A 138,771-nucleotide genomic window follows, 5' to 3' on the forward strand; every position below is an offset into this window, starting at 1 on the left:
TCATACGATGGTGATCTGTTTTAGTAAAGATCCAAGGTTCAAACGAGGAACCTGTGCCATTGTCTCACAATCAACTCACCCCTGTCCCCTGTGAAAAACCTCATAGAGAAGGCACCCAGGAGGGAGACATAAAAGCTTTTATTTGGTCGAAATAAAATTAATAAAATTGAGGTTTTATTCTCTCATTCTGTCACTAGAACTTGAACATAATAACTCCTATTACGTTTTAAACAAGTGGATTTTTTTAAATAATCATTAAACCAGATCTTTTAAGTTAAAAACAGTGGTTTCAAGAATCGCCTACAGTGTATACTTTGACACAGTGTTATTCTATTCATCCTGACTGATTGTACCTATGTATTGTAGTAGTTTATTTGTCATGGCTCCTGACTGGACATGAAAAGCAACTCATTTTATATTAGGTTAATTCCATCGATGTACAATTTCTTTTGTTCTCATATATTCCACAGAATTCCCATTCATTGACGCCTCTTATAACAATTCTCATTCATTCTCGTAAATTTCCATAGAAATTCTGTCAGTTAAAGGAATTGTTAGGAATTCCTGGTTAATCCAAATAACGTTTTTTGAGATTCCCAATTGTTCGCAGAAATTTGTAGCTCTTAGATTTATACTGATTTGCAAGTCTGGGAATTATAGAGAATTCCTAAAAATCCTTAGGAATTCCAAGGTTTCTGAGAATTCATTTCGCAAGGGTTATGCCCTGCTGAAAAGAGGATTTAAACTTAATTTTTTCCTTATTTGTAGTTGTACCAATTTAGAATGACTTCATGAAGAAAACTATCCTCAGTCTGGCTTCACAAGTGGTCGAAGACTTTTGACCTCATTTCTGAGACCATCCACTTCTGCCTTGAGCCACTCAATTTCTTAAGTAAAGTGGGCAGACAATGATTCCCAGTTTGAGTTACTGCCCAATTCACTGTTTGGAACCTTTCCAGGACCTGATGGGCAGTCAAGAGACAATCCCCAATGTCATCATCAAGCAAGTGCTGTCTGAAACTTCTACAGTGGTGCATTGGATGAGATAATGGTGTTAGTGTGTGCACAAATGGTTCAATGTCAGGTGACTATGAAGAAGTGATTAATGTGCTTTACAGGTGGGGTGGTGAATGTCTGTGCGATTTATGAGGCCTATTTGTATGTTGTGATTTGATAATGGTGAAATATGGGGTTTTGATGCATGTTTATGTATATTAATGAGTGTACTTGTCTTGTGGTTTGTTGGTGGTGGGGTATGCAGTGGCATATGTGCATATGACGTGAAGGTGTGTTTGCCTGTGCTCTGGTGACATGGGGCAGTGTTGTGTTTTTGGTGCAGCAGGTGTGTGTATGAAATGTTTTGTTGGTGGTTTGTAGGCTGGTGTGGACGCATTCTCCTTGTTATCTGGTGCAGCAGGTGTATGCGTGACGTGGTTTGTTGGTGTTCTGTAGGTTGACATGGATCCTTGTCATCTGGTATGATGACAACATTCTCCCTGAATGCAGAACGCTGCCTAAGAATGGTGTTAATTCATTCCTGCTGAACAGACTGTTGAAGCTTTTAATAGATAGGGAGAGAACATAGCTTAAGGACGTTGTTCAGGTTAAGATTACTGCCAACTTTCCCTGATACAAAAAGAAGAATTTTTCTTGTCACATCACAGTAAGCAGGCAAAATAAAACTGATTTCAGCTCACAACTTTAAAAACTTTAACATACCAAATACAAGTAAGGTAAGAATCGGTGTCCTCGGAAGAATTAGAAACAATCTAACTGTTGAGTCAGCCAAAAAGGTTTATCAGTCTCTTGTTTTTATTGCGATGTTGCATGGAGCAGTATTGGCAAAATAGAACGTGATAGGTTAGATCATGCACGGAGAAGGACAGCGAAGATTGTCTTGAAGACCAAAGATTCAGACGCTGAGAAGAATTTAAAATGGCTTCCCTTGTCTATGAGGCGTGACATGCATACTATTAATTTAACTTTCAAATGCTTAAAGGAATCCCCTCCAATGTTTTTAAAAGACTATTTTGAGGTTTTTAGAACTATCCTGACTGATAGACACTGCAGTATCGACTCTGAATTAAGTGCGGCACAAGTGCGACGTCGGAATCAAAAGTCGCATTTCTGCCGCACTTAATTGAATTGAATTCGACATGGCAGAAATTCAATGTATGAACCGGGCCTAAGTCTGTCTTAGCCTAAGTCAAGCCAAGTCACCCTAAGTCCGCTTAAGCGTTCAGACATATCTAGAAGACAAATTCTTTCCGTGAAAAGCTGTCATCATTAACGATAAAAATGACAGGTAAGGTAACTAACATCATAAATGTGGTGATGTAGTCACGATCCATTTTAGCAAAGAAGTTGAGATAAAAATGAAACCAAGAAGCCGTAAAATCGCTGTAATTGCGACTGTTGTCTGTTTATTAAATTTGCAAAGGTTGATCAGCCAAATAACCTTACAAAATCTTACGTTCCTTCGTGAAAGAATGATGGAAGATTTTGTTCAAGAGAGTGAAAGTCTGCTTTTTCTCACCGCCCTACTTTTGAGCGTTCACCGAAGACGAGGTAATTTTCGGCAGGTAAAAAGAAGAGTGTGGGCCTGGCCAAGACCGCAGAACTGGTTTGATGTAATGCTAGCGTCACCTCGGCTGAATGTTCTTTGGAAACCAAACTTTCGAATGGAACGTGAAACATTTGACGAGCTTTGCCGAATTTATCGTGGTGATCTGACGAGACAGGAAACAAGATTGAGAAAGCCTGTGTCTGTAGAGAAGCATGTTGCTGTTGGTGTTTGGAGACTTTCTACTGGAAACAGTTATAGGTCATGTAGACTGCAGTTTGGCCTGGGAAAATCTACAGCTAAAGTGATATGTCAAGAGTTCGAGGAAGCTTTGTGTCGAAAAAAAAAACTTTTTTATTTGATTCCTTTACACTGAAGACGAAGTGCAAGAAGCGGTGGACACCTGTGAAGAAGAATACAAGTCTCCACAAATTGTAGGAGCAATTGACGGCTGCCACATAGAAAACATGTAGCAGTGGGCTATCCTGGTAGTATTCACGATGCAAGAGTGCTACGACTGACTGGAATTTTTGACCTTGCAGAAAATGTAGAAATTAATCAGCACCTACAAGAATGGTTAATGGGGGACTGTTGAGGCCAGTGCTAGTAGGTGACAGTGCTTATCCTTTGAAAAACTGGCTAATAAAACCCTTTCCAAACAGAGGGCACCTATCGCCTCAGAAAAGACGCTTTAATAAAAAATTAAGTGCAATGAGATCAGTGATCGAGATGGCGTTCAGCTTGTTAAAAGGACGTTGGAGGCTTTTATTAAAAAAGATTGAACAGAGTCACACTTCTGTACCACGAAGAGTGACAGCAGCATGTGTTTTACATAATTTTTGCGTAATGCAAGGGGATTCAGTTGATGATGATGAGGATCGCCCACTACCGGACGAACAAAACGACGCAGATGAAGATGATGAAGCACAAGACGGATCAGCTACACGCTAAACTATGCTTGATTATCTACTTTCTCAGGGTGTACTTTAATTCAGCCACCTTCCTCATTGCACCATATGAAGGACTGTAATTCAATGGCGTGACAATGTTTTTCTTTATGTTTATAAAACGCACATTTATTGAACTTGATTTTTAAAATTTTTCATTTCTTTTTCCCAAAAGCTGTGTTACAATCAATAAAATGCTCAAAAAGATTGAATGCCTGTTACTCTACTATTCCAGCTAGCTAACAACAACAGAACATGTAAATGTTCAAATTAACTGGTAATGCACGCAACATCTTTTTAGTCACTTTTTAAACAGTCTTTTAAAATGTCTTTTAGGCCTGACACAAGAGCCTTGGTCTGCTCTGTCTGGCTTTGTATAGCAGCCTGCTGAAGTTCCATGCTGCGGTTGAAACATTCGGCTTGCTTTTCCATGGAAATATGCCACATGTCACATATTCCCTTCATGTAGGGGTCTTCATCTCGGTCATTTGGCTCCTTTCTCTTGCACTTAGGGGCTTTCCCTTTTGTCTTTGGTGGGACTTGCTGCGACTTCGGTGGTGATTCATCTGAGGCCGAACTTGTGCAAGGCTGCTGAGAATCAGAGCTCGCTTATGATGATGAGTTTTCTCCCTCTTTCGAGACTGGTCCTGCTGAGGGAGACTTCTTCTTTGGAATGACCTTTGAAGAACTTATGGTCATGCAATTAGGGTTAATAGCGTCCCGTGTCCCTAGAATATCATCTAGTTCCTCGTAGAACGCGCAGTTACTTTGGAGCTTCTTAGCGCCCTCTTCTCCAGTGGAAGCCATTTTCGTTCTCACCTGGCGGTATTCATATTCCACGTTCATTCTTTTCTTGAGTTGATCCAGGTTTTTGTTTGTTGACACCCCCAGATCGAAGCACTTGTCTCGAAATTTTTGTACAATTTGACTCCACAGACTTTTTTTTGGAGCGGTCGAAGCAGATTTCAGGGAATCGTAAAGGGCACCCCAAATCTCCAGCAATACGCTAGTTTCATCTCTGCTCCAGTCGGCCCTTGTGCGCTTAGACCCTTCTGAGTTCGGACATGGGTCGCTGCTCAGCTCTGAAGGACCTGGAGGCACTGGTATGGGAGCCATCATGGGTGGATAGTAAGCTCCAAATGGTGGCATAAATGGAGAAGGAGACCGACTAAACTGAGGCGGTGAAGCCGCATTAAAAACATGAGGCATTCGTGCCTCAGATTTGTTGGGAAATCGGCGAGGAATATCATAAAAAAAGAAAATGACACTTACGTAGGCCAATAAAAAAGTGATCAAGCCACGCAACTTACGTCGCATAAGGTGAAAAGTCGGTAGCGTAATTGCCTTCTAACATTTCGTCCTCTCGGCGATGCATCTTCAGTTAATCGTGAGAAGAAACTGTGTCGTGTCGACTTAAGAGATTACTAAGTCGGACTTAGTGGTCTAATGTGAACCCACTTATTGTTGTTTTCAGAATGCATCTCCGAAGGACTTTCCGTATTGTTGGCAGGACAATCCAGAACTTTTTTGCCAAATGTAATCTTCTCCGTTGGTTTCAATGAGGTGGCATACATGTTGAGCGGGCGGGTACCTGCTTTGAACTTGGTGGTTTCCTGGTGCACTGCTCTTTGCCTGACAGCTTTACCATTGTTTGCTGCCCAGTCTGACATGATTTCCCGCTCTCTTTCATTCAATTTTCTGGCCAGACCAAGGTGGCTCATCCTTGGAAGGGCATTGAGTGGAGTTGCTTGAGGGACGATGGGATAGTAAGACTTCTCCTGTGTGAAGTAGTATGCGGCCCACTGTACAACCCTCTTGGTACTCTCATAGACAGTATTTGCCAAATTTCACGCATAATGTAGCAAAGTGGGAAACTGTTGCTTAAACTTAAAGTGACCCACTGCATGTAAATTTACTACTTGAATGGTGAGGCGAGTGTGCAGGTCAATTTTGGAGCTTGGATTCAACTTCTGTAACAGCTTTAACAGCTTTCAAACCATCCAGAATCATTTTTACTGATGATACTGTTTGACTGGACACAGTTTCAACTGTACCCGAGGGTTGGCATAGCTTTCAAAAGTTTTCCATTACATTTTCAACGTCAACGTGCTGTTGGAATAGTTTGAAGGTGTCAAATATGTTGTGTTCCGTTTTTATGGATATCCTTATTCTCTCCTTTCCTCCAAGAAAACCTGCCGATCCAGGATATTTAGGATCCACAAAGTAAACGATGCATTCCATAATGCGAACATCCTCATTACTCCTGTACACATTTTATTGAATTGTAGTACCGTAATACGAAACAGAAATCACTGGTGTCAAAGGTCATTGGGAGACTTAACGCAACAACCACAATGGATCATACGCAACAAGTTATTGAAGGTCCCCAAGGGCCTCTCAGTCTCGTGACCCTTAAGAGTTGGTCACATAAGGACATCCAGAGAACTTGGCATTGCTTTGAAGTCTTTTGTAGACTTTGTAGTTCTTCGGCGAGTAATTTTCCACAGAAATAATTGCTTTTTCTTGTCAGTTATCACGGAAAACGGAAAATAATTTCTTTGTTTCACATATCACGACTGGCATGTCCTTCACAGTTCACAGCTTTTAACTTTTTACAATCACAAGTCACAGCAAATAATAACAGCTGATCACGTTTCACGGGAAACCCCCTTACGACCTCTCTTCTAAGGCCTGCTCCTCTTTTTTTTTGTGGGCGATTCTTCAGTTATATTAAGAAATTTCATTACTTATATCCATCAGTATGCTTATAGGCCTTCGCACTGTGAGAAAGGGTAGAAACCCTTCATTATTGGTATTTTAGGTTTGAATGAATCAAAGAAGAGTATGGGAAGTAAAATGGAATCTGAATTTGAAATCAGATATACCAGTAAAATACATGTTACCTTTGTCGTCTTTTCACCTTATTTGCACTGGCCCTCTTTTGAACTTCAGTCTCATCTGAATGAAACAAAGTAACTTCTTGAAACAAACTTGCAACACAAAATATGCAAATAGTAAAATAGATTGTTCAGATCATGTATCATGTATATTAGATGCGTACTGTCAATAATTTACACAGCAGAACTTGCATGTAACTTTGATGTATGGCACTGTTGAACTTGATTTCATTTTGGTGACAACTTGCTCATATCAAGGGTCTAAGGGGTGGTATTCAAAATTCTGATACATGGGTGCAAGCCCTCCCCCCTCCTTCAAGAGAGCTTGCTTGCCGGCTGCACTTGTGAGATGTAGTACACAGATTATAATTGTAATTTTGTTGCGTATACTATAAATAAAAAATCACACAACCTGCTGGTACAGGTACATATCTTGAGAAATGGGCCTAGTATGCTCCTGCAGAGAGTAGCTACAGTTGGCACATTCTGCAACTGCCACAAAGGTCCCTATTTCGTCATAACTCACTCACTCGTTCACTCATGCCCATATGCTGGCTTGGCATGTAGGGCAGCAACAAAATTAAGCCACTCCTGTCTGTCCCTGGCCAGCCTCTGAATGGTTCCCCAGGTATGATGTAAGGTCTTCAGTTCTGCTTCCACAGTCCGACGCCAGGTGATCTTGGGTTGTCATCGCCTGCATCTCCCCTCTGATGTCCAGTGAAGGGCTGTGCGAGTGCTGTTGTCTTGCTCCCGTCGCATGACATGTCCGATCCATTTCCATCGTCTTCGCATAATGATGGTTCCCATCTCGTCATAACCACGGCAGTAACTATGTTTCTCACACTTCCCCAGGTGGAACTATATGGATCGATAATCATTTCATAATTGCTAGTAAACATAATACATTGGAAAATCTTTGTCCACATTGATGCACAGGTTTACATCTGCCCCCTTTGAACAAAGCTGCCAAAAAGTTGTTGTGTATCTGCACTGTATTTGAAAATTTTATGGCTTAATTTCTATATGATCAATAAGAGTGCAGTATGTGGAAAAATGTGGGTGATTTCTTTTGTTCAAAAACAAAACAATCATGAGCGCATGACGGCCACTCACCTGTTTGAAGGAATATTTTTAGATAATGTGTGAGAGAATACAGATAAAAAACTTTGAAAAACAAACCCCGTGAAACTATGTCAAGTTATCAGTCCCTTTTGCCTGGCAGTTAATTTTAGCCATGTTAAGCTGATTTAGCCTGCATCACAGACAGTGTATGACGCTGGTATAGTCTGTCTGCACAACAGCTCCCAAAAGCCTGTTCTGATATCCAGCAGGTTTGCAAGGATATATGTAACCATTTCTGATTTGGTAGTTTCTTAGGCGTTTTGTGGTTGGACAAATTCTTGCATAACATCTATTTCAGTCGTGAGCGAAGAAAAAGTATTGATCAATAGTCAACAGATCTAACACACTTTCTACGGTTTTGTGGCATTTGCCGAATTTGCTGTTCTCTAAAAGTTTGGTCTTCCGGCCTATTTTGCTTCACACTTCTATCTTAAGGGCACTATATACTGCATTATTACGAATCATTAATTATACGAATCAGACGCAGTCTTTTAAACAAGAAATCTGAATTAGTTTTAAACAAAGTACATGTAGCGTTACTTATGAACATTTCCAAACAAAAGTTCATTGATGGTATTGACGTCACGGTGGCCATGTTGGTCAGAAACGATAGAAATTGTTTGCACAAAACTAGAGTCTTATTCCAAAAAAAAAATCTTTGCACGAAACTAGAGTTTTATTCCAAAAGTATGGTTCTCCATAGTTCTGATCACCCACACAGCCGCCCTGAAAACCACAAATTACTGTTTTTGCGTGCAGCAATAGTCTTATGTTATGCCTCGTTCTTCAAATGCGATTAACCCTGAAATGTACCTTGTGTACCAACACATTTGAGGTGGACAAAAGTGTTTACTCTGGACAAATTCAAGGCCGATTATAAAATTAAAACTGAAATAAAAAGGAAGTTGAGTTAACTTATATAAGCTTAAGTTACTTACATGGCATGGTGCCACACGTCCACAAGAGTTGCACCTACTCGATTCTTCCTTTTAGGTAATCAGGGAGCATCCCCCAAAACGATTTTCTATTTGATTTCGGCACCCCCCTCGCCATAAACCTTCGTGATCTTTTGCAACCATGGACGACTTGGTTACTTATCTTCAAAAACTGAAATTTGAAACGGAAATCTAACAAACCTTTCCAACCGCCGCCATGTTGAAGCCGTCCAAAAGCAGAGACCACGTGACACTGAACCCAACAACTCACTTTTCAAAGAATCAAGTTTGCATTTTCGGAGAATCAAGTTTGTGTTTTTAAAGAATCAAGTTTGCGTTTCAAAGAATCAAGTTTGTGTTTTTAAAGAATCAAGTTTTATTTCTAAGAATCAAGTTTTATTTCACAGAATCAAAAGTAGGTAATTGTGTTACTGAGTTTATAGGACACCATATTGTTGCTCTTGTTTTACAGCTTGAAGAATCTTGAAGGGGCTAAAGACTGCCTGATTGCAGGTGGAGCAAAAAAGCTTTCAGGATTAGCTGCAAATTTACTGGAAGATGTTTTACACAAGTGTGGTCCTGACAGCTTCAAAGTCTTAAGAATTGTCAAGAATGGGCAAGCGTTTTTTAGTAATTAACGAGGATGGTGAAGAGAAATGCATGTGTCGTGTTACTGTCTAATGGGACAGTAGGAGAAATCAACTTCTTCATTTGGAACAAGATGTCTGGAAAAACACTTGTTGCCTATAAAAAAACAGAGCCTGATCTTGATAAACCATTCTTCTTTGACAATGCTGGTTGTCACGTGCTACGAATGAGACCACAAAGGTATTAATCACTTCACAGCTTATACTGGGGATTCAAGTTGAGTGTTTAACGGTGTCAGTTGTCATGTTCGTGGTCACAGTTGGTTGGTCACGTTGCTAGGCAAAATTTCAGACGTTGCTAGGCGGGAATGACAACGTTCTGTCTGGGAAAAGGTGCGTTTGCCGTTGAAGCAAAATGTGGAACGTTAACACGAATGGTCTCTCTTACATATCAGGAAAACCTTTATCTTCCAATCTACAGCATTTAATCATCGATAAAATTATTGAAAAAGGATGTGACCCACTAACAATGATATATCCTGGCCGATATGTAGATATCGCAAATGAGTTAAAAGTTTCATCGGCTGTAGTTGCCAAAATTTGGAAAAACTACTGCGAGTCTGGTACTCTTAGTCCGATAAAACACGGAGAAGGAAATCCAAGTCGATTATCTGAAGGAGATCTTCAACTAATTGAAGTCCTGAAAAGACAGAAGCCACTATATCTTATGCGGAAGTGCTGGACTGTTTGTATGACTGTGGCGATTTACCCCATGGAATAACTTCGACAACGGCGAGAAGTTTAGCTACAAAAAAATGACACGTTGCACAGGAAAGATTTATGGTAGTAAATATGGCGTATACCCAACTGTTTGTTGATTATTTATATGCCAAGGATCCTTACACGCTGAAATACTTTGATGAATGTGGCGTGAAACTTCCCGTGAACAGTGTTCGTAAATTTGGGCACGCGCCGATTGGAAAAAGAGCTATTGAAGTAACAAGGTACGCTGAGGACGCCAACACTACCGTAAATCTTATGTGCTCCCTAACTGGAGTTAATTATATGAACACAGTTGAGGGAGCAGCAAATACCTTAGACTTTCTGCATTTTTTTGAGGAGGCTTATTCCTCGCGAAGCGAGGTTAATAAATTTGTCGGGCCGAGCCGGCCCGAGTGGAGCTAAGCCGCGCGAGTTTGAGCAAAAAATATATTTATATATTTGTATGTTTGTATATTTAGTTGAAGGTGTCCGCAATGACGTCAGACTGTCTGGTGTCGTCTGAAAAAAATTTGCATACATCGGAAAAAATATGCGAGCATGATCAAATTTCAACTGCAATGTTCATCAATATTCACTGATGCAGAACTATCTCTCCAGAATCTTTTCCCTTTCTTCCAGAAATCTTTTTTTGTGAAAGATTGCATTGAAGAAATTACACGTTTTGTGGCCGCGGTAAAATAATTTTCCGTGGGAAATAAATTCATCGAACACGACAGCGCTTCACGCCCGTTGTGCATTTCATCGCGTCAGAAATAGATTTTTAACCGCAAACTAGCCCGTGGAACTACGAAAAGACCATGCTCATCAAAATAGTTGCTATGTTCAGAAACCTTTTAATCTCCTCATTTGATGCTACAACACGAAAGAGGGCTTTCCACCCAGCCCCAGCTTCGCGAGGTTTTGCGAGTCACGTATTTCTAGTAAATCATTGAATCCTGCAACTATGAGGCCCTGCCTTGAGGTCGGAGACACAATAGTAATGGATAATTGTCCCACTCATCACCACGAAGGTGGACGTATTTTAAGAGATTTTCTTGATGATCTCAATATCGAGCTGGTTTACATGCCTGCATATTCCTCAGATTTTAATCCTGCGGAGTATGTTTTCGGCAAACTGAAATGTTTGCTGAGATATCAGCTGGAACAACTAACTAACACTGACTTGAAGGAATCCTTGTACACTGCAATAACCTTCATCACTCCTGGTGACATGCACGAATTTTTTAAGATCACAGGTTATTTAGGCGTTTAAGTTTGATACTATAAAGAGACTGCCACAGTGAAAACGAGGTAAAAAGATTCTAAAAAGAATTAATACTGTGAACTTTACAGTAAGGGATAATGAGTCGATAATGCATGCGTTCATATTTGATATTTGTCATATTTGTGCTAGTAATCAAGTTTAATACGTGTATTGTGTATGCGGCTACATGTAAAATTATCTTACAGGACTTTTGATAAATAGTTACTATTGTTTTGCCAAATACTCCTTGCTAGATCCATCTACATTGTGTTTTTTAATGTTTAGTTTTGAAAGCATTTGTCTAGTTGCGTAACAACTGCCTGACAGCTGCAGACTACTAAATTGGCGAGCGGCATGTAAAAATAAATTCCAGGTTTGCAGAATTCAAAACCATAATTTTTTACTTTTTTACAAAAACGATACTTTTGCGGCAAAACTTTAACTCTCACTATTACAGGATCTTGCTCAGGTTTATTTCAGTGCATAGTCGTGCACTCTATAAATATGCGAGCGAACATTCTAACAATAACACTTGATCGATGATCAGATACTCAATTCGGACTGATAAACATTGCTGCAGGAAAGCACCCACCTGAAAACACAAGACAAAAATTCACACAAGACTCATTGTCAAACGCAACGAATCTTTTAATATTAACTTTATAAACCTTTACTAGTATAAACTCAAGTACAAAATGGATGTTGAAGAAAAAAATGAACTGTATAAACCTAACTGGGATATGTGGTCAACACAAAACACAAACGCCACATTTTGCGGTGTTTGCTTTTCTGTACTAGTAAGAAGAAAGTCAAGACTCCACTTACAAAATTTTATACCAAAGCTTACTAGTAAGTTTTTACTTTCCCGGTTACTTTGAACTTCTGCGTTGCAGCTCTAATAGAGCCGCCACAGCATTCGCTTCAAATTGTAATTCTAAGTGTTGAGACAGTTCTGTAATGCAGCGTTCACTAGCGGCACACTCGACTGAGTTTACATTCATAATAGGTTCTTTAGTTATTGTACCGCTAGTAGCTTGCCAGGTAATCAGTTCAGGGCATGGTGAGAACTCACAGGCATTCGGTGACTCCATTTCTTGTTGTTGCAGCTTTAGTACAAGTTTAAAGTCAATCTCCACTTGCGGACACATAGACACGCATGATTTCTTAGTAGCCTCTTCTGTGAACTCATCCTGTAGTCAGTTTGTTTGTGAACATCAGAATAAATTCTTGAAGTATGAGAGCTACTAGATGAGGTCTCAGGATGAGTGGTGCCTTTGATTTCAATGTCATCAAGAAGCTTTTTCACGTTCTCACGAGATGGGAGCTTTCCCTTCAAGTGTCTTTACTCCTGAGCCTCACTTGAGAGAAAGAGGAGTACATTTTAGCTGATACTGTAAATTATGTACTTTTGTAACTTAAAGATTGCATAATAGGACATGATGTGGTTGGTACTGATTTACATGTATGTGCCATACATGCTTTATGAGTATATCTCTCCGTGACATTAAGTGCAGAATCAAAGGATTGTGAAATATTAAAGACGTCATTTTTTTAATTGAAGTCTTGTAACTTGTAACATTCTTAAATTAATCCAATTCCCCCACTCTTCAATGATCATAAGACGTTCCCTGACCATTCATTTCCACTTTTTTTCTCAAATTCCTAGGAGTTCCCAATAATTCCAATTAGTATTTTAGCCATTCCGAGACATAATGAAAGTTTCCAAGTTTGTGAGTTGATTCCAATTTGCATGTCTTGGAACTGTTACCAATTCCTAGGAATTCCCAATAATTCTCAGTATCATAGTAAACCATTCCCAGAAATTTCCAAAAAGTCCAAGCCTGTGAAGTTATTGTAATTTGCATCTTTAGGAATTAGGAGGAATTCCTAGGATTCCAAGTTTTCTTGGAATTTGTTGTGAAGGGAAGGTTTTACTCTGGTCCATAGACACAGGAATGTTTCATTCATTTGTATAAGGAAGTGACAAAGTGATCAGATCATTTTTGTCCAATGGGAGGTGTCTTGATAATCATACTGACGTTGATACAGCTGCTGTTGATACCACTGCCCCTGTGGTACCAGTGGTGCAAACTGATATGGAGGAATTCCACTACCCTGGTCAATGGCCAGTTCCATATCATGAAATGCCTTTAGTGCACTCAGCTGTAGTGATAATCTACACTTCAATGGAATTCTTTTAAATTTTGGGACCAAGCATAAGCAAAACAATGTATCCCCATCTTCATAATTAACTAACCTTTTTTGGTCACCACCTTGCAAAACCGAATTAAATTGTTTCATTGTGTTGACGACTTTATTCTCAACAGAAAAATCTGACCCACTTTGCTTGGACCATGGTTGTTTTCCGCCTTTTCTTGTAGGATACTGACCAGGCTTGTTTAATTTTGTACTACTAGAATCACTATCCGTTGCTGTACTGGCGTGTCTTTCATCACAAGTTGACACCCCATTGTTTGGTAGAGTTTTTTCGTCACGGACTGTCGCCATCATTTCCTATTGAAAGCCACTTTGAGGGTCAATGTTTTCACATGATGAATATTCATCGTCTTCATTTACTCCATCATCGAACTTCTTTATTGGGCTGGACATTTCACTCGAACTGCCAGTGGAGATAGGAGAATCTTTCGATCTTTTCATGTTTGTACAGGTCTCCTGGTGCTTAATGTGTGAAATCAGCCAACGAAGTTACTCGTAGTTGGGTCTGATTTCCACTTTGTCTCATCCACAGCCCAACTTCCCCTTTAAATTCTTGATATGCTTGGAAACGTTGGTGCATATTGTGTGATATCTGAGGACATGTCTATGTTTAGCTTTGTTGCCACAGCCAAGCATTTCTTTTTACCCTCTGGTCTTTGCATTCTGGACAAGATTTGTCAAAAATGCCTTATAGTGTCCATTAAGACTCTTACTTGAGTAATTAGATCGCGCTTGTTCACTATGGTGTTCTAGAATATCTACCACTTTGGAATGAATTGTGGGCTCTATTTGCCATTGGTACATTGCCAAGGATTCAAAGGAGGGGCTGGTGCAGGTTGGGGTGCCAGGTGTATGGGTTGTACCCTTTGTGCTGCGTTTCCAGTTATGGGATCGGGACAGGTGTGTCTCCCACTTCCTTCGTAGTAGCATTTGTTTTTGCACCGATTGCATCCGACCTCTAGTTCCCCCAACAGACGAAGAGTCATTCTTGTTGGTTGCTTGAGATCATTTTGCATTTCTACCCATAGTGCCTCAAAGTCATTTGTTGATGATGTAAGATCAGCTCGGGTTGTAAATAAATGATCCTCCTTTATATAAAAACCAGCATTTGTAAGTAAATGAATAACCTGGCATTTCAATATTGGGTAAAAAAACTTTGATCAATCTCAGTGAGACCCACCATTGAGAAGGGAAAATATAATTCAGACAACACATGTTGTAAATTATCAAAGTTGGCTGGCAAGCTCCTAAATGTAATGTTGCAGTGCAAAGCAGAAAAGCATTTGTCAGAAAAATATTCATTTGTATAATGATTATCGTGAAATTCATGACAACTATAGTACTGAAAACTCATATCATAGGGTAAGTGGAGATCAACATCAGAGCTAGCAAGATGGTCTATACTAGTTGGGAGAAAGGTAATCTCAAGTAATGGCAAAGAGGCAAAGTCAATGTCCTGTTTAATGTTAATAACATTCTTGATTCTATACCTAAGGCAATTCATGACTAAGGTGGAAACATTCCTTGAGCGTAGGACATTTCTTCGCCTTATTTGCGTAAGGCTTTAGCATTGGTGATCTGGATTACCTTGCTAGCTTCATGTTGATCCTTCCTCATGAAGATCTTACCCCCATCGGTCCACAAGAATTTGAATCCTTTGTCGTTCTTGACTTTAAGACAATCCTTACAGAGTTCCTTGTTGCTTTGAGGAAGACTTTCATTAAAAATGATTCTATTCTCCTCAGAAAAGCCAAAGCCTTGCAATGTTATGTCCTTGAGGACCTTCTTGATAAAGTTTCTCACAAACATGCCAGCTCATAAACTTCACAATAATGGCAGGTTGGAATAAAGCTCTTTCTCCCTTTGCCTTCACTTTACTCGGAAGATGATGGCTTGTTGATACATCCTCTTTTTTTAGATCAACTCCAATCTTTCCACCCAGCTTAACAACAATTTCGTTCATATCTTCCCGCGTCACTGCGACTCCTTGGGATACTGAATTTCGAAGCAGTCTTGCCTCGAGTATTGTTCAAGTTCGTTAAATGATTCCTTCAAAGCTTTTAACTGGTTTGTAGTATCCAAGAGCTCAGCTTTTAGACTCTTGTTCTCATTGACCAGATCTGTCATTCCTTTTTCGTAGGTTGACATTTTTGTTAGTATCTGCTCATAATTAAAGTTCGCAGTGGCGATAGACTTCTTCATGCGTAAAGGCTCTAAAGCCTTCTCCAACAAATTCTAGAATTCTTCTGTCGTTAGACCTCCAGTAATGGTACATAGATGAATTAAGACATGTAACACGAAAAAAAGAAGATGCAGCCTTGATAAGCTAAATTCACTTTAAATTTAACGAAGCTCAAAAATCACTGCCATCTTTTTCTCTGACCGCTGACTACTCAACGTAAAGGTGAAAATTGGGTTCCCTTAGTGATCAAACAAGCTGCAACACGCAGAGTTCCAGATCCAAGACTCTACACCAGTATAGAAATTGCGGGTGCTCTGCAGACGTCTTATCTTTCCATGCTTCTTCGGTATCTTCAAGAGCTTCTTGGTATTTTAGATAAGCCTTTTGCAGCAGAATGTACAGACTGGTTGCAGTGATCTTGTGGGCGCGTCTTTTTCTTGTGAGATGGGAGGCTTTAATGAAGGAGTCTGCAACACGTGTAGAGGGAGACCCAGCAACGCCAATTACTGTTGTCCAGCCACGTCCATGAAGCCAGTTTGCCAGCACTTTGTGTGCCACCATTTCAATATGTAGGCCACCTAGCATGACTACGAACTTATCCTCTCCATGTGTTGATGGGCAATTCCATTGAATTTGCTTGGGGATAGCAAATAATGGCTGATCAAGTGTGAGTACAGGTTTCTTTCTAGGGTTGACATATTGGACCTTGGACTTTATAACATTCATTGCATGCAAGATCATGGCAACAGAATGAGCATTCTCAACAAACAAAGGTCGACTTATAAACCGGAAAGTACGTTATCTCAAGGGCATAAGCCATGATTGACTTTTTTTTACTTCATATTTTTTTATTTATTTCTGTGGTTTTTATTTTTAAGCACGCTCTTTGAAAAGAAAATGTCATAAGCAAAGGCCTATGTCCTGAAACATACCTGTAAGAAATTTATTACTGTAGTATATAAAATTTCTGACTAATGTTTAGCACTGGGCCATTGTTGGTATGGTGAACTTTTTGTTTAACAAATAATTGAACTGGTGAGTGGAAAATGGCCCCAAGTGACTCTTGATCATGCATTAAATTCTCCCCCTTTTTACCAGGAAACACAAGGTAATTTGGGAAGAGAATCTAGCAGTTTATCAGAAGTCACTTAAGGCTATTTTCCAAGCGCCCCTTCAATTCAAAATTATTTCGAGTCTGTTAACGGTTTACTTAGTTTTGCATCAGTATTCACCGTGGGTTATCACCTTGACGTGGTGGTGAAGCTTGTGAGGCTCAGTGACCTTTAGAGCTATGCCGGCTGGGACCTTGGTCCCTGGCAGGTTCAACCTTGCCGGATTGGTCAAGAGGTAGAGCCCAGACAGAGAATAACCCACCGTTCCTACCGGTAGTGGGTTGAGCTTGGGGCCAATCACCCCTTCTTGTAAAAAGTAACAGATTACGGAAACCTTAAATTCTCGAATCAATGAGTGTTATCTCGGGAGTAGTACAACAACTTGCCAAACTCCAGAAGATGAATACATCAAATGGGGCGATGGTGGTATGACGGGTACACGCCCAATCCGAAAGGAAGCCTGTACTCTGATCAAGTCATTTGCTAACCCCAAAAAGATGCTCCGCATAGGAAATTGGAATGTTAGGACAATGTACAGCGTGGGAAAAACAGCCCAAGTAGTTAGGGAGATGCAAAGGTACAACCTGGATATCCTGGGCATTAGCGAATGCTGATGGTCTGGCTCTGGACGGCTCAAGACACGGACCAGCAAAACTATTCTGTACTCGGGAAGAGATGATAACATACACCAAAGTGGCATTGCACTTGTGATGACCAAACAAACGGCTGGTTGCTTAGAGAGCTGGATGCCAGTTAGTGATAGAATTATGACTGCACGATTCACATCAAGATTCATTAAAACGACAGTGGTTCAAGTATATGCACCAACGAATGAGGCGGATGAACAGACAAAGGATAGCTTTTATGATATGTTACAGAGGGTTACTGACGAGATTCCGAGGCATGACATGATTATGATGATGGGCGACTGGAACGCTAAGATTGGGGCTAAGCAGGAAGGGGAAAATGGTGTGGTGGGACGGCATGGGTTTGGAGATGAGCGGTCAGAAAATGGTGTTCGTTTTGTCTCCTTTTGCGCAGCTAACAACTTAGCTATTGTGTCAACAATGTTCCCACACAAGAACATCCACAAATACACTTGGACTGCTCCTAATGGGAGGGCTAGAAATCAAATTGATCATGTGGCAGTGACCGGCAAATTCAAGAGATCAGTGAGGGATACGAGATCTTATAGAGGCGCAGACTGTGGAAGTGATCACAACGTAGTTATCACAACTGTACGACTTCGTTTGCGTGGGATAGTTAGAAATACAAGCAATTCCAGGAGATATGACATAGCCAAACTGATAATACCGGAAGTAAGGCAGCAGTTTCAAATTAAGTGGAGGAACAGATTTAGCTGTTTAGCTGATGAAAGCGCAGAAGGCAATGAGCAAGACATAGAGACTCGATGGACTAATATAAAGGAAAGTTATAAGAAAACAGCTGAGGAGGTTCTAGGATACAGGAAAAAACAGAGTAAGCCCTGGATAAGCGCTGCAAGTTGGAAGAAAATTGACGAAAGAAGATCTTGTAAAGCTAAAGTGAATTCAACCAGGTCAGAGAGACTAAAAGCAACATACAGAGAGGAATTCCAAGCTAAAGACAAAGAAGTAAAAAAGCAACTAAGGAGAGATAGGAGAAATTGGATTGACCAGATTGCTAGTGACCCAGAGAAAGCAGCCAAAACGGGCAATATGAAGGCGGTGTTTGATGCTACAAGACAGCTTTGCAACAAACCAAATAGAAGAACAGACTCCATAAGGAGTAAAGAAGGCATTCTACTAACAAAAGAGGAAGAGGTAAAGAAAAGGTGGAAGGAGCATTTTGCTGAGGTTCTGAATAGACCTCCCCCCACGCGATCAGAAGTGGAGAGTGAAGCTTATGAAACACTCAAAATTGAAACGGGTCCCGCTACACATGCAGAAATCAGGACAGCTATACAACAACTGAAGAATGGAAAGGCTGGTGGTGTTGATGGCGTGACAACAGAACTGATGTGGCGTGACAACAGAACTGATGAAGGCAGATATTGAAACTACAGTAGCTGTGTTGTACGAATTGCTTTTGAAGATCTGGGAAAGTGAAAGAGTACCTAATGACTGGAGATGTGGGCTGATCATTCGCCTCCCCAAGAAAGGAAATCTCATGGAATGTGGAAACTGGAGAGGAATAACACTGCTACCTGTGGCCGCAAAAATATTAGGCAAAGTGATTATCACAAGAATTGGGGACACTGTTGACACCAGACTTAGACAAGAACAGGCAGGGTTTAGGAGAGGAAGGGGGACAGTCAAACAGATATTCATTCTGAGAAACATCATTGAACAAGTAATTGAATGGAATGCCAACTTGTATGTTTGCTTTGTGGATTTTGAGAAAGCTTTTGATAGCATTGACAGAGGTATTCTATGGGGAATAATGGGAGAGTACGGTATTCCATCAAAATTGATCACGATGGTAAAGGCAATGTATGAACAGAGCAAATGTGCTGTTGTAGATGGTTCTGGAAGTTACGACTGGTTTGATGTAAGGACAGGGGTGCAACAGGGCTGTTGCATGTCTGGTTTTCTCTGTCTTCTTGTGATTGATTGGGTCATGAGAAGGACTCTTGAAGGAGGGCAAACTGGAATAAGATGGCAATTCACGGGCAAGTTAGAGGATTTAGACTTTGCTGATGATGTGGCTCTTGTTGCAAGCAGGATAGTGGACATGCAAACGAAGCTAGAAAATCTTAACTCAAACGGGAAGAAGACTGGGCTGAAGATTAACCTGGGAAAAACTGGTAATGAAATGGAATGTCAATCCTGGATTAAAGATCCATCTGGAAGGAAGTGGCATCGAAGAGGTTGAGAAGTTTGTTTATCTTGGTGCCACAGTAACATCAACTGGTGCTGCAGGTGAAGATATAAGCGCCAGGCTAGGGAAAGCTCAAGCAGCCTTCTGCAACTTAAGGAACATCTGGAGGAACAGCCAACTCAGCATTAACACCAAGTTGAAGATTTTTAGATCCAATGTATTGGCTGTCCTACTCTATGGTTGCGAAACTTGGCGAATAATCAAAAGCGACGAGAACAAGCTTAATGTCTTCCTCCACAAGAGCATACGACGCATTCTGAAAATTTACTGGCCCATGAAAGTATCCAATGAAGAGATAAGATCAAAGACGAATATGGAGGAGATCTCCCATCAGATAAAGCGAAGACGCTGGAAAATGATCGGGCATATACTAAGGATGAAGGCAAATGAGAACCCAAGAATAGCTCTAACCTGGACACCAGAAGGAAAACGTAGGAGAGGTAGACCCAGAGAGACATGGAGAAGAATAGTTGAGAAGGAAAGAGGAGAACTTAGGTTCAATGGATGGACGGAAGCAAGTAACTGTGCCAGAAACCGTGACACTTGGAGAGAAAGAACACAAGGCCCCATTTCCCTTAAAGGAAAAAGGACCAAATGATGATGATGATGCTATTCATAGTGGAAGTGAGCTACCCCGGGTGTCAGAGTTTTCTGTTTAATCCTTATCTGTTTCAGTTTTATTTTGTAATAATATTGTAGTCTGCCATTATATTTACACTGTATGCCACATTTTGTCCAGTCACCCCTGACTGCTGTCAGAGGTTGGGTGATTCGGTGACAGAACCTCTACTGCCCAGGGTGAAATTGAAATGACATGTTCATATAGATCTACTTTGAGTATTTCCAGGGTAGCTTATTTATTGTAGTGTGATGAGGTACCTATCATGTCTTCAATTTTTTCTTTGAGTAATGATTTGAAGGAGTAGGCCTGTCCTGGTGTTATAGAAATGTCCACCTCCTGTTCAATTCTGCTCTACATTGCTGGATATTTAAGTCGAAAGTCATCAACAGTCATGGACAGTTCATGGACGAACTCATCACCACTTGTCTTCATTGTTAAGCTTTTCATATACTGGAATTATTGCTGTTGAAATCCACAGTAAAAGTGTTGATACTTCCTGGATCCTTTAGTTTTAAACATGGTTGCTCTGAGGCAAATAGCTGAACAAAATACAGTGCCTTTTTGGCTCTGGTTTGTAGTTGTTTTAATTTTCTGTTTTGAGATTGGCGGGTTTTCAAGAGAGGGATTCAAACTCCTCGGGGAGGTTTTCACTGGGACTCGTTTTGAAGGTGCTTGATGTATTCAATCAACTGTTCATTTTCTTTTCCCATTTCTTCAACTTTTTTCTGCTCAGTTACATATCTGTTTGTGACTTCTGCAAACATTTCATTGTACAGATATTTTTCATTTTAAAGGTTCAGGTATTTTCCCTTCTATTGACAAATCTCCTCCTTAGCCTCTTTTAAGTTTTTTTTCCATCGTAGTGAGACTTACTTCCCACCTTTGCACAGAAATTATATCATTTTTTAGCAGTGCCATCTGAATTATTTTCTCTTCATCCTCTAATCTTTTGGAACTGGATCCACTCCTGTTGAAACCATTTTTTTAACACATTAAAAGAAACAATTCATTAAACAGGCGAAAAACAGTTTCTGGTTCTGTAAAGGACAGATTGATGAGCTTCTGTTCTGTGCTGGGAAGAAGGGTTGCGTCGTCTAGTTGGGGATCCGTCTTTATGTCCATAAAAAGATGTGTCATGGGTGTCACTGCATTTACTCTTGACTGATCAAAACTATGATCTGGAGTTTCGAAGTTTTTCCAAGTTCTCCCGGGTTTCAGATTTGGTGCGATATCCCCACAAACTACGCATTTTGCATCTTTCGAGTCCAGGAAGAATCCATTTGAATGTTCAGATGCTAAATCCACAAGATAGTTCACATAAGATGTGGTCCAGTGAGAGTTAATAGGATGTACATGTTCAGAAGTGTTGGGAGCTTTGTGCAAGGAAACATTGGCATTTACTTCCCTTCCATGATGGTGTCACTTTGATTGCAGCGTTCCCTTCCGATAGTTTTTGGTGTACGTATACAAACATGAAGTGGAGATATTGAATTCGGGTATGACAGTGTATAGCATTTCCTTTACATCACGCGTAACCATAGCCTTGTCTGCTGATTTAAAAAGTCTTGCATCCGTCAGTCTTGGATCAGCTTGTAAGCCTCCTCCTCCTCGTAGTGTCCTGTCTCCTTCACCGAACAATATATCAAGCCAATTCGGGAAATTAATCACATTTCAGCTTTCTCCCTCTTCCCTCGGCAATTGTTTTGATTGTGTCTTGCTTAAGTTTCTTTACCTGTCGTTTAAGTTAAGAGTTTTGTTGAGTCATGTCATTCCATACAGTTTGTGACTCGAATTTAAGTTGCTCAAATTGTTTTAAGTTCGAATTTAAAGTTGCCCGATGTTTGCTAACACTGCCTTTGAATTTTGCTCCTTTGATGGATACCATGCTTTTCACACTTGAGATTTTAGCAACTATAGCCTCGAACACATCTGTCTCTTTTACTATCGAGATATTGCAGTGTGTTGGCAAAATTATCTTTCAGCTTTCTCTCGATAAGTTCCCTCACAGCACTGTCGTTGAATTGTGTTACGAGTTCGTTTTGTGAGTGGCGAATAGTTTGTAGTCTAAACAGAACGCAGGGTTGTCGGAACAACAACAAGGTTATTTATTCCAAGTGAGCGTAGCAAATTCAACACAAAACTTCACAACAAGCACACGCTAGGCTTGTAAATTACAGTTCGACCTCTGTCACACTTGAATAAACACGGCCTCTGCCAAATATACACGCGACCTCTGTCACACTTCAATAAACACGGCCTCTGCCAAACTTTACACGTGACCTTTGTCACACTACGATAAACACGTACTCTCTTCTCATAAACAACAACCTCTCTAAAAGCTAAACCGATTTGCTTATATACTAATGAGCGTAAGATTCTAGAACTTTCCGGCGCAACTAAATAAAGTAACATTACAATATAAATCTATTTACGGGATCACACGTAAACGGCTTCAGAAACTGCTTAGTCACTATGATGCAAAACTAATTAAATATGCAAGAATATTCTAGACTAAATTAGCATACAGTCACGCAACAATTTTTCGTAACATAACCCCCTCTTGAGAAGAAATTTCTTAAATTTCTACTAAAGACGAAAAATTAATTAAATAGTGCAAAGAGAGGAGGTAGTCCTATGTCTCTAAAGTTATTCCTCTACTCTTCTCAGATAATCTGCTCCTACATTCTCGGATCCCTTGATAGCCTCAACTCTAAAGTTGTAGCTCTGAAGAAACATAGCCCAACGCATGAGCCGTCCATTAGCGAACTTCGCACTGTTGATATACTTCAGTGGTTCGTGATCAGTTTGTAGTACTAAGGGAACTTCGTATAAATACAGGTGAAACCTTTTGAATCCCCACACAATGGCTAAACACTCTTTCTCAATGGTTGAGTAATTACGCTCCGCACTTGATAATTTCTTGCTACCGTAGCAAACGGGGAACAGCTTGCCATCATGTTCCTGCATTAGTACAGCACCAATACCACTGTCGGAGGCATCAGTCCACAGAAAGTAGGTTTTCTCTGGATCTGGCAGCCGCAGGATTGGTTCTTTTGTGAGCAGGGCCTTAATACTCTGATAGGCTTTCTCTTGTGCCTCGCCCCATTCGACTTTGTTCGGTTGACCTTTGCACGTGAGGTCTGTCAGCGGGGCAGCTAAGGCTGCGAAGTTGGGAATAAAATCTCGATAATATCCGGCTAAACCCATGAACGATCTTATCTGCTTCTTTGTAGTAGGTCTTGGAGCATCTCTAATCTTTGCCACGTTGTCTTGATGAAGACCAATTAAACCTCCCTCCAAACGATGACCGAGAAAGTCAACAGCGTTAACTCCAAAAAGACATTTAGTCGGTCTTATGGTCATTCCGGCTGCTAATAATCGTGTAAACAACTCTTGTAGTATCTTGATGTGTTCTTCCCACGTACGGGTGTGAACCAAAATATCATCCCAGTAAAACTCTACGTTATCCATTCCATGCAATAGCTTCTTCATGGCTCTCTTTAAGGTCGCTGCGGAGTTGATCATACCAAACGGCATCTTCAGGAATTCGTATGATCCGTCAGGCGTCACAAAAGCAGTCTTTGGTATGTCTTCCTCAGGTATAGAAATTTGCCAGTAGCCCTTACTCAAATCAATTCTTGTGAAATACTTGTCACCATTCAACTTCTGGAACAAATGCTCGGCAGTCGGCATAGGTTCAGGGTCAAACACAGTTAATTTGTTCAACTTCCGGTAGTCCACGCATATCCTATTTGTGTTGTCTTTTTTCTTAACAACCACGACAGGTGAGGCATATGGTGAACTTGACTCTCTTATAACTCCCATCTTCATCATGTCTGTAATATCCTTCTTCAGCGATTCTCTCAGGCTATACGGTACTGGGTAAGGTCTTGATCTGACTGGTTGATCGGATGTAAGTTTTATATGATGTTGAGCCAAACTTGTAGTACCTGGAGCTTCTGTAAACAAGCTTTGAAACTGACTTGCAAGGTCTTTGAACTCTGCTCTTTGCTCATCAGTAAGGTTGTCTCCAGTAGCCACATCTTTGATTGACTCTTTAGCAACATATCCACCAATTTCTAAAAAATCAACACCATCCACAGGATCAACTTCTTCTGCTTCATTTTTAGGATGGCCGCTCTTACTAGTGTCAGCGTTCACTTCGACAGCCACTGCTCCAACGGGTACAGAATCCTCTCGTTCAAAATACTTCTTTAGTAGGTTGGCATGGTAAACTCTCTCCTTTCCTTTGACACACACTTTATAATCGTTGAGACCCACTACTGCACTAACCTCAAATGGACCTTTCCACTGCATTAGAAGCTTGTTATGGTCGGTCGGTAGCAGTATTAATACTTTATCTCCTTGTGCAAACCTTCTGGCTTTAGCCTTACGATCGTAGTAATGCTTGCCTTTGTGCTGGGCTTTCTGAAGTTCAGTATGCGCAAGCTTGAGAGTATCTTCCAGCTTCTCACGTAGCTCAAACACATACTGGTAGCTGTTCTTTACTTCAGGTTCCTCCAACTCTTTCGTCCAGAGCTCTTTAAGAATAAACATCGGCCCTCTGACAGCTCTTCCATACAGCAACTCAAACGGCGAAAAACCAGTAGACTCCTGAGGGACTTCACGATATGCAAACAATAAAGCGTTGACATAACGATTCCACTGTCTTGGCTGCTCGCTGCACAATCTCTTTAACATACTCTTCATGGTTCCATTAAACTTCTCCGTCAGGCCATTACACATAGGGTGATAAGGAGTCGTAGTGAGCTGTTTAATGCTCAACAACCGTGTCACTTCCTCCATACACTCAGATACAAATTGCGTGCCGAGGTCACTCAAGATCTCTTCAGGCACTCCTAAACGACTAAAGATATCCACCAACGCTTCCGCCACAGTCTCCGTATCAATGTTTTTGAGCGGGACAGCTTCAGGATAACGGGTTGCAAAGTCGACCAACGTCAATATGTATCTATGACCGTCTTCACTCGGGGGGCCAATAGGCCCAACCAGATCGATTGCTACTCTCTTGAACGGCTTGTCAATTAATGGCATCTTCTCCAGGGGAACCTTCGGTACAGAACCCTTGTTAACCGTCTTCTGACATACATCTTATGACTTGCAGTAACGAGTCACGTCCCCTTGAATACCTGGCCAATAGAATGCGCTTTGAATCTTATCAGCCGTCTTCTTTATTCCCATGTGACCTCCCATGAGCGATCCGTGAGCTAGTTCCATTATCCGACTTCTCAGCTGCACAGGAACCATAACTTGCTTCAGGGGTTTACCATTATTCACGTAAGGGTGTTTGTAGACGCGGTACAAAACTCCACCTTTCACTTCAAATGAAATCTCAGCCTGGCCTCTCACAACTACATCATTTCGCTCCCAATATTTCTGTAAGCTCTCGTCATCATTTTGCATTTGTTTGAGCTTTTCTCTATCAACTACAGGACTTTCTTTAGTACTCGGTACCTTCAATGGAATACGTTCTCCGGCCTTCTTTGCTTGACCTCTCGTGGTTACAGCACACGCCTCTTGCACATGATCTTGCCAGCTTGGATCTGGGTCATCAGCAGCTCTCGCGCCTGGTACATTACCAACAATTAAGTCATAAACAGCATCAGGAAGACACTGCGCTTCCACTTGGCCCTTGAGATAAGGTGTATCAACGTCAATCTTTGCAATGGGCACTTTCCTTGCCGTGTTGTCGATGAGCAGCATAACATTAAAGTCGCCAGTGAACTGATCCTCAGACACAAGATCCTTCTTTACTACTATTCCGCTACAGCCAGTGTCTCTCAGGACGTCAACAGACTTCTCCCCAACTCTACCTTTCACTACAGGCATTTTACTTCTCACTCCAGACAAAGGTTCAACACAGGCGCTACTCAATAATGGAATCTTCTTACCACAGGCTAACAGTAGCTTCTCATCTTTAATACAGGACTTAACTTCTTCCGCTGTGGGTTTACTCTCAGTCTGCTGAACTAGGCAACTGGCGCTCACTTGACCACGTTGCACAGGGTTACCATCCTTACTTTGTCCTCCTGACCTCCGTCCACCTGATCGACAGTTTCTAGCTTCGTGTCCTTGCTTACCACACAGAAAACACCTTTTTCCTATGGTTGGGCAGTTGGCGGCTCTATGACCACGGGCGTTACACCTAAAGCACTGGAGGGCTGTTGAATTAGACTCTGTGTTCTTGGCTTCCTCCCTCTCAGGCGGTAATACCGGCTTTCTGCTCACTGGGCTAAACAAATGCTTACCATGGGCCTCCAGGTACTGGTCAGCGATCTTCGCAATCTGTGCTAGGGTTTCAGGTGCCCTTTCTCGTAGGTGAATGGCCAAATCCTTAGGGCAGGAGTCAATAAACTGTTCTTTCACTATCAAGTCCTTTAGACCGTCAAAGGTTCGCTCAGTATCTGAAAGCTCTAGCCACCGTAACAGGTACCTGTCCAGTCGCACGATAAACTGGTCCGGACTTTCGTCAACTTCCGGCTTAGACGCTCTGAATTTACGACGATAGCCGTCTTCTGTGAGATCATACCTTTTCATCAGCGCAATCTTGACTTTACCGTAATCTCTAGCTGCTTCTTCAGATAAGCGGGAGTACACTTCGAGTGCCCGTCCAGACAACAGAGCACTGAGCTTTGATGCCCATCCAGTTCTATGCCACTTGGCTGTATCTGCAAATCTCTCGAACCTCTGCAAATATGCGTCCAAATCATCTTTACCATCCACGAACGCTGGAAGTTTCGGCGCTTTAGCTCTATCATCTCTCTCTGCGGTACGACCATCACCATTCGTTGCTGCTAACCTAGCAAGTTCTAACTCATGTTCTCTCTTGGCGGCCTCAGCAATTTCCTTCTGTCTCCTGAGGTCAGCTTCATGCTGTAATTTCCTAATTTCTCTTTCCTGACGTCTCGCTTCTCTTTCTTCATCCTGGCGTCTGCGTCTCTCTTCCCTCTCTTCTTCCTCAAGCTGCTGCTCCTTTACTAACTGCCTTTGTTTTTCTTCTTTCTCTTCTTCCAACTTCTGTTGTTCACGCACAAATTCAAGTAACTTTTCACCTTCCAGCCCAAACTCCTTACCAAGTTGCATAAGTTTCTCCATTTCACAGCGTTAAAATTCCAAAGCTCTTTCACTTGCTACCACTTGTTTCCACGGCACAGTTACTTCCTTCCGAGTTGCGATCCTTTCCTGGTTATCGGTAGACAACAAACAGTTCCTTGAATTCCACTCTCCAGCGACAGGCCCCCAATGTTACGAGTTCGTTTTGTGATTGGCGAATAGTTCGTAGTCTAAACAGAACGCAGGGTTGTCGGAACAACAACAAGGTTATTTATTCCAAGTGAGCGTAGCAAATTCAACACAAAACTTCACAACAAGCACACGCTAGGCTTGTAAATTACAGTTCGACCTCTGTCACACTTGAATAAACACGGCCTCTGCCAAATATACACGCGACCTCTGTCACACTTCAATAAACACGGCCTCTGCCAAACTTTACACACCTTTGCACTATTTACTCTTGATGTTTATTCAGTGGGTGTGAACGAATATGGACATTACACAGCACAAGTGTAAGAAATTCTGTTTGACTGTGGAGCAATAAATAAGGCATTTGTCATTTTGGGAAGGTAGAGGTCTAGTAACGAATACGTTGCTATAGTGACGTCATAGCCACTATCTCAATGTGTAGTTCTGTCAGCACATCAACCCCTAAAATTTTAACCCTGTAGATGTAGTATTTGCATAGATATTCCAAATTTTGTGATTTCCCATCATTTTGTGTCCACCTTGTGACGCCACAAGTTGTCTAATTTGCGTAAACCAAAATCTTGAATAACTCGGCAACCAAGAATGCTATTAGAATTATTGAAATCAATGCCAATCTTCATCATTATGAAAGCTCTTCCTAATAAGCTAATAAAAGATTTCGCGTCATATACACTTTAAGGAGTCCTTCACCTTTGAATCCTTTTGTCTATCACTGCGACTTTTGTCGCCTGTCTTTGCCTGCTTTTTTAAGCTTTCTCTATGAGATTGGCTCTCCTCCTTTCCTGATCCCAGTTGGATTTTCTGTCTTGTAGAATCAGTTCCTTTTTGCTTCTTAACATGTTTTGGTGAATCATGGGGGTTCTTGCTTGTTTTTCCAGCCGTTTGCATCCTGGCTAAATGGTCCAGTTTCACACTCATTTTCATTTATTAGTGACAACATGCCATGGGTTTTCATTTTCATCGGACACCTCTTCTGTTCTTTTTGCATCCTTGACTTGCCCCCCAGAAGTTTGATCACCTCTTTTAAATAAGGGAACAAAATGATTAATGATGAACTCTTTAGAGCGGTCACGCCAGCCAAGCGTGTTTGTCCACATGATCCTTACGACAGTATGGTTGGATGGTTCTGAGCATTGCCTCACTTTGAAAGTGTTCTGGTACACAGGCAAGAGTTTATTTCCTGATCTGGATATACTGTTTCAATAGGAACCCCAAGAACACTTGCTAGTCCCATTATTTGCAAAGTGCTGCTGTAAGAATAGCTTTTGCATGTTCTCATGATTTCATTGTCGAAGGCTGCTTCAAAGGCACGATCATTATAAACTTTAGAAGAACTTGATGAGAAACAAGCAAGGTCGCAAAGTGTTTCCACAGACATAACACCAGCACGATCTCGATTTCCAAAGTAGGGAATTTTAGAGTTCATCAAAACTGGGTGATTACGTTAGAACTGCCTGCTCTTAGCAATTTCAAAACAAGTTTGTAGTCGCAGTTCAAAAGCAAAGGTTTCTGCTTGACAAATGGCCAGGCTTGCACAATTAAACAAACTGTTGCCATTGCCGGTAGACTTCACTGGAACATATGACAATCCGCGAAAATTTGCTAGAATTATGCGTCGAGAGACGGTATCCACACTGAAAGCAATATTCGAATCATGACCTCCAACTCTCAAAGCAGAAGGCAAAAGTTTCTAGTATGGAAATCTTTCCGTCAGAGCAGATGGTCCCCCATTTGAAACACTTAAAAATAACAAGCAAAAAGAACGAAGAGAAAATAATACACATAACATCTTAGTCAGGCCTGAACCTCAACTTCCGTATAGAACGTAACGGCTTCCGGTCGTGACGAGAACCTTGGGATCTAGGTACTTATTTAGGCGGTCAGCCATTTTGTTTTGTGTCGCGTCTGGTAAGAAGTAAGATATTGAAGTTATTTTAGGTCGTCAAAAGGATGATAGAAAACTAGCGGCAAAGAAAAAACGTTCAAAGTGTTTATTTCTAATTTTTGTTGTGCGATAGATCAAAGTGATACTCGTAAGTGTTTGTCTGGTATGATTTTCACATCGCTTATAACACTGGAAGATTCTTCACGTGTGCACCCCCACCACCCTCGGAAATTTCGACCTATTCTCCCCCCCCCCCCACCCCCTAGGAATTTCCATTGACCATCCGTGGGGGGGGGGGGTATGGATATTTTCTGGAACCACACATTGTGCTGGAAAATAATGTTGCTGTAGGAAAAAAATGTAAGAGTATTGGATCAGTTTTTGTTTCTGGGAGACAGCTCGATATAGGTATCCCAAGCTCGAAATCTGTCACAAGCTCGATTTTTACCAAACGACCTCGATTTACCTTGTTCAAGCTCGACACTCTTTACAAGCTCAATGTACCTTTTTCAAACTTGACATTTTATGAGCTCGATTCACAATAATCGGGTCGAGCTCGGTTTCCATTGTTCTTCCTCAGGTGGAAATAGAGCTCCAATCAGATTTTGTGCTTAACGTTATGGAGCTCGGTCTATTCCATGACTCCAAATTTTCCGTGGGGATGGGGTGGTGGAACGGTAAAAAAAACATGTTTTTTCCCTAATACATCATAGCCCTTCTAAACTGAGCATGCATGATTCATGCACGCAGTGCATGCATGAATCATGCATGAGTCATGGATGCAAATTGGCACTTTTGCATGCATGCTGCATGCATGAAAAAGATGAAGGTGAAGTTGATGAAGATGAAGGTTCTGGTGAAGGCCGAAAGTGAATGAAGAATGTGTTTTAGTTTATTGAATGATTTATGTTGCATTATTTTTCATATTTGGGCCTGTTGTCTTTTAGTGGTACACTTCTGGATGCTATCAACCAAGGCTTGTCCTCCACAAAATGATTCTAGGCAGTGTGACCCACAGTGTCATCAAAACCTAATGCCTACATATCATACCTACATGTTTAGAAGCCCTGCTTTAATAATGATGATGATGATGATGATGATGATGATGATCTTAAACAGGGTGCATTTTCACAAATGTATCTACCAGTATTTAATCTATGCACCCTCAATGGCGTTGAGTGATTGGATTTCTTTGTACTGTCTAACAAGCTTAAAAGCACAACGTGATTATAATTAAATCATTACTTTTTACTTATATTATCACTCGCTTGAACACTACGTTTTGTGATGATCATTAGTACTTCTTACCGTGAAGCAATCTCTTTTTGAAACAAGCTTCCTCAGATATTGTACCTCATCTTGTAAGGCACTCACACCTGAAAAACAAAATACCAGTATTCCCAAAGGTCAATAAATGCAGCCAACTTGAAAAAAATTATTGATGATATGCTCCATCCATGAACCATTTTGTAATGATTGATACTGACTAAAATGTAAGTCGGAAGCCTAAGAAAGAAGAATAGCTGATCCCTTTCCTTTAGTTCCAAATACATTTTGCTGTGTACAAACCATGCCGGTGTTCATTATTTTATATTATGCTCAACTTGAGATGCTTGAGGTGACGATTTTCAGTCCTTATAACATAGAGGGCAAAATTGCTGAATGCTGATTGGTTGGTCTCTTTTGTACGCTAAAAAAAGTTAATTGTTCGCTTGTTTTGCTTAAGGACGGGTGTTAATTTACTCTGGGCTGGGGCTGAATGTTTTGCGAAGTGCCTTGATGGTTTTAAGAAAATTTAGCCCTCTATGTTATAAAGACGTAATCACAATGAGTCCTCGTAGAATTAAAGATTAATTTTCACTTGTATTTTCAAAGTTTTTACAAATTGCCAGAGTCACACAGTGAAAATTAATCCTTAACTCTACTCGCCCTCATGCGATTACATATACAAAATTCTATGACACTAACTTCTTAAGGCAAATGGAAAAATTGTACACCAGTATAATTTTCTTTTTAAAAAGTATGCTTGGTCTTAGTTAGTAGCCACAAATCTCCAAGGCTTAGTTTGAGTTGAATTAATGTTCTTTGACTGTTATTGCAAAACGTACTTTGTGGGGTTTAAAAATTAATCTCAATAAAAGTAAGGTTGTCACCTAAACACTACACATATTTGCAAAAAGTTGTAATAGTTACATGTACAACTTATTAAAGCTACCTTGTAGAATTTGCAGTGCTTGCAAATTCCTTTTCACTGCAGCTTGGTTGGATTCACATTGCTAAAAAAATAAGACAAGATGAAGCAAACTTAGAGACTTACTGACATATTGTAACCAACTCCTCAAACTAAATCAAGACTGTTCTTCTCTTGCCATTGATCCAGTCATGCAAGGACAAACATTTATTTATAAAAATTGAGAAACATGAATATTGGTGTGTGTCACTCTTACTGAATCATTTACATAATGGGTTACTCTAAATTGCATGGTCAAATTAATGTCGGGTACTGAGTGTGTTTTTGGTCATCTTAGGACCCCCCCCCCCCTCTCCACCCTCACCTACAGATCATGGCACACTGTTGGTAAAAAATGCTCTTCTCTTCCCTGACAGCATGTGTTCTCAACAGTGCACAAAATCGCTGTCACCTTAGGAGAACTTGAGTATTTTGGACTTTCTTTTACAATTTCATCATCTGTCTGGAAATTGTTTGCCTTTGACTCCATCATGACCTCTTTTATTTGTTCCCGCTGAACTCTTTGGAGAGTGGCTTTGGCTTTCTGGTTCTTCTGATTCTGACTCTTTGTCTTGTTTTCTTTTGCCTTCCGTTTAACTGGTTTAATTTGACTAGCATCTTTATGTGATTTCAAAACATCCTCTGATTTGGAACTACTCTGGTGTGGTTGTTTGTTCTTGTTATAAGAGTGTTCTGCCTCTTTTTTGGTTGCTGCAAGTTTAAGATTAAATTTGAGTTAAATGAAAATACAAATAAAAGAAAAAAATTACAGCCTGCACGTTTGTGTGGGATTGCTGTCTGCTGTTGTAACACAAATTCAATATAAAATAAACACATTTTTAAAACTCCAGTCCATCTCTTCTTCAATCGATCTTCAAAAAATCAATGAAAATGCTCCAGCAAAGATCACGGGTCAAGGAAACCATGGAAACAATACAAACCACGTCCCGCCCTTCCGGTCAAATGTAAGGGCGGCAAAATCAAACACATTGGCATTTGCCGGCTCCTTCGAAAAAATGCCGAAAATTTTTACACCTTGTACACAGCGTACAAGGTCTTAGATTTTCCTGTCTTCGTTGTTTTAAAGTTGATTTCTGGGTCTTAAAAACTGCAACAATTGCAATTTCTATAATTTTAATGAAAACCTGTCGAGGAAACTTAAAGTCCTGCTTAATGAAAAACATGGCGACACATACCCGCAATGACAAAAATCGTTGCCTTGAGGGGCTTCTCTTTGAAAACAGCCAGGACTTTCTCTCCGCATTGAAAGGCAAGATCGCCTTCCAAGCTCGTAAGTTTGTCTCGGTGGAGGCAATTAACGTGTTTTCACCGTCCCATTCGATAATACACCAACCTGAGGGAAATAAACATAATGCAAACCGTGAGTTATGCAAAGTAAACACACGTGCTAATGAAAACGACGATCACGGTTTCAAAACTTACACCATTTGCACGGTAAAATCAAGCAGTGAAGCTGTACTTACAAGGTTCTTCTCCAACATTGCCGTTGATTGTTCATTCTGTTTCGTACTCTCGCAACTTGCTGGGTAGTTTCGTCTGTTGTTTTTGTTTCTTTGAAGCTGGAGGCAAGAAATCACGATCTTCACCTCAAGGAGAGATATCATCTGGATCCGAGTCGGAGCCACTTGAATATGGCATTTCCTCGTATTGTAGACTCCTTCTAAACTTAGCCATCGTACAGGAATATCAGTGATAGAGATGAAAGCAAAAGGTGAAGAAGAATCGATGGGGACAACAGATTTTCGTGAAATGAGCAGCGTGACTTTCTAAGCGGTTCTAGATGTGATGCACTGATTTTCTCAGCAAAACTCTTGATTGGAGGAGAACAGCACGAGATCGAGGCATTGTTTCTTTCTCCACAATTGTCTCACACTCTTCGTAAACATGTCGCCGATACCGAAGTATAAACAGTGGCAGAAAGATCAAAATTTTCCCGTTCCAAAGAGGACTCTCGCACGATTAAAGGGAAAGGCTGCAGCACCTTTTTCTAGAAGCCTTGAAAAGAATATTCCTCACAATGAAAGAACGCTTCAACGCGAAGTCACAGGACCAGGCTGTACGATTCCCTTTGACAACTCGATGGAAGGAAGCGATCACCGCGAGGGATTTGTTCACGATGAAAGTCCTAGCAGAACAGTTATTACCATTCATACAGGTAAAGATTCGTTGGTGATTGAAGAAAAATTCGAAGCAGCGAATTCTCTGGAATGCCAGAACCTTGGCTTAACGGATCCATTCCATTTAAAAGAAGACAGGGATTACCGGGACAGCGATTTTGACGAGGCTTGTCAATCTACAGATAGTGAGGATTCTGACTCTGATGAATCCTATGACAATCGTTACACTCGTAAGCTTCTATATCCAGGCGCTTCCATAACGGTTGAAGAAAGTATCTTAAGTGTTATGAAGTATGCCTTTGGTCACAAGACTTCCGACTGTGAACTGTCTGATCTTTTGCACCTAATAGTCCGGCAGATTGGTGCAAGAATTGTGGGATTTATGGTAAAAGCACCAAATTTTGCACAAAGATACAGAATTACCCACTGAACAATATAAGCTATGGACCCACCTGGGATCTATCCCATAATTGTAGTTATAACTGGTTTAAGTTGGCCTATTACTCTTCTTACATGGAAACGAGATTGGGTGAATTATTTACTTATTTCCAGGAAAGTGAGACAGTAATTCGGAAGAAATTAACAAGTTAAACCAAAAAACTGATTTACAAAATGCATTCTGAGACATTATTGGTCTTCTTGTGTGATCACGTGACCAACAACGTGACCAAATAGGCTTTTAATACCAAGCATTGGACATTGTAACCTTGACCCTCTCAGTTTGCATCTTAGTTATTTGGTCAAGTTCAGACATAGAAACTACGGAAATGCTATGGACCCATTTGGGATCCATCCCATAATTATAACTACAACAGGTTTAAGGTGGCCTGCTGGACTTCTAACATGGAAACGAGACTGGGTGAATTATTTATTTCCAACAAAATGAGACAATTCTTCGTAAGAAATTAACAAGTTTAACCAAAAAATGAATTACAAATTTGCATTCTGAGACATTATTGGCCTTCCAGTGTGAACACGTGGCCAGCCACGTAATTAAATACGCTTATAATGCCTAGCTTTGGACATAGTAATCTTACCCTGGCTCAATTATTTGGCCAAGTTCATACACATAAACTACGAAACAGTAAAATTAAACCCTGAAAACGTCAAATAAACTTAAAATAGCTTAACACAAATTCATTGGAATGTTGTTAATAATGCAAGCGATACGCCGATTTGTTCATTCGCATACAGCATTCTGTTTTTTATTCTCGGCCTCACAGCCCAGTGCAATTGCACAGTGCTGTGCAGGGTGGTCCTATCGCTTGACTGGGTCTTGATATCTGGTCCCCATCAAAATCATTCCAGTTAATGTTTTCAGATTCCTGCTGAAAACTGTTTTTAAATGTGCTGTTGAACTTTGATTTCGTGTATAACATATCCCTACGAATTATCCTTGTTGCCTTGAGGGGGGTCATCGCTACATTGTCAAAATCGCATTCGCAAGCCTGTTGAAGCGCGGTAGCAACTTCGTCATTGAAAGCTAGAGACCTGGAACATTTTGCTAAGAGCCTTTCTTTAAGATCAGTAGAGTCAACTCGGCCAGACATCTTCACTCCAAGTTGTGCCAGACGGTTAGAATACAGTGACTGTAAGCTCTGCTAACCTAAACACTGTCGGAGCGCTACCCTTTGTCTCGGGGCGCGTTTCTTCTATATATGCAGCTAGCTGTGCTAAAGCAATACTTTGGCTTCTCTATCTTCACCTTCCCACTGAAAGTCACGATGAACATTTCCAGTCATTATACTTTTTGAAAAAGACTTTCACTTCACAAAGTGAAGTTAATGGGCATGGGGATACTGACATTGTGAAAGTGCACGAATACTGCCCAAACTGTATAGCGCTCTGGAAAGATGACAACGAACGTACCTGTCGATTTTGTGGCGAACAGAGAAAAGGAAGACCAATAATTACTTCTTGGCGTTGGACAAATGGAGCTCAGCTAAAGAGCATGTTTGAAGGTACAGCTTAAAACATACCCTAGGCACAGGTTGTACAAGTTAAATATAGGTTCGAGTTAAAAAGAATCTTAATTGACATTAACGAAACTCAAATTAGTAGTGTGCATTTAGTATTATATTAGGTTTATACATTTGTCAACCGAGATTCAACTTAATGAAAAGATTACATAGGCATACTTGAGAAAGAGGAGGGCAGGGGGATTAACCACCAGATTACATGCCTTATTACTAAACTTTAACTATGACCCAGCACTGAAGCAAAAAAAAAAAAATCTGAAGCTGTCCTCATGATTTTCATGGTTATGTCTGAATGTTTATTGTCAAGGTAACAACAAATTAAATTTGAAGAAGCTTACATCCTTGAGGGTTCATGAGTGGATTATAATTCTTGTTAGAATTACATGTAGGCCGAGAATGAGACTAACTTATTACCCTGGGCTGAGTTGTTCTTAGCCGATTAACACTCACCCTGGTTTAACTTTGGCCTTAACCTATTGATGCCATGGTAGTTAACCTAATCATCCTTTTCATTCCTGCATTTTTTGATACTCAAGAGGGGATTTCTGTATCTCCTTGGCAATAAGCCTCCTTAAACCCTTCCATAATATGTTCAATAAATCAGTTGCTATATTACTTGAACGGAGAAAGGAAAGTTCCTTGGAGATGCGTGACACTTGAAAATGTTTTCGGATTGGATTGATATAAAAATAATTATCAAAAAGTATCAAAAATGGTTTGAAAGAAACACAGACGTTTCGGGTATATAACCCTTCTTCAGTGTGGAGAAAACCGTTGAAATGCGCTACTGGAAACACACGCGCATATGAATAGTAGCGCGCGCATGTATTGAAAGTTATAATTCAAACGTAGTTAAAATTGATGTTAAGTCCATCCGGCTGAACATTCCCAAGTTGGAAAATCAACCTCATTTCACACTGCTTTCGCTGGAGGTTTGTCCCATTGCATAACCTCATACCCCGCACCCGGATATCTGAAATACTGTGATCCGTGGAGTTGAAATGTTGGGCCACCGGGAACCCTGGAGTGTTGTTGCGGATGCTGCGTAAGTGCTCGCTAAAACGGCTCCTGAGGGTCCGCCCGGTTTCACCAATGTAAAGAATGGTAGGGCATCGGTTACAGGATATGCAGTACACAAGATTACTGGACTGGCAGGTGAAATGACCACGGACAGAAAAAGAGTAGCGAGGGCCTCGTATCTCGGTGTCTTGGCTGATGTACTGGCAAGTATGGCAACGGCGGCGTTGACACGCATGTGATCCATACTGGTCAGTGGAAGAGTGGTTGTGAGAGCGTACAAGCATGTTTCTTAAGTTGAGGTCGCATTTGTATGCCACGAAAGGTGGTTGTGGAAAGATATCTCACGTTTGCTGATCAGTTGCTAGAATTTGGAAGTTCTGAAGTAGAAACCGTTTGATTTGGGTGTTAAACGGGTGGTAGGTGAGAACCAGAGGTACTCTATCAACGGTTCCGTCGTACTGCTCAGACAAGCGTAGTGCATCAGGACGGTTGATAGTTGCTACCCGCCGTAGATCGTTTTCAAGGGAAGAACAAGGATAATCACGTTGTGAGAAGAAGGCAAGCATCTCTCTAGATCTCACAAGGAAGTCATCATCGTCGGAGCAGAGTCGATGCAGGCGGAGAAACTGGCTGTAAGGGATAGCACGTTTGCAGTGATCAGGGTGGAAAGAAGAAAAATGGAGGTAGTTGTGAGTATCTGTTTCCTTGTAGTAGACAGAGGTTTGAATCTTGTCATCAGAGATGTGTAGGTTAATGTCCAAAAACCGGTAGTTCTGTTTCAGTGATAGTAGATGTAAATTGGAGTGCTGGATGGAAGTTTGAAACGAAGTCAATAAAGGCTTCGAGTTCCTCCCCTCTACATGACGCTGCTCCAACAATGTCGTCGATGTATCTCTTGTGTAGCTGTGGTGTAAAGCCTGTGTATTGTTCGCGGATTTGCTGTTCCACATAACCAACGAATAAGCAGGCATAGTTTGGCCCCATTTTGCTTCCCATTGCAACCCCACCAATTTGACGATAGTATTCGTTGCTATATTACTTTATTTACAGATCCCGCATTTGTATCAGACATTGATTATGGCCTTAAGGAAAGGAAACGTGCTCAATTAGCACTAGATAGGCCTGAAAGAGAGTGGTTTGACATTATGGATGGTGACTTGTATCGTGAGCTGATCAAGCCTGGAGGCTTCCTTGCAAACCCGAACAACCTCTCTTTATTGTTTAATACAGATGGTGTTCATGCTTTCAAAGCCTCTAAAGATGATCCATTCCATCATTTTGGGCCTTCATCATAGCGTTAAATAAGATTTCTCTCTCTTGTTGGATCGCCCGGGCGTAATCCCCCGTTATGTAGGCCTCTTTGAATTGATGTAATTGTTTTATCTTACCTCGTTTGGACCATGCAAGCTTTCTGTGTTCACGACTTACAAAACGTGCTATAATAAGTCTGTGTCTTCCTTCCAATCTTCTTCCAACTCTATGCACAGCATGGTATCGAACTGTAGAAGAGTCAATCCCCATTTGCTGAATGTATCCTAAATAACTGATTTACAGTCCAATACAGTAGCTTAGCAATTTATACTGAAGGAATTTTTTTACTATTAATTTAGAGGAAGAAAAATGAGTCCTTCTCTTGGTTTCTCAGTCAGCATTTTCAATTGTTTGTTTGATATACATACACCTAATGTAAACGTTGTTCTTAAAAATTAGTATGCCAGGCTTACCTGGGAAAAGTTGATTCACAGCCGATTGGACATGGAATAATGTCGTTAGAGCAAAGGGAAGTGTTGTGTTTGTCCAACATTCCTTAACCATGCTATTTCCACAGTTTTTGCACTGGGTCTTCCCCTTGACGCAAGACAAAGCATGAGAAGGCATGTATTCTCTTTTATCTACGTAATGGCTTAATACCTATGATTTCAGGAAGTGTATGACTGGGTTGGCGCCCAAAATGAAATGCCACTACATTTCACCCTGCACTCATCCAGAGACACCAAAAAAGTGATACTCCACGATCACTGCATCTTGGCAGATGAGTGTGAATTTAACTGAATGAGTAAGTGGAAAAAAGAAACCCTTTTATACTCTATAAAAATAATGTTAAATTTGACTTGGTGAAAATTATTTAAGCATAAAATGGTGCACTCAAATGCTGCATATGATAAGAGATTTCAAATTTAAGGCATCAATATGAAATTTACCACACATTTAAATAATTATTAACATAATTATTTTGCCAACATTGTTGATTACTGTTATTGGGTGAAAAACAATGATGTAAATAGATAAAGGCATGTATCCTAAAAGAGATATTTATAGCAATAACAATGCAAACATTAAAACACTGACATTACAAAATGATATTAGTCCACCGCTCCCCACCCTCCTTACCCTCAACCAACAAATACAAAAAAAAAAAAAGAAAACAATATGTTAACCAGCCTTGTGGTAATTTGATTTATCTCTTAAAATAATCCCTACAGAATGAACAGGAGGCAACCGCATTGCTGAAAGACCAGGTGAGGGACCATTTGTTTGTATACCAGTTGGGAAGGGGAAAGGGCTGTGTGCAGGCTGGTGGTATTTGGGGATATATACCGCGAAAGGGGGCTTATTGGAGGGGTTGGGGTGAAGAAACATGACATCATAGCTCCCTCCTTGACTTAGCCCTCCTCTGTAATGAAACCATTCCCATCGCAATGTAAATTTACAACAAGCTTCTCCCCTCCCCCCTCAATGAATACATACATCGTGAGGCACAATTAAAATTTGGATTGACGCGATGGACCATTAGTCTATACTCATAGCTGGCATTTTATAACTCTAAGGCTAATTGTAATTTAAGAACTTATGCTTTAATTTTAATTCTAAAGCTAATGCTTTAAAGTGCCAGTTATAAAAATTTAATTAAATTAATGGCGGTTGATTTTTTTTTACTTAAATAACAAGTGATTGATAAACAGATTAAATGGCTTTCAAAACACAGGAAGACATTTATAATTATTTAAATGGCTAAAAATTGTAGCAGCTAGGGTAGTATGCTACTCACACAAGGCCCATCTGATCACATTCTGTTCAGATGGGCCTTGTATGGATGGCATACTCCCCTTCCCTCTTGTCCCTTATAGGTTTCTTTCAAGGGAAATTGTGGTCATGGCAGGTTGGAGAATTTGTCTAAGACTATAGTTGGTACGTACAAACTTTTTAATTTAAAAATGCACTGTACAAGATATTACATAATTTATTTTTTTAAAAAAATAAAAAATAAATGTTTTGCGATGTAATATCGAATAATTAATTAAATTAATTAATTAAAGTGAATAATTAATTAGATTAAATTAATTAATTAATTAAAGGACTGTAAATAATTAATTAATTAATTAGTTAAAATTGATTAATTAAAGGACTATCACATAATAATCAAATGTATTTGCTCTGATTGGCCAATGGGCTATGGTTGATTATTAAGTTAATTTTGGCGGGGATCACTCATATTAGGATAGCATGAGGTTTTCTATTCTACTCCATGGATACTCTAAAGGTGGCAGGGTAATTTACACTTACCTTTCTTTCAACACATACCACATCGCCAACCTCTCTGATAATCAACCCCAAAATATGTCACTCAATACCTGAGTCCTGTACATGTGTTCATTTTGTTACATGTAATAATAATGACAGGGAAATAAAGATTGATATTATATTGTCCACATGATTTATTGAACAATTAGAAGATGGTGTCACTGTGTCATGTTCTGTAAGAAAATACTACACTATTGATGTAAAAAAAAAAAAAACTACTAGTGGACACATGAGCGGAATGCGGGAGTGTCAGCAGTTTTTCTTGACCTCAAAAGTGCATTATTGTCTTAGTGAACATGGGAATACCATATTCTAATGAATTTAGAATTTAGCAGTAAAAGCCTAAATATTGCCATCTGAGGAGTGGTGAGTGCATGCATGCACTCTATAATTTCGAGCCGTACATGTACAAAAAATAATGCACAACAATTGTGCATATACTGAAGCTTTATTGTAATGCATAATTTAATACAAGAATTATTTATACCCCTACCTCTTAACAAATTTCTGAGATGGCCTGCAATAAACTGAATGCCTCAGCATACAATCGTGAAATGGTTAGGGGTATGGTTATTTTCAGTCTATTTACCGTGATGTTGCACCTCCGCACACTTGCTGGTGGTCTCTGACCATTGTCATTGAAAGCATCATTTCCAGACAGTTAACCTTTGGAGAGAGTCCAACCTACACAAGACATACATAACATAACATTAACAATAGAAAACAAATGAAATACTTGCCAACAGAATCCATCAACTTTTACCTCTGTCTTAACAGGCTCCTCGTCTAAATCTGCTTGTAAGGGGCGGAGGTAGGCAACAGCCTGTCCCAAACGGTCTTTTAGGTGTGGGGCTGTGTAGCCAAAGGCCCCTGGATGGACCAGTGATGATTTTCTGTGCCCAGCTCCTCCTCCGTGAGCACGGAGGACTTCAAACCCTCCAGCAGTTTTTAGTTTCGGGACGTTTTGCTCTAATTTTGAAGCCAAGTCGTTGTGAGTTGCATTCTTCTTCATGGATAAAAGAGCTTTACCTAGCCCCGCATCTAACAGCTTATTCACTCTAGCTCTTGATGGAGTACCTTGCTCATCCTGCCTTCCAAGTAAAAGAAAAATCATGTGTCCAGGTATCTTTTGGCGCAAACTGTTTAGCAGGAATGTATCCTGTCATCTTTTGCCTCTTGGGGAGTGGTGGGGTGCTTGTACGAGAAGAACACATTCCTGGAAATCTTCTCCTACAAGGCAGTAACAAAAATATATATTTGTTTGTTTTCTAACAAGAGAGTAGGCTCAAAATATAGGGTCAACTTAGTTAAATTTTCCTCAAGGAACTGAATTTGGAAAATATAAGTAAAAAAATCTGAAAGCACACAGAGATAGAAATAATTGGAACTGACTTACGGAAAACAAATTTTTCGCCTGTATTGATGCCAGTGTTATCAAACATGCAACAGTTAATTTCACACAAATGAAAAAAGTGTCACTGTGTTGATTCAGAAAGTATCCATACTCCTACCACAGAGGCTTTTTTGATTTGTACCTCCACCTCCCTCTGGAAATTCCAGCTCAGCTTAATACTTCCTTTAAAAATTTGGCTCTTGAGGCCCCTCTTCCCCTCAGAATTTCCAATGACCCTCCGTGGGGTGGGTATGCATATGTTCAGGAACACATTCAGTGATAAAAATCCCAATCCCAATGAACAAAAACACTTGTAATTGTAACTGGGTTACATTTTTTTTAATAAACTTCATACTGTACTGAGCAGTACTCTGCACTATTTCTTATGAACAAGCAGCAAACATGAATAGAGTGAGAGTTGGTAAATGTATTAAATTATGAAAATAATAATTTTGAACAAAATATCATCTTCCTATCTTATAACATTTTTGACTGAAAGGAAGTACATGCGAGTTGTATCTAACGTTCGACCAAATCAATAAGCCCAGTGTTCGACACTGGCAACTATAAGACCTATGGAATGCATCATAGAGACGGCAACCGCTGGACTTTACACAACATGTGCTGCCCGTCGGTCGTTATCCTAAAATCACACATTTATTCACCCATTTTAATTCGCCTCCATAAGAAAATTCAAAACCCATCGATGAAAGGAAACTCGTATAAAAGTATAGTCTTCACTTGATTAAGATTATATTACCTAAATTCCACTGAAGCTTGTGTTGATGAACTAGCGTTCCGCTCGCCAGTTTCGGTGCTAGTCATGGCGTATTGGCTATCTGACGGGCTATCTGATTTCTGTGAGTCCAGATGACTCACCACCTCTCAAAGTAATGATTCCATTCATTTCATTTGATTTTCTTTCAATTGTTCCTCCAACATATTGCAGAAAATCCTTAGAAAATCTTGCAAACTTCCACCTCGGATAAACACTTTGGCGCAAAGAAGAAGAAGAACCTGAAGCACCTTGGGAAACAATTTTTGCACGATGCGCCGCTGACCCGATTGAATAACACACGATGAAAAACGATGATCCAATGGCATCTGACCCGATAAAATGAGTTACCATCCAATGGCATCTAACCCGATAAAATGAGTTATGATCCAATTGCATCTAACCTGAAAAAATGAGTAACGATCCAATGGCATGAGGATACATGGTCCAATGGAATGATACTCGATCCAATGGCGAGAAGAACATGACCAAATGGAATGCTGTCTGATCCAGTGACATAAAGAACTTAATCTGATAGGATGTATTGTGATCCAATGGAATAGGAAATGATCCGATGACATTTTTGACCCAATTCCCCCTCCATACAGACTGCTTTCTCGAAGTCTAAGGTGATTTGCTGGATGCCAGGCCTGAAGGGAGGATCTCAAGAAGGTGTTTCAGTACCTTGCGATAGTCACTCTTTTTTTTTGTCCCGACATTAATACAAATAAGAGAGGCACTTGTTTGGCATGGTCGTCCTTCCCGACAAAGGCGTTCACGGTCAGCAGCTGCTTAAACGGATGCCCGCACAGCTTAAAAATACCCGCGATGTACAACGCTTTGGCCCGGGCAAGGTACTCTAGTTGCTGGTTGGTTGCAAGCATAAGATGTCTATGATAGCATACTGGTACGTCTCCCCGCAGGAACCCGTCAGGAATATTCTCCTCATCTAAATTGAACTCTAAGTCTGTGGGGTCATTTGGCCTCAGTCGCTGGTGGTGTCGGTTGGCTACTCTTGCTATGTACTCGGGCCTTGGTAAGCATGGGCAGGGGACATCTTCCAAGTCTTCTAATAGCACCTCTTCGACGATAGCGGACGCTGGTCAGAAGATAGCAATTTATAGACAAAACAAAGTTCACACCTCTGCGTGTGGGTCATTATTGCTACTCAGTCATATTTACGATGACATCAAAACTGATACTTACTCATCATTCTGGTCGATCATATAAATAGTGCTCAGAACTTTCACTCGAATAACACTCATGGAGTGACAACCTAGACTCGATCTATCATGTAAACAGTTCATCGCCTTGATCAATCGTATAAGCAGTACTCGGTCATGTTTGCAGTATAATATAGGGTGCCAAACCAGTCAATATTGTATGCTCAACTCGACTTTTTATATGCTCAGCTAATGCATTGCGGCCGCCGGCAGGTAGCACTCAAACAAAGATGGCTGCTAGTACATCCAGGGAAAGAAATGAATATGGGTTGTTTTTATTTTTTGACAATTTCAAGTTACTGCTGTCAAGAATAACACCTTTTCAAGAAACAAACCGGTCCCAGAGCTTGTCGTTAGAGGATGTTGATCAGGCTATTTTTCAGCTGATGGCCGCTCCAGACACCATTCAGTTGTTGGTCTCTGATATTGAAAACAACAACGATTTCACTGATGTCACATCAATCCTAAACCTGGTCCTGATGAAGGTAAGAAACTTGGATGATCAGCTGCAACGATACAGAAATGCTTCATCAAACATAACTGGTGAAACTGCGAATAGCAGCCCAACTATTTCCACAGGACTTGGTGCAGGGCGCCCACGCTATGTCATTGAGGAAGAGCAAATACGTTTGTTAAGAGAACTACATTTCCCATGGATAAAAATAGCAGACACTTGGAGTAAGTGAGAGTACTCTAAGGAGGTGGCAATTGATATATGGCATGGCTGGGGACGAAGACTCAAGTTGGACTAAGATCTTAGACCGATTTAGAAAAAATAGTTCAAGACATCCAGGAATTAACCCCTAAAATTGGGCAGGCACGTTTGCAAGGTGCCCTCAGAGGGAGAGGATTAAGGATTCAATGATGGCGAGTCAGGAATTGTCTCCAAAAACTCGATCCCATTGGTACCTGTTTACGTTGGCATGCAGCAATTCACAAAAGGAAATACAGTGTCCCAACCCCAAATGCTTTGTGGCACATCGATAGTAATTACAAACTTATTAGGTGGAGATTAATAACTCATCTATGTGTTGATGGATATTTTAGCCTGATAATTTATGTGCACTGTTGTAACAGCAACACAGCAGACACAGTCTAGGAGCAATTTGTCAGAGGAGTGAACGTCTATGGATTACCTTCCAGGGTGAGAAGCGACTACGGTAAGTCGCAGAGTTTATGGTAGAGCAGAGAGGTTTGGGCTGGGGTGGCATTATAACTGGTAGTTCTGTAGAGAGATCACATAGAGATGTCTACTCTGGACTACTTTGTTTCTCTGCGAGAACATTTGCCTACCTAGAGGATCTTGGGGTCCTTGATCCTCTAAATGAACTGCACTTATTTGCGTTATGTTATACATTCATCCCCAGAATTAACAAGTGCTTATAAGAGTTCAAAAACCAATGGGAAAACCACCCCTTACCTTTTGAAGGAAATCGTTCTCTGCTTCAGGTATGCTTGAAAATGAACAATCCAGCTATGCTGGAGTTGCAAGTGTCTTTGATCCCGACAGCACAAACGACTATGGATTTTATCCCGCAGGACCATTCCCTGTTGAGGATGATGACTATCAGGTGGCAGTCTTAGTACCAAATGTGCAGATTTCTGACCAACAGATAGCGGCTTTGTCAAATCGCTGTAACCCTTTGCAAGAAGATGACAGAAGTGGTTAAAACACGTACCTGGATTGCTTACACATTCTATGTTCTATGGTTTAATAACCATGCATAAACTGGACCTTGGTAGAGTATTGGTGTAGGAATCTTCTGTCGTGGAACATCTATTGCTATTGTTTTGTTGGATCAAACATCCGGACAGTACACTGTTAATTGGCCTTTTATCATATGACTTTGATTGACAAGTTTAATTCATTTTGTGATATCTTCTTTATGTGGTGAGCTAGAACGAAGTACTAAGAAAAACATTAAAAACAGCGAAGTAAATAAAACTGCATCAACTTTATTCAAACAAGGTCAAACTTGCGTTCTCAGTTATACAATTATGGCTGTGTTTACACTTGGGCATTTACCCAGGTAATCATTTACTGACTAAACCTTGGTACACTCAAATAACCGAGGTAAACCTGTCATCAATCACGATCACGATCAAATCGAATTGGCGGCAAATTCTAAAATCCATCCATAAAATGCCCGCCTTTATGAGAAAAGCTGTGGCTCTTGTAGTCCTCACGTTTCATTTTCTTGTTCTTGAGCTGCAAACTCAAGTCTCAAGATTTCAGCGGATTTCACTTTTGCAGCACCTCAAGAATTCGAGGCGAAAGAAGTTTTTTCTCTTAATGCTCTTCGAAAGACAAGGCGCGCTAGACGTGCGTGGTCATGGATGAGAAACCAATGTTGTTTTGAAACCCTTTTGCACGGAAATTTTGTTGAAGATTGGTGGAAAGAGAACTTCAAAATATCTAAACGTGCATTCGATTACATTCTCCGAGTGTTTTGTCCGGATTTGGCAATGAAGGACACCAGATTGCGTGAATGTATTCCGGTAAACAAGCGAGTGGGTGTGGCGTTGTGGCGATTGGCGACTGGAGACATGTACAGATCAACAGGCCTGCAATTCTGCATTGGAAGATGTACAGCAATGCTGTTGAAAGCTGATTTTTGTAAGGCCATTGCCAAAAGAGCCACTTATTTTATCAAATTTCCACAGACTGAAGAGGAGCTCACCTGGAACATTCGCTTATTCGCCCAGAAGTCTCCATTTCCACAAGTGGTAGGTGCAATTGACGGAAGTCATATCCCTTTAAAAACATTGCCCCTGAAGAAACGAATAGAATACTTCAATCGCAAGTAGGATTATTCTATTGTGGTTTAAGCTGTTGCTGATGCGTCCTTTAAATTTCTCGATGTGAGTACAGGTTTTCCTGGCAGCATACACAATGCCCGCATTCTCCAATTGAGTAAACTGCATAGAGAGGTTGTTCAAGGTAACTGGCTTAACAGACCTTCGAAACAAATTGGTGCAATTGAAGTTGGACCTTTGCTGGTTGTGGACTCGGCTTATCCCTTATCAACCTGGTTAATGAAACCTTTCAAGCCAGCTCATATGTTAACTGAAAGCCAGTTGCGGTACAATTGTGCCCTCAGTCAGGCCCAGGTAGTTATAGAACAAGCCTATGGAATTTTGAAAGGTCGCTGGAGGTGTCTCTACAAAGCAATGGAGGAAAAGACAAGTAGCGTCCCCCTCACTATCTTGGCTTGCTGTGTCCTTCACAACATCTGTATAATTGTTGGAGATCCAAGCGCTATAGACCCAGTTGAGGACGACAACGAGTACTTTGTTAATTGTTACTTTCAAAAAACCCAGCAGCTGGCTAGGAATCTTTGCATAGAGGCTAAAACTTTGTTGCGTTTTTTAATATCCACCTCTTTGTAAATATGTTTTTGTTAATTTGATTTAACCCATTCAATGTAAAATCATATAATTTTTTTTTGCTGAAGCACATAAGCATCATTTAAATCTATAATTAAAACTAATGAATTGATGGTCACTTTTGGTTTTAATATTTTTCTTCGTTAGTATTTCTTGTATATGCAAAAGAAATCATTTGAAACCTTAAATTAATTGACAAATATTATAATCAATTTGTTTTGCTATTTTTCAACAACACTTTGAAATACAGGGTACCCTTCGATCTTCCCGATTTTTCTAGGAAGATTGAAGGAGACTCTGCTGGCAGACAAAATATTTTGATTTATTCTTTAACTAAAATTCCTTTTATAACTAATTTTTTCTTATATATAATGTCCGTTTTCTTGTAATAATATTGATGATAATAATAATCACAGTTTTCGAACGGAAACAAACAAAGGAAGAGTGTACAAATGTCTCTAGTAATCAGTTATTCTTTCCCTTTGGCAACATCCCTAAGGATATTTCCCAGCATTGCCAAAGCGTCCGTGGAGAATTTTTGCTGCTCTCGTCGGCTTTTTTTCTCTGCTTCGGCCATCCGCTGCAAAAATGCCTCATCCCTCTCCTGTGCCCTTTCAAGAAACGAAAGCACTGTGCTTTGTTCCTCTGCACCACTTTCACATTTGGCCTTCTTACCGACATTCTTCTTAGCTTGTTTTTCTCCCATGCAACTCTTTGCATTTGGTGTACCTGTGTGCAGCTTTCTTTTTCCCTTTTGTTCTTGAAAAAGAGTGATCTCGAGGAAGCTAATGCGTCGTCCTCATCATCTGAGCCATCAGCACAATATGTGCTTTCGCCAGATGGGCCCGGTGCATCCCTCTCCTTATGGGCGTGTGCAGCTGACAAAATCTCCGCATCCAAGGCCTCTTTGTCCAGCAAATTGCAATCATTCTCCGGGGAACTGTCCACGTATGAGCTGCTTTCCAGTACGTGCTTGGGATTTACTGCTTCTCGATTGCCGAGAATGTCATCCACATCGTTAAAATGCCTTGGTATAAGGTCACTTTCACTCTCAGTTTCCTTGTCTACTTCGTGGTCTCCCCCTTTTCCATAGCCTGTTGTCCTGAGTTTATCTTTTACGCCCTTGTATTTGTTTTGCCAGGTTGGCCATTTTATTTTTGCACTACTGTGCGGATTTGTTACTTTCCACCTTCTCTCGTGTGCACCTCTCGTGCGGTTACCTAGTGATAGACTGCCATTCCGGGCAATTGAACGCCTTGTATCGTAGCTTATCCTCGTTTTCACTGAACAATTCGATTAGAATCCTTTCTTCTGTGTCACTCCACCGATTTTTTCTCCTTTGCGCTCCACTATCTTAATTTTTTGTCGCTGGCGGATCCGAAAACTGGGAAGCCTGAGCCGCACGCACAGGGGAATGATTAAACAGCGGTGCCATCAACTTCAATGAAGACCTCATAGATGGGCCATACATGAAGTACTGATGAGGCGTCTGTTGCAGGAATTGTTGACTGTACTGGTGTTGTAATGGGTGTTGTAGCGCGTAGCCAAATGGCGAATACGTGGAATATACATCTTCCCTGGCGAAATAATAGATAGAGAATAAATACAGAGAATCAACTGAAATTGCCACAAGAAATAAATTATAATAATAAGAACAAATTACTGTAAACAAGAGTCAGATTGTTTTCCGACAGTCAGAATGTGTCCGGACTCAATTTTGCTTGTTTACTAGACAAATATGCCGTCTGTTCTACTTAATAAGCAAGTTTGACACAGCAAGTTTGCTTATTAAACAAGAAAGACACTATTTTTGCTTATTAAACAAAAAGTAACACGATTTGGCATACTCGAATATAATTATCAGTCACCATTACGGAACAAAATATCCAGAACAAAACCAGCCCAACCAATGAATCATTCTGCACAAAGTTATTTTGGTAGGAGTGCCATCTGCTTAATCCGTCTTTTAAGCGAAATTAAGGCGTTATTTTCCTTTTCTGACAGCTACTTTTCTTAGAAGTTTGACTTCTCCGCACGATCAGTCGGCGGCCGTAACTTGACGATCGATGGGAGTTCACATTTGAAAACAAATAAAAATTCCTCTTTACTCTTATTGCTCCATCAAATGGGGAAGTTGAAATATTTGTGAATACAGCAACAACAAGGCGATTTAAGGTTTTTGTTGAGCATGGCCTTAGAGCTGTTCGTTGTTCCGAACAACTAGCAGCTCTATATTGTTCGTTTCGTCATTTCAGTCACGACGAACAACAATTACGGTGCTTTGCATTCAATGGATTTATTTTGCACGGACAATTTCCAGTGGCCAAAAAAATATAATCTTGAAAGAGATCTTCAAGAAAAAATGGAGTAGATTCTGCAAAGATATTTCCACCCACATTACCAGTAAACGTCGAATAAACATCTCAGATGAAATTTAATGTGATCCTCTACATGTACTGAATGCAAACTTGGTCCCAGATCAAATTTTCATCAACTGAATTGACCGTCGAACTGAGATCAATTGCGCCGTTACTTTGATTAAAACCTGTATTTTCATTATCGAATTGATTTCAACTGTAAAGAAAAAACTATTAAGTGCGAAGACGTGCCAATATCGACATGACAGAATGAAGGAATTACCAGAATGTAGAATATAATCCACGGTCTGATTCAGGTTATTCTTTTTTGTTTATTAGGCAAGAACGACGACCCTTTTCGTTTATTAAACGATGTAGTTTTGATTACTAAACAAAACTGCGCGTGCTTTTTGCTTATTAAACAAAACGTACCAAAAGTAAGAAGTAGACACATTACGGAAAGAAGGGCAACTCTTATCCTTTTTTATATCCACAGCTAGAGCGGCAGCGCCGCTAGCCCCACTGTACATACAACAATTCGCGTCTTCAAAATGTTCATGCTGTTTTTACAACATCGTTTGAAAATGTACTTTCTACGGTGGGGAAAAGCATAAAAACCTTAGTTTTTAAGAGCAATTCTCCAGGAAAGTGAAGCAAAGTTGGAAATGAAAATTTTTAACCCCCCTTCATTTTTTGTGTGGAGGTAGGTTACCTGGACGGATGAACAAAAACAGCCATATTTGGATCGGCAGGTGCGTTGTTGCCATGGAAACCACACTTGATCACGTCGGCCTGAGGTCTATGTTTTTACCGAAAAATTCACTCTCAAATAGTAAAAATAAACGAGTCTGGTTCTCGAGTACATGTGAACCAATTCAAATGAAATTCATGCAGATGGTAGAACCACTCTCCCAGTTTATAAAATTTGCTGTTAGAGTATTTGGGGTTCTATAATCAAGAAGATCTTGGTCGTATTACTATGTTGCCTGTCAGCCATTTTGACCAGAAGGAAAAACAAGCACAACCATATTCGTTATTTCTCCGAAAGTACTCTTTCCACATAAACCAAATTAGCAGCAGGGCTTACATAGATATTGAAGTTTATAAATATTATAAAATCTATTTGGGGAAAATTATATTCTGGCCATGGGTGTTGAAGACATCCGAGGCAAGTTGCAAAAAATTGCAAAATTGGAAATGTTGAGGTCTCCAGTATTTGGTTCAAACAGGGTTTAGATAGAGAATATCAACTTCAGAGGTTTTTTCATTCATCTTATCTGTTATCTACATTTGATTGATTAGGTTTTGGCCAATGAATAGGGGAAGAAGCCTTTAGTTTGTGGACACTCGTAAGCTTTAAGAAACTTGTCGTAACTAAATCCAGGCGCCAGGAAGTTGGTAACATCTAAGAAGCAGAGGTGTGCCGACTTTAAGCACATAATATTATTATTGCACTTAATAGTAAACAAAACTTCCTCGTTTTTGACCAGGACTAGGAAGAGAAATTCTTTTACGGCATTTAAGTCATATTTTCCTGAGTTGAAGCCAAGTACAGGAAGCTCTTTCAGGTATTCTTCTAGTCTGTTTCTCAATTTTTTCAAAGGGTGTTCTCTTTTCCGCGTAGGTCCAGGTCTATTTACCTCTGTTTTTTCGTTTGTATACTCTGGAAATTCTTTGTGTTGTTTCTCGCGCCTATTATCCAGCGCACGGTAAAATGATGGCCCTTGCTCTTCCACCTCATCGTCTAGGAAAACATGATCTTCCTCCGTTTCAGACTTAATGTCTTCTTCTTCATTACCGTTTCCATGAGATCTTCTCCCTCGTCATCACTATCTTCTTCTTCAGAGCAATCATTCCTTTTTGTCTGTTCCTTGCGTTCTTTTCTAACTTCTCATTTATTGCGTCAAAAAGAAAGGAAAACTCTATTTTCATCCGGCGATAACTTTCTTGACTTATTTCTACTAGATAGTCGACCATCTGTTTGACAAGTTGTTTGGAATCCCCTTCTGAGACGAAACATTTGGGTTGATCGTAGCCTGGTAAGTTTGAACAGACGCTGAGACTCAAAGGGATGTGCTTGGTTTCCCAGGTTAATTTTTCTGTGTTATTGAGACCAGTGTTAGGGCTGAACATACACTCAAAATCGAAAGTGGCTCTGTAAGGAAAGTATTGAGATGTTGAGGAACGGTAAGGCCTTCGTCCTCTAAGAGCTGAAAGATCGTAGGTGAAGTCTTGAATGCACCCCCAGGAAACTGATAACACACTTTAGCCTCACAGGTTCGCTCGTGACAATGTAGTTTTCCTACATGTCTCCAATAGGTTCCGCATCGAGAGCAGCAGTACGATTTGGCGTATTTCTTCATATCTTTGATGTATGAAAAGTGATTCTGGTACAGGTTGAGGTATAGAGTACTCGGTTAGTGGCAAAGGGAGCGATGTGTCAATTGCGCTGCAATCTCCGGTGTAGAACCCTTGTCTTCTTTTATTATGTCTTCTTCTCCCTCTTCTCCATCAGGTTTGGTAGGTTCCAGGGAATAGACGGAAAGGTTCACTTCAAATAGATGTTCTAGGTTGGACAGTTCTGTAAGCTTCACACCACAAAATTTCCTTTTCTCGGGAAACGTTTCGCGATATCTCTCGTAGTAATGTTCAGCATCTCGCTCTAGGTTTTTCAGGTGACAACCGTTATGAACAGCCAGGGCTCGGAAGAAACAGAGGTTGTCGGTGTAGACTTTTCCATCGTTGTGATCGCGATCCAAGGCAACCAAACCATGGTTTTCAGCCAGGTAAGCAGGTAGATCTGTGCGTCGTCCTATTGGGTGGCCTCAAAGTTTCGTTATGAAAAATGTGACATTAGTCACCTGCTCTACGACCCATTTAGAGTTGGGGCGTCGCTGACGGACCCATTCTAGTACATCAAGATTTTGCAGTGCTTGATGAACGCTTTGTAAATCAGCCACAGTTGAAATCTGGAAGGGTTCTTCGAAAACTTGGTCGTTGTTTTGGGACGCGTAATAATATTGCAGTTGGCCAGTTTCGTTGTTACGCAGTATAAATCCGAAAGACACATTCAGCTTAAACACCGTGGACTGCTCAGTAAATATCTCGTCAAGATGTTGTATAATCCCTTGAGGTTGAAGGGAGGTCAGGCGATAATTGTACCAGTCCAAAAGACAGTTTTGTCTGTTAAAGCGAGTCCTTATTTGATACCAAGGGCGACGGTACTCAGGGAAAGCGCTTTGCTCGTCCTTTGGAAGGTCAGCCAAGGTCCTGGGGTCTTCTTGCCATTTTGTACTAGAAACTGCTTTTTTGTCGATAAGATTCTGCTTTATTTTCTTGGCGCTAGGTCCTGAATAAAGTTATCATACACAAAATGTTCGATCTTAATCCCTTGCATAATAAAACGATTTTAAACTCCATTGTTTCACCATAGTTCAAATTTAATTTCAGTTAATTAGCAAAGTTAATCCTTGACACAAAGAAATATTTCCACTCCACTTCTTTTTCGTCGGAAATTTAATTTGCATACGATACCATACAAGCATTAACACATTGTAGCAAACAAGTGCTTTGTATCGCAGAGATACGATGGCAAAGTTTATCTTACTGAGTTCTTACCTGAGCCATCATAGCGTGAACGTTTTGTGGCTGCAGAAGGGTTGCTGTAAGCAGTTTTCTGGTGAGCTTGAAATGGGGCCATGTTCTGAAAGATCTCTCCACAGGTAAGGCACTTGTATTCACGCTGGGCTGCTCGCTTTTTGTGAACTTGTTCTTTGTGACGTTGTAGATCAGATTTGCGCTGAAACGTCTTGTCGCATTTGGAACATTGATGTTTTTTCATCTTTAAATGAGTCTCTTCGTGACGTTTTAAAGCGTCTGATCGTGTGAAAACTTTTCCACAAGTCCCACATTCATTTCTAGACTTTTTGACAGCCGATAGGTCTGCTTTATCCTACAAAACAATAAACATGCATATTAGTATCTCGATAAACTCAACAATAGAGAAAAATCAATCGATGGTACCTCAGCTGGTCGTTTTCTGCCGGCTCCATTTTGTAAATCGCTTCCAAGAAGCTGTTTAATATCCTGAAAATAGGAAAAAAATCTGTGAGTTTTGTAAAGTTATCGAGTAGAGGTATTGAACAATACAAGACAAAGAAATCGACCTTGTTGTAATGAATAAGACTATCTATGAGTTTAGTCTTGAAGACAAATACACTAGATTTCAAAATTAGTACTACATACCATGGGAAATATCAACGCCATCATTTGATCCACTGCGAGACAAAGTTGATCACTTGGTATCTCGTTGTGCCAGATACAATTTTCAAATTCGTTCAAAATAGTATCAACATCCATGATTACTACTGAAACTCACAATTTGTGAATGATGCACTTGGTCGCTATTGCTGACAAACAAGGAATAGTTATTTGTTGCAAATAACCGGGTATATCAGGCTGATGACTTTGTTACTTCTTGCTTCCTTTGTTGCCACTTTGTATCCGACGTCTTGCAAAAAGTAAGGTTGCAATGAAAAATAAATTATGTTTTCTTTTTTACCTGCTTTTGAATGTTGCATTGGAATTCAGCACCTTATAAGTTTAACATAATAAGTTATATTAAAATTGCTATCTTACCGTCGTCTGCATCCACAATAAAATGTGTAGTAGGATGTTAATAGTCAAATTACCGTCATGAGGCCACTGGCAGCAGTCTATAAAGGCTGCTGCCTTAGTGTGGTAGTTTGCCAAAGTGCCAGTAACGTGTGTCTTAAGTTTCCATGCATGATCGTCAACCTTAAAAATAAAACATTTGGACATAAATGAGACAAACAAAACAATCCTTGCCTGTTCTTTGCAATGTTTCCCCAACTTTTCCCATTGTTTTCAGTTTCTCCAGTTAGTGGAGGATGTGTATTCAGATTTCATTTACCTTGGTCGTTGTGGTGAAATGTGGCAGATTAGGCTTTCCTTGGTCCATTCCATCCAATGTTATCGAGAGATACTCATCAGGTTGACTTTTTGCTTTGAGCCTGTGCTTATAATATTTCTTTCTTTCAGCCCTATTTGTTTAAGAATTGAAAAACATATTTTACTTTATAAATGTTATGTGTCAGTTACCGATTTTTTAGCAGTATAAGATGCTAATTACGATATGTCAGCGCATTAGAGTGATGTTTATGTATCTATCATTAAGTTTGTTTCCCTTTGCCTAAATTAGTTTGACCCTAATGAGACTGATACTACCGCATTGAAACTTCGGGGACGTTTTTTTGGGACATGTCTTTCGGCTGTCAACTCAATTATCAGAGCCATGTTGAGAACAGATATAAACGATCGCTGCCAACTATGCTTGTCATCCTCATTGGACCTTTTCTCAAAAGAATGCCAGGATATGAAAACGATGTTTCTAAAACTGATATCACTTGAGAACCTTATTGATTCTATTTTCAAGTGATTTCAGGCTTCCCAAGGCTAGAACCAAAACCGAATTGAGCCAGTCGACAGCCCTGTTCGAATCATCTTGCTATGATTCAAAGATCATAAATCCGCCAACTCCGTGGGCAGACAACTAAGCGACCTTGGAAAGGAAATGGATCGCGTACTACAACCAATTTATTCGGATTCTTCACACCCGCCATTTTACTTAATGTTTTTGAAGATATCAAAATTCGCAGAAAATGGTAAAAGCTGGTTCCAAAAACTAAAAGCCCTGAGCACTCCACACAATTGGATTAAGCGTTAGTACGCCTCAAAAGCTAACCCACCAGTTAAATAAATATAAACGACCACAAAGTCACTTACAGTTAAACGAATGCGAAAGTATGAAACATATTTTTCTCCTCTTCCATCACTTACAGTTGTTGGGTAAGATGAATTTTCCTTATTAAAGCTAACTCTCTTCTGGCTTCCCCTCGCATATTTTCCTTTGTCAATTCTTCTTTTACGTGCACACAAATGGCAAATTTTGTAAACCGGCTTTGCTGTTAATGCATTAAACATAGCAAAATGTCAACTAAATGGTCCTCATGCATACACTTGCTAAACTCAGTGAACTAAGTGCACACCACTAATAGTAGCAGTGGAAAATAGTTAATAACGGAAAATATCAATGGGAAGGTGTACATAGACCGTCCGAGGCAGCCAACAGTTGTTTTCTGCGTTTATCTGTTAGGAAGGTCGCCATTGCCTTTGAACCAACAACGGGAATGATCTGCTGTTTTGTTCAGCAAGGGATATTTATCACCTGATTTTTCTCTGTATTGGCTTACCAAACATAAAAATGCTGTAGTACGTGTTACATGGACCATTAATAAGGATTTTCTTATGCAGTGTAAAATTTTAAATAACAGAAACTCATTTATTGTTTTTAATAGTTTCGAGGTGTCTAAAAAATACGGACGAAGTAATATTTCTAGTCATATAAAATAGCCATTAATGCTGTTAAAAGCTGACTAGACTAAGCAACTGTTCCAACCTTTGGAATTATGACGTCCGGAAACTCTTCCTTCCACATACTGTAAAGGAACGTCGACTTTGCGAGAAAGCGCTTGTTGTTGTTGTCCATCTCCTCCTTGTATAATTCATACACTGCAGTCTTGGTAAGGCAAGCTAGCAGGTGACGCATGCCGTTGGTTGGCATGCTGACCGTGTTCATAACGAACTTGTTCATCCAACCAATGGCAAAGTCAAAGGCAGCACTTCTCGATCTTCCACTTTTTTCCAACTCCTCTGGGATATCTTTGGCTACCTCGTAATGGCTGTTTGTTTAAAGAAAAATCCAATTCAACAAAGGAATATCTAATATTAATGTTTAATTAAAGAAATGGTTAATGTCGATTATAAATCTTTCATGATTATAATCTCACTCGAAGATGTAAGCCCAATAGGAAATCAATCATCAACAAAGAACGTACCAAGTTCTTGAAACACCATACACTTTGCACCATCCATTGACGCATAAGTTTACGCCTTCTATACTGTGGCGTTTTTCGCAGGGTCCACATCCACTAATGCGAATACCGGTAACCAAGACCTTTAAATAAATAATTAAACCACAAATTAATAACAACGGCAAAACCCCGCGAAATAGAACCTATTTTTTTAAGAACCTGTAAGCCCTTGTACCCTTTTTTTCTCGCACCACTGTAAACCATTTTTAATTTCAGTTTGTGTTATTTCCCTTTTTTCCGCAAAACGCATGAAGAAACTTATACATTGTAAAAATTGATGGTTGTTAAGAAAACGGAAAACTACTTGGTTTATTTGTGTTCCGTGTTACCTCACAAAGCGCGCTCTTGCATAAAGTTTGAATTCAATTGGACTGATTTATCGGTACCTTGCTTGCAGAAATGCTGTTCTTTAAAAAATTCTTTCTGGCACTTGGGTCTTTTCCCCAGTAATACTCCCTTTGCTTCACAATGAAGTTTATAGGCAGCTGGCGAATGCAGTTATACTTGCAGCAGGAATCCTCCCAATCACGTACTATGTCCATAGCGTCAGTTTTCTTGGATAGTTTTCATGTAACAAGTATACAGGTTTGCGTTCAACAAGATACTATATAGCTGATGATTCAGGTACTACTTGTGTACACTCAAAAAAAAGGTATGAGCGGGAATTAACAGCGAAATTCTTTTTGATGCTTGCAAACGTTTTGCCCATTCAAACCTTTTCAGTAAAATCAACAGTTGCGCACTTATAGGGTTAGAATGTCCAAAAAATATTCCATCACATTTCTTCCATTGAGCATATTCCAGTAATTTAAAAAACCAGTAATTTAAGATAAAGGGTGGCTGCAGGGGAATGTATAGAGCCATAATACTCACTGCTCCTCGTTTGCATTGTCTTTTTCCCATCCTGAAGAAAACCAGAGAACAACTGAGCTAAATTATCAATTCAATCTTAACCATGCCAATTGACCACTAGATTACTGTTCAATTAGTCTTTTTTTTTTTTTTGGGGGGGGGGGGGGTATAATCTTCGCTTATAAAACAAATCACTCCACTAATAAACGCTTAATAAACAAAAATGACAGCAAAAGATGACTTGCTTATAAACTATTGCGCACTTTCGCTTAATACACAAACATTGCAGCGGAAGATGACTTGCGTATAAACTGTTGCACACTTTCTCTTAATAATAAACAAAAATGACAACAAAAGATGACTTGCGTTTAAACTATGGCTCACTTTCGCTTAATAAATGAACACTGCAGCGAAAGATGACTTGCGTATAAATTGTGGCGCACTTTCGCTTAATAGACAAAAAATGATAGCAAAATATGACTTGCTTATAAACTATCGCGCACTTTCGCTTAATAAAGGAACATTGCAGCAAAAGATGACTTGCTTATAAACTGTCGCGCACTTTCACTTCCTAAACAAAAAATAACAGCGAAAGGTGACTTGCATATAAACTATTGCACACTTTCGCTTAATCAACAAACATTGCAGTGAATAAATAAATATTAATAATAAAACAAAAACTGACAGTGAAAGATGACTTGCGTATAAACTATGATGCACCTTCGCTTAATAAACAAAAACTGACAGTGAAAGATGACTTGCGTATAAACTGTCGCGCACTTTCGCTAAATAAACAAAAATGACAGCGAAAGATGGCCTGCGTATAAACTATGACGCACCTTCACTTAATAAACAAAAACTGACAGTGAAAGATGACTTGCGTATGAACTGTCACGCACTTTCGCTTAATAAACAAAAATGACAGCAAAAGATGGCCTACATATAAACTATGGTGCACTTTCGCTTAATAAACGGACATTACAGGAAAAGATGACTTGCGTATAAAGTATCACGTACTTTCGCTTCACAAATAAAAAAGGCAGTGAAAGATAGCCTACGTATAAACTGTGGTGCACTTTCGCTTAATAAACGAACATTGCAGCAAAAGATGACTTGCGTATAGAGTATCACGTACTTTCGCTTCACAAATAAAAAAGGCAGTGAAAGATGACTTGCGTAGAAACTTATCTAACAAACAAACTATTACAGATTACCTTAACTTCTTTTGACATTCTTTCTTTACAGAAATCTGCGTGCGCAGTTGTCTCTTCCATTTCGAAAGAGTTTGTTGAATCTTCATGGTTGTTCTAAAAGAAAGCGGATTTTGATTAAGGAAAACATTACTTCTGCCTTAGGGTTTGATAGTTGAATGACAGAAAAATTTGTTTTCTCACCTTGTTTTCCTTTTCCTCCAGTTCTACCAGCTTTCTTGTGGCGTTATCAAGTTTGCTGGTGTGTGGGTTTGCTACCCATTCATACTCCTCTGCCTATCAATGGAATTTTGCTTTCAATGTTTCGCTCGTTTTTTTTTGTAATGTGGGGGAAATAATACGAATTTTAGACACCTCTTGTACATTGCCATCTTCGCAAAGTTTGAATTCAGTGTTCATACTTCAAAATTTTACACACAGTTCTTTAGATCAGAAAATCAGACCTTCAAAGCACTGAAATGCGGGAAAAAGTGAAAACCAGCACCAATGCAGCAAGACCTCTGGGCTGGGCTAATCAATGTCAAAATCCAGTGAATCGAAATCTGATTGGCTACTTCTACTTTTAGCGTTTGTTGAGTGTGCGCAGTACTATGACCTAGTTTCAATCTGGCTCAGGAAACCTGATTGGCCACTTCTACCACTCCTTCAGGGTTTCGGGGAGTCTGTCAATGACAAAAAAATGGAGTTCGCAACAGATTTCGACGATGGAATCGTGAACAACAATGAAGAAGACCTTGTAGTGGATAGTGGAAGTGGTCGTCAAAAAGGACGAAGAGCGGGAGAATTATCGGGGCGGCAAATGGTGCTCAAGAAGCTCGAAAAGGAAGAGAAAGAATTTTGGCATTGCCGATTTCCACCCTCTTTCGGCGTGGCAGTGGTAACGCTGCGAAGAGTGCTATTGGAGTTTACAGATGGTTGCGAGGAAAACATCAATAAAGAGACAGCTTCCGCCATGCAAATTTATCTCACAAGAAAGTTGGGATTCACTGTTTCGGTAAGCTTACCTTTTACAGTAGTATATTAGTGGATGACACTTAACCTTTACTTTGTCCTTTATAGAATCTCTTTCTTTTGCACAGGTTATCATTTAGACTGAACATAGTTAAGAGCCAAATTCCGAGAAAATCGAAAGACACTCAGGAAAAATTGGATTTTTTTTTTTTATTGGCCAAAACATCCCTTAGGGTCAACCAACTTGAGAAAAAATATCGAAAAATTCCAACACTTTATCTCACGGGAGAAATTTTAAAAAGTTTGAAAATTGGGTAAAATGGCAACATTGGGCTATTGTCGCCGAACTTCAGGGAGACAGCGAGCGCGTAAAGAAGGTCCTATAAAAACGAAACATGGCACAAATATTAATTTATGTTTGCTCGTTAAAACCATGTAATAGTTTTCTCAAGTTTTTGTCTGTCGCCGTTACAATCGGCATATTTATACGGTCACTATTTGTGACTCCCATTGCGCGATAAATTGAAGGCCAACTTTGGCTGCAATAAATAGTTTCTGGTATATGTCGTTTGATCATCAAATCTACATGAAAGGAAAGCTTAGTCATTGACCTTTAATCCTGGAAAGTTACAGCTTTGGAAATAAAGATTTCTGGTGTCAGTAAAATAAACTGTCCTGGCATATAAGCAGCTAAAATTGTATGCAAATTTGGAATCGATTTTTTAATTGCTTTTTAATTGGGAATCTCGGGAATCCCATTTGGCACGTTTTCCACGATATTTGTACAAGAACCTGATGCCGCACAATTGTAACCAATGCAATTTTACATTGTTTGTGCCAAAAAGTCCCCCCCCCCCACCCCCGCAAAATATGTTTTTCCAAAACGTTTACTCTTTCCCCCTCGGGTGAACATATCAAAGCAACTATTTTTTTCCCATGCTTGAAAGAAATAAGTAACAATACTAAATTAAAGTTCACATGTTTCTTGATAGTGTAGTTACGGAGTGGTTTCGCAACTGCAACTGGCCACGCCCTTGTGAAGAAGTTCAAGGTACAATGCCTTGCGACGAATGGGTTTCTGAGGCACCTCCAATCTCAGTTCCTTACAGATGTTTTGCAGCATTGCAAGCTTCAATCTCTCCAGCGATCCATCCTTCATTGCACAAATATCGTACTGATCGTACGTGATGGGGTGCTGTAGGGTGATGGAGGTGACTACTTCTCTTGCCCATGCAAAGTTCTCTTCCTCTTGACAGGCCTGTATGTTAGCGTCGTCAGGAATTTGCTGGCTCCCCTTCGCAGCTAGGCGGGAGAAGTATGATGTAATCTGCTGCGGTGTCAGGAACTCAGATACTTTGAACAGACACACCGTCGGTTCCTAGTGCACGCCTCATTTCACGGAAACAACATCCCCGTCCAATTTTTTACTTGGGATCAAGGTAGGCTTTCTGAGTGTTATTAAATCGATAGGGCTTTTTGGCGCATTATAGAGCCCATCCTTCTTTGATATACACGTCGTCTAAAGCCCCCTCTGTAACTGGAGCAGTGATGGTGATGTGCCTTGCACCCTCTTCTAATTGGGCCTTGTAGCCTAATTTAGCAAGGTCTAACAAAGACCTCTTCTCTAAAGATTGCGTGCATTTTTTCTAAAGACAGGTGTTTCTCTAGGGAAGATAGTCTTTGAAAGACCTTCACACACCCATCTTGAGGGCAAGAGAAAACGGATGTTGCCTCTTTAGTGGTTCCTTGGACGTTTTCCGGTAACACCTCCGCCTTCTTTTTCTTCTCTGCGCGCTTTGTACCCACGGATTTAAAGCCACCTGGTGAGATCGTTGACGTAAGCCAGCTGTAGCTAGGTTCTAGATCTGAAATGGGAGCAATGAAGATTAAACTAAGAGCACCATTGGACATGGTTTTCACATGCTTCTGTGTCGCTAGGTTTGGAGTCATAATATCTAGGCCTCATTTGGCTTTACTATAGATATGCGGGCGCACCAGTCGACAATGTTGTGGAAAGAGAAAAAGGAAAAAAGACACAGTTTGGGCTTGCACGCCCCTCTACAGAAGCATCCAATTTCCTCGCGCCTAAGAGAGTATACTCCTTCCCCTCAATCAACAGGGTTTCCTATCCCCATCAACTTCACTGCATGTAATAAGGTAACTTGATACTATGAATAAAAGGAATGAATTGGTAGAAGTCTGTTGTGCAATGCAGCTTTACTCTACTTTTCCACTGAAGGTTCCCAGACGATCATGAAAGACATCTAAAGACAAACTGCATGAACCAGTTGCACGTATTTACCGGGTAAAGAGGTCTCCAATGTGATCTCTTTACCACTCCCAATGCCGTACGCACGCCAGGCTGTGGTGCTGGTCCTGTCAGCGCCAAATACGAAGTTGTTTAGCTTGCTGATGGCTGGTATCTTTCGGCTATTATCCACTACAGGTACCTTCCGAATGGTGTCCATGGAAACTACCTGCACCCCATCTATTCCTCCATGCGAGAGCAGAGCACCTTCCAGCTCGTGCGCTGTCGTCACATCATTTTCCTCGTTAATGTGGTTCCGGACGTGGGCTTTACAGGTTGCCGCCAACCTGTCAGCAGCACCTTTTCCCCCTTGTGGGTCAGAGAAGTCAATACGCTGGATGTGGACTCCAGTGGTGGCTGCTACCACTGGGAAAGATAGAATAGTGGCAGATGAGTGGTAGCAACCGGCGTTGTCCCGTCTCCAAACAGTACTGGGTGTATTGTTGAACCACTCTCTGGGGGATCATCAGGCGTATCACATTGGGTACCTCGATCTTATCACCTGACGATAGCTTCAGATTTTTCAGCCCGAATGGTAGATCTTGTACTAGATGGGGACTGGTTATAAAGCCCAGAAAGTGGTCCAATTGGCCGAATTCCACTCGAATTCGCATAATGGGTTGTTTTTGTACTTGGGCTGCCCTTCCAAACTGCCGCTGATGTAGGTTGGCCATAGTGAAGCGTTACCTCGTCAAACCCGGAATGTACCAAGATATGTCAGTGAAGCTTCCAACACCAGCCATAATAGAAAGAATTTGCCTGGTTGTGTCCCAGCTGGCTGCGTTGTCGTAGGCTTCCGCTGACGCTTCTAAGTACACTTGGTCGGAATGTGGGAGCTCCTCAACGCCCAGTGCTTTATTCATGGCGGTAGAAGACGCTAAGCGTTGCCACAAACTTCCGGCACTGTCGAGGGGAACAGTCTTCAGCACGGCTAATACTACTTCACTGGCTTTCTTGGTTTGGCGTAACCTAGTTTTTTCAGATGCCTCGATCCAGTTGACCCATGGTTTGCCAAGTGGTTCCAGTTTACGGGAAATCAAAAACTCATTCAATTTCCCACGAAGTTCAGTTACAGGAGCAGACTCATCGCTAGTGGATGCAGTGCTTGCAGTGTCTGGCGATAAGAACGTTTCATCGGCTTCACAGATTACAACCTGGCCAAATGTTTCCGAAAAGTCATCCAAAGAGTGACCATTATCACTTTCCTCAGGAGATGGCAGCTTTTCACTCTATAAAATAATAAAGTTCTCCATTTAATATTCGAAATAATAAACGGCAAATTCAACATGGCCAACGTTGTTTATTCAATTCATCGTCGTCGTTATCGTCATTGTCGTGTCTTAAGTCAATTTGGTGTGACGTCATGTTAATAAACTTTAACAGCCTAGGTCTTCAACGAAGTGTCGGCTGGGTTAAAAAACTATTGAGTCGTCACATCTGAACCAAAATATATAGATTCAACTGTTTCATCAAGACTTAACTGCGTGGAAAGGTACTAAGCTGTAGCAACTTTATCTCTTTACGAGCATTTTACTGCAACTTTATAAAAAATAATCCCTCTTGACTATTAGTTTTACTTACTTGTGGAGCAGTTTCCTTGCATGGTTCGACAACTTGTATATTTGGAACATCAACGACTGCTGCTCTTGGCTGCCAATGGCGTCGTCTATGTATTGCTTACATATACGGCATATCGCTATTAACCAAAATAATTTCCCACTCAAACTTCAATCCCGCCGCCCAATTAATTAGGTCCTTCTATAAACGCTTATTCTTAGGCCATCATGCATGCTCTGAAAAGGAAGGGAAAGGAGATTCTCGCTTCACGCACGTCCACGCGAGCAGCGCAAATGTCCCCTTTCCCTCCTTTTTTGGGACCGGCCACGAGGGACTTAGACTACAAGCTGTCTCTCATATTTCTAACAGATATTAGTATAAATCTACTGGTATTCTATCACGAATGCTGCAATCTGATTGGCTACTCTACTCACTATCTATTTTTGTGATAGATAATGATTAGAGAAAAGGTGATCGACGTGCACAGTTTAACCCTCAAAATAACAATGTAATCAAGTAAAAGTCGCTTCCCGCGGGGAGATGAGCCCGCGAGAGAAAAACGAAAAATGAGAGTTCAACCAACTTGAAACCTTGATACATCAATGCAGATACAAACGTGAATACCCGGAACTTACGAGATCCAACTTGAACTCGCTTTCCTGTAGATCTCAACGGGAAAGCAGCTTCATTGCTTCCCAATCCTAGGTCTCCTTTGGCTGACGTTTTTTTGTTTACAGCTGTTTCGGCAGGAACACTGCATCTTACTTTCGCACATCTTCAGCTTATACCATATTCAGCTCTATGGCGAGGGCATATTGTCATCGACGCCTGCGTTTCATCTGCTGTGAAAATGCCTAAATACCAAAAAACAATCAAAAAATTGTGAATTATAAACAGTAGCCAAAAAAAAAAACCACTCCAATGAGTACACGAACTTGGGGCGCGGCCATCGATTTGCTGTCGAAGTGTGAAAGAGTGTTTTCCTATGTAAAATTGTTACAAAGATGTGAATGATCAAATTCATCAACACAAATTATCGTACCGCCCTATCAGCGAAGCTTCAATTTAACCCTGCTCTTTTCTCTAATCGATAACACCCATTCCATCTCTCCTACTGCGATGCGGGCCTCTCTCCCTCTGATCCATCCTCACTCTGCTGCATAGTAGTTTACATCAACCAACCCCACAGAGTAGGGTACAAGAGCAACGCGCAGAGTGCAAACTTTGGAAGGAAAATGCAACCGTGTGCGCGGCTCTCGCTCTTACGTGCCAATCAATTTACTTCGACTTCAGCATCCCCCGAGCCCGAGCCGAGAATCCCCCCCTACCCTCGAATGTGTTCCCCGAATCTATCTCGTAAGGCGCGTTTTGTCTGTCTGATGTATTCTGCTGTGAAAGGAAGAAAAAAAGAACGAAGTTGCATTTATCATGCATGGTGAGAAACCAAGTGTATTTCCACCCTAATGGCAATTTGTCGCGCGGGAATTGTCCACCCCTGAGACATGGCGCGGCTTTCCCCATCATATTTTCCCACCTCTAAGCACCCCTCACAGTCAATTCTTCATCGTCAATCTCGCGCTTCATGCGACCAAAGAAATTCTCGCTAGGTGCTAGCCGGGTTCTTATTTTTCCACTCTACGCCCATTGTGAGGCCAGTCGAGCCAGCAAAGCAATTAAATTAAGGAACAGAATCGTAAAACACGGCAACGTCAGAAATAGAAGGTTTTTGAGATCTTTGTGACTACGCTATCATATGTCCTCTATGGCCCTCAATAGGGTCCCATAGCTGAACTCCCAGAAGTAGGCAGTTATAGGCTACAAAGTCATCGGTTACCTGCTCGGGCTAACAGCAACTTGCATTCGCTGTCAAGGGCTTTATCGCCACTCAGCTTGTTTTGTTCCAAATGTCTTGAAACGTCTCTTTCACATTGTTTCAGGGAAATCACTTCTGTCTGCCCTGGATAATTACTGCTCAATCCGCAGGCTGTTCAATGCGCCCTCCAGTAGGGAGGAAAAACTGCACGATGGCGAAGCCATAGAGAATAGCAGACAGAAAAAATCCTTCTAGCCCTGAGCGTGGCTGGAGGTTTTATTAGTATCTTTCGTAACTCATAATTCGATTAGCAGTAAAATTACCACAGCACGTGCAAATAAAAGAATTGTGAAATTCCGTCTGACACAAGATCTCGGTTACGCTGATGATGTTTTCATTTACCGAACGTAGACCTCTTTTTATTTTACTTCTTTTAAATTTCCTCTTATAGGCAAAAACATAATAAGGATGGTGAGATACATTTATTTCGCTGCAACATTTCCACAACATACAGCCGCTCGCGCTGACCCAAAATTCGCAACCTCATGTGATTACGTGACTTCTATAATTATTCAACATTCTTGAATGACGTCTTGTGGGTCACTTGAAGGGGTCATTCCTGTTGCTTATTACAACTGGTTGATGATTGATATCTTTTCTCATATGTGCCATAAGAAGTTGAAATTGAATTGAAACCAGTGTTTTCCAGCGCATTGGTGTTTGTATCATTCTCAAACAAGGTGATATTATATTTATCATAAACTGCTGTACGTCGTCCGCCATGGGAATGTCCCCAGGTTCAGTTGAATTCACAGATTTCTATGTTGTCAAAATACCGTTTAATCTCTGATTTAGCCGTCCTTATTCACGATCAACACACCACTTATGAAAGGAGAAAGTCACTCAAGGACAGACGATAACGGTAAGTCGTTCATTTCGGGTTAAATGAAATCCTTTGTCTTTGAGGAATCAACTCCCAATTTGCATACAATTAATAGCCGCTTGTATGCCATGACAGTTTATTTTACTGACACGGGAAATTTTTATTTCCAAAGCTGTAACTTTCTAGGATTATAGTACAATGACTAAGCTTTCTGTTCATGTAGATTTGATGGTCAAACGACATATACCAGAAACCATTTATTGCAGCCAAAGTTGGCCTTCAATTTATCACGCAATGAGAGCCACAAATAGTGACCGTATAAATATGCTGATTGTAACGGCCACAGACCAAAACATGAGAAAACTATTACATGGTTTTAACGAGCAAACATAAATTAATATTTGTGCCATGTTTCGTTTTTATAGGATCTTCTTTACGCGCTCACCGTCTCCCTGAAGTTCGGCGAGAATACGGGCCTTTTATAGAGCCCAATGTCGCCATTTTACCCGATTTTCAAACTTTTTAAAATTTCTCCTTTTATATAAAGCGTTGGAATTTTTCGATATTTTTTCTCAAGTTGGTTGTTAAGGGATATTATGGCCATTTAAAAAAAAAATCCAATTTTTCGTGAGTGTCTTTCAATTTTCGATTTTCTCAGAATTTGGCTCTTAATACTTTCCTTTATTGCAAAGTTAGATATTAAAAAGAATGTTTAGTCAGATGCAGTTAAAATTTCTTGTAGCTGCCGTCGTATCTGGGTTTCAAAACCCCTTTTTTAACGAATCTGGCGTGCGTTCATTTGTTCAAGCTCCCGATTTTGTTCCAGAGAAACTATTTCACATTTTCTAACCACGAATAAAAATTGTTAATGGTACCTGTAAAAGTACGAACAGTTAAAGATTTCCACGATGGAGAAACACATTAGGTCAGTCTATGCGAAAAACTTCCAGGAATCTGTAGAAGAGGGTATTAATGCGTTGAATCCGGTAGCTCTTCGGTTGCTGCAATAAACGCCTACCACTGAGAACCACAAGTAATGGCTTGAAAGAATCCGGATAAAAACGTCGTTTAACTCTTGATCATGCTCTCCACATACTTGCCATACACCCACCCTTCATGCCCTTGGGTAGTTTTTTTCAATGCCCGTGCTTGGTAAGGGGTATTCTCGTCCAGTAAGATATTTAGATTTTTTGAAGGGAAAAATTTTTTTTAAGTTATTCTCATTCATTTATAACCTTTATTATCATTATTTTTTTTCTGCTGCTACTAACTTTGCGTTCCCAAGGCTTTTGCATTACTCATTGAACGCGTCTCTATTGCTCAGTAAATGTTTTTGATATTTTGGAAGTCCCGTTAACACTAATTCACGATTAAAAGTTAATCGAGGTTTTATCTCACCTGTTAAATATGTTAAAATTATTGTCAGCAGACATTTATTAGACTTTGACACAGTAAATTATAATGAATCATATACACTGTAGCTAAGTGGCCATTGCAGTCACTCCCGGTCTTGTTGTATTCTTCCTTTTGCTGTCTGTTTCCTTTCTTGCCGTCTCGGGGATTTGCTGGTCTCTTTCCTTTTGAGTTTTTGTTTAAATCCCTAAAATAAAATAATTAAAACGAAAAATTAAAAACACTAAATCCCTAAAAATTTCATGTAGGTAAGGAAAATTGTAAACTATGGTAATGTAACTTATAAACCCTATTAATATAATGCAAACATATTTGCTTGGAATTGGAATGTTAGATAAACTTAGATACCATGTCTCTATGAATACGCTTAAACAACTATACCATACGCTCATATATCTGTATCAAAATTACGGGTCAACGAGCTGGGGTACTGCATGCCAAACAAAATTTAAAAAGATAAAAATAAGCCATATTACTGCCTTCACTGCATCTTCTTTGCACACAAAAGAGATAATGTAACATTTTACTCTATTCGAAATCCTTAAGCTAGAGAACATTTTTAAATTGAAAATTGGTTCCCTTGTGCATAAATTACAATACAATAAAAAAACACCCCCTGCACTCCATGATCTTGTTTCCCTAGCTTCTGATATCCATAAATATAATACACGATTTCCCACCAGTCAAAACCTGTACAGACCATTTTCTTCAAACTAATTATGGTTTAGCACGGTTTAAAGTAGTGGCATCACAAACCTGGAAAACAATTCCAATGGAAGTTAGGTGTCTGCGCCACAATGTTTTTAAGAAGAAATACAAACTTTTTCTACTTGATAGCCAAACATTAATAATATTAAAAAAATTTAACGTATACTATATACTTATAATTTGCTGTAAACACTGTTTTCCTTACTGTTGTATTTTCATCTCCTAAGCCTAATTTAATTAGCAGAGCTCTTCAACCAGTCTTATAAATTCTACTTTCCCCTATTTTATTTAATTGCACGGAGGTATTTTACAATAACAGTCCAAATTCCGGCGCGCTGATTGGCCCATAGCTATTGTCTATAAAAGTACAGACAATAAAAATGACGTCAGATGTAATGCGCGTGCTTTTTCAACGAAAAAAAATTGCCAATTCCGCTCATACTTTTTCCATGTTATTGTACAAAAACAAATTGGCAGCAGTTTTCTATGGTCTATACTCTTATAGACCATAAAATGACGCCATAAAATGTTCAAAACTTGGCAGTGAAACCACTCGCCTGTGGCTCGTGGTTCCACTTGGGTTTTGAACATTGTTTGACGTCACTTCATTGTCTATAAGAGTATAGACCATAGAAAACTGCTGTCGATTTGTTAATTGGCCAACACGAAAGCCTTGCTCCTTTAACCACTACGCACTTCTTCCGTAGGGGGTAAAATCATTAAATTAAGTGCTCTGCACGTTTCATTATTTCTTACTATAAAATGTATTGTATTTTGTTGTAATAAGTGTGAGTAAAATTGAATTGAATTCAATTGAATTGTCCACTTCCTTCCCTTTCCCTACATGCAGGACCCATTGAAGCAAAAACACCCACACCAGTAACTTTTCTTTATTTTGAGGTCTGCTATCACCCAGGTGGTTAACCCAATGCAGTCCTGGGGCCAATATCGCGCATGACACCCCTAAAGCCGGCGATTTTCGATTCTTGCTTGCGTTACGCGAGCGTTAAATATTAACCATATGCGCAGTAAACACACACAAGATCGGGTTACAAGGCAAAGTTTATTCAAAGCACATAACTCAAAAGGCCGAAATATGCCAAAATATCGTAAGAGAAAGGCCGAAAGGGTGTTCAAAAGTGAATGTGAAAATCAAAAACCGAAAATTTAATTCGCCACGCGACATTTTCCGAAATGAAATAAACAACGCGGACAAAAGACAGTGAAAAGAAAGCCGAATTATGCATAATTAGAAGCCAAACAAGACGGCTAATAATAACCAAATTATATTTCTTTGAGTATTTTTCAGGATCACATAGTGGATTTTACGACAGTCGAGGACTCAGGAAATGAAGAAGTTCAACCCAAATTTGCCGCATGAAAGATCGCAAAACAATTCACCTTGCACAAAGCCACCCCGCATTGAACGCATTCAGTGGAAGTTTCGACAGGTCGCCCAGAAGGAGTCTTAATTCCCACCCTCTTACACCTGACACATTGTCTCTTCCTACCCTTAATTTTGTCAATGAAATGCTTACCTGCATTTTCCTCCCCGAGTGAAAGGGTCTGAATTTTTTTGCGCTTTAGTGACTGCGCGGCCGAAACGCTAGATGAAAACCCCCCGATAAGTTGCTTCGCAAGCCTAGTGCTAAAATCAACCTGCTTTAATTTAGCCCTCCCTGCCCCGGTAAGAAAATGGTTCTGTAAAATAAAAGCATTACAAATTGAAACATCGATAGAGAACCAAAACAAATACTTATACCATTTCCTAGAAGAACGACCCACAGAATAATACTTACGGAATTGATTGGCGAGGTCAACTCCCCCCATATTTTCATTGTAAAGGCCGATCACAGCTGGCTTGCTGACCTGCTGATTGTGTCTTCGAATGACAACATCAAGGGTATCTGGACTTACATTTGAAGAAATAACACTGACATTCCGTTTGTCATGCCATTTCGTGAAAACTAGCTTACCTTTTTGCCTAACAACCTTTTGTGCGGGACGCAATTTTTGCCGAGCACATGGCGGCAAGTCCTTGCGATTTACCCGAACGGTCGCGCAAGCGAAAGTCTTTTGAACCCGCAAATGTTCCATCAACCTAACTGGTCTGAAAAAATTATCGAAATATACATGGTGGTTCCTGTTCATAAAAGGGGTGATCATCTTGGTGACCACATCATAACCCAACCCATGGATGCGCTGAAGCCTGGGGTCCTTACCCAAATAAACATCAAAATTCAACACGTACCCGTTGCTTGAGTCTGCGGCGATCCAAATCTTGATCCCGTATTTCGTTGGCTTTGCCGGCATGTATTGTCGGAAAGAAAGCCTACCCCTAAATGGAATCATACCCTCATCGACTGAAAGATTTTTAGTGGGGCTAAAAGTAGTTTCACAATTTTGCCTAACATAATTTAGCACGGGTCTTACCTTGTAGCGTTGATCATAGCCAGGATTTCCATGGGCCACTTCTTGGGTCGCATCGTTGAAATGGAGGAAACTACTTAATTCCTTAAACCTATTCTTAGGCATTACTTTCTTAATCCCTACATTACTAAAAAAATCATCAGTTGACCAGTACAGATCTAAACTGGGCAGCCTAACCATACCCATAATAATATTTACAGCAAGGAAAGCTTTTAGTTCAGCGAGCTTAACCGGTCGAAATTTAGCGAGGCGCGCAGGGAAATCGGCAAGCTTTTGGTGAGTGTAAAGGTTGGTTTCTTGCACTATTTTATTCAACAAATCTTCCCCCACAAAAGCTGAAAAGAAATCTACGGGTGTGGGGTTATCTGGAAGCTGGAACTTGATGCCGGAAGCCTCAACAAAATCGGGAATACGAAAGGGAGAAAGTTGATCGGACCACCGAAGTTCATCGGGATCTGCGTCTTCATCACTTACCTCTTCTTCTGCGTCTTCCTCACCTTCGTTTTGATCCTCTTCGCTTTCTGACTCACTGAAATCGAGATCGAGTCACTGTTAGCATTTTGTTCGTGATTTTCAAACCCCTCAATAGCTTTTACCAGGAAGAGGGCTGGCTTGTGCCTGTAATAGCAGGAGAGTTGACTGTATGATTGATAAAAACCCTTTAGTTCTGAGTGGCAGTGTTCAAAGATTCTCAAGTTCTTCAGCATTGACCCAGTCTTCACTATCAAAACACTGTGAGTCAGGCTTATCAAAGTAGTTGTCGAGTTCATGTTCATGGAACACTGTCCTTGAGCGTAGACCTTTGTCATTCTCAATGATTTGCATTATTTCTTCCATAGCTGGAATGTCTTCAAATATTTAATTAAATATTTCAAGAACAGCGATAGCATGCTTCTCTATAAATAATGGGAAAGTATCCATCAGGTAGTGTATGGTGGCAATGTTTTCAGCATTATTCACAAGAGCTTTCACTAGTGGTGACGAAAATCCATGGGTGCTGACAGGATCGAACACTGACAATCCTTCAGAATCATACCGTTCTTTAAGACCCAGAAGTGCACACCTCAGGGCTTCCCTGTCCGCAGTGGTCACATCTCGATTCAATGGCGGCGTGACACATTCAGCAGAATCATCTTCATGTATTGCATTGAATGGTAGTTTGCTTCCCGCACATGTATCCCCATCACACTTGCATTCAATTTCGCAAGTACTGCAGCAGTCGTGCATAAGAATGACAGATTCAACTCTTGGGTCAAATTGGCAATACATAACTTTTCTAAGGCAGGTAGTGGCTCGCGCAAAATCCTTCACTCCTTATTCACAGACTGCTAGTTGTTGGCCATGATAGATGGTCACATCATACGCCTTGTCTCCATTTCGCCCAGCCCATCCTGCCTCTTGAATGTGGTCAACCAGGGTTCTTGCTGGTCCATAATGTGCAATATACTTTACATCAGGAAAATTGACCCCCATGCTAAGAGCTGACGTAGCAATCACAACCCTTATTGGTAAGCTATCTTTCAGTACTCTGGCTGTGACTTTATCCAGGCCGGGAGCTTTGTTTGACGGTAAAGATCTTATTATCTCCCCAACTTCTTCTTCGGTAACTGATTGAAATTCAAATAATAAGCACTGGACATCCTGAAGGCTGCTATTTATCAGACAACAGTTTGATTCTTGATTGAAAGGGTGAACACTTCATTTATCTTTATTTCCCTTAGTTCAACATCCGGGACTTAAGCTGATATGGAAAACACTAGGAAGAATGGGCAAGGATTTTCTCTTCAAAAAGCGTGAGTTTGAAAAGCTATTCCATTATTTTTCGCCATTATAACTGTAGCGTTGTTAGGCTAGTGACCAATTAGTCAAGAAATGAGATCTGGGGTCGGATTTCCGGACTCAATGTCATAAATACTTTCCAGATGTCATTTGGCGTGATTCGTTTCGATTTGTAAATTTACAATGAAGACGGAAAATCAATTTAAAACGCTGTCTTGCTCCGATTAAGCCGATTCTGTTGTAGAAAGCTAGACTAGACTGCTAAAAGACCAGGTTTTAGGTGAGATTTAAGACGCGTTGGCACCATTAATAATTGCCAAATGTTGCACTTGAGTTGTCTACACATAGGCCATGTTTCATGTCAGGTCAAATGTCAGTGCTAGTGTCATGTCCAATTTCAAAGACAAGCCTTCTATACCAGGTCTACAGTATTCTTTGACCTTGCTTTCTTGTGATGAGCCCTAATTAAAGTCTTGTTCTGGACTAGCATATACCATCAGCCTAGAAAGTCTCAAAATGAGGTTAATTTCTGAGGGTATGTTCTTACAAATCCAGACAGAGATGTGTTGCATTTAATATCATTTAAGTGAGTCCAGTTTAAGAACTGTGAAAGGGCAAGTTTGAAATTATCACTTTGTTCATTGACAGTAATCAGCTGACTAGAATCGTCGGCAAACTTGATCAAGAATACATTGTCAAGACCGGTTGGGTGCAAATCGTTTAAGAAGACATGAAAAAGGTATGGCCCACCAACGCTTCCCTGTGTTGTCCCTTTATTGACTTCTCTCCACTCACAGTGGTTCATTTTCAGTGAAAGTCATCGCCATAATTTAAAACAAAGTGATTATCTTTGTAAACGCACATACATAAATTCCTGCTCCCTGCATGCAGATGGCCGTATCCATTTCACCTGCCAATCCTGAAGTGGATGCTTGCATGCAACTTGAAAAAAACAGAGAATTTAAAGTTACTTAGCATTATATATCCGCTTGCGCAGGTTACTGCCAATTCCTTTGGTCTATGGTTTGAACCTTCTGGATTGCTTTGAACAGTATTTGGCGCCATGTGATTCCTCTGAGTCCTTTTCAACTTTCTCCAACAATTTCATGTGGTGCCCTACGAGTTTCAATCCACAGGCTTCTAGCTTCCTTAGTGCCTTTAGTTGCCAGCAAAGCTACACCTGTCCCGTTTATTATTTGTTCCGTTTAACAAAGGAAATATTTAAATGTAACGATAACAGAAGTTGTTGTGCGATGAAGCGGCTTCTTAACGATTGACTCTAAAGGCTTGTGATCAGTGTAGATGATAGTCCATCTACCAAACCTGTAATCATTGAACTTCTTCACTGAGAAAACAATCGCTAGCTTTTGTTTCTCAATCTGTGCATAGCGTGATTTAACTTCTGTCAAGGCTCTACTAGCGTAGGCAATGGGATGCCCGTTTTGCATTAAGGCTGCTCCCAGACCACTTTGACTGCTATCACGCTGGATTTCAAGCACTTCACCGGACCTGTAGTATGCCAAAACGGGTGCAGATACAATGAGACTCTTGACATCATTCCATGGTTTTTCTTGCAGGTCATCCCAACACCTCGATTTGACTTGATCAACGCTGTCAACCGGCTCAGAGAGCGACTTCATTCGCATCGTGGTAACCTCTTTGTTCCGACGTACATCAACGCATTTATTCAAGGTAAGGTCTCTTATCCTAGGAAGCTTTTTAGTGGTTTCCTTGCTTTTGATTCCCAGTACGATACGATTACGTATGAGACTGTCACGCAATCGCAAAAATTGCAAGTCTTTGCCAAGGTCTTCAGTTCAACAACGAAATTGTCAACCATTTCTGTTGGAGGCTTGTCCTTCTTGTTGAAACATTATCTCATAAATTTCGTTTACTTCACCAATGCAATGCCTTTCCATCTTGCCCATCACTACACGCCAGTCGTTTGCATTCTCCTCTTCGGAATAACTGAAAGTTTTGATCACCTTGAGACTATCGTTGCCGATTGCGTGCTTGAACATTGCGAGCTGATACTCTGGACTTTCCCTATCTAATCGAGAAATGACAAAATAATTGTTGTACTTCTCTTTCCACAACTTCCAATTCTCAGTGATTTCTCCTGTAGTGCTCAAATCTAAATGCTGGGGCGGCAAGATCTGGTGAAACATTGTCGATTGCGACGTTTGAGGCTGAGCCGTTGCACCGAGGCTTGAACCGGAATTTCCTTCATCTCCTGGCATCGTGGACGGTTTACGTTGTCGACAAAGAACACAGAGTTAAACACAATCTGCCACCACGTTATAACAGCACAGGGAAAAGTTGTAAACTCGGAAGAAAAGCCTTTTAAGAGCGACTGCCTGTAAGGATCGAGAATTCGCCGTCAACGACCAATTTGGCGAATCGCTCATATTCGGTCCAAAAATACCCTTTGGTGAACTATTTTCAAAAATCATATTCAAAAGTTCCAACGACTTTTTAATTTTGAGAGATTCGCAAAAATTTGAAAATGCGGTCAAAGTGCGGTTTTTCGGCCAACTGAAGGTTCAAAATAAGGTGCGCGGACGAAGCACTGCCAAATGCTTAAACTTACTTCAGTTGAAGTCAAACTTTACACAAACTATGAACAACTATTCTTGTTTATTGTCCACTACTAAACATTTTCAAATCTATTCATTTTGTGATTCTAGCAAGCACGTTAAAACCACCTTTGTAGAGCGCTAAAAATAGCGGCAAAATATAGGTAATATTTAACGGCACAAAAGTGTTCCTGGTACCTCAGTTTTCGATAATTTTACTTTACAGCCTTAACATATAGTTATTAAACATTCACCATGCCAAGTTTCAAGCTCGGACTCGCAACGCTTCCCTCTGAGAAAATCGGAGAACGTTTGCAATGTGTTCGGCTCAAATAACACAAGATTTAACGACAAAATGGAAGCTAATTAACTCGAATTAGGCCAAAATCCAAAAAATAGACTTCAGTCTTCTTAATTTGTCACTTGACGTTAAAAAACTTTTGTCATCGTGTAAAATAAGCATATCCTGAGGTTTTTTTTATCCTAGAAAAGCAAATTGGAGCTGGATATCCCGCCATGTTTACCACGATTAGTTATTCACCTTGCCGACTTCCCTGTTGTCGACAAGTATTGCTTACATTTGGGCTTACATTTCAAAGGAAACAAATGCTGTGAATTGTTACGGGCTTTAATTAAAGTCTTAGAGAAACGTCTTAATTTGTTAGGACACGAAATAAGCTTACATTTTAAGCCATACAGTGTATTTTACTTGACCTACATGAAATGCCTGTGAGCAAGCGCTTGAAGTCGTACGCGTGTAATTTGAAAAGGAAGATAAATTACAAATAAACAAACAATTTGCCGACTCCTCAAAACGTCAGGATGTCAAGAGATTTATTCATGGATAAATATCCCAGTTCAGGAAAAAAGAAACGCCTGTTTTATAAGCTTAATATTTGTAGCAATTTCAAAACTGATAACTCCTGTCTACGAGTAGAAAGTAAAACAAATACATTTAGCATTGATTATTGAAAGAGTTAAATGAAACATACCCATTCTTTCTATTCCTTCCTCTTTAATGCTGCACCACCAAGTTTCTACAAATGCCATACATTTGCTTAATCAGCAGAGGTTATTAACTGAATCCATTTTCTCACAGCACACGCATCCAAGACCATTGAGCATCCGTTCAAAACATCTTTCAAAACTCCGGTGACGTGTCACGCAACCCCAAGTTCAACCTAACTATACCAGAAACTGTTTCAGAATTCGCACCCTGAGTAGCTGCAGATATCACCTATACTACGTTTTCACACTAATTCTCCCACAGTTGACAAAAACTGAACATCAGAAATTACCTAATCAATTCATCTAGAACATTCCAGAACACTTACGTCATTGTCCAAACACTCCAGATTATTTTTAGAATCTAAATGTCTGTCATTTCCCGGAGTTAGCAATCTGTAGTGTTACTAAAAACAGGTTTCCAATACATCAAGGGGTGCTAATATATTGGGTTTAATTGCTTAGCACTTTTTCAATCAGTTTTTCGAAGGAGATCAACCAAGGCAGACAAAAATTCCAGGGTGATTATTCTCCGGCATTTTCAAAGTAATGTGAGTAATGGCTCTTTGCAGCTATATTGCGCTACTCAGTCAGACTACTCTGTGCGGACAATTTAGTGATTACCCTGGTCATTTTGAATGTGTCGCTCTCACGGATTGTACGAAAGATATCACAGGACACTTAGCGAGTCTTAAACTTAGTACCGATGAGGGCATAGGACTGAACTAAAATGAAGTTGCTGTTAGCTAGAGCTGGTGAGTACTTTTGTAATAGCACAAACATAAAGGCTTCCTGTGTTTGTTTTCCATCTCACTTGGTAGAGATAATTTTTTCTAAGTTCCCAAAAAATGTTTTAAGGTGATTTTCACAGTGGAACAAAGGTATCATACCTTAAACATTTGCCCACGCCAAAGGGCCGACTTTGGCATTCGTTGCAGCGTGTGTGTGAAGACCTGGGCCTCAGTATTGCTCCCTCACCCGTCCACAAAAAGGCCCCATACCTGGCTCTTCTAGAGGACATTACTAGCAAGTGCAAGTGCGGAAGTAATCCAATAAGAACTGCAGGCCCGTAGCAAGGTTAAAACAACTAGGAGGGGGGGGGGGGGCAAGCAAATTGGTTAAACAAAGCTACACCCCCCACACCTCCGTCAGTCAAAAAACAGACCATGTAGGGAGTTTAAGATGCAACGAGAATAACAAAAGAAGGAGTAGATTTACTAAGCAAAACAATAACTTTGCACCTGCATCACACTTTTTGCTATTTCTTTGCCGTCACTGTACGCAGACTACCACGTGAAATTGCCTAATTTCACGTTTGAGTCTTTGAAGGAGGACGTAAAAAGACGACGACAAATTTTCCTTCCTTTTTTACTGATTAAAGTGAACTTAGTAATCGGGCAGTAGGAATCCGTCCTCAGGAGATTAGCCTTGAATGAAAAATATATATACATATATAAAATAGCGAGCTGGAATTATCGCGATGAAGTTTAAAAGAACGCGAATATTCTCTTTATAGATAATGTTTTCGCTACCACCACCGTCGTCTTATCTTTAACTCCTTACTAACAAATACATATCGGTCATAAGGATTTTGGTTCTTATTTCCGATTCACAAGGAAGGAATGCGTTTGTTGCTATGTAAAAACCAAACGCTAGCAGAGGAAACTGTCAGGTAATAAACAAATTATTAAAGGTTGTGAAAAGGCACTTGCAGCGCAAGAATAGTCCTGTTTCGAATTCACGAGGACGGCTGGATAAAAAGACAAAAGACACATTTGTACAGGGTTAGCCTCAACCTAAAGCAAAATATTCACAAATTTTAGAAAGAAAGTGCTGAATCCTAAAATAAAACAAGACACAGAATTGTTAAGAGTTCTTCTTCTCACTGGTATTTGTGAATATTTTACTTCAGATTGTGGATAACCCTAGCGGTCTCGGTGAATTCGAAACTGGATTAGTCAAGATTAATTGTTGCACATTATCTTTTTTTTTAATTAGTTATTTTTTGACATATTGTTTTTGTTGTTGTTGTTGGTTTTTTTTTTTTTACACTTTCAAAAATTCTGGGGGGTGGGGGAAAGGGGCTCAAGCCCCCCCCCCCCCCCCCCGGTCACTCCCCCTGCTATATGGAACTAGGGATGGCAGGAGCCCATTGTAATGGGCTCCTGGGGATGGGTATTATATTTTTTCAGAGTTTCGGGAGGATGGCTAATTTCTATTGGTCTCAATTTATGACAAGAAAAAAATCCTACATAGATTTAAAAGATTTCTACGTAGTTGTCAGTTTTGGAGAAAAATTCTTACACAAAAAATTATCTTCCTTCCTTCCCCACTCAGAAATATAAATTCCAGTCTCGTCAACACTAGTCGTTTCGGATATTATTTTGCTTGATTTAGTTTAGATGTTACTAAGGTTGAAGTAATTAAATAAGTATGGTTTAGATAATGTCAGTACCTAACCCGATGGTTTGGTGTTGCGTGACTTAGAAAGATCACAATCTCGATTGCGGCTAACATGACCGCGTGACTATATTTATCCTACGTTTACCGCTCAATGTCTTCAATTTCGCAGAACAATTGAGTTGCTTGCATTAGCATCAAAGGCCACAATTATTTTGCACTATTCTCATCTATGTACTCATTTTTTTTTTCGAGAAAACATAAACGCGGAATCTCACGCTTTGTCATTTGCCGCAAACGCGATTCTAAGCTCAAGCAACTATTTTCAACCCGAAGATTTAATAGGAAAGCAGGTGATACAGACTATGAAGAAAAATGATGTGGATTCAATTGGCATCTGATGCTTATAATAGTTGTATGGTTTCAGTGGTGTGGAATCAAAAGTGGATTCATGGTTTGGGTATGTGCTTATTTTTTGTGAGGACTTCAAACGATAAGCTTAATTTAAGCGATAAATCTGCTACCATTAATTGTTGCGGATCGGACAAGTTCACCTCTTGTTTCTTACTTATTTAATGGCATTTGTGTTCGCAATTGCTATTACAATGTAACTCTGTCATTTTGATTATTTGAAAAAGCATTAGCAAACCTTTTTACATCTCTCAACTGAGAAGCAAGGAATTGCAAGTTTACATTAGCACTCAACGTAAGAATACCTCGAATATTAAAATGGTTCATGGTTCCAAGCGATTTCATGTCGATCTTACAGTTTTCAAAATGTTTATTCTTATACAGTATCCCACTATTCCTCTTACCTAAAGAATTCAGCAAGTTTTTTTAGAAAACCAAGCAGCTAAGGATTCATGACATCTCTTAGATTTGATCTGTCAAAAGTGCTTGCGGACAACTCTCACAGTACAAGTAAACAAAAGGCAAAAGCCGCCGAAGTAAAAGAGCACAGATTTTCATTTCAAATTTAGATTCTCGATAGGCCATAACACCTCTGTGGCCGTTGCCTTGCATGATAGTAGACATATCTTCAGGGTCAAAGCACAAATTAACAAGACTTAAGTTTTATTTTTTAGATTTTGGCCTTATTCGAGTTAATTAGCTTCGATTTTGTCGATAATCTTGTGTTGTTTGAGCCGAACACATTGCAAACGTTCTCCGATTTTCTCAGAGGGAAGCGTTGCGAGTCCGAGCTTGAAACTTGGCATGGTGAATGTTTAATAACTATATGTTAAGGCTGTAAAGTAAAATTATCGAAAACTGAGGTACCAGGAACACTTTTGTGCCGTTAAATATTACCAAAATTTCGCCGCCATTTTTAGCGCTCTACAAAGGTGGTTTTAAAGTGCTCGCTAGAATCACAAAATGAATAGATTTGAAAATGTTTAGTAGTGGACAATAAACAAGAATAGTTGTTCATAGTTTGTGTAAAGTTTGACTTCAACTGAAGTAAGTTTAAGCATTTGGCAGTGCTTCGTCTGCGCACCTTATTTTGAACCTTCAGTTGGCCGAAAAACCGCACTTTGACCGCATTTTCAAATTTTTGCGAATCTCTCAAAATTAAAAAGTCGTTGGAACTTTTAAATATGATTTTTGAAAATAGTTCACCAAAGGGTATTTTTGGACCGAATATGAGCGATTCGCCAAATTGGTCGTTGATGGCGAATTCTCGATCCTTACAGGCAGCCGCTCTTAATACTTGAGATGTTGACTACGATACTACATCTAACAACTGTAATAAATTACATTAAAGCATGCAAGCAAGCATGCGAATGAATTTAACACATTATGACAGAAGTATTTTCTCGACGTACGTTTGTCGAATTCAAAGTTCGACTTACCTTCAAATTTGGCTGCTACTGCCTCTTCAAAATTAGTCTATATCAAGTCATAAACTTCCTCAAGATAGATAGATAGATAATTTATGAAAAACTGACAAGTCTTCCTTTTTTTTTGTTCCGCTGTTAGCCATGGTCTTTTCTCAACCGAAATACGCAGAATGATTGCAAATGGCGATCGATCTCCTTCAGTTCTTTCAAAACTGGTGCGGATCACTGCAAACTGGCCTCAAAACATACATACATACATACATATACTTTATTTATCCTCGAATTTACAGAGTAGCTTTGAATAGCTAATATCTTCGAGAAAGAGACCATGTTTGACGATGTTTTCGAGGAGAATGGCAAGAAGAAAACGAGGCTGGGATAGAAACGAAGTAGTTCATTGTCATTGCAACAAACTTCCATGTACCCATGTTCATTCCGTGCATGTTTGGGCTATTCAGAAATAAGTAAAATCGATACTTTATTTTGTTTTCCTTTCTTAAATATCTCAAACGATCAAACTGTTCTGGATTCCAACATATCCTTTTCTACATTTTCACATTTTTAACTGTAAACAACTGTTTGTGTCCATGAAAAACTCCCAAATGTCCTAAATTTACTTGAGCTCCCAGTTAAGGAAAATTTCGTCAATGATCCATCCACTTCAGGGTAGGTGTTGTCTCCAAGCATTCGCCTGGGGTACAAAAAGTTATCATCTCGACGCAGTAAATCTGGAAAAATTCCAATGTTGTTTGGTGCGTTTTTAGCAAGTACTTCAGCCGGTATAATCAGAGAAAGATGATTTCCAACGTCTGTGGCTGTCGTCAACTTCTCGTCATCACTGCAATCTGTGTGTGCATTCACTACGTCTGTCCTTCTCAATCAATTGTGGGATGTGACAATTATCTTTCTGTTTGTTTGAGCTACTTCTAACTCCCGTTGTTTTCTTCGATAACAGTGATGTTAAGTGGCTATCGCTGCCACTGGTTGTCAGGCTGCTCTGACTTTCCTCGTTCCGAGGGGTATTAAGGTTTGTTCGAAAGTCTTGCCCTCTTTTGGAAGGTTTTTTTCTTCGGTTGTGTTTTCCGGGCAACTTTCTTCTTTTTCGCAACCGAGCCACATCTTGCTCCCTCTGAAATATCTCCCACGTTTTTGCTTACTTTTGCGCTCCTTTTGTTATCCTTTTGTTAATCCTGCCTCTCTTCCTTGCTTCGTTTAGCTTTCAAAGGCTCGTCAAGGGTTTCCTCTGGTTCTAATGTGTGCTTCCGTTTTCTTCCGAACTTTGACTTAGTTAAAAGTTTATTGATCTATTAAAGTAAGATTAAAGAAGCCACATGTCACCTTCTGGACCATACCCTTTGAATCTCACTTTATACTCGTAGGATAAGGTGGTTTTGCAAAGACGGTGCTCAATCACGTCTTCTACCTAATAAAACCCTTCCTCCAGTACTGGTGAGTCTGCATTCTCCTCGTTTCGGTTAACACTGGACTCACTGCTTTCACCTCGTGGAGCATAACCCATCTTAGTCAACTTTTCTTTAGTCTTAGGATGTAGCTGGTACTTTGCTGGAGTGGCTTGATCAACGAGTAGCTCCACAGGGCCAAGTAAACTTGATGGCTCTTTCTATGGTGTGAGAATAACATCTTTGGAAACACTATACGTGCTATCGGCTCGTGAGTACCTATAAAGTGAGCATCGAAACCTCACTGACTCAGAGCCATCTTTGGTAGACTGAAGAATTTCAATCGACCGATGTCATAATTTTTGGAGCCAAGGTGAGAATATTTGAGGGCAACATCACAGAATTTGATTATGTCGTGGTTTGGGTCAATTGGAGCTTTGCCAGGAAGGTGCTTTGACGCCTAGTGCCGCTTTTGTCTGGATCGTGAGAAGTACTCTCTCGGTAGCAGTAATTTAATAGCTTGTTTAATATGAATTGAAGAAATTGTGCCATCGTTCAGTTGCCTAGAAATCATCCACTTCTTTGCTTTCCCTTCTGGTAGAGGCTCATCGACTTCTTCTAACACATCACTTTCGATAGTTTCCCCAGCATCTTGTAAGGAAAGATCCGTAGTCTTTAGGCACTCATTGTCGTCGACACCTTCTGATATTTGTTCTTCAATCTCAGTTAGCTCATCCAGTGCATTGTCGGCAAATGAAACATCCAATTTATTGTAGCCATCTGGAAGGAGACAGTTTACCAATTTAATTCCACTCGGGTGTTCAAATTTGTACGGAGTATCCCAGTATCCTGACTCCTTCAATAACTGAATGCATGATGCTGGCATGTACCTTGAAAACAACATCTGTCCTTCTTTTTTTCCAGCTGAATGGGCTTGCCTTTGTAGCTGAAGGAATTCAGAAAAGCTCTCAGGATATGAATACGACACAGACAAGGACTCACTGTGTTCTTTGAAGGCAAATGCCCGTCTTCTCCTTTTTGCAGACATCTTTATTTGCACACCAGCTTGAGCCAATCGTACTTTCGCATTTAAATTAAATTGAACAGTAGAGCTTTTCTGAAGCATGTCCGCAAAAGTAGGCTGTGAATCCAGGGACTGGATCTCGTTTGTCTTTCCCTGCATTTCGCTAATGATCCTTTCCGTTGCCTTAGTTCCAGAGCGATATGGACATGCCCAGTTGGGTCCAAGTTCTTTGAAGTGAAGATACATGGCTAGTTGATGGAGGGAGGCTGCAGCAAATTGGATTTCAGGGGTTAGATAACACCCATGTGTCAAAAAATGCCCTCGCTTTGAAGGATTACTCTTGGCACCAAACTGCGAATGCAAGCGAACATTCTTGAGTTCTAGAACCTTCTTCCATAGTCGAAACACAGTGATTGCACAGGAGACAGACTTCTGGACATCTGCGGGGGAGCCGAAACCTGGATTTTGAAAAGGGTCTACCAGATTTGTTACAGCCCTTATATAAAGACTAGTGCCCTGTGAACCTGGTACATGTTCGTCTAGCAAATCTGCAATCCTTTTGGTGAAAATGCGCTCACAGGCATCGGAATTTTGGTTGAAGAAGTAAATCAGAACAAGGTCTGTTGCAGTGATGCCTGTATCAAGCCCAGCTTCCTGGCATCTTTGACGGAGATCTTTCAAATGCTGAATGGTTGCAATGCGGGTCTTGCCACCTCTTTCTTCCCAAAAGGTCAGATCTCGTGTCTCGTACTTCAAGTTCTTTAAGAACAATCTCTGTTCGTGATCATAGTCCAGATAGGCGATCGAGGGAAGAAACCAATTATAAGGTGCACGAAATCTTTCATCTTCCGTGCCAAAGCCTAGAAAGTAAACACCACCGTCAACTTCGGCTATACTAGGGGTCATCATCTGGGCTGCTGCCGCCAATGACAATTCAGCAGAGTCTGTTGAATATCCCACTAGTTGAAGAAGAGAGTTCCTCGGCTTTCCACATTGTTCATAGAAGCAATTGTGTCACAATTTCTCCCAGTACTTTAAAAGATGAACGGCTTTGTAACCTTTGCCTGGTTCAGGCCACATACAGTATATCACTGTAGGTTCATCCCTTGAAGCTAAAGAAACCAAGTTGTGAACTGATACCGATTTGGAGAGTTGATCCCGTGCTATTATACCATCCACCATCCATTTGAGTGCCCCGAAATCGTCCATGTCACCGTGCGATCGATTTTTTTCTCGGGATGGGTAACACTTCCTCGTCCCAACTGTTCACATCTGGATTCCAAGAATTTCCCAGCAGAGAGACATCACCAGATCTTGTCATGTATGGCTCTAAATATCTCAGTGATCTAGCCCCATCGCTTGCTTCGTTGAGAGGAAGGTTCTTGAACGATGATGCATGTGTTAGCGCGCTTTGATTAATTCCCGGATCCAATCACATCACTGCTGCATGTTTAGTCGCGTTTGTCTCTCTTGCAAGACCGAAAAGTTCCGAAAGAATGGCGTAATTCGCAGGCCCTAGCTGATTTTTGAAAAGGCTACTTATGTCCTTGATGATATTTAAATAATGGTGGTTATTAGCCTTAAGCATTTTAGCGACCAGGTTCTTAATAACAAGGACTTGAATTGGCTGTGTCTTTGATACGCCCGACTTAAAAAGCCTAACCAGGTCTATGATCAGGTTTTGGTCATCTCCATTACTGTAGTTCTCCTGAAGCTGTTTTCCCACTCCAGTGGTGAGAGCTTCACTTGTATTAATGCCGAAACCTGTTTTGCAGCATCTTTTCGCCTACTTACTTCTTTATTCAACGCGTCTGATAACTCTTCCCTTCTAGCATTTCATTTGTTAAAGCCAACATGTCCAATGCGATTTTCAAGGCTGTCGCAGCTTCCACTTTTACAATGTCTGAGAATGTCTTTTAGCTCCCGCATTTGCTTTGCACAGTTCGCGCAAGTGTATGGGTTTTCTGCATATGACAGGGCATCCTCCAAACAAGGTGGGTCGAGGCTCTTTATTCCCCCAGTGATCCGAATTTCTTTACCATGGACAGTGACGAGTCAAGCCAGAGGAACGTACGCTGACCGGGATGATGTGTGCGATTTTTTTATTATCTCACCCGCATCCACTGGGTGTTGTTTTTTCCAGGACTTGTAGTCGCAGCAGCTTCCATGACCGAGTAGGGAAGTGACGCAGTTTATGTTACCAGAAGCCAGTTCTTTTTCAAAGAGCGTCTTCGAGGTTACTCTTCTGATACCTTCGTCACGGACAAAATGTTTAACGACCTCTGGTTCCCACAAATAACAACAACGAACTTTTTCAAGAGGTTGAGTTTCATTGCCAGATCCAGAGGTCTTACCTACTTTAAAGGCACCTTGAAGTACCTCGTGATGTCATTGAAGCTTCTCCTGGCCGTCTTTTCTTCTGATGGGGCTGCTATCTTTTTTGAGATCTGTTTGTCTTCCGTGAAAAAGTTAAGTGCATCTTGATGGCATTTGGACCTACTGTGTTCTTCCGTCGCTGCCACTCCAGAAAACTTCAAGATGCCACTGCCATCCAAAATATTTTGTATGGAGATCTTTTTGCTTTTTATCTTGTGGTGTTTCTGATGGTTTCTTAAGGCCCATTTCTGGTGTGGAAGACAGATCTCACACTTGACCGTAGAACCACTGGCATGTGAAAACTGAGGAAAGCTTTTTCCTCTTTCAGCAAACTGCACTTGTTCCCCAGCTAGGCTTCCAACTATCACTGGAGGAAAGGCGAGTGCCAGAAACGCTCTCATCCGGGAAACTAAATATGTGGCATTTTTCCCTGCACCCCCTATTGGGCTGTTTGAAGAGGATTCGAAATCTGGAAATATCTCCTGAAGAAAGCCATTGAAAGACTTAAAACTTCCTGGAAGGTGCGAGGGAATCATCTTCTTTACTGCCTTATGATGCTTCATGAAAAATCTTTTCGCATCATCTTCTACCACCTCTATTTCCGGTTGTGGCCACTCTTCGGTTTGCTGTTGAGGTTGTTGTCCAATTCGAAATCACTGTCTGGCTGTTCACTTTCCTCGCCAAAAATACTTGTATTGTTGTCGAAATCATTTAGGAAGTCATCGTCGTGTCTGCCAAGTGGTCTATCAGTGGTAGTTTCCCAGTCTTCAGGTGCTTCCTGATCAACATCTTTAACAGAATCACCTGTTTTGCTCTCTGGTTTTTGGATTTTTTTCGGCCGGATCTGCATTCTGTTCTCCATCGGATTCTTGCACGCCGAAGTCACTGCTTTGTATCGCACCAGCACTGTCGACGCCATTATCAGAAAAGGGTTTTCGTCGTAAGAAAGAAAAACGCTTGCTGTCCGTAATAGGAAAAGAAATCGCTTCGGGATTCGTTTGGTATGCCATATTCTTGCTTGAAGTGGTCCCAGATTTCCGCCTTCCTGACAAAGTCTCCCTCGCCTCCTTCTGAATACCTCATTAACATCCATTTCTCAACATCATCTGCTTTAAAGCACTGGCTTGAAGTCGCTGACGGTGACTGTGTGAAGAATGCTAAACCCCTGTAGCCATGTGCTTTCCTCTTTCTCTTGACAGAAGTGACCATTCCCTTGTAACCAACCAACAAAAACGCCTTTCCCAGAAGGCCAAAGAAATTTTCTCTTTCCTTTTCTCCGCTGCCGTGTGCTACCTTAAAACTTTGCCAAAACCTGTCTCGTTCAATGACATGGTCGGCATCTTTTTTAAAATTCATGATGGTGCGCGCCAATGGCTAAAGGGAATCGAGATGTAAGATGCGTCAGGATAATCTGTCTTAAAAATATTAAATTGGCCAAGTCACACGTGTATCCATCTTTTTTTTGGTCAATTTCAGAGAATGTGTTTGCTAACAAGACGAATTTTTAAATTTTTTGCCTTCAACAATGTTAAATTGGCAGTGTCTGTGGTGAGTTCACAATGTTCGAAAGCTGTCATGATTGCGCGTGTGTAGTCATTTTCTAAACGTCAGGTACCAGACAAAAGCTAAATAGATATCTAAACAATCAATTTTAGAAATCACTTCTTTTAAATTACATTTTGGTAAATTTCTCAGTAGTAAAGCAGACTTCGACTTTCTTACTTTATGTAATAAAATAAAAATATTTCATTTTTCCGAAACATTAAACACAAAATGTTCGTACTTCAGATGCTGGAAATTTGGAAACATATGTCTGAGCCAAATTTCTTTTTACTTTCGGGTAAGAATGATTCAGAAACTACTTAATCAATAATACCAAATGTACCTTTTCCTCTATTGCACGCTTTTCCTGCCCTTCCTCCTTTACTAAATGCGATTTTTCAACTTCCCTGCGAAAAGACGGTATTCACCAGTTCAGCTGAAACACTAAAGAAATCTGAAATATATTAACCTTTTTATTTTTTAAGATTAACGAGTTGACAGAAATTCACGATTTGAATTTTAAAATACCACTAGGAATTTAAACACGTCGACTCCACGTTGACTTAATTAGAAATAGGGAAGAATCCTTTAAGTTGTTGATATATTATTTTAGTAATTATGCAAACGTTAAACAATAGTTTCTTACATTGGCAACGGATTCGTCGACATGCCTGTTTCTTGTCCAAGTCGAAGATTCACTTGAAAAATATCTACAAAAAGGACACGCGACATATCAAAACTGTTCTTACTGACAAGGGTATTTCTTCTGAAATGTCCGGACAATCAGAAATCCAATTCTCATTGTAGCGTGTCACAAGGAAAATTAAAATACCCAAGGCAAACTTTCCAACTAAGACGAAATCGTGCAATCCTCGCAAACAGATCTGGTATCTCTTCCACGTAATGTACAAAAGGCCAATGATTCCCAATCATTTAAACCAACTTATGTGCAATCACCCAAGAACAAAAACACCCATACCAAATGTACAAGAGGCCAAAATTCCCACCCATGTAAAACAAGCAATGTACAATCAGCCAAAAACACCCATACCAAATTTGTATCTCGCAACAATTCACTGCAAAGCTCGCAAACACACCTGATATCACTACCAAGTAGTTCGAAACCCTCGCTGCAAATGTCCAAGAGGCCAAAATTCCCATCCATGTAAAACAAGCAATGTGCAATCAGCCAAAAAACACCCATACCAAATTTGTATCTCGCAACAATTCACTGTAAAGCTCGCAAACACACCTGATATCACTACCAAGTAGTTCGAAACCCTCGCTGCAAATGTGCAAGAGGCCAAAATTCCCAGCCATGTAAAACAAGCAATGTGCAATCAGCCAAAAAACACCCATACCAAATTTGTATCCCGCAACAATTCACTGCAAAGCTCTCAAACACACCTGACATCACTACCAAGTAGTTCGAAACCCTCGCTGCAAATGTGCAAGGGACCAAAATCTCCACCCTTTTAAAAGAACTGATGTGCAATGACATATGGAATTTGTAATTTACAACAATTATCTGCAAAGCTGTCTAACACACCTGGTATACCAACGATCTCGAAAGACCATGCTTCAACTGTGCAATAAAGACTATAACCATGAGCCATCCATGTCAAATTTGCGGGATGTATTTTACCGTAGTAAAAAAGAGCAATAACAATAACCCAAAACTCCCATCCACGTCGAAATTGCAACTTGTGGCAGGTCGACAATATAAAAAGCCTAACACGGACACTACTGAGTAATACCTCTATGCAAGTTGCTGGAGACGTTTGACATCGTTCTGCATCAGATATGTTAGTGAGGATTCCTCCAGATGTGCACATTTTACGTAAAACTCAGTACGACTGTATTTGCTTAGACTGCTTAAAATTGTTTCCTATTTATGGTGGCTGAACACAGTTAACGATTATTCACCAAAGTGGAGGTGAACAGTGGTGGATATTAACCGAGCTGCGCGAGTGGCGAGGTAACTATCCACCACTATTCACAGAAACTGAGGTCAATATTTGTTTTAGTATATACCAAACCAGTGAAATTGTAAGCCTCAAAATAACAGTTTTAACACACCTTGCGAGCGACCGGAAAAGCGCGCAAAAAGTCCGAGTGGGGGGGGGGGGGGGGTTGCGTGACGACCCTAAAAACGGCTGCGAAGGAGACTAGGTAATTAGGCGTTATTATAACAAAACAGAAAAACGGAGATTCAGGATCCCTGCTTACTACATTTTTTTACGACTCAGTAAACGCGTAAAACGTTTTTTTTTTTGTTTTTGTTTTTTTTCCGAAAGACACCCTTGTAGGACTACAGTAACCCTTCGGCATGATTTTGAAATCTAATCATTATCCAAAAAGTTTGATTTTCCCAGTGCGCAGGTAAGTTGAGTTCGATAACCAAGGTTTGGATGACAAATACATCCGCTTGCGGTCACATGAAATTTCACATCCCGTGGTGTCGAGAGTGCTTCAATGTCATTCAATCACGTTTTAGCAGCGTATACCTTCGCGGAATCTAAATTTCCTTCTTTGCTAAATCTGGACCAAAAATTAGACGATGTTATTGATAGTTCAGAAGTTCTTTTCCACCATTCTTCAACAAAATGTCCGTTTAAACTGTTTAAAAGATTTCAAAACAGAATTGGTTTCTCGGTCACGACCGCGCAGTGACCACGCACTGACGCACCGTGCCTGGTATTCTGAAGGGCAATATTGTAGCAAAATTAATCACTTTCTTGTCGACTTTTGAATGTTTTGCAAAAGTAAGATACGCAACAATCTCAGTTCTTGAGTTTGCTGATTAAGAGCAAGAAAATAACACGCGTCAACTAAAACGCGGACATTTTATGTGTGGATTTTGGAATGTGCCGATCACAGGTTGATGACAGATTTACCCAAGTTTTTTCAGCCAGTATAAACACTGTACAAATGTTCCATGGTATGTCAGTAAATATCTACCTTGGTAAACGCTGTTAACGCTTGAGTGTTCACACATCATCACTAAGCTTTCCAATTTAGAATGTTCTTAGACAGCTGGGAAGACATATTCCGAAAATATTCAATTCATCAGTTATATTTTGGTATATTCGTACTGTGATCTGTACTTATAGCAAATGTTATCAACCCTACAAGAGCGGGTTGGATGGCAGTCAATATTAAATCTAAAAGAAAAACGTCAATTGCCGAGAACAAAAGGCGTTTAATTTCTTGTGTGATAAGGATGTTACGGTTAGCTAGTAATTTATTATTTTTTTTACAAAGCGAAGGTGTTTGTATCAAAATAATAATTAAGTGGAGACATGATTTTTCGTGATTTCTGATATAATACAGTCGAACAGATTTTTTTTTCAGCCTAGTGCGGATGAGTTCAAAGTGTTCTAAGAGAAATTCGGCTGTAATGACAGACACCACATTCACTTTACTGAGATCGGAAAACGGCACTGTTGAACTACCCTTAGCGAAATTGGTAGTGTACCAAATACAAAAGTGCGTAGCCTAAAATGTCAGGACAAGGGTTTGGTATCAACGTTACGTATTCTGGAAAAAAGAAAGCGAAAAAAGCCAAAAAACGGCAAAAAAATGGGCCCTAGACTTCAATAAGCTTACGTTATGATAGATTGCAAACATCTCTTCTTTGGCTGATGCAAAACAGATCCAAGGGATTCAGAAAATGACCTCAAATTGATAAATGTTTCGCAGATCCGGCATTGACATCATGAGACTGAGCTTATTCCCGCTGCAAAATTATTCTGACCGTGACATTTTAGCGGTGGAAAGCGACTTACCATGAGAATACAGACAAACTAATTGGAAAAAATACCATTTTCTCTTCATGCAGGGCTTGGAAGGAACGTCGAGTGACAGAAATTCTCAAATTTCACAGCACAAGTAGTACAATGTGGCTATGTTCTCAGACCCCGGTTCAGACGCAATGTCACAGATATTGTTATATTCATTCGTCTTCTTGATGGTATACTCAAATACGAAGTTCTTGGAAGGACTTTGATTTTAATAAATAGTTATAACAGACCAGACTGTAGCTATGTATATATATGTATAGATGACCGGGCTCGATGGAGCCATAAAAAAATATACCTTATTTATAGTGGCAAATTTAGGCAAGGACTGCGAAGAGACATAAGAGACAGATCGGACGAGCGTTTCTTTGTTTGATTTTGTTCCAAGGCAATCCTGGCATGAAAGGCCAAAGAAGTTAAAAAGCTAGCTATGCTGTGTTCCACAATGAACCTCTTAGGACTGTACGAATATCCTGAATTTTTATGAAAAATTAATGCGGGAATGTAAAACATGAAATTCCTTTTGTTTTAAACCAACCTTTTAGCTCTGCTGAGGCGCATAATCAAATTCTCAAACAGGTTGGTCATATTATTGAGACAAAAATTGCTCCGAAGTGCCCGGCAACTCTATTTTGCCAAAAATCGCTCTTACGGAGGGAGATGTGGTTTGTCTGAGTTGTACCGGGGATCAAGATTCCAGATGTCATTTGCGCGCGATAGCTAATTTTAACGCATGGTGATTTTGGCATATCCAGCTCCCCCCTCCCCCTCTAGAATGGGGAGTCAAAGAGCATAGAGATTAAAAGCGAAAGTGCTTTTCCGTCATTATTTACAACGGTATATTAACACTCAGCAATTCTAAAGTTCTTGGAAGCAGGCTGTCTCTCTTTTTGAATATTGCGCAAGCGGCGGCCTCAGGAGTTGAACATGCATCTGTCACTGTGAGAAATAACAGGAAATAACGATATCAGCAGTTGCTGGTCTTCAAGGCGCAATAATCCTGTGTTCGAATAAGCGAGTTTTTGAGCTGAAGCATTGTGCTGGCAGAATAAGGCATTTTAGAGCAGGATTCGAGCGGAATAACATAAAATCAGTAACAATATCGATATGCAAGACAGTTGAAAGAAAACTTTAGAACTAAGTACAAAACAGTTCACTAAGTTACGGAAAAGCTTGCCGTTATACCCTACCTACGTCCCTTTTTCACGCTGTTTATTGAAGAGATATATGAACACTGATTACTTCAAGACTACCCATTTTCAAGTTTGTTTCAATGTTTCTCGTTTGCTAACCGACGTCGCTGCGTATTGAGTGGATTTTCCCAAATATTAACAACAGTTTGAGCTGTAAACAACTGCCCTAGAAGTTGTCAAGTCAATCAAAGATTCAGAACCAAAAAATCTAATGTAGGTAACAATTTCAGACACAAGCGATTCAATGTTAATTGTGCAACCAGAAAACTTGTCCTGCATTACTTAACATAACAGACAAGCGCTCAATCTAAAGCAGAGGAAGCCATGGGGCGCAGCTAGGAAAACCTAATGACCATTCAGTACACTTTTTTTAAGAAGAATATCGAGGCTGAAATTGGCGAATTTTTAAAAATATTTTTAGACTTATTCTGAGGCTGGGATTGAAATTTCATTAAGAATTATAAATTTTCCTCGTCATAAATGTGCATATAAACATTATGAAACGTCCACTATATATACCAGAACACAATACCAGAATGTAACGCGACTTGGCATACCCAAATGAAATATCGTACACGGGGGCATATTATATCAACCGGAAATTTAAGAATGTTTTAAGAATATTTTCAACCTTAAGGAGGCAAAAAAAAAAAAAAAAACTACCCAGCCTGGGTCTGAAGAAACGTTATTCTTATAAAAAATGAGGTAAGTCAATTATTTTAAGTCTGGTGTTTGTGTCTCAGCTTTACCCGAAAAACCGAACATTTCCTCGCAAGATCCTGGCACATGGGTATGTAACTGTTTACGAACAACGCAGGACTATGATATGCAGCAGACTATGAACAAACTAAACGGAGCGAATTTTACTGATTTTCAATCATTCCGTATATGTATCCCGATGATTCGATAATGCGAGTGAGGAAGGCCCGATAGGTGAGTGAATAACAACAACAACAAAAAATATGTTTTGTGCTTTAACGCTGTCAACAGACTGACTTTCGTTCAAGGTGCTAGAATGCACAGAAACGCCCTGGGGAGGGTAGTACTAATTAATTATTAACTAGTTAATAATTAACAACATAATGTTTACATTTTCAAAATGCTCGTTTCCAAAAACGAGCAAGCTGTAATATAATGCTGGATCAAATAGAACATTGACCAGACTGACAGGCTGACAGTCCAGTACCATGTGGCCTAAGGGGCAGTGGTAAAAAGGAGAGCAAAAGGAGGAGGGGTTACCTCAGAATGCGGTTACACTCGCAGGATTTTTTCGCTTTATTTTTCCAGCGAGGATTGTTGAGGGGGACCATCCACATTTTCCAGGAAGACGAATTTTATTCCCAGCAACACGAAAATGACATTTTTCCCAGCTAGTTTTGCCAGTGAGAATCAGCCAGCCACTAAATATGTAAAATGAAGCAAAGACCCAGCAAGCTAAATGGCTTTAGTGACATGATGCCAGCCAGGGATGAAAGGGGTGGAGAGCGGTTATTTCTGAAGAGCGGTTCATTGGGTACCCCTGCTCATTGGCTTCCCAGTACTTTAAATGTTCTGAAATCGATCGTAGGAGTCTCTTTATGTCGAGAGTGGTCGAAATATTGTTCAAACGCTTGTCTACCACACTAATCACAGAATACAAGCTAAATTTGCTCTTTGAATGACTATTACTGAACCACAATTTAATCAGCAGCTTTTGTACCCCATAATGACTCTTGCATGAGTTGCCACTCGACAGTTTTGAAATGCGTTGAGAAGCTATTGGTAAGCACCATCATCATCTCCCACGTTAACAATTAAGCTTTCCTCGCAGATATGATCCGGTCCTTTTCTTCCACAAAATCCCCACACTTTGTCTGTGTCTGACTTGTACTCTGGTCGGGGGATAATTGCAGTCTCATCCTCTGCCTTGATGTACAGAACTGGTATGGTGCTCAGAGACATCATATCCTTTGCATTTTTGTACAGCTTAGCAATAGTTTTAATGTTTTGCTTATATCCACCCAACACATACGTTATTGCATTGTCATTTCTCCAAACCATTGGAGAATGTACGTTCAGACCATCTAGGTTTTGAGAAACAAAATCACACAAACGTAGCCCTCCCATCTTCAACAAGACCTCGTAAAAGTCTTTTGAAGTAGCGCTGGATCTTTTTCCTTTCTACTTTTTGCAAAGGTTTTGGGAAATTGTATCCAAAATGTTCACTAGCCCTGCCTTTTCTTTTAGTTTTCCTTCTTTGTGCGCTTTGGCGATGTTAACCAATGCAGTGATGTCGCCTCCTGGAAAATTCTTTACTCAAAAATTCGCTACTCAACAAAAAGACTTGAGACCTGCAGCATTCAAGTTGCTCTTTAGTTTCTCTGAGTTTGAGTAACAACTGATCCCTTGGCAAATAAGTAAAATTTGTTTTGCTTATGTCAGTTTCATTAGAATCACTTCGTCTTTGTAAATTTAATCGAAAAGAATCAATCTTTGGAATGCTGTTACAGGCAGAGCACATGCCGTTCACAAAAGTGCCAAAGCTAGCGATCCTCTTGCAGTCTTTGTGACGAAAAGTTCCATTGATTGTTCCGACTGAAAATATGGCCCTCCATACCACAAAATTTCACCACCATTGGAAGACATGTGACTGTTATGAAGTTAAACTTTGGAATTTAATGATGTGTTACCATATTTGATGTACTCTAAATGGTAACCTAAGCAAGCCTCCTGCTTAGGTCAGTGTCTAGATGATAGGGCTCTAGACGAACTTGACTTTGTGAAAAACATAGCATCAGGCGTACCTTGCCTTTTACCTTTACTTGCAGCTGAATGTTGCTTTGATTGAAGGTGACTGTGCACATTATTTTTGAAAGAGCCATGATTCGGATTGAGGTTAATGGTGCGGTTGCTTCCGACGCAGAAGGAACAAACAACGTAGCCACCCTTAACTTCAAACGTGCCAGGAGAAATTTTCTTCAAGAAAGATATTTTTTTTCCTTCGTCCATGTCCAAGTTGACGACGCTCTCAGACGGAACGTTTTCTCTACCTGCAGATGAAGATTCCATGAAATGTCGCCTTACATTAAATAACCGCTGTTTCTTTTGCCCTGGTGTGATTTCAACATCATATCTGGCAAATGATTTTGACGTTCCCCTCAGAATCGATTTGTGGTTCAAATTTGCAGGACACTGAATATAACTGTTGATGTTCAAGAGACAATTCTTCACAACCCTCTCCGAAAAACTCTTTTTGCATGTTTTAAAACAGAAAAGAAAGAAAGGCTTGAAGTCCTGTTTGTGGCCGTAAACCCCTTAAAAACTGTCAAACGGTATGAAAAGGATTGGCAAATACTAATGTGTAAGGATGTATGATTAATGTACTCACCAAATCATCCTCCATGTGTGTTTTGTCATTCTCACAGACTTCAACATTGTCCACAACGATGACCTCTTCTCCCCCTTTTGCTGACTTTGCCCATTTTTCAGTTGGCTCCAGTTTTGGCCCAGCTCCTGCCCTTGAGGAACTGATCACCTCATGTTGTACTGCTCTGTGTCCACGGTATTCGCAAAGGACACTCGAACTGCTGGTCTCATATTCCTCACATTCATTACATTGGGTGCACTTTTCACGGCTAACACCACGCTTGTCTATACCCATTGGCTCTGACACCCTCCGATCTTTCCTACACCGATCAGTACATGATTTAAATATAAGTATTTTTTAGAATTCTAAGCAATGGCTTGAAACCATTTTCGAACCATACGATAAGTAATTTTGTTTCAGTTTCACAAACACTAACATAAAAGATCAGGGGAATTCAAATGCATATCGCGGGATATCGCCCGAATTTAAGCGAGTGCACAAAACCCGAAACCAGTTTTTTACACCAGATATTTAACCACATGGTCAGAACAGAAGGCAGTGGGGACAGTGGCTTGAAAATCCCGGATTAAAAATTGCGAGAAGGTCAGGAACGGAATGCATCAAACGTAGATGCACAATAACTTCTATAAGTGCTAATGTGCGGGAGGCGTTTCCTAATTATTAAAAGATTGGTTCGCAGAAAGAGTGTTGAAAGTAAACCCAACACTAGGCGCCTCTTAGGCTCTTTTTGTTTAGAAATGATCAGATTTAGACCTAATTTAGACAGAGGTTTTGGGAGAAATTCATTAAACTTACATGATAAAAGCCGGGGAATAAAAGTCAAACGTGCCAATCACCACCTGTGCCTTGTGGCATCAATGGCCTGAGGCCTGAGGCCTGACCTGACCCCTGACCCACTTCATTAATAACAAGAAATGACTTACCTTTTGCAGTGGTTTGCAGGCCTTTCATCGATCTGATTGCTTTTTGGCAGTGAAATTTATGTTCCAGTAAATGTTAAAATGAAAACAGCTCGATGGAAGATCACAGAAATAAAGGACGAACTCTTAGAACACGTTGAGACAAGAATCCATAAACCAGCCGCGGGAAACCAGCTCACGGATATTTTTAGCATGTTGTAAGCACTAAACTCACTGAGTTTCCTGTTATAGACAAACAATAGATAACGCACAAAGACATCTTGTAATAACACTTCCTTTATTGTCACTGAATAATCGGATTATAATATTCTCTACTATTTGTAGAAATTTTTGATTTATAATCACAGAGGTAATGCGGTAAAAAGAAAATTTGACTTCTGTTTCTCTTCGCGTAATTCTGTCTCTGCGTGAAATCCTAAACGAGACGTTGGTGGCTTAAAATATTGGCTCTTTGCCTGGAACACCCTAAGCGAGACCAAAATCCAAGATTTACACCCCTAAGCAAGGCGACGAGCATCCCCGTCTGTTTCATATGATAGTCCCCCCCTCCCCAGGGCACCAAGATAAGATGGTGACTGCATGAAACTGTTGTACACCTGATTTCCACCCATGATACATGACGTGAAAGCCAGAATCCAGCTTGGAATCAGTGGTTGGTCATTGTTAAGTTGAAGTAAGGATTGTTTGTTAAGTATGTCTTTGCCGATAACAGAGGAATAACTGTACATGCGTTGCTCCCTTGACGACCACCTATTGTCGACTGAGACAGGAAGAGAGGCAGTTCCCAGAATGTTACTTTATGTATCATTCAAGGTGAAACATGTATTGAAGTGGATCGTGGTGGTACACTTGAGTTAGAAGACTGTTGTCGTGCTGATGATGGTGTTTGTTGTTGAGACTGATTGTGTGATTGTAATAGGTAAGGACAGGTAATGCAAGAGCCACGAGTTTTTTTTGTGGCCAGGTTTTCCACAGTGTTAACAGTGGTTTTGTCTTGGAGTTGTAGTGGTAGCAGGCCTATCTGTAGTATGTCTTCTTTCTTGGGTTGTTCCGTGTGGAACACTTGGTTGTAGGATAATTAGCTGTTCCAGATTTCTAGTTATTATATTTTCCCAGTGATGGGACTTGTAAAACAAGCATTTCTAGAAGTATTTATATCTGGTTGGCCTTCAGGCTGTTCATGACTGTTAGTTGTCCACGATGTTGCTACTTGTATTGTTCTCATCATCTTTTGGTCCAACTTACCTGCTTTGGGCTATGAAGATTTTTGGCAATTAGTTGCAACTTTGTTTGTCCCATGAACCTAGTTTAATGGCCTTAGCTCCCATGAGTCACCTGTAGCTCAGTGGTAGAGCATCCAAACTAGTAATCGGAAGGTCTTAGGTTCGACTCCTGATAGGAGCACTCGCATTTCTTTTTTCCGAGTATGCCTGTGTCACTTTCTAAAATAATACAGCATTCTCATTCATTCACCAGGCTGGAAATATACGATCACATTTATTTCATAGTTGCAACTTGTTGATAAGAAATTCTGCTGATCGCCCCGCAAGGAGTGTTTGATCTTTCTCGCTGGTGCCTTTTAGATATTCTGGAATAAAATGTTTTGTAAATTCCTGCTGCATTTTGTTGACATTCAGGAGCTTTGCATTCAGTCTAATCTGCTCTGCTGTGTAATGCAATTCAGTGGAATCTCTCAAGCTATTCAATGGAATCTTTTAAAAGGGAATGCCATATTTTAACCTTTTTTTCTGTGATAGCAGCTAAGATTTGTTGCTTTGTGCTGTAATAATCCTTAATGTTCATTTTCTGGTGTGCTATCACTTAAAAATGATAAGGTTGATCTGCCATAGTGACGTCTCCAACATATGAACAATATAGCAAACCTTCTCATTGTCTGTAGATAGTGGTCAAGGTTAGAGCTTCTAAAAGTGAATGGATAGTGAAAAAATAACAGTGGTAGAACTTCTTCCAACAAATACAGTAGACTAACCTACTCTAGGTCTTTGCAAAGTTTAAATAAGTTGAAGACTTTAGAACGTAGCATTAACCAGCCAAGGAAAGCAGCAGCAACAAGAACAGCAACACGGTCAGGTTTAGGTCTCTCTGGCATGGCAGAATTGCACAATTACTTATGCAACTCTGCAAAAAAAAAATCGGTGCAGTTCAGCAGCAGTTTCATAGGCATTCAAAGTGACATGGAATGGTCCTTGCTCTGGAATGAGGAACAGCAGAGGACTCTTGTCATGGATATCTACCAGTAACTTCTTTACACAGTACCGGCTTGGCCGATCGCCAGGAGATGGCACCAAAATGTTTTTCAAGTAAATGGTAAATGCAGGGCTACAATGTTGTTCATGGTTTAATGCAGAAAGGTAGTCACTCTTACTGTGCAGGTTGTGCTCCCATTCATCTATCAATAAGCAGTTTTCAATTGTATGTATCTCCTGATGATATAACTGACTGTAGACCCTTTAAACAAAAAGTAGACAGATTAGTTATGTCAACAACAATGTATTCTATAGTATAAATGATGTTTTTAACCCATAACATTGACATTCAGCTTGGACCACCACCATCGCCAGCACCCCCCCCCCCCCCCCACTCCCGACCCCCAAGAAATTAAATCAATTGATTCAGTCAAATTTCCCAAATTTTCAGTCAGGTTGTACATTATTGTACCTGACGTCGCGTACAATTCCGGTCCGAGGCAGTCAACAAAATAATTCCCGTGGGGGGAGAGGGTAGATTAGTGCCTTGAATCTTTTCTTCAACCTGATTGGTTAATTTCTAGAACCAGGACTTCTTGGCTGCCTGACAATCGCGCGGAGTGCGAGAGGCTTTCTTCATTCTGGGCTTCGTTTAAAGCTAAATGTTTTCACCAAAAGGAAGAAATGCGCTGTGCAAAACCAAGCAAACGCTTTTTTCATATTTAAATCGCCTGTCAACTGATGACTTTTTTTGTGACAAATAGAAGATGATCGTGCACTTTACCAGGGGGTTTTAAGGTGGAGAGGTTGGTGTGCAAGAAAGAACAACGAAGTTTGCAGCATATGGATTGAATTTCATTCGTGACATTCTGAAAAAAATACTTATGGACTGATAGCTTCTGCTTTAATTGTTGTTATTGTAGTCTTCAAGTGCTTTGAATGGGGCTCTGAGCACAACACGTGGGAGCCGAAATAAAATATCCTCGACAAAAATCTGTTACAGTAGGCAAGCTACATGTGTAATCATTTGTACTGTACCCTAGTTTTTTTTTAATTAGTCTATTTACAGTAATGCTTACTTTGGCATTTTTGTAGTTAATTTAAAATCTCAAATGTGTAGTTAACCTGAGTTAACATGAAGTCTGTGGGGGTAGTTGGGACAGTTTGGATGTTACTATCTTGCTAAACACAGAGAACATTTACGTTTTTTAGGAGGTTGTAAACGTAACTAGTATAAAACAAAGCAGAGCACTGACAAAACTAATTTCATAACTTTTATTCTTTGATTTGTGAGGAGGAATTGTGAAAATGGAGATGTACATGCAACAACTACAAGAGCACTTAAAACCAATTTAAACTCTTTTCTCTTGACAGAAATTTCAAGAATCCAAATCCATAACCAGAAATCATGGAAGAGCACTTGGAAAGATTTCACAATTTAATTGTAAGTGCCCTTTGTGAGCACACTTGAAATGAGGCATGATATTCTGCGGCGGGTAATCAAGAAGAATATGCCTGCCACTAAACCATAAACGTTGGCTTGAAGAGACAGATTTTGACGTTAGATACTTTCCTAGAGGCTGGACTAGCAGCTATGTTACAAAGAGAGATGACCAGAGGACAATTCTCTTTCCTATCACTGTGCGTTTGTTCCTTGTCCGTTTTCGCAAATTATATTGTGCAGATGGCATGGAGCTGCCTCAGCGATGGATTGACAAATTGTCCATTTCATTTGTCAAACGAACACATTGATGAGAAAATAAAATTCAAAGGATTGTAATATTCAGGGTTACTAAATGAGCAGTATATTAGATGGATACTTCAATATGATCGATCATTCCATTTTGTTTAAGGTATTCAAAGAAAAATGGAAGTTATTTTCTCATGATGTGATTGTTGACATATGTTTTTTTTTTTTACATTTCACTTATATTACATTTCATTTATAATCTCTTCTTGGTATTTTGCCAGTGGAAGTGGCAAAACGTCATTACTATATACAGAAATTAAGATGAGTCTGCCATTTCTTTGGCAATTTTCCTTGCGACAGCACTTTTGCCACCATCCAACCAGTAGGCAGTGTCCTTCTTTTCGTATGGTCTCTTTGTACAGTAGTCCTTTAACTGCTCTTCTCTCTTTTCTACCAAAAGGATCTGCTTGCAACTGTTTCACCTGTTACACTTGTGGTGAAAGTAACGTCGCATGTCATCGTTTTTCTTCTCAACCCCTAAAAAAGAATCTGAAAATGTTTAGTAAGGTAGCCAAATACCATATAAAGCAACAAAAACAACAACAACAATCTTTATTTGTACTCTTGCCTCAAATGAAGTTGATTAACTGACATGGAATGGGTGGTGTGTAACTGAATACTTTGCAAAGTAACTTGTGATAACACAACAGTAGGTACTTACAGAGTTACTCTGTTTGGACTAAACACTAAAGAAACTGTACAGCCTAGAAACATCCCATATTTTTGTAGTATCCGCAACTCATCAGTGCATTAAACTGTTCTGTTAATTTACTGTGCCGAGAGCAAACGATTTGTATGCTTTAATTACGATGGTTTTGTGATATAATTTATATTGAAATTCAAAATACATCCAATAATTGACTACGTTTTCCCTTGTCCAGTAAACAGATCCGAGATCCTGTAATAATTCAGGGAGATGACAAAGCATAGTGTGAATGTATGGTGTTACTGGGTTTTTTTTTTGCATATCCAGGTCCACGCATAGATGCCAGCATTTGGGCCCATTCTTTTGCCTACAACAAAAGTTTAAGTAAATAAAGTTTGTTGTCGATCTGCATCAGAGAAAGTTGTATGACAATTATGTGTTCCTTAATATACAATCTTCTGGACTTATTATGACATGTGTAAAGTAAAAAGGATAAATAACATACCTTTCTTGGAAATTCCACAATGTCTTGCTCTGGAGGAGACCAACTCCCAAACACATCGTATGGCGGCTTGAAATCCTGTAATATTAAGTAATTGCAGAAAAACAGACCTTACTTTGCAGTTCAAATCTGTTTAGCAATAACTAATAACATTTAATACAGTTGAACCTCTCCACAACGGCCACCTTGGGGACAGAAGAAAATGGCCGTTGTGGAGAGGTGGCCGTTATGGGGAGGTAGGAGTGTAATATGACACCTTTTTTCAAGAAGTACAACATGTTTATTGTGCCAAGTTCATGCTTACTGTAGCCTATAATGGTAATCCAATCTTATATATATATAGATAAAATACACAATAAAACGTAAATAATGCTTTGAATCAAAATGTTAACAAGACGAAATGAGCAAGGTTCGCAACATGCGCTATATTATTGCAGAAAATTTATGCTTACTGCAGCATATAAATGGAACACAATCAAGATATGTATATCATTAAAATGGAAACAGAAACGTAATGTTCCGAAGACAAATGTCGATTACTGCATCAGTTGATGAAAAAAAGGTTTGTACAAAAAACAACTGTACTGGCCGTTGTTGAGAGGTTATTTTTGCAGTTGGGGACACACTTTAGTGGCTGTTGCCGTTGTAGAGAGGATTAAACAAGAGCTAATGTATGGACTGTCCGCCGGGACAAAAAAATGTGGCCGTTGTAGAGAGGTGGCCGTTAATGGAGGTTCGACTGTATTATAATCTATCTTCTTATGACATAATATAATTATCAATAAATGTTACCCTGGCTGTTGTTATTATAACCTATCCCGTGTGAGTATTTTTGTAGCATTCACTGTTCCTGAATTGGCATTTAACAAGACTAGTTTTCAAAGGGAGGGGACAAAACATTAGAAACCTATTGGGGAAAAGATAACTTACATATCAGGCAATCACCTCCAGAATTCAACCTGGGTCACTCTGCTGTTAGGAGAGAGCTCTCACTGCTGTGTGACCCTGGTGACTGCAAGTAAAGATATGCTGCTGTATAATTAAGTTTTTACTAACATTTTATACCAGTGGTCAAGCTGACACACCAAAATTACCCACTTACTTTCCATAGCTTTGTGGCCTTGTCACATACATTTTTTGGCAGAATTTCTGGAAAGTGGTCTGGGAGATGGTTCAATAATTTCTTCTTCTCTGAACCCATTAGTGAGGTCCAATCCAAATTCCCTTGCTTATCTCTCCAGATGGTAAAAGACACGCCACACTCCCTAACCGCTTTAATGAAAGTGGCCTTATGCAACCCCTTTTGATTTCTATTGGACTTTTTGAATTCATTACTCTATTTAACAAAATTAGTCATATTATTTATTTTGGATACAAAAGGCTGTAAATTAGCTGTAGCATGAGTTAAATGGTTTTATAGATATCTATTCTTCATATACATGTACTTATAACTATGACAGTCCTGTACTAGAAACCCAATTATGAAAAAGAGTAGCATCACTGTCATCAGCTTATTTTATCCCTATATTTTGGTAATTCTTAATCTACGATATGCATAAAGATGACACAGTCAGTAACAATTCATTAATCTATTTGCTCATCCATACCTGTAGGTCGAGGTGTTGGTTAGAATGTTATTATATTGTTATATATTTCCAATTTAGTGTATGTGCTGTGGTTCAATTTTCTCCTTAGTTTAAATGTTGTTCTGATGATCCTATACAGTATAATTCCTAACAACAAAGGGAATACAATTAACTTAAGGATGAAATTGAACCTCAAAATACTAATATTGACATATCGCATCATCTCTTCAAGCATTAAGTTTTTACATGTACCTCATCCCAGTTGATAACTTCGAAGATGACACCTTTTTCAAGGATATCCGTTACCCTTAGGAACATATGCAGCTCATCAACTATCACGTGATCCAATGGAATGTCAAAGAGTGGCTTAGCTTTACAGCCTGGATCTTTGTGCCAGTTTTGGCCCATAGAACGTTTGAGCTTGTAAAAAAAAAACAGAATTGGCTTGCTGAGGTCATTCCTGGTGAAAAAATTCAGTTTCAGCGTGTTTGACCTGAACTGACACTTAATCTTGTATTTTTCACATGAACTCAAAGAATATATTATAGTACCTTTGGTCAGCACTAGCAGTACACCAGATGCATGCGTTATTGCTCATGGCAGCCTTCATGCCCATACACAGAAAAAGAAACTGAAATTTGACCATATTTATAACTGAAGGTTAATTACGTCATTTTGAGAGTCGGTTGTATTTTGTATTGTTAATGAATAATGGCACTGCTGTAATATACATGTGAGCTTGAAAGGCCAGCAGCTATTCAGGTAATGAAAATATGAAGTGTACCTTGTAGTCCCCTCCAAGTAATAGCTCAATTTTGACTTTTGTGCCGTTGATGTCGAGTGTTCCCTCTTTGCAAAGGGAATTCACATGTTCAATGACATTTGCCAAGCTGGTCTTCAGTAACTCACAATCTTCCTTTCCTTTCACCACTGCAATTGCTTGGTTTCCTGTGGATTAAGTTGCTGGAGTAAAAAGCTTGTTGTTTCAATATATTCAACAATAATATTATTTTTGCCCACATATTTATAACAACATTAATTGTCACGAAAAAATAACACAGAAAAACATTTGAGAATTGCAATCATGTTGTTAATACATAAAAGGAATGTCATAGCGAGGGAATGTTCATTACAACTTCGTTAACCAACAATACAGTTTATCACATCTCACCTGAACTGGACATGACTGCTTGACCATCATCCAGCAATGAGAAGGAACACAAAATCATTCCACTTTTATGGGTTAGAGCTGCACCATCCCCACTGATTTTGACCTGATTTTTGAAATTGTTTACTGTAGTGTATTAGACTTAATTGTCAGATAAATTAATATGCTACATTGAGAAAACATATAATTATAATAAAGTAAAGTAAAATTTAAACTAAAGCTGCTACTTGAATTTCCAGGAAAGCTGCAGGAATATCCTTCGTTGAGGCAATACTGTTATCACACTTATCATTGGGTTAGTTTTCCTGCAGGTTTGTCAAACCTATTGCCCAGCTGGTAAACTACAAGTGTAAAAGTTTTATTGAATTGACCCCTGGTGTACTGGCCAGTTAAATTCCTGCATTTATTAAATTGCCATCATAATTTAGTTGCATTATTTAGGTGTCTTAATTTATTCAGCAATTTATTTCCTTATCTTAGACAATAACAATATCATGATAACAGAGACTTGGATGAATGTAAGGCATACATGACATTCCAGTTGATGCTGCAATAAGTCTTTGAAGGATAACTCTGCACCAGGTTGGGTTCCGGGTGTCCTTCTGACATCCCAGTGCCTGTCTGGAGATGCGTGGCAGCCTTCAGCAAGGTACGTCCGAGGAAGATTGCCTCGACCAGTTACTTTGGTCAGGTAATGGTATCCCTCTATGGATATACAGAACCTATCAAAGCAAAGAACAACTTCTGTGTATTGCTCTAACTTTTATTTATAAATTTTGAAATATATTAACACCATAGCATAAATGATGGATCTCAATCTAAACCTGTTTTAAATGTTCACAAGGGCTTTAACTTTGTTCTTTTCCTCCTCTGTAAGATTGTTGAATTTATTTTTTGTGTTAGAAGGAAGACTTTCTGGATGATTTGCTGCGGGAAATTCAGCATCAGCTTGTTGAACAGGGACTGGGGCAGTGGCAGCAACCTGTAGGTTGCTCATTAATCAGTTGGCCAGTGTGACCTAAAATAAAATTTTGCGTATTTCAGTAATTGGCTATTACATGATTACAGTGCCTGATTTAAACTTGATGCCTTTACCTTTGCCTTCTTTGTTTGAATCCAAAGTCATTTTCTCCCCAGACTTCTCACCTATTAATATGAGACAGTCTGGAATAAGTCCAGACTTAGTTAACCAAGTGAGACCAGTGAGACGGAGTGTGCAATTGTGAGTTTGTGACGAGAACATGTGTTTTTCATCCTTTCACACTATGCACACTAGTCACATCTGATATGGACAGAGCGGAAAAACCGCTGATTGGTCAATAAATGATGATGACTTTTCTGAACTGCGGCTGCGCAAGGCTGCTCACAGAATTAAACATTGATCGACGATTCAACGATTGACTTCACCTTTTGATTATAAACCAGGGTGAACTTGTGCTCTTGGAAAGATGCAGAATACATCAGGGCAGAACTGTTATTTGTAGTATCAGTAAGACCCGTTTCAAGGAAACGTGGATGAGAAGACCTTTTTATTTTGCTATGTATTCCTCGCATAAGAGACCACGCAGGACGGCACGACAGTGTAAAATCTGCAAGTTCAATTATTTTTCTTGCCGTTATGCATTTTGTTTTTGTGGAGAGTGAGTCCTCCAACTGATTTGCTAATCTTCCCACAACCGTCCTGGTCACAGAGATAAGCTTGTCTTACGGCAGCCCCAACTGGTCGTGGATGAACCGCGTGAACGGTGGCCGAAGGCTTCTGCGTTGAGTTGACAAACTGCGGGACTAGTTGCTGTTGACTGTTTTGCTTTAGGACACGAGTGTGCGCATCAATTTTTGATTCTAACTTGTCCACTTGGCTTTGATGGTTTTGACTAGTACTGGTGTCTTCCAAACATGAACAGTCCTCAGGATTGTCAAGATTATCGTTGTCATCGTCATTGCTGTCTTGGTCGCTGTCATCACTGTCGAGTTAATATGTGAAAAAAATAATAACAATAAAATACACCGTCGCGAATTACTTAAATTCAGTTTTGAAAGTGAGAGAATGTCAAGGAGGCTACTGTACAGAATTTGAATATTGATATTTTGCCTACCTATTCATTGCTGTCGAAAGCTCCCTTATCCGTTGCTGTTATCATTGCTGTCTGGTTCACTGCCAAGGAAGGAATATCCCATAGGCAGTGAATGCTGATCTAATGTAACATCCGGTGCTGGGAAGTAATATGGCTGAAAGAAAATGTAAGTTAAACATGAGGAATCATGTTCTGCATCTACCTTACAAAATGCTCTCCTGTGTCCTCCAGGTAACCTGCATAGTTACAAATTAAAATTAGGATTCCTGTCTGGTTCATCATGATCAGGGCCATCTTGTTTTTTGGGGGGGCTAGTGTAAAAACATTTCCAAGTTTCTTCTTTTTACCAAAAAATACTATTGCACAAGTAAACTGAACAAACTGCAAATTTAAGCTTGTTCCTGTTCTTCACACTGTACTGTAAAATTCATCTGCACGAGAATAGTGCACACCTGAAATTTGCGATTTCCTATGATGATGATATGATAATCTTTATTTATCCATGGTACAAAATTCGTCAGCTTTAAAAATGCCTAATACTAATATAATACGGTAATGGAACATTGAATTTATTTTCAGAGTCCCTTAGGTTATATGCATTTTCTCGCCTTTCAAATTTACATCTAAGATAGTTTAGAGCCAACCCGTGCAGAGACCTGTAAACCATCGTAGCTCTTTGAAATTGTTGCTGGCAAGCTAGGTTTTTCCACCCGAGAAGTTTGAAAAGGTGACCAGCATCTACGTCATAGCTTGAGTAGGTCAAAACACAGGCTGCTCTGTTTTGTAGCTTTTGAAGCTTATTCCATAAGGTTATCCCACAGTTTCCCCAAACAATGTTGCAATAATCAAAGTGTGGCTGTATTAAAGCTTGATATATTAGTTGTAAGGTCGCCTGAGGGACAAGGTGCCTTATTCGTTTTATGGCTCCAATACCAGAAGCGACTTTCTTTGTTACTTTCTCGATATGGCCACTCCAATCAAGTCTGTCATCGATGGTCACTCCAAGTGATTTTGCAGTAGTGACCTGGCTAACTTGAAAATCATTAATTGCAAATGTCGGGGACTCTGTGAGAGTACTTAGCCTCTGCCAAGATCCGATAAGCATAAACTCGGTTTTAGTCATATTAGAGTAAGTTTATCTGCTCTCAGCCAATTGTGAACATTTTCTAAATCTTGATTTAGATGCAACTGAAAATTGTCTGCATTATCACCTTCGTATGTAAGGTGGGTGTCATCAGCGTACATCCTTGGCTCACAATTTGAAAGACAGTTTGGGAGATCGTTCATGTATGACAGAAATAATAATAGACCTAAAATCGTCCCCTGGGGAACACCACAACTAAATAAACAGCTTTGAGAGAGCGATCCGTTGATGGAGCACATTTGAGTACGATTCTCTAAATATCACTTAAACCATTGGTGCACGTTACCATATATGCCGTAATTGCTTAATTTTGATAAAAGGATCTCATGGTCAACTGTGTTGAAGGCCTTTTTGAGATCTAAGAAAACAACGGCGTTGATTTTACCGCGGTCAATATTGTCACCCAAGTGTCCGTGGCCTCAAGGAGAGCCGTGACAGTTGAGTGAATGGCACGAAAGACTGATTGATGTTTACAGATTATATTGTGCTCTTCTAGGTAGGCATATAATTGATCATAGACGATTCTTTCAAAGACCTTGGCCATAACTGAGATCACTGAAATTGGACGATAATTATTTAGGTCATCCCGATCGCCTTGTTTAAAAAGTGGGGTGACCTTTGCACATTTCCAGTCATCCGGAAATATGCCTTGACTTATTGACTGGTTAAAAATATTACGGATAGGAATGCAAATGAGATCTGCACATTCCCGAATGAGCCTAGCAGATATCTTGTCAAGGCCAGCTGCCTTTGACTTATTTAGACGATTCAAAAGTGAGAGAACTTTATTTGTACTTTTCGGATGGAGCTGAAACCCTTTATCTGTGCCAGTGAGGTACTTTTGATAACCATCACTATTTGAGGAATAAATATTGCTAGCAAGTTCTGGACCGATAGTAGCAAAGTGATTGTTAAATTGGTTCGACAGCACAGTTGGATTTGTTATTGATACTCCATTTACTTTCAGAGATGTCACCGATTTTTTTTCCAGATTTTCGCCAAGTAAGTTTATTAATAGTCTGCCAGGTCTTTTTAGAATCGCCCTTATACTTGTTAAAACTATTTTGATAATAGGCTTGCTTGGCTAATCTGATTTCGCTATATACTATATTGCGTTGTTTTTTAAAAAGTGACCAGTCATTTGAATCATTCGATTTACTTGCTTTAATCTTTAGAATATCCCGATCATGCATTCGTTTCTTAAGCTCAGATGTAAATCATTGGGGAACTGCGCGTGCGAACACGCATTGTTCTCAAGGGAGCATGCTTGTTAACAATAGATACAAACAAGCTTTTCCGTTGTAGCCACATTTCATTGGGATCAGTTGAATTGTATATGTGATCCCAACAATGAGATGCAATATCGTTCCGAAAATTTATTCGATTAAATTTTCGAAAGTTTCTGTAGGTTATAGCATTGTGCCCACCAGACACTCCATTCACGGATAATGTTCGATAGGCAAAAACTATGCTATGGTCGCTAATACTATATAATACTATAATACTAATATGACGAACCCCCGAGCACACAACTTTATCTGGACAATTAGTATAGATTATGTCAATCAAAAATGCTGAAGTTAGAGTTATTCTAGTTGGTTCAGTGATAAGTTGCTGTAGACCATAAATACCAGTGATACTCATTAATTTGCATGTATAATTGTCATATCCAGTAGCAATCATGTCGCAGTTAAGGTCTCCCATTAGAAAATATTCAATATTTTCAGAATCGAGTTTCCCAATTAAAGTTTCGAAAGGTGAAAAAATACCAATAGGAGAATCGGGTGGTTTATATCACGTGGCAACAACAAACGGTTTAGATCTAGGTTTTTCAATTTCCAGACATAGATTTTCAAGAGTGTCCATCTTTAAATCATTTCGTATAGTAAAATTTATTGATCTTTTCACATAGAAACACACTCCTCCTCCACTGTTTGTAATTCTATCACGTCGAGTTATATCATAGCCAGAGATGTTGACCTCATTTTTGCTAATAGTTTCATTGAACTTATTTTCATTGATCGATAAAATATCTATTTCGTTATGCGCTAGAAGAACTCTAAGTTGATCTATGTGTGTGATTAATTTATTGATATTTAAAGAGGCTAATTTAAAACCTTATTGAGATGGCAACACTGAGGTAGGCTCATGAGATTCCTCAGTATTGCGTTTTGTACATTGAATGGGCACGGCATCGGTGGACAGCGCATCATTTCAACCTAAACTCACCTGAAAGTTGTTAAAAAAAACTGTTGATTGCCTTTGAAATTAAGATGTAGTCCACCCTTGTTAAGAGCGAATGCCCACACGAATCAAACAAAATCGGAAAATAGCGGCAAAAGTGTAAAAACTCAAAATCGCTCAAACTTTGGCTATCAGTAGTCCACACTGAGTTATTTATTGCAATGTAATTAATTTGTCAAAAAGCTTTTTGTTTTGGCAGAAAATGACTATAATAAATTTCGGTGCTAGTCGCGAGAAATTTCGACTTCAAAATTAACGGTTTTTAAGCAAGCCGCTCGGCTTAACTGTAGAGTAAGAAGACATCCACTTATTATCAGCTTATTCTACATCTCTTCCCGATTTGAAGTTTGAAAAAACCATGACATCGAGAGGGACCTGAACGAAATCCCACTGTTACTCTATGGAAATGACGAGCTAAATTTAAAAGATTATTTACCATGCTACCTTTATCACGAATGGGATGAAATTTCAACAGTAAAGTAAGAAAGAAATGGACTCTTAATTGATGTAACGTTTGTTCTGGGGAAATTAAATCGTTGTCTATAACAGAGCGCTAAAAACCACTGAAATACAGGGAAATAAGAGATTGCGTGACAGATCGTGACAGAGGTTACAATTGTGTTTTACGGATATTTAAGCCCGAACTCTATGTTAATGTTGTTCATAAAACAACAGCATTCTCTTTTGAGAATGTAATGGTTTTCCCGCATTATATGAAACTTTGTTCGTATTTTGTGTAAACAAATTCATAACTCCCAGGAAAAAAAAAAGTTATGACATCACGAGGTGTTCTTGTCTCAGACCCCTCAATGCTTTAACTGTTTTTTCTTTTCGAAGTTTACCTATTTGTTTGTTGCGTGTGAGATAATTTGTCTTTATTCTATTCGGAACTACTAACTCACTCGTCTTATTTAGCATGATCTGATCATGACAATAAATGCTATTATTGCCTACTTGTGACAGCCTTGATTGCATGGCAAAACAATTTCAGCTACTTGTATACAAATGCCGTATTTCCTCGAACAAAGCCGGGGCGATTTTTTCCATATCAAAAGAGGGGAACTATTTGAGCGAAGACGATTATTCGAGGGAGACGATTATTTCAAATATTGCTCTCTAGAATTTGTGTTCTACATATTAATTTTTGTTTTATTATTAAAGCGATCAGGAAATAATCGCATCAAATAAACTGAAAATAGGCTTTTAAAGTGTTTCAAATTTGGTTCCTTGATTTATTTTCGATGTCAATATCCTTGGCGTCAGAGCTTGAATCGTCACTGATCAGTTTTGCTGGATGAAAATGGGAGATGCCGAGAGGGGTGGGGTGAGGGCGATTATTTGAAATATTTTCGTCAAAGGGGAGCAATACCTGGAGGGAGGCAGGTACTTGAAGGACGGGTACTCTTTGAGAAGACTGTATTTCATAAAACTCCAGCCTTCAAGTTCTTTCAGCGTCAGGGAGTCATACATCTAAATGGCATATATACAATAAAAATTACTGCTAAATGAACCTTCACATTTACAACAAAACGTATGTAAGATCCTAGTCTATTGTTCACTGTAACTTTATATGAATGTATGGCGTGGTGAATAAATAAATAAATAAATAAAACGGCTTGTGTTTTCCTGCTCTAAAGATTAACAACATGTACTGTTTTCAGTACGAGCACTTGCTGGCTTGACAACTGAAGCCCTGCACCAGGTTTGAAGTCATGTCCACAAATGGCTTTTTCCGTTTGACTTTAACTTCTGATGTGTCAAGTCCGAAGGCTTCACAGATGTTCCGTAACATTAACACTGAAAGCGAGCTAAGCTTGGAGTTAATGACTAGCTCACAAATGTTTTAGGAGTCATATCTTATTGGATGTGAATGCTGCTATCGGTTAGTGCTGCACAATACAAGAAAACTAGCTAGCTTTATAAAGCGCGTCACTCTAAGTAAGAAAGTTCGGTGGGAAAAATTCCATAACTTTCGCGTGGAACTCGTTTAGCAATACGCTCAAATAGTTAATTTCAAGAGTCAGCAAAATAATGATTTCCGAGTCTAATATTAAACAAAAACTAGAGAATTAGTCTCTGTTTTGCCAGCTTTCTATAATGTGTGATCATCGGCATTCGGTTTTTTTTTTAACTCGTAAAGAAACTCGTAATCATCCAAGTAAAGAAACAAATATGTGCACTACTGGCTACGTGAAAATTGGCGAGGGAGCGAGGGAAAGCTTGAATGAAACAAATATGCTGTTAAACATTTTAGTTATCAAACAAAATGATGAATAATAAAAATCAGCAACAATAACAAGGCCATTAATGTATTTCCATCCGGTTAGGTCTGAATTAAAGGTCAGAATGTTTCCCAAAATACGTACGTTTGCAATATCTGTCACGGTGCGTCACGCAATCTCGGTTTGATTTTGCGATTTTGTCAGATTTTGAGCGCTCTTCCACAGAGCACAATTAAGTTTCCCCAGAAAACTTTTTATTTGAGTTGAAAGCCCATTTCCTCCTTACTTCATTCTTACAGTTTCATTTGATTTGTGATAAAGGTAGTAGGATAAATTATGTTTTCAATTTGGCAAGCGATTTCTATAGATTTACGGCTCCCTTTTTTTCTGATCGGTCTCAGTGTTACAAGCTCGATCGATCTTGATGGGAATTAAAAGATAAAACCTTGAAAGGTTGTAGAACAAGCTGATAACAAATAGATGTCTTCTAGTTTTATCAGAAGGGCAAGTGGTTTGCTTCAAAATGACTGATTTCTCAGCTCGAATTTTCTCGTGTCTGGCTATGAAATCAATCTTGGTAATTTTCTGCCAAATCAAAAAGTTATTTCACAAATGAACCACACAGCAATGAATAACTCAATATGGACTACTTATAGCCAAAGTTTCAGCTATTTTCAAAATTTGAAAGTTTGCCGCACAATGTTCGATTTTTGTGTGCACGTGCTCTTAAGTTCCTTTTCGGAGATGTTTTGATGCTGGACAAATTTCCATTCATGCTGCCGGCAGTAGAACTTCAGTTGTTTATTAAGAGCGAATGTCTGGAAATATCAAGCAACCGACGGTCACGGCCAAAATTTAGTTTTTGCTAAGATTTGGTTTGTTGATGGGTTTTACCGTCTAAACAAATGTGTTGTTTGTTTTTCGAAATACCGCCTAAATTTTGAAAAAAAAGTCGAAAATCTGTTTAGGCTGATGACGGCTTCAATTACACACAAAATCGTAGCCAAATTGGTAGCTCCCAAAATGTCTACCGCATGCGAACAGGGAATAAAGTTATTGAAACTCTCTTGTAATGTATTGATTAAAGAGACCTTTTGTAAGTATTTTGCAGCAAAATTGAGTCCTGATAATTATCTGGGATGGAATCATTCAAAATTAAAAATTCATCTTGTACTATCGGCCGTGCAAAATGGGATTTTACTCTGGAAACACTACGAGGATTTTAACAATGTGGCACATGCTTGCTCTGTCTATAATTCCACCTGCATGGACACAACATGTTATTCTAAAACTTGTGTCAAATTTTTCTTGGGTAATTGTATCTACGCTTCGTACGGCCGAGGTAAAGTTGAATAAAATCTCCTAATTACTGTGGCCTTGAGTAAACAACTTCGCGATTGACACGTTTCTGTTTTTGGTCAGCAATTTTCCCACTGCCGTGAACTCAATGAACACAATTACAAAAGATAGAAGAAAAAAACCGACCGTCTACCTTTGTTTAGGGTCTTTGCAAAACATCTTGTGCGTTTGTAGGAATATTGAAGAAAAATGAGCTGTGGCGAGTGTCGACCTGCATTTATGGCAACGTGAAATTCAATCCTCGCCAAAGTCGGTCTCTTTATACAAATTGACAGCTGAAGATCTCTTCTCAACAATTCAAGAAAAACTACCGGTTTTATTGAAAGTTTTCTCAAGTCTACCTCGTCGTTCCCCCCTCCCTTTTTTTTTGTGTGTGTTATGAATGAAACAAATGGTATTCCCACGGAAAATTATTTTATTGCGTGACACACTCAACACCGTGACAGCGATATGCGAACAATTATTAATTGCATCTAACTTTTAATGAGGAGAGAAAAATGCCGGCAAATAATTTTTTCTGGTTCATTTATCTACTAACATGATTATTTTATATTTGCGATGAGAGTAAAAGAAAAGAAAAACAAACAATAAACAAAGCAATTTCCTATGGATTCGCCGCCGGGATTTGGAGGTTTGTCCTATGAATGCAGGTTCACAAGTTTGCAAGCTTCATTTTTTTTGGCAGGTTTAGACTGCAGGTTTTGTTCCATTTCTTTGACGACAGTTTTTAGTTTCTTGAGTAGAATTTGTACCTAGGAATAAAAGTTTAAAAATAGAGTCTGCAAATTGCTGCACGCTTGCGGTTTAATGTACTGCACGCTCGCGATTTGAAATTTGTTTGCTTTATTAATAATCCTTGCGTGGGAAAATCTTTAAGAGGAAGCCCTTTTCGCAGTAAGTAGCCGGGCTGTAAAGATGTAAAGAACTGTGCTCTGGAGCTATGAACAGTGACTGTTCGTTTCTTGCGTTTACAGGAGGCCATTGTGGCTCAGACTCAAAAGATAGAAGCAGATCAGTCGATTGTGTTCCTTTATTTAGTTGTGATAGGGATATAAGCGCTCATAAATCAGCATTCACGCTGAGTGACGTCGATAATGAAGTGGACCTAATCTTGTCAAGGGCGTCCATCTTTTCTACTCCAGCAAACATATCTCAACAGCTGATATGTCCTGCACATTGTGCAGCGCTTGGTATCGGATGGAGACGTTCAGCCAATGAGAGATGCAGAATACCCGTCATATTATCGCATCATAGTGATGACGTCATCAAGAAACCTAAAGCGGAGAGAGGGCTCAGTAAAGCTGACTCTCAGCTCGTGCTGAAGGAAAGTGGTACTTTCCTTCCTGTGGGATCAGGTGAAATTGAAACCTTCTGCTTTAATATTTAGTTGAGTTTTATATTTCTGTTATTTCTACAACCGAGCATTTATTTTCCATTCTCAATATCTCCTACTAATATGGGGTGCGGCTGCCAAGTAGGTTTATTTAATTCAACATACTTACTTGAGAGATGCCAGCCATTTACGAATTGATTACCCTTCCTTGTTCCAGGGGTGTGCCCAAAATGCAGAAAAATGCTTTGTACTTTGAAACCTAAGAGGGAGTTGCAGCTGCAAGTGACTGTGGACGAGAGTGAGTTCTCACTTTCACAGATAGGAAACTTGAGTCTGGTAAGCAACGCTGGATATGTCACTGATAAGTACAATGGTCATGGGTAATCAGTGGCAACAACAAGCAACCCCGCAGAAATATATTGTTTTTTTTGCGGGTTTACACCAACAAGCTATACCAGAGTTTTTTTAACTCCTACTTTTTTGGGAGTTAATTAATGTTAGGGCCATTTATACGGAAGAAAATATGACGCGTCTTAATTTCTTCTGTATGAAATATCCTAATTGACGGAAAGGCACAGTAGAGATATTTTACCTGATTCTTAACCGTCTAGGAAGAGTTTGCCTCGATTACCCAAAACCCGGAATATGGATTTTGGATACTGATTTCAGACAGAAAAGTGATTTCTAGTATAAATTTGACAATTTGAGAAACAAGACATTGCGTGCTAGATGAGAGCTTACACTTGAACGCAGCAGATAAAGAGCACATCTGGTAACTACGTACCTTTATTTTTGTCATAGAATGCGGAGACAAGCACCACTACCTTCAGGAGTCCTGTCGCTGAGAGCACCCCAACAAGGTTCTATACTGCAGACTCTACATTCAGAACTGCAGCAGAAAGCGCTCCAGATAAACCTCTCGACAAGCTTAATGCATTCCTAGGAAGTAGAGATATAAGTCCAGTGAGAAGTGTTATGACAAGGCAGTGGGAGGATGCGAGTGAACGAACCACACGTCGCCACATGCGCAAGGTGCAACAGGCGGTTACTGCCGTCCTCGATGAAATTGCCCCTAATCAGCTGCATCATTTGTGGAAGGCCATTGCTTCAAAGCCTTTAGAGCCCCAAAACTCAAGTGAAGAGGATGATGATGTCGACAATGTGCTGATGGAGGCATTGACGGAGTGCTACGTAAACGCTAATAGATGGGACACTAAACGGTAAATCTTGTCCATAATGGCAGACAAAGTCTCATATCGCACTCTGTTGAGATGGATCCCCAACTTATCAAGATATCGCTTTACTGTTGCTAGAAAGCACATCCTTGCCCAGGGCAGAGGAGTTCCAGAAGTCCCTCAGCAACGAACAAGAATGGCGGTATCACAGGCAAAACTGGACCACTTTCTGGATTTTATTACAAGTCCACTAATTATTCAAGACCTGCCGTTCGGCGAAAAAAACATAAAGCTCTCGTCAAAACAAGTCATTACAGTGCCGAATGTCGTCCGTCTCATGATACCAGAATCCATAGTAACACAGTACCAAACATATGCTGAAGAATGTGGGCTCACGCCATTAAGTCGCAGTACATTGCTGAGAATCTTATCGGTGTGTTCTGCCTCTGTCCGCAAGTCACTGCAGGGACTAGATTACATCAGTGCAACAGGTTTTTACGTCTTTTTATTAGCATGTGTCCTTCCTTGTACATGGGAATATGCTTTTATCCAGAAGGCGTGTCAGAGTAATTAGGTAGACCTTGGGTGATGACTTGAAATCAAGGGTTTCGGGCTGAAGTCCCACTGAATACCTTTATCTGGAGTTGTTTATCTGTAAACCCGATCTCATCTCCTCTGTAACGCTTGTAAATAGCCAATTGACAGACCCTCTCCCAATTGTTGGTTTTCACATGACATAATAAAAAAACTGAAATTCATAACTAAACACGATTTTGCGTTTTATCTCCATCAGATAAAAGAAAATATAAATTTCTATCGGCTTGCTTGTTTTCAGCGGGATAGCATTCTTTGTTTTGAAAATAGAGCAGTTTGAATTTTAGATTTTTGCACAGTGCGTGACAGAAGGATTGCTGCTCTAAACATGTCACGTACATGAAAACATCGATTTGCCGCGTGTTTTTTTTAGGTCTGATCAGCTAACATGTAATAGAGGCGTCTATGTCAGTGCGTGAAAGTTCAGCAGAGAGAAGAAAGGCTTTCAAATAGCCAAGGTAAACTCCAGATGTTTTTGCTGGTATCCGGCCCGCCATGTTGGTGCCCCTCAGACGAGGAACCAATATGGCGTCCCATGCTAAACTCTTTAATTTTCCGTGGTACATTTTCTCAAATAACTCGATTATAAGATATCGCAAAGCTCTGTGGCGTTCACACGTTGTTTATGTATCACTCTTCTACAACATATCATTTTCTTGACTTTATCTATTCAATGGCTGAGAATTTAATTTTTTTACTTGCCGACGATATGTGAGGTGAAAACCACCAATTGGGGTTCTTAGTCCTGTTATGTTGTGTGTAAAGTATTTCTTTACCTCTGTTTTATCGTCCCCGAGAAACCCCTCACGGGGAGAGGCCAATAAAGTATTTAGTTATTCGGATCTGTTTAATCAAACTAAGCAATTATGATCATCAACTTTTATTAGGTGCCCAGGCTTTTGACGACTTGATTACATCTTTGGAGACCCTGGGAGATGTTAAAGGAATGACGTGGGTGAAAAAGCAAACGGACCTTCTCAAATCAGCAAAACGTTACCTCAAGAGTGATTATAAGGTAATGTCGCGATATCTAGGCTTTGAGATTGTGCTAGCACAATTCTGGCATAATTCGCCACTACGAGTACAGCTTTTTTTTTATGGAGTTTTTCTAAAAAAAAGTGCAGCCGGCATAATTAACATTTTATGTTTGTTTTGGAGCAATCTCCTCGCCAAGGTCCTTCTCTTATATAGCGGAGCAAGAGCATACTGACCATTTCAAACACCCGCGATGTTGCTATGTGGCTTTGAAGATGATTGCTTGTACAGAGACATACACATGCGCAGCAAGACGGGAAGAACAAAATCCTGTCATGACCAATCTCGTCCCCAGATCCCGCGCGCATTTTAGGCCAGTGGAGGCCACACGCCCACCTGCTCTAGGCTAATCAAAACCCCGATGCCAAGATCTGGCTTCTGGTTTAAAGGCAGATACTGCTGACCATCGTACAATTTTAGAAAAAAAAAACCTGCTAGTTACCCCATCTCTCAAAACGAATATCATGAAATTTTGAATAGTCTACAGAGGGGCAATTATATGGAACCTTTTACCAGGAGTGCTGCAACGCAGTATCCCTAGAGAGTTTTATTAAAAGGATTCACATGTCGAATATGATTGAAGATACTGATTTTAACAACCTGTACAGAAAGAAATTTTTGATGTTTTGATCGTTTCGTTATCGAAACACCTGCGACATTGTTTAGAAGATCTTATCTAAAAGTGCTTTAAGAATTTTTTAAAGTGTTTTAGTCTAGACTTTAGCGTTGTTAACTTATCTTAGTCGAATCATTTATGAAATTGTATATCCTCTTTTATCAGCTACCTTGGTACTCTTTTTATGCACGACCCCTCAAGCTACCTAGCTTTAACCCTCATCGTGTTTAATTAAATAAAGGTTTTGATTGATTGAGAACGCAGCCTCGGGAAAGAGTTTGTGTCGTGACGGAATCGGCGTAACTCAGAGGTCCTTGTTTCACGTTCGCCTGAGTAAGGGTAACTCGAGCTCTGGGAACGAAATTTCTTTTAAAGCCCCAAAATAAGGCATTCCCTATTTTTTTTTTTGTTACGCCAGAATTTTTGGGCATGCTACCAATATTGCAATACAAGCGCCTTTTTCAAGATTATTTGGAACTATTATTGATGTTATGAAAGACTAGGTTACCTGTCCGAGACAATAACTAATAAGGCAGCAATTTGTACATATATTCTGCGCTTAAAAAGGGTTAAACATAGCTTTAATCATAGGAAAGTAAAGCTAGACTTAAGGATTTGTAAGTCCTTTGGAATTTCAAATTTGTTTGTTTGAAATCATTGTTGAACAGGTACACATTTCCAAAGAATCATGCATCCCCGACCATTGTAGGCCTTACGCCCTCAGCGATCCCAACGATCCTGAGTTTCAAGCGAAATGTAGTCACAAGCATCTTGACCTATGCGATCGCTGCAATAATCTCAAGACCGTGCTAAACAACATCGACGAGGCTATCTCGCAAATGCCGGCCAACAATGCTGACGTCATTGAGGAACTGACATTCGTGAATAGCCAAGCGAAACAAGCTATACATGCATGGAAAGCGCACATTCTGAGAAACGTTAACCAGGACGAAGCACGCACCGATGCCCTTGAAATGCTAGAGGAAACATCAGTACTTCTGGTTCAAGACTGGGCCATGAAGTTTCTTCCCAGGAAATACAGAGAAAGCCAAACCGATTGGTTTGGAAAACGAGGAATCTCGTGGCACATTACAGTGGCGATCCATAGGGCTGCACTCGACCAAGAATTCCATACAATGACATACGTTCACGTATTTCAGAGCTGCAATCAGGATAGTTGCACCGTTCTCTCCATCATGAAGGATGTGGTATCAAAACTGAAGAAGAGCTCCCAAATCTGGAATCTGTCTACTACCGTCAAGATAACGCTGGGTGTTATCACTGTGGGGCGTCTATCGCAGGGGCAAGCCTAATTGGCAAAGACACTGGTGTGTTTGTTCGACGCATGGATTTCTCAGATCCGCAAGGTGCTAAAGGCGCTTGTGATTGAAAGGCGGCCTCTATCAAATCGCATATGAAAATCCACCTGAATACGGGCAATAACATCGAGACTGGGCGGGAAATGGTAGCTGCAATGTTGTCTTCTGGCGGAATACCTGGTGTCAATGCAACATTAGCAATCCCTCCAACATTCCCTCGACCAGTAAGTGCCAAACTGGAGGGTGTTAGTGCTATTTCCAACATCGAGTATACAGAAGACCACTTACGGGTGTGGAGGGGGTATGGGATCGGGCCTGGAAAAATAGTTCCGTTATCCAAAACGGGCATAGGAAATGAGATGACCATCCCCGATCTCAGTGACGACATCGCTGAATCTGATCAGCTGTCTGACGCACACTTCATACCAACGAAGGGAAAGACCCGTCATCCCAAAGAGAGTTCACTACAGCAATGTCAGGAGACAGCAGATGAATTGAGCTGTCTGTACTCATGCCCTGAAGAAGGATGTATGAAAACATATCAGCGTTTCTCAGCCCTTCAACACCACCTGGACTGCGGTAGACACGCGCGTGCGCTTGAACACGAGACCCTATTAGACAAGGCAGCGCATGGATATTCAGACAGGTTACAGGGACAATCAGGAGGTTTCCCAGAACTACCACCAGCAGCACTTTCTAACAGTGGAGCACAACCGAGCTTACCGATGGGCTGGGCCCTAAAATCAAGTCAAGGTCGGAGAACAAAACGCTTTACAGATAAACAGAAAAACTACTTGTTCACTAAGTTCTCTATCGGAGAGGCTACCGGCCAGAAAGCTGATCCTGCGTTAATAGCTAAGGCTATGATGACTGCAAGGAATTTTGACGGAGAGCGGTTGTTTACAAGTTCCAAGTTCCTGACAAGCCAACAGGTTGCAAGCTACTTTTCAAGGTTAGCTTCCAAACGCACTCTAAATGACCACGAGCGCGAGAAGGAGGACAGTGACATGGACATAAATCAGAGAGAAGCAGCAGAGAATGAGGATGCTTTTAGTGGTTTACGAAGCGATATTCTTGGGCAATTAGCAATCTCCCATCCCATATACTATGACTGTTATAACTTGTGTGAATTGATCAAGAACGGGAAGATTTCAAATTTCGCTATACCTGTTCTCCAAGACATTTGCAGGCACTTTGAGATTCCTTTAGCTGACATAACAAAGCGAAGAAAGGCCCCGTATATTGACAGGATTGTGGCTTACTGCAAAGATTGCCCCTGCCATAGTGATGCATAAAGTTTGCACATGTTAATTTTGAGACGTTTCAGGTAGCTCATTGTTCTTATGAGTTCAGTAAAATACCATTAAGGTTTTCCTTTGTGACCATGGGCCTTGCCTGTGTAGAGTTGCTACAGTATGTTAGATGTATTCTTTTAAAATAACAAGAGGCAGATTTTTTAAATCGTCTTGCAAGAAAGAATTGTGTACGTGTGCATGGAATAAAATCAATCCCAACGTGTGATCCGCAAAAGCCCATGACCAATAAACCCTATTTTTCCTACCCCTCCCACGGTATAGAATTAGTGTCACGCAATGAAACATGACACCGCAATTGGTGTGTTACCACTCGTCGTCTGTGAAATAGTTCTGTCAATTCTGGTATATAACTGATCAGAACTTGAAAGTAAGCAAAAATGGTTCTTCAAGTTTCACTGACGGCCTTCTGCGGATATCTTGCACTTCACGGACAGTAATTTAGAAGATTTTGTGTGCGAATTCCACGTGCCCATCCAGTCGTGAACTTTTATAAAGTAAATACAATGTAGCTCAAGTCAGTCAACGTTTTTCTATCGCAGTCGCCACAATCTATTTTCCTTGAATATACCTTCAAACACACAAGAAGCTTTGCAAAGACCTTAAGCAAAGGTACGTTGTGGTTATCCTGCTTTGTTTTGAAATTACATGCAAGTTTTCAGTGCGGTGGAAAATAAATCTCAGTGAGAAGAGAATCGCGGGGGGCAATTTGTTTACTCCAAGATGCGATTTTTTAGAAGATTTTCTCGAACTTTACGTCGCTCGTACAAAGCGTCGATAAAATTACCCTCGACGAATTTTACTTATGTTTTAGAATATCATCTCATTTGCCTACAGCTGGAATTTCAGACAGAATCAGCTTGTGCCACATGGCTAAATACTTCCTCGCGTTTCCAGGATAAAATTGTATTTCGCGTAGCGGGAAGTACAAAGTCGTTCTAAATATTGAAAGCTTTCTTTTCAGATCTTGGTTAGAACTGAAATTTTCCTGCAAAGTATTTACTTAAGGCCACTTCAATCTATTCATGATTACAGAGTTTGAATAAAAATTACTTTGTTCGTACGTGAAGCAAGTTTTCGGACCAGCCAATTTTGCTTGTGGCTTTTCGTGTCTTTGAGACCGCCGACAGCCAAAATAAATTTTCTTAAATTTTTGAAAATTCCGGCGGGATTTCGAAAAACGAACTACACCATGTTTATTAAGATGATAATACCTACCAACAAACCAAAGCGCATTGAAAATTAAATTTTGAGCGTGACCGAGAATTTTTGATTTTGCTCGATATTAATGGACATTCACTCTTAACTGTTTTCACGGCTTCATTGAATCAGTCTCTTCTTCTTCTTCTTTTTTTTTTTTTCCAACAACTTTGTAGTTTATTGTAACAAAACAAAACTGCTACAATAAATCCGTCTCTTCTTGACACGAGCTCAGATATAATAACTGTGGCATTGGATGAGTTTTCAATTTGTCTGGCGAGATCTACCACATGAGCCGGCAACTTGTTGTGGTTCTTTACTTTTGAGATCATTATTGCCCACGTGCAGAATCATTTGGTCCGGTGAAAGCTCCAAATTAGGTTAGGTTTAAGGTAATCCTTCATAGCTTTGATGGTGGCACCTTAACTGTTTGTCCAAGGGCGTTCCATTCTTCAGTTAAGAGGTCAAACAGGTATTCTGCTTACTTCAGTGAGAGCTCTGTAATATTTTGATTTCCACTGCCTCTCAGGTAGATTGGCAAAAACCATGCGTTGAAGTCTGCGTCAAAACGCCTTGCACTAAGTGCATGTGCAATTGTAGAAATGAGTCTTGGCAGAGCCCAGATGGGTACACAACTATGTGAGAAAGAATGTATTTTGCCAAAATATCCATGACTGATCAACTACCCTGCAGAATTAGGAGGCATACATGTAGTTAACAGTAATTAAAATGATAGAGGTAGGCAAATTCTAAATACTGTTTGTAGTGGCTTATATTGTCAGATACATCATCACAACCCAAGTACATGTAACCTGCTCTTAAACTTAGCTAAGAGAGTTTAAAGTATAAAAATGTAATATTCATTGGTCGTGCTGTTTTTTTCACTCTCACTTTATTAAAATCATAATGAGGCAAATCTTTGCAGACACTCAAATAAATATTAGAATTAGAAGGTGTAAGAATTTCGTCTTACCGTCGTAATATTGAATGAAAAATTTCCACTTTTTTCCTTGTAAAAATCTTCAGAACCTGTTGGATCCTCTCACAAAGGCCATTGTTTTGGGAAATATGGAACAGAAGGATTCTAAGTCGGCGCGTGTTGCCTTGTCGTAGTTTCTGCGCCGAAAGTTGATGCCCTCAGCTTTGACTTCAGCCAGGCGTCAAAGTTCCCACTACAAAAGAATGTTGTGCAGAAAAAGAAATTAAAGCAACTTATCTCATCAAGTAGGTTCACCAGCATTCCATGAGAAGTTTTTCCTTTTGAGGTTTTTTATAACGTGTCCATTCTTAGACCTAACATGTGACTGCTTGAAGGAATTTTAAGATGGTTCAGTATTATATTTTTTATATATTTCCTGAGTCATAATTTTTTGTCTATTTTTATTACACGTTGAAAGTCTAGCAGCCACTGTAACTAGTAACTACAATTTGACAGGAAAATTGAAACCTTACAACACTGAAGAACATCTCTGACTTAAAGAAACATGCTTTGTTATGGTGAAAGAAATTTGGAAATGTACTGAATAGTCCTAAGCACAAGGTTGAAAAGTGTAGTTGTGAGGTTGCTCTTCTTCCACTAGTATCATCAAGGTTCACTTGAGAATTTTCCTGGTTACAGCTTTTTGCATAAGTTTCATGCCAATTGTTGTTGTTGTTTCTTGGCATTAGTTTGTATGAACTTGAAAAAAGTAGTTAAAATAGTCCAGTTCTTGGTTGTTGTTTAATTTTCAATTTAGTTATTTATTTTGAACAGCAACAACAACAACAACAATTTATTATGAGAAAAGACAAATTACAATATTACATACCCACAATTAGCAAAGGCTATTGGAGGTGGGTAGCATTTACAGTTGTTTGCACGCTCAAAAGGAACAGAAAATTAACAGCACAAAAATAGAAATGATTCATTAAACAAAGAGAAAGAGAATTAAATAACGAAATAAATGAATAAATAAAACACCTAAATGACTTATTACTATTAACAATGGTGAGTTCAAGTCATTTGCAACTACAGCCTGTACCTTCATTGCCAGATGCATCTTTTTTCTGACGTCACTCATGTTTGCTTTTGTTTAAGTTTTCTTGTAGTTTATTGTATGTGGATGGCAGCTGTACCCAAGTACCATACCAGACATCAAAGATGAATAACTTGCCCCACCAAATTTCAACTGAAATCCATTTGCTTTCTGCATAGGACAGTTTTTCTACCAATTAAATCAGAATGGCATACAGTTGTACATCTATTCTGTGAAGGAATTTGTTTAAGACTTTCTCTTTGTATTCAAGATTTATAATAACAAAATCAGACTACTTGTATCTCCATCATAAGGAAAGGTGTTTGTCTCCTCATAGAAGAATTTCTACAATGTTTTACAATATTTTACAAGTATAAATGGGATGCTATGGAAAAATATTAATTATTATTATTATTATTATTATTATTATTATTTTTATTTAACCATATTTTATTGTCGAAGTTTGCCCTAAGAGAAAAAAAAACTAATTGACAGGGCTCACTTCGAAATAACGTTGAATTGAAAAATTAACATTAAATAATAATTAGTCAGAGTGGCAGCAAAATTAACAAAAAGCAGCATTAAGCAATGCTAACAGGTGGAAAATACATAATCTCTTAATTATTATAAGTTGTGTCAAACAGAATGCACTATGTAACAGGATTACTGGAAGTTTCCATTCAGTAAATGAGATAGGGGTAATAGTACAATTTTTGTATAGAAGCTGGGTGTGTTCCATCCTTTTGCAACTTCTTCAGGGTTTGTTCTACAAATTTTGCAATGAAGGCCCTCTTTTGTAATTTTTTGGGGGACCTTTTTTCAAGAAAGAGGGCTCAAGAATAGGGGCCCCATAAAAGATATTTGAACTTCTTTGTACAGGCTATTCTGAAGCAGCCCAATAAAGCCCAGAAAAAGAATGCGGAAACAAACACAAAGGAAACAAACTGCAAAAATCTTGCAAAGCCACGCTCTAGAATAAACCCTGCTCTTTACTAATAGTTAAGTACACGACAATCTTATATCATTTACAGTAAGAAATCACAAGTTTACTTCTAGTTTTATTTGTAATCATTGTTATTTGACAGTGTATACCTGATTTCTAAAGAAGATAAGGCTGTGCAGTATAGCAACTACCCGTGTCCTTTGCAGACTTGTCCTTTTCGTTGTTGGTGTTTCCTTTTCCTCATTAAAGATTGTGTGGAAGATGTTGTCAAAAAGCCCAGGAGCATGGCTTTTGCAAAATTTCTCCATTCCATCTGGACTGTAGAGATGTTCTCCACCTTTTGAATAGTGCTGGACTAATGATCTGTGGAACTGCTGTACAAAGGTGCTAAATGCTGTGTCTCCTTAATAAATGTCAAAATGTAAAGCAACAAAAAATTATTTTATTTCCATATTCAAAGGCAAATGTTTTTTTCAAATCTGTTAATTTTTCTTTGTAACAATTTTACATTTTACTGGTAGCAGTCAAATGTTGTGGGGTAATGTTATTATCCATTCTTCTTATTATTTCATTAAACAGAATCAGGTGTTATTATTTTGATGACCGTTTTGATAAGTAACCTATAGAAATATTATTACTTTGGAAGGGTGGCTGTGGATCATCCCATTAGGGCCATTTCATTTCAAATGTGATGCTTACTGTTCACCTTTTTGTATTTAATGGCCTTAATTTTTTCACTTCATAGGCAGTTTGACTAGTGCCATTAGCATGGCATGATAGCAATAAATAGGTTACCTTTAATTTTATTTTGAAGCATGGTGTTTTCCTCTTTCACTGGTCATTTCTTGTTGCTTTATTTGAAGTGCCATTAAAGAGGCATTGTGACGAGTAATTTCTGTCAGGAAATAATCCTTTCAGAGTTTAATGATGTTATTGGTTGCTCCTTTTCATATTAGTATGGATTTCATTTATATTTCACATGAATAACAACCATTGCTATTCCCAGTAATAATTTCATTTTAAAATCTTGTAACATTTTAGTCCTTGGAAATAATTTTTTGTTCATTCTTAGTTTATAGTTGTATCTAGATTGTTACCTCTGAAAAGCCCCTTGAGGGGAGGGGTTAAAAAAATACGTAATGCTGGACTTTCATACTGGAGAGAGTAACATAATGCGTGTGTGCTTGTGTGGGGTTGAAACACTGTACAAGCTAGGCCTCAATTGACCAAGTAAGAACAAAGAACAAGATTCACACCAAGGAAACTTTGAACATTTGCTTTTTTCTCCCCATTGGACATACTATTTTTTGCTTTCTTTGGTGTTAAGTGACATAACATGTAGTGACTAAAGTGGGCCATATTTACTTTGAACACCTACCTTCCACTTGCTTTTGAAGTTTTAGGTTTGTTTCCTCTTGCAAAACGGTAACTTGAGCAATCACTCGGTACACAGATAAATAGTCAACACACTTTAATAAGCCTCCAGAAATTAAGTAAAAAGGCAAATAAAGTCAAAACCTCGAAAAATTACATTTTAGAACGTCAAAGGACACAAATACATGAAAACTTGCATATTACAGTTAAAAATAAGGCTTAAAATAAAAGTGGCCGCATTGCTGAAAACATTAAGTTCCCAAAGTTCAGCCTTCAATACTTACAAAATCTAAAAACTTGCAAAGAAGAAGCCTCCTCTTATCCTCTGTGAGCATCAGAACAAACGTTCAACTTTAACAACCTTTTGCAAATTTTCATAGAAACGAAAAAAACTCATACTTGATATGTTGCACGAAAGGTGTTTATCCCTGACGTTTCTCTTTTCTGACCTTAAAAAGTGAGGGTAGACCTTAAGAAATGTTAAAATCCGTGCTTTCTTTGAACAAGATAGATGCGTTAAGTCCTTTAAATTGGCCACAAATGTCGCTGGTTTAGAACTACAACTATTAAACCGATGTTTTCATGAAATGCTCCACAGCTTGCTCGGGAGATGGCGGACTATAATGTAGAATTCTGAAGTTCTGAGAGCGAGGACAGCGGCGTAACGGCGTTTCGAATGACGTGTATTATTTTGATTCGTCGTCCGCCATTTTGAAAATCGAATGGCGGGAAGAAGGCCAGAATCTGTTGCGCATGCCCAGCGGTTTTTGCGCTCTGTCTCTGGGATGTAAGAGGCTTAAACATTTTCAGTGATAATGATATAGTTAATGGAGTGTGTTATTCTTAGAATTTCTATGAATACAGTTGAAATGTTGCTGTCTACATCATGAGACAAACCCTTCTTTTCTTTATTCCTTTTCAATAAAGTTCAACTTGATGCAATATACTGTTGCAATAATTTCCTTGAAAGTACATTAATGCATCCAATATAATTTTTTGTTTTGAGTTTTGTATCAACATTTGTATCACTGACAAACATTTTCTATTCTAATGAGACAACAAAATTCGATTACCCAAAATTTTAAAACATGAAATTGTCATTAATGAAAGTAAGTAATAATTTAATGTTTTTTTTTTTTTTGGCTGTACGTAGGGTTACACTGAAAACTAATTCAGATGGTGCTATCAAGAACTCATAGGAGAAGGAAGTGATAAAAGCAGAAGAGGAATTGCTTACCCTTAAAGACATTATCAGTGTAGCAGATTTGCCAGAAAATGCATTGCTGTCATTTTATTTAAAAGTGTTACTGTAAGTTAGCCAGTGGATCATGTAATAGATAGTTTCCTTGGAAAATAGACCATGTTTGTTCAAGATGTCCTTTGAGAAACGTTTTTGATATCTAATGACACTAGTAAACACTTAGCCAACATTTAAAACATCTGAAAGGTAGAGATTACAGGACTCCAACGTATAGATGGTAACCAAATTGTTACTTTGAACATATCCACTAAAAGTTAAAAAAAAAGACTATCCATCTCTTGTTCATCTTGTCTGTATTGTTCAATTCGATGAATAAATTCTTGGACTTGCAAATAAATGTTTATGCCAAAGTTGTTGTCATCTGCAAGTGGGTCAAAGTTGCCTTGCATTGCCAGTGACACTTCGTTGTCTAGCTGGTGTTCTACTAACGGTAACTGTACACCAGTTACTTCATTATCAGGATCAGGAGGGGGCGCATCAGGATCATCGCCATGCAAATCAAGGTCATTGGGATTTTCTTGATCAAATACATCTCGTATACCAGAATTTAGTGGGGGAAAATTTCTAAGGCAACCAGAAGCCCAGAGTTGACGTGGTGTTCTATTATTTTCAGTTGAAACGGAGTGGAAATTGAAACGCTGAACAAGAAAACGCTGAATTCTGGGCAAGAAGACATAATGCAAAGCGAACATGTCCCTGTCATTTCCATGGTTTAAAATACGTTGTGCTTCCATGAAAAGAAATAAAGAAGAAAAAATGCAGGTAACGCTTTCAACTACATCGCGCCAGAGTCTTTCAATTCTTGTGTTCCTAACACTTGGTCCACTAATGAAACTTCCTTGGTTCTCCCCCCTAAACCATACCATGTAATCGACAACAGCAACATTCTCCCCTCCGTTGTCTGCTCTCACTCGGGACGGATGCCCCCACTCCACCGTCGCTGGCTGAAAACATGAGAGAACAGTTGCAGCCCTATTGTTATTATTCACCCGTAGGTAGATAATCGCCCTAGACATTCCATCAACACAACCATGGCTGCACATCTGCCAATGACGTAATTTCATGTTGCTACAAGGCTGCCCGCCACCTCTGTATGTCAACCCTCGTTGACGCAAGCCAGCAATAACATTAGTCTCCCCTGTGCGGGGAAATGCTCTTAGCTCCTCCTCCACAACAACGTCCAGTTCACTATTTTGTATATGCGAAAAGCTCTCAATTTCAAGAGAGAAGCCCAGTTGTCTTCTATTATATATTGTTTACCTTGACACCCCTAGGTCACAAGCAATCTGGGTCCAGCTATTAAATTCACTCCGTAGGCATGCTAAGTGTTCTGAAGATAATAAATATCTTGGCCTTCCTGGTCCTCTTGGTTGAGCAGTTGGAAGCCTGTAGGCGTATCCTCCATCACTGGCAGTTGGTACAAAGAAGTGTAGATGGCCTTTAAGTTGTCCCGTAATTCCTGTAACTGCTGCATCTGATTTCCTGAATATAAACTCCTTTGCCGTATATAAATTATAATGCAAGCCAAATGCCTCATTGCACATAACACTCTGTTTGCGGAAAATTCACAGCGTTGACGGTCTTGCCTTATATTCTCTATCTCATTTACTACCTTTCTCAGAAGTGTTGTCACTGTTGTGATGAATTCTTGTAAGTCGTCGTCGCATAAGCCGCTGTCAAAGATAACATGCGAAAACTGAAGTTCAGATACATGAACTCTACAATTGCATGTACGTTTGAAAGCAGTGTATTGTTAATAAGTCATTGTAAATAGTTGTTTGTAAGTACTGTTTCATGTTTTTTAGTAACTCATTCCGAGCAGTGTTTCGTAAATTGTAACTTTTCCTTTGTTTCCTCTCGATAAGTTGTAGATAAGCTGTAAACTGTAATTAGTAAATCAAGTTCTTTAAGTATTGTAACGTGTCTGTGGTATAATATATACAAATATATATATACGTATAACTAAGTAACTAACTGTAACAAAAGTTTTACAAGAGTCTTACCTCGATATTGAAAATGTAAACACGAACAAAACAACAAGAAGCAACTGGAACTTAATGCTGAAATGAAGTATTTTCAAGGATAAGCCGAAAAAAGGAGAATTGTAGATACCTTTGAAACACAAACCTCACTCACTTACAGTGCTACAAGTGTAGCACTAACGTCAGCACTCATGCCTCGTTCCGAGGCAATTTTCCAGTTTCCAGTCTCCACTCGCCCTATCACAATTGCCAGTTTCGTAACTGTTTAGAGATTTCGAAACCATTCCAAAATTCGGTATCAGTTCGTTTTCGAAACCATTACGAGTTCGAAGCCACAAGAAGATCGTGTTCGAAACCATTTCGAAAATCGGAATTTTTTTACGAATGGTGGGCCATAGCTCTACGCTCTTCTAGATTCCCGAGGAGCTCGAGTATTGACCCGGCCTGTACTCCCCAAATTTGCCCTTTCGTCTGTGGTTTTGAAACCACACGTCAACCTTTCAAAAATGATGTATAATGTTGGACTTCATGCTTCTCAAACTCATTAATAATTCAAAAGCCAAAGACAAAGGAAATCATGCACCATGACTTGTTTGGATATCTGATGAAAAACTTCTCGTTTTTGCATCCTTAATTTCCTCTTCAAAATTAGTTCGTTTGAGAAGTTATATCAAACACTCGTCACATTGTTTCATCACAATATTAAAAACCTCGAAGTTCGTCAAAAATACTCCGCTACGCGTCGTATTTTCAACTCTCTTCTCGGTGTTTGATATGTGATGAACCACTGTGTCTCGTGTTTGATATATTACATGAAATGTGATTATAATTCGATGACTCATATTTCTACAGATTCCTGCATTTTCATGTGCTTTTTGGGTATGTCCGACTGTTAAAAATGAATTTATTCTGGGGATTTTGGTTGACAGGAGCCACCATTTTAACAAAAGCAAAGTTAACAAGAGGGGCACCAACCGTTGAACATCTTTTAAGTCAGCTTAGTGAGAAAGGGTTCATAGAAGATGTGTCGTCCTCTGATAATTTAGGAGCTCAGTAAGATGAGTAAAATGTAATGAGGACCTAGCGTTTGGACAAGGGCAAGGTCTTTGGACCTTAAAAAGGCATTCCAAGAAAGACAGCCATAAAATTAAGACTGCCTGGAAAATTGACGAACGTTACAGGCTTATCTCATGCAAAAGCCTGGTAAGCATTTTACCTTCATTTAAACCCGGGATTATACTTTTAATTCTTACCTTGTCTTTCCCAATTTTGAGTTTCTTGCTCAGATTATCTAGTGATTCACTTTGCGGTCTTCCTTTGAATTTGATGTGTGTTTCATCCAGCATTGTTAGCTGCCACCTCTCAAACTTCAAAGGTCCGTGCTTTACCGAGGGCTCGTCTGTGGGTATTCCTGGTGGTATTGAAGCTGGTTGCTTTCTCCTCTTTCCACCCAAACTGTCAAGAAATTAGCGTTCAGTTGTCCTGTTTTGGATAAAGTTGCGTATCTTTATCCAGGATTCTTTACCAGCACCTTTGGGTAGCGTAGCAGCGGCCGCTTAAACATGTTGGTGAATATTGACTTCGACCGATTGATATACTTTTTAAAATCCGAGCGAGCTACTCCTTTTCGCTCTAGCCACCCTGTTATCTTATCTACTATCTCTTCTGGACCCTCAGCTTCTTCTGTTACTTCGCTGTTTTGTGCCAGGTGTTGTGCAACCTGGTTATTTGTCTCTTGTCAATCTAGTCATTAAAAAGTCATCAAAATGTTACCCGAGGTAAGAGATTTGGATTTGGGAGCCGCGGGAACATTTTTCTGACTTTTTAATGACTACAAGCATTTTTACACCAGCTGTAAAAAACTTACAATCCGTAGTACATTTCTACAAAAAACATGCCATGTGCTCTCACCCGGGTACAAAAAACAAAAAAACAACGTCATGTCCGATTACACGAAATGTCATTAAGATGTAAACAATCAAAACAAAGTCTGACGATTTTATGGCGGTAACATCTCTTCATCCGCAGTCACTACATGAACTTTACAAACTGACTCACTGTCTTGAATATAACCAGGTAGGCGGCCAGTAATAGCCCACCCAAGTTCAGTACGAATTCCAATTGGTGACCCTTTTGGTCCACTTCGGGTTTCCAGTGGCACAATAAGCTCTGGGACATCACTGCCTAGAAGAAGAGTGACCTGTGTTCCAGCAACTTCAGTCAACTCTAAGTCCAACAGGTGTGGCCATTTCTCCTGTATTTCCTTGAGTTCCACCTTTCTTTCAGGTACATTCAGGCGATCAACTACCAGGACTCCATCCACATCAAATCGATTACCAAGGTCGTTCAATGGACTGACTTGTAAACTTACACGCCTTGTCAACAGTTCTGATGTTTTCTGAATTCCATTTAACAACACGCTTTCTAACGGACCATCCAAACCAAGGTTACGGGCAACATCTGCTAACAGCAAACTGCATGTGCTTCCAGTGTCTAACATTGCATACGTGTTGAAGTATCCCTTTGGACCATTAAGTGTTACAGGTACCACTTGTAACAAAACTGAGTCTCTGTTTCTATGAGATGTGCTAGAATGTTCATTGGATGAGGTTGCTGCTACGGAATCACTGCTTTCCAAGGGGGTGACGCTCCTTATAGAGTGCAATAATGCATTGTGAGGTCGCGTACATCCATTGACACCACACTGCTTCCTATTAGGACAGTTGTTGAGCCAATGCCCAGATTGAAGGCAACGAAAACACAACTTATGTTTCTGAACTTCACTGAGACGTTCCTCAACACTCATAGCTTTGAATTTGGAACAATCAGACAAGCTATGTTGCTGTCCGTCTCCCAAAAGGCACAATTTTGTAGGCTTCTGATGAGATGAATAATTACCAGAGAAAGTGCTCTGCCTTTCAGTTCCTCCACTGGGAATACCTGACCGAAATTTGTTCTTAAAGGGCTGAAATGGGAACTTAGGGCTTGATATCCTTGTATAGCAATCATCATAGATCTCTGCCTGCCCTTTCAACCAGTTGCACAAGTCAACCAGGGTCGGTAGCTGCTGGATTGCAGCCTTGATGTAGTCTTTCCATTTGACTCTGAGTTCTGGGGACAGCTTATCCACCGCAAGAGAAAGGTTAGCTTCCGCTGCTAGATCATTCTCGTATCCAAACCTCTTGAAAGTCCACACAGTGGTTGACACCACATCTGATAGATTCCTCACTTCATGGGGTTTGTCATTCTGTAGTCGGGCAGTTTTTCTCAATCTGTCCAGCGTGACTTTTACAACAAGAGAAGGTTTTCCAAACCTGCTTTCCAATTCCTTCAGTGCCTCGCAGTAAGAATCTCCACTGTAACCATACCCTTCAATTGCAGACTTAGCTTTACCGACCACAGAGTTCTGAAGATGTTGCATCTTTCCATTAAGGGAGAGATTAGCATCATGAACAATTGATTTAAACATTGATGACCAGTCAGACCAATGCAAGGGATCTCCATCAAACTTGCTAAGCTGTAGCTTGGGAAGACAATCACGTGTAGAATAGCCATAAATCACTTGTTTTTGGTCAGCTATAACTGGTGTAATGTCAGGCTGAGAACATGAATTAGGCAAATCTCCAATCCATGACTGTAGCACCTTTACAGGCCTTGACGTACTCAAAGGACCAACAAATGGGATACTAAACTTTGGTTGTTGAAACGATGGGGATGATGTAACAGTACACGAGGTGTTATTAGTTGACAACACAGTTTCACAACTTGTTTGTGCTTGTTTCACAAGACCAGGGGGTGGTTGAGAGACCACACACTGTTCAGCAGTAGAAGAAGAATTATTTCCAAAGAATCATCCTCAAAATCAAGCAATCGATTAGATAAAGACTCGTGATCATACCTAACAGTGTTTGCTGCCTTTTCAAGGATTTCAGCTTCGGCTGCAAGGCGTGCAGCCTCGTCTTCGGCTTCTTGAGTTTTTCTCCTTTCTTCGGCTTCAAATCTAACTCTCTCAGCTTCGTATTGGACCAGTTCAAGTTTCCTTTTTAGCTCCAATTGTTGCTCAAACTCTTGCTTTCGTCGCTGTTCCTCCATAGCAAGTTGTTTTGCTTTGATTTCCGCCGAAGTCACCTTTGCTCGGATTTCATGAGCACTTCTACTTGAAATTTTACTCGCCTTTAGCAAGCTCAATCCACTAACGCTTTCGTCTGCTCTTTGCTCAAGATGGGCTTCAGCCTCTAATTTCACCTCCTGAACTCTCTCCAGTTCCACTTCGTACCAAGTGAGGGCTTTTTCGTGCTCGTTTTCCGGAATAACAGCCACCAGTCGATCATTTAGAACACGTGCTTCGTTTATACATTCTTCCAGAATATGAACATATCCGCGGATAATGGCCTTTCTTCCAAATTGCTTGATAGAACTGTTCAATTTCTTTATGGTATTCATAATTCGTCGCTTCACAGACGCTCGCTTGTTTCTCAGGATAACAATTTGTGTATTCATAGCTCCACGCACTTCCAAATGCAGACCGCCATCGGTCGGATCGGTCGATTCCATGACAAATTCTTTGATGCACTCGTCGTATCCGGTTCGTTTAGGACCAGAAAAATGTTCCCGCGGCTCCCAAATCCAAATCTTTTACCTCGGGTAACATTTTGATGACTTTTTAATGACTACAAGCATTTTTACACCAGCTGTAAAAAACTTACAATCCGTAGTACATTTCTACAAAAACCATGCCATGTGCTCTCATCCGGGTACAAAAAAACAAAAAAACAACGTCATGTCCGATTACACGAAATGTCATTAAGATGTAAACAATCAAAATAAAGTCTGACGATTTTATGGCGGTAACAGTTATTATTATTATTATTATTATTATTATTATTATTATTATTACTATTATTATTTTGCGCAGTAAGTTAGCCATTGCAATTTATAGATTTTACTAAAAATCTCAAGCAATGTAGGGTCTTGACTGAAACAATAAACTTTTTCTTTTTTCTTCTTTAAAAAAACAGTTTAAGTCTATCTCGTTGCAAGACTAGAACTATTTGTCACATTAATTATATCAAATAATAAGTAAAAAATTTTAACAAATTCACATGTACAGACTCGCTTTCCCTTCATTAATTTGGATACCACAAAAACGTTCTCCACTAATTGTTGAAAACCCAAACAAACTAATGGCGCCGACCCAAACAAACTAATGGTGCCGACTATGCGGCTCAGCCAATAAACAGCGGGAAATTTTTGATGTTTGAGAAATCATCATCAAGTAATTTCCCCCTTTTCACTTGAAAAAGTTGACAATTAAGAAATTGAAATAAGTAAAAAGTAACTTTTAAAAACACTTCAGAAGGCATCGCGAAATATTAGAAAATAATGGAACTTCATTTCTTACCTGTTCGGATCTTGACTCCCTTGCGAATTTGACAACATCATTGATGATGTTTTTCAGTAGGTTGATTTTAGGGGGCACAGTCACATCGGGTAGTTGCTCCCTTTCCAGGCCAACCCCCTGAAATTGCACCACAAATGGTGCCACCATTTATTCGAAATAAGATGTGACATCTTCAAATTTCCATGAAAGGAGTTCGCAGATCTGAAAAATTTAAAAGTCTCCTTTTAAACAGAATTCTGATTGAACATTAACCGTAACGTCTATACCCGTTCGGGCATATTAGTCCTTTCCCATTCTTCTGTGTGAAAAAAAATTCCGAAGGCGGGTGGGGCACTCAACGGAACCTTGGATATGGTAGTTAGGGTATGATGGTTATGGTGGTTATGGTAGTGAAGCTCAGAGGCCCTCGAACCCGGGGCGTGTTTAACACAAAATATTAATATTTTGGTGTCCTGTTGAGTCATATGACCACCTTTCTCAAACAATCCAAACTCGAATAAGAATGTTGCAAATTTTTCATAAATTCATTATCAGTAAAGTTGGCTTGTTTGGCCCTTAAAGTACATGGTGACTAATATTGGTACATATTACTCAACAATAAATAGCTATCTTACCCCTCTTGCAAACCACAGAACGATGGCGTATGAGGGTACGATATCACTCATGGCTCCTTCCAGAAGTGGGGCAGCGGCGCTTATGAAAACCTCCGTAATTTCCTTTACGCCTCTCTCCAAAAAGGTTTTTCCTAACGCAATAAAAGGGCCAACTGCGGCGGACAAATTTCCCGAATTTATGCAACTCTTGAGCGCCATATGTGCAGTAATTTCCTTCACAGTCACTCCCCTTATGGATTCCCTAGAGAAGGGCATGTAAACAATAAACAATACGCCTGATTTCCCTGGAAAAATATAAGTGTACAAGTGTTCCTAAAAGTACTATTCACAAAGGCTGAGGGGGCGTAAGGGGGTACGAATACTGCAAAACCGCAAAGAAATACGTATTAACACCACACAGAAAAACATATAATAAAACCGCAAACCCGGCGCAATACAGCAACTTTCCCGCAACACGGCACCAAAAATCAAGCAGAACCGCATCACCGCAAACCCTTACGCCCCCTCTCGAGAAATGTTGAGCGGTTTGGAGTGGTCCCAGTTGAATTGGCATGTCCCAAGTGAGAATTAAATCAGTTAATTGCACGTTATTTGTACTTCAGTCTTCAAATAGAAATAATTTTTTATTGCTAAGCAAAACAGCTTTGTTGGTGTTCATTCCGGCTCCATGATGTTGTCTCCTTTCATTTCATGTTTACTTTCCCTTTGTGCTTCGTAAGAAAGTTGGTAGCTTTAAATGCAGTTTGCAAGCAACATTATCTTAAACGTTGTCTAATGCATACATATACTATATATAATGCTGTCTACAATACCTTGCTATTGTGGTACATGTAACTATTTCATTAGAAGTAAGAAATAGTGCAGAATGCACCTCCTCCAAGCTCCGAGCTATGGTTGATTTCGTGCATCCCGAGTAGAAATCAACGAAAACATCGCTGATGTTACCGATGTTTTGGTGGTCGTCTATGAAGACCCCCATAGCGTTGGAGCTTCCGGCTTTCAAAACAGCTTCCTTGGAAGACGTCTTGGTGCAGTGTTTCAGCATTCCTATTAATGCGTTGAGAATTAGAAAGAAACATTTTCATGTTTTCATTTTCATCAAAACGGTTTGAAAGAGTTATGACCAAGAACTTCTTTTTGGGGAGATGGTTATTTATGATGATAACTTTGAAACGAAGGAAAATAAAAATGAAAGAAAACGCATATGCTATAATGTTCAACCAAATATACACTGTTTGTTGTTGTGAGGTAGTTGAGTCAACTGATAGAATACTATGTCCCTTTAGCTGGGTGACTCCAACCAGTATGTTCTTATACTGTGTTCTTAAAAGTGTTTCCTCTTCTCAGCCTAAATTTCTTTGAGTGTAAAGACGGGCCAAGTAAATACTACATACTTAGAAAAACAATCAATAGCCATGAAACAATCTATGAGACATCTGGGTAAAGCATAGTATGGTAGGTATGTGGTAGGTATGTGGTAGCAATGGACAATAAATCAGTCCTGAAAACACCAAATAACTGACACACCATTGACTTGTCACTAGCCTTTTTTGTCATACATTAATTAAACGTTCTATGAGCAACTGACCTAGAACTGCCAGACCCAACTTGAGGCTGTACGTCTTTCCTCTTCCAGACTTCCCCACGAAAACAGAGGCGGGGCATCCATCGAAAGTGTTATGCAATACATCGGCATGGATTCCCATAGCCACACAAGCAAGGGCAAATGGCATAGCACCAAAAATTTTGTTTTAGTACAATTTTCGCGGTCTGCAGTGAAACACAAAGCAGAAAGAAAAAATCAGTTTAGGTCGTGATCATATGAATGTCATAACTGTCACTAAGGAAAAGTTATTTCAACAACAAAAAAACGTACCTTTAAAATATCTTTCAGAGGCTTGATACTAAATGGTGTATTTGCAATTGCGTCTTTTGTATTACGGATTCCAAGCACAAAAACGAATTTCCGATTATGAGGATCCAAGAGATGGCCCCTTTGATCGACGTGAACCTACGAAATAAGAGAAAAATTTCGATGGCCTCGTTAATGGTTTTAAAAACAAAAGAAAGAGATCCGCAGAAATAGCACAATTTTTTTAATAATTCTTAACGTATTTCACTATCAAAAGATGGAAAGTCTTGCTTAGTATCCGTCACTTATTTGCCGATCACTGTACACGATTATCTGTTTTCATCAAAGAGTACATGTGCTGCGGAAAAGCTCATTGGTTAAAAGGGCTGTATTCATGGCCTTGAACACAGACGTAACTTATCTATTATGAATGACATCAATGAGTAATCATTGGGCACCCAACTGATTGGTCATTGATCATTCGCTATAATCAATAGGTAATTGATGACTTTTCGATGGCCAAGAATTTTGTAGCCTATCGATTACCGATCGATGACATCAAGTAATCGATATCAGCTGATAAGTAATTGATGCGTTTGATTGATCGTCGATTTCATTCATTATGAGGATCCAAGAGATGGCCCCCTTGCTCGACGTGAACCTACAAAATGAGAGTAAAATTTCGATGGTCTCGTTAATGGTTTTAAAAAGAAAAGAAAGAGATCCGCAGAAATAACACAATTTTTTTAATAATTCTTAATGTATTTCACTATCAAAAGATGGAAAGTCTTGTTTAGTATCCGTCACTTATCTGCCGATCACTGTACGCGATTATCTGTTTTCATCAAAGAGTACATGTGCTGCGGAAAAGCTCATTGGTTGAAAGGGCTGTATTCATGGCCTTGAACAGAGACGTAACTAATCTATTATGAATGACATCAATGAGTAATCATCGGGCACCCAACTGATTAGTCATTGATCATTCGCTTTAATCAATAGGTAATCGATGACTATTTGATGGCCAAGAATTTTGTAGCCTTCGATTACCCATCGATGACATCAAGTTATCGATATCAGCCGATAAGTAATTGATGCGTTCGATTAATCGTCGATTTCATCCATAAATTAGTCATTCAGATAACACACCTCATACAATTTCTAGTAATTGTTTTTTCTTAGCTTATTTCCGGATGATAAAAATTGACGTTGATAGAGAGGAAAGGTGTGAAGTCACGTTACCATGGAAGCCAAATTTCTGGATGACAACAATAGGGCCAAGATTAAGTTATAAAACGGCAAAAAAAAATTGATAGGTGTAGGTTAGCAAAACGAAAACTTTGCACGGGACAACACGCTTTTTTTTTTACATTTCTTAACCGTCGTTGCATGACAGCGACATGAAACTTCCTAGTTCCAAGGGGCTGCTTTACAGAGTAGGTGAACACGAACTGCAAATTTTGTTTCCTTTTTTTAGCAAATTGAAATCATTGATCTCCTAGCCTGTGCAGATTTCGCACTGGCTTTGTTGAGAAACACAGTCACCTCAGAGTGTCTACCAAGTAAAAGATCACGAATAAATAAAGCCTGTATCATGACATTTCTTTCAAAGAAGTCTTTCTCTTTGTTTCTTTATTTTTGATTTGGTAATTACCTTATTCTTGTACCGAACTTGTGGGGTACACTCTAAACTCACGAACTCACAAATTCTACTCGACAAATCCTTGTTTTTATTCTCCTCATGGTTTTCCAACGCGTCACTAAATATTTGTTCTATCTCTCACACACACAAACCTATTGTTTCATCTCAAACGACTCCGGATACAAAACTCGTGATCCTAGCCTAAACATGCTTACACAACTTCCGTTCACACTCCCCTAAAAATTAAAAGTGTCCCTTAATTTTTACCGAAACAGTCTTCAAAGTTAAATGACTAATTGAACTGGAACGAGGTCAGTCAACGTCATCATCCGTAGTGATCAGTCGTATTTTCTCCTTTGCGGTCTCAGCGGCTTGTCTTCTAAACCTGAAACGCTCTGTCTGTCGACATCCAGGCGTCAGCTGCAAGGGTGCTTCCTCAGTTGCGACCGGCCCTTTAATCTCCAATGGGCAGACCAAAGTTAGTGGTCTCTCAATGTGATGGCCCTTGTGTAGCAAAATTACTCCTCTGATGACCCCATCTCTCCCTCGAACATGACACATTACTCTTCCTTTCTTCCACT

At 39.8% G+C, this 138,771-nt stretch overlaps 4 protein-coding genes and 6 pseudogenes across 4 annotated transcripts; 2 read left to right on the forward strand and 8 right to left on the reverse strand.

The window, feature by feature from the left end:
* Positions 1–4,934: 4,934 nt before the first annotated feature.
* LOC146480705 (uncharacterized) lies at positions 4,935–7,285 on the reverse strand (annotated as a pseudogene).
* Positions 7,286–17,355: 10,070 nt separating this feature from the next.
* Positions 17,356–18,624, forward strand: LOC146480706 (uncharacterized). Its single transcript, XM_085109393.1, has one exon. The coding sequence runs from the start codon at positions 17,356–17,358 to the stop codon at positions 18,622–18,624; it is 1,269 nt and encodes a 422-aa protein (XP_084965519.1).
* Positions 18,625–24,779: 6,155 nt separating this feature from the next.
* On the reverse strand, positions 24,780–27,312 carry LOC146480707 (uncharacterized). Its single transcript, XM_085109352.1, has one exon. The coding sequence runs from the start codon at positions 27,183–27,185 to the stop codon at positions 25,182–25,184; it is 2,004 nt and encodes a 667-aa protein (XP_084965478.1). The 5' UTR covers positions 27,186–27,312; the 3' UTR covers positions 24,780–25,181.
* A 9,095-nt stretch (positions 27,313–36,407) lies between these two features.
* Positions 36,408–37,620, reverse strand: LOC146480708 (uncharacterized; annotated as a pseudogene).
* A 5,261-nt stretch (positions 37,621–42,881) lies between these two features.
* Positions 42,882–43,461, reverse strand: LOC146480709 (uncharacterized; annotated as a pseudogene).
* A 9,346-nt stretch (positions 43,462–52,807) lies between these two features.
* LOC146480710 (uncharacterized) lies at positions 52,808–53,712 on the reverse strand. Its single transcript, XM_085109353.1, has 3 exons — positions 53,568–53,712; positions 53,346–53,408; positions 52,808–53,274 (listed from the first exon to the last, which is right to left on the reverse strand). Exons 1-3 carry the CDS (start codon positions 53,679–53,681, stop codon positions 52,921–52,923), a joined length of 531 nt encoding a protein of 176 aa, XP_084965479.1. The 5' UTR covers positions 53,682–53,712; the 3' UTR covers positions 52,808–52,920.
* Positions 53,713–60,286: 6,574 nt separating this feature from the next.
* LOC146480711 (uncharacterized) lies at positions 60,287–64,738 on the reverse strand (annotated as a pseudogene).
* Positions 64,739–71,715: 6,977 nt separating this feature from the next.
* Positions 71,716–73,826, reverse strand: LOC146480712 (uncharacterized). Its single transcript, XM_085109395.1, has 3 exons — positions 73,504–73,826; positions 73,043–73,122; positions 71,716–72,008 (listed from the first exon to the last, which is right to left on the reverse strand). The coding sequence occupies exons 1-3, from the start codon at positions 73,824–73,826 to the stop codon at positions 71,716–71,718; spliced, it is 696 nt and encodes a 231-aa protein (XP_084965521.1).
* A 39,638-nt stretch (positions 73,827–113,464) lies between these two features.
* LOC146480713 (uncharacterized) lies at positions 113,465–119,891 on the forward strand (annotated as a pseudogene).
* An 18,611-nt stretch (positions 119,892–138,502) lies between these two features.
* Positions 138,503–138,771, reverse strand: part of LOC146480714 (uncharacterized) — a 1,267-nt pseudogene continuing 998 nt past the window's right edge.

The sequence above is a fragment of the Pavona decussata genome, unplaced genomic scaffold (assembly GCF_977016875.1).
Source record: "Pavona decussata unplaced genomic scaffold, jaPavDecu1.1 SCAFFOLD_53, whole genome shotgun sequence".
In the NCBI taxonomy this organism is placed as follows: domain Eukaryota; kingdom Metazoa; phylum Cnidaria; class Anthozoa; order Scleractinia; family Agariciidae; genus Pavona; species Pavona decussata.

What these genes read in the sequence shown, in the direction of transcription:
- LOC146480706 (XM_085109393.1), top strand. Translation starts at nt 17,356, where the DNA reads ATGACTGCACGATTCACATCAAGATTCATTAAAACGACAGTGGTTCAA.
- LOC146480707 (XM_085109352.1), bottom strand. Translation starts at nt 27,185, where the DNA reads ATGGAGAAACTTATGCAACTTGGTAAGGAGTTTGGGCTGGAAGGTGAA.
- LOC146480710 (XM_085109353.1), bottom strand. Translation starts at nt 53,681, where the DNA reads ATGGATGTTGATACTATTTTGAACGAATTTGAAAATTGTATCTGGCAC. An exon ending in TGGCGTTGATATTTCCCATG is followed by an intron (nt 53,409 to 53,567) that starts GTATGTAGTACT and finishes TCCTATTTTCAG; the next exon opens with GATATTAAACAGCTTCTTGG. An exon ending in GCAGAAAACGACCAGCTGAG is followed by an intron (nt 53,275 to 53,345) that starts GTACCATCGATT and finishes ATTGTTTTGTAG; the next exon opens with GATAAAGCAGACCTATCGGC.
- LOC146480712 (XM_085109395.1), bottom strand. Translation starts at nt 73,826, where the DNA reads ATGCGAATGAAGTCGCTCTCTGAGCCGGTTGACAGCGTTGATCAAGTC. An exon ending in AAGAAGTTCAATGATTACAG is followed by an intron (nt 73,123 to 73,503) that starts GTTTGGTAGATG and finishes GTTTTTTTCAAG; the next exon opens with TTGCATGCAAGCATCCACTT. An exon ending in GGGAGCAGGAATTTATGTAT is followed by an intron (nt 72,009 to 73,042) that starts GTGCGTTTACAA and finishes AATTTCAATCAG; the next exon opens with TTACCGAAGAAGAAGTTGGG.